Raw genomic sequence first — 144,179 nt, 5'->3', positions numbered from 1 at the left:
GTATAGTGTTTGAGTTGTGGATGGGTAGTTGTTATGTGTAGCGATTTAAGCTACTGATTCTCATTTTCTTTAGGGTCCTTCTTTTAGTGTATTGTATTCCTTGAGTATCAATTAACTTTTATATTTTCAGAAATCAAGACTTAACCTTAGAATTGAAATTTAGAAATATGCGTATTGATATATTAAACTTGATTATAAATTGAGTTAGTTTTTGGGGTCTAGGCTAGACAAGTGCGATATGGGTGTTGGTAGTTTTAAAATCTTATTGTGAATATATACTTGAATAGATTGCATTGATTTGAAAGCTCAAAAAAAAAGGGAAGGCTCAAGTCTCAGAGCGACTGTTCGATTGTTTGAGGCAAGTGGATTTGTAAGACCTTATAAAGTGTGTGGAATTCATGTATATTGTAGTGGTATATGCATGGGAATTTTAGGTTGACTTGTCCTGATGGGAAAAGACGAGTGTCATCATGTCCATTTTTTGATTGTAACATAGTATGTGTTTATGAGAATATCCTTTCAACAATATGACAACATCATCATCATTGGTACTTTAATCTCAAAGAACCCTTAAAACATTTGCATAGATATCATAAGAAAATGCATAAAACCATAATTTACCTCTTGAGGTTCAAAACTCACTTTAAATTTTCAATACATAGAAAACATAGGTTAGATATGGATCTAATCATAATTCCATGTAAATATTTGCGATACATGTTGAATACCATAAAACTCTTTATTTACAATCAACATGATTCAAAACGTGAAAACATGGGGACTACATGGGTTCATGGTTAATCATCAAAAAACCATCATATTTCATCAATTCATGCATAAGATATCATAACTCAATCATTTAAATCTCCATTAGACAGAACCCGTGACAATTGAAGAAAACCTTTACTCAATTAGGGATTTCTAACTTTGAAAATACAAAAATTTTGTAACTCTATGGATGAAAGGAATCCATTGGTGAAACTATCATATCTCAAATCCCAATGCTTCAATTTGATGGAGCAATTGAGTCTTGACCTTAATCCTAGATTGAGCCCTTTCTTCTTCTTTTTGTTCTAGAGAGAGAAATATTTGTGAGGAAGAAATTTGGGGATTTCTTTTGGGTTTTGGAATTAAAGACATGAATTGTTGAGTATTGGAGTTAAAAAGACTTATATAGGGGTTCTAGGCTTGGGTAAAACAACATAGCTTTAACATAATTAAAACAGGAAAAACCATTTAACCCCAACTAGCAGTGGATTGCCTCACCACCATGTGGGGCTCCACAAGCCATGGTCCCTACCACGAGTAGTGCTGTCCTCTATGGTCTTGGACTAGTGGATAGCTTTCCACCCCCTTAAAAAATAAGTTAAGACCACGACCCCTCCCATGATCGTGATGGCTTACATAATATGTCTAGTGGCTCGTGGGAAGGGTCTTCTTTTGGGTGCAGTGTAGCCTAAACACTACCTAGAAATTAGGGAACCTCACCAAAACTCGTGGTCCTTACAACGAACCATCATTGTGGTCATGGGAAGGTAGGCAGTGCTTTCTGAAGTCTAGGATGCCCAAGCTCCCTTCCTTGGCCTTTGCCATCACTTTTCGAGGCTTACTATGGAGATTTGTGAGATAGATATTTGTCATCTGAACGGTGCTTCTTACTCCTATTCATGATCATGTCCTACTTTAGAGATAACATCATATGAGACTTGTTTACTTCTTTGAAATATATTGAATACATTAGAGGCTCATAAACGGGACTACTAAGCATTGGGAATTTAGTTAATTGAATTATTCTTCGGATTGGTAATTATTTGTTTAACTTTTATTTTTATTTTATTTTCATACTTTTTCTTAATGGTTGAGTTTTAGGTTTACTACTCTAAGTGAGATAAGACGAGTGACACCACATCTTAGGTCGTGACAATATAAAAAGTGTTGATTCCTTCTTTTGAATATAATGTCTATCTGAAATAACCTCTCCACACGACCAAAGCTAGGGTCTGTGTACATCCTACTCTTACAAGATCACATCCTACTCTTACAAGATCACACTTGGGATTACACTCGGTTTTTAGTCGTTGTCCTTAGTGAGGTTTAGAGGGCCTTTACATTTATGTAGATTCACCTATCCTTCCTTATATTAGACGGAAAAAGTCTAGATGTGGAGATTGTTTCAGCATCTCTACCTGACTATATTATTTTGGACTTTTGGTTTGACTTATTATATATTTCACTTGACATTAAAATTCCAGAATGTCCTTAACTTCTATAAGGGGTTAGTTTTAAGTGGGCCAGACCTTATATATGTATATCCAAACAATCAGTCCTTTTTTTATTGTCAACCCCTATCAAACCTTTTAAGATATATGATTAAATAGGATAAAGAGATTCTTTTATGTTGTACCATATTAAAATGTTCCTGGAGTTCCCTAATGAATACATGTTGTATTTTTTTCCTCGGGTTAGTCAAATCTAATAAGAGTTGGCTGGAGGGAGCTAGATCAAGATGCTCACCTCAAAAAGAAGGTTGCAGATGAAATGGAGTTTGCCGTGCAGTGCTCTAAATGTTTCAAATGGCGCTACATACCTACAGAGGAGAGGTATGAAAAATAAGGGAACACCTATTGGAATGTCCTTTCTACTGTGAAGATGCTCTTGAGTGGCGTCCTAGTATATCATGTAACGATATACCATATAGAACTCAGAAAGAAAAAAAACTATGGGCGTTTGATAAGCCTAGTATTCCTCAGCCTCCTTTGGGATTGAAACGAATTGTAAAAATAAGAACAAGAGGCACCAATTTTGCTGATGTGTTAGTCTTGCATTTTCTTCACTACCTAGAACAATTAGACTAATGTACAAATATATATTTCATGGTTCTTTAATTATTGTTGTCATGATTTTCAGGCATTATGATTCTCCTACTGGAATAAGAATACGTTCCATACCAGAAGTTAAAAGGTATGTTAGTTTTTTCATGTTCAATTAGATTTACAAAACATGTTTCGTTTAATTTCCAAATCCTTTCTTGGGTTGGTATAAATTTTTGAAGTCATAATTTAAAATATGTACTTCATTTGTCTTTTATGTTTTCGCCATATTGACTTACAATGGTATTTATTCCTAGGTACTTGAAGCAACATTCGGCGTATGCATCACAAGCCGTAAATCTGGAAAAGTTTTCATTTAAGACCCCAAGATCTCTACAACAAGATTATGCTAAGAAGCGTAGTCCAACGCCTCAAACACCTTAAGATGATATAAATGGTGATAATGCGTGTATGTCTATGTGTATGTGTATGTGAATTCTAATTACTTACATGCGGCATGCCTGAAAAATATTTTTTTTCCTTACATATATAATCAGAGATATTCATATCATTCATTCAATAGACAATGCATTTAGTAAAATTTAACATATGATACATGATGAAAAATAGGAGCATATTTGTTACTTGAGTGTTATTCTGGTTATATTTGAATCTTGCTTATGACTTAAATTCAACCGAACAATCGGTGGCAAGTATTCTTAACTACAAGGTGGAAAATCTATCAGTGGCGTATCTTCTCATACTATTGGGATCCAAACTGCATGAAGCAGTTGAGATGAGGGATGCCATTTTAGAAAAGTTTGAGAAAATATTCGCATTATAGAAGTCGCAATACTTTTCTCTGGGAGGAAGAATAAAAGTCAACCTCTAGAACTAAAAGTCAACGTACCAAAACTCTATCAATCAACAAGTCTAAGAAGATGGGATGCAACCCCGAAAGCTTAACATAACTAAATTCCTAAACGTCTAGTCTGAGTCCGAAAAGAATGGACTAAACATGATGAAGGATCAATGGCAGCCAAGAACTGGTTCACCCTCTAATCCGGTCTTGTCAATAACCACCTAAAGATGCCCTGTACTCAACAAAGAAAGAGTAAGTCCAATGTTAGTACTCAAAACAATGGTTACTGGTAGGATCATGTGTCTACATTGTATAAGTGTATTAAAATGTGTGATAAATGTATTATTCATCATTAAAATTTGTACTATATGTGAATAATAAATTGTTTATTGTAATATATATTAAACTTGTATTATAATTAAATTAAAAGTGATCAAGTGAAAAAAAATATTATCACTATAAATGGTAAATATTTTTTTATTATAGTATACTTATATAAGTTTCCCTTTTCTTTACTGGTACAAAAATGGTCCTTGATAGGTGAACGCAAAATTATTTCTAGTTAAATTTGATAAACCAAATCTTACTAATATATCATATTAGAAGAAAATAAGAGTACTTTACAGAATACCTCTATTACAATGGAAGTAAAGTATAAAAAAAACTAAAGATTAATGCTCAATATCCAAATGGTATTATCTGCCCCTTAAATTAAGGCGAGCTGGACAAATCCACAGACCAAATGTCATTGTACGATCTACTTATACAATTCTTACTTCCTAATATATATCTTATTGGAAATATACGACGAATGTGTCTATCAATTCTAAAAAAAATTGTATAGATTTAGGTACGATACTAAAATGGCTTACTTCCACCTAATTCGTTCAACCATTCAAATTTAATAGTATTTGTTTTTGTTTTCTTTTTCGAGATTTAATTTTACAAACATATTTTTAATTAATTTAAATACATAAGGTGCATTATACGCCTCAAGTTAGTTGATAACAAAGACAAAATACATGAAAAAGACATAATACATGTAGAAATCAAGAACATTTGCAACAAACATGTGAAATTAAATCTAGCACACATTAAAAGAAAATTACTCTCCAGTACAAAAAAATTACAATCATGAATTAATGAATGAAGTGTAAGATATGAATTTTTTAAGAAAAATTATTGGTGAAATTATTTTTAAATATAATACAAACAATATAAAATGGAAAGAGAATCACAAATTACGATTCTCTTTTAACTTATTTATTTTCAAAATTAGCCTCCCCTTTCATGAAAAGTTGTGACTTTAATTAAAAGTTGCGACTTTTACAAAAAGTTTTGACTTTTTACGAAAATTGTCAATTTTACGAAGAGTTTCAACATTTATGAAAATTTACAACTTTTATGAGGAGTTGCGACTTTTATGAAGAGTTACAATTTTTATAAAACGAATCCTGTCTTTTTTAAATGATTGTGACTTATCCAAAGAGTTGTGACCTTTAATAAGGCACAATAAACATTTATTCACACTACTCTTTGTTGTCTATAAATAGAGGAATTTTCTCTCATTTTAACACAATGAAAATTATGAACTTCTCCTTCTTCTGCACAATTAAATATTTGTGCACTTTTCTCCTTTTGAGTGACTCAGTGACATCATTGTTTTTTCATCAACATACTGGCGAATAGAATCTTTCTGTCCTGAGAGGATCTATTCTTTTATACCTCGGGTACTAGAATGAAATAATTTCATTAAGGGGCAATATGTATTCAATGGGCTCAACTTTTTTTTATGTTTCATTTTATTATTAAAGATCATGGTATGTTTATACGGTCACTAATTTATGCTTATTTTATTAATTTTGTTTTTGAGTACATATTTTAAACTTTGTTGTTTATGTTATGCTTTTGATCATTATGTTTAAGTAAAAAATATGTTAATCAAGAGTAATCATTAGACTATTGGTGTCATGTAGATTTTAATTTTTAAACTTGTTAAATAAATGACTTTGATCTTTAAAGAGTTTTCAGTGGCTAAACGATCCATGAGATGTCCAAGAAGGGACTTTGAGTGTTTAAAGCTATGTGGTTCCACACTATCTTGACATTATATTTATTCAACTTTCTATCTTATAAAAAAAATAAAGGAATGTAGTGGATGGTAAGTATTGTACTCAACCTTACTCAAACGTTTGAGGTTTAAATGTAGGATTAGAGTCATAGAATTACCCCTCAGAGTGGTATGAATGCATATTAATCAAATATAAAAAAAATAAGTATCTTTATTAGATTAAGAGTCCCAAAAAAATAAAGTTGTACCATATTGATCGAAACATAAACAACATAATATGTCTTTTGTCTATCAAATAAGAGTCATCGACTGCGTATGATTTTGAATAAGGGACTTGCCAAGACATCATTTAATCCATATTATTTAAGCGACACATGGTATTTCATTAAAATCATAGAGATGTGTTTTTATATTTTAATAAACCTATAAAGTAAACAATTAATTATATAAGATGTATAATATTTAGATTTTGTATGTAGAGGCTTTGAAAATGTAATGACCCCCTTAGTTGTTTTATGAATTTTACCCATTTATCTAAAATTTAATCATTTTAGTAGTTTTTATAAATAATTTATGACTTGTGGAAATGAGTGCTATAAATTTTAAAATAAATTAAGATTTAATTATGTTTTATAAAATAATAAAAGGAAATAAATGTACTTAATTGTAAGAAAATAGTAATAATAATAACAATAAAATAAAATAATAATAGCTAATTAAAAAAAATAAAGGGCTAAGAACAATTGAAAAGGAAAAAAGGGTTAAAAGCTGCTGCTATTATTAGCAGCAGCAGTCACTCATAATTTTTTTTTTTAAGAAAAACATATCAACTAGTGTAACAAAAAAAGAAGAAGAAGAAGAGAGGAAACGTTGCATCGTTAAAGAGGGAACCATGTGTTTAAATCAGGTAAAAAAATTTATCTTCTATAATTTGGTTGAATTATTTTGTACAATTATTTATGAAAGCATTAACACCAAAAGGGTTAAAGTGTTTTTATCAATTGATTTTAAATTTGATTAGGATCGTATTTTCTTTATTTGTGGGTTAGTGTATGACTAAGGTGTTTAGTGGGTGAGGAATAAGGAAGTTATAATTTTGAATTGCAATACAGAAATAATTTAAGCTTTTATATTATTATATGTATGTTCCTAAGGAGTTATTGTTGTGATTGCACATAGTGAATAATGTGATATCCTTAACAAAATAAAAGCTTTATATGCCTAAATGTGAGAGAAGATATTCACAAGTTTTTGAATCAGTGACAAGGATGTATTCTATTCAAACTTATGATACTTATAGAATTATTGCAAAAGCACGCGAGTCCAACTCAATGATTATCAATTAGGAGCTAGTTAGAATTACAGAATGAATGATATATTGAGATTTTGGTCTAATAATATTTTATACGGTGGTACATAAATATGCATTATGGTTTTGGGTTTGGTTTGGTTTCACAATTTTCTTATAGTTATCAAGTTATAATTCAAGTTTTGTTATAATGAGATAGGTAATTAAATATTAAGGGCATTAGTTTATATGAATATCATTAAATTTATGATATTGGAGAAGGGAAACGTAATCCTAGACTTGAAATTTGGAAATATGAGGGTTGACATCTTAATTAACATTAATATTACGATCTTGATTACATATTTGAGTGAGTTTTTGTGTTTAGACTAGACCTATAGTAATTTGAGTTTTTTTAGGTTCAAAATCTTATTATGACTAATAATACGAATAGATTGCTTTGAGTTGGAAGTCCAACGAAAAGAGGAAGACTCAAGTAACAGAGTGATTGTTCGACTATTTGAGGCAAATGGATTTCTAAACTCTTGTTAAGTTTATGAAATGCGTGTGTTTCCTTGTGGTATATATTTGGGAGTAACGGGATTGGTGATTGGTTGACATGTCCACATTGATCAATTCTAATGATGAAATAAAACGGGATAACAAAAGGCAATGTGATTAATTGTTTATGTGTGATGTGTTGACAAAGGATTAAAGGCTTGTTGAATCATTGTTGATGTGATTTCATGTTTGTGTGGCTGTGAACTGTGGAATGTTATGAAAATGGTCATCTCCTTATTATTTGTGTGAACTTGTCATCTGCATTATTCTGAGGCATTGGTTGTGAGAAGCGTTATTTTTATTGAAAAAGAATGAGTACTTAAAAGGATGTACAATTTCGAGGGACATATCACGCACCGCAATGGATACTATATTTCGAGAGACATATCACGCGCCGCGATGGATACTATATTTTGAGAGATGTTTGTGCATCACGATGGATACTATATTTCGAGGGACGTATTGCGCGCCACGATGGTCACTATTGTCAAGGGTCGTGTCATGCGCCGTGACAGATGCATGGACAGATATGTTCCCCATGGGTCCCAGTCTGAGAGACAACGGGTGTGTATCACTAGGTCAGACATGCATCATTATACTTGATATTACATTCTATTGCGTTTCACATACTTATAATTAGTGAACTTGATATCGTGTTTTGCTGATCTTTTTATTGCCTTTCTGCGGAACTTGTGATTTATCAATATTGAGCTTGTTATTGCAGAAATTTAATTTGTTGAAGTATTGTTGTTGAGGATGTGTAACTTTTTGAAGTGTTGTTGTTGAGGATATGTAATTTGTCTATGTGTTGTTATTGAGCTATGTGCTATGTAAACTGTGAGCTGTTAGGTTTGGTTGATTTTAATGCAGGTTGTAGTTGTGGAGGTATGATTGGTGTGGTAGGAGTACCGGTATTTCATCCCTTTATCTTGTGTTTAGAGGTTTACTTATTGAGTACCGTGTAGTTTGGTACTCAACCCTTGCTTCTACAAGTTTTTTTGTAGGTTACTAGCCGGGACATTTGTGATATTTTGTCTTCTTTCCGGAGGCTTCTTGGAGATTTATGAGGTATATGTTTGTCATATCATTAAAACTTCTTACTCATATTTATGATCTTGTTCTGCTCTAGAAACAATATCATATGAGACTTATGATTTCTTTTAATCAATAGTAATATTATAGAGGCTTTTAGACATGACAACCAAATCTTAGGGGTATAGTTTAACTTATAGTGAATTTTCCACATTTTATTGTATTAGTTGTATTTTGGCTGACTTGTCTTTGTAGGATAAGACGAGTGTCATCACGTCAAATTTTGGATCGTGACAAAATGGTATCAGAGCCCCAGGTTCATAGGTCTCATGTGTGTACATGTCGAGTCTAAGTAGAGTCTCGAGGATTGGTATGGAGACGTATGTATTTATCTTAGAGAGGCTATAGTGACTTTTAAGAAAATCATCAGTTCTTGAATCTCTATCTTGTGTACTTTGTCCCATTTTGATTCTAATCACTTCAATTAATTTTTCCTCATTTATGGGATGAGTTGTGCGTAGTTCCTTATGTGAATAGTTGATGTATCATGTATTGGTTTGATCTTAGATCTGGTATTAAGGGAGGAATGATATACTTATGAAACAAATGTGTGATCATATTTGAAGGAATTTAGTAAGTTATCATAGTAAAAAAATTTAGTTATCTGATATAAGAATTATCTAGAGTGGTTCCACAATCAGAAGTTAAATGTTTCAAGAGTTGCCAGATAATAAATAGTGTAATCTTTAAAAATACAATTAATATAGTTGTCATACCATTAATGAGTTTCTTAGCAAATGATGTCACATCAATTCAGGTCAGAATCTCCATTGTAGTTTCACAGATTGAGTCTGATACGACTATTACAATGATATTGATAGTTAACTGGTTAGAATTATGGAGTGTCTAACTTCTGTTATCGACATGACCTACGAAAGAATACATATAGCTTGTGCAAAATATGGAGCGAATTTGATAATATTTTAAAGTTATTCGATAGGTAAAAATGTGTGGTCTAATTTGGTACAATTTTCCCGATAGGTATGATCTGTTCTAGTGTTAGATTTGACAGACTTCACAATGTGTCACTAATTGTATATGGAAATGAATACGTTGATTGTCAAGTGTTAATACTAACTATTTAAGGAGTTATCAATTGTATCACACAATCATATAGTAAGATTTGATGTCGTAGTTAAATTTGAGAAATCAACTAGCTTGTTACTATGAATTAATGGGTTAAGCATGTGTATAAGGAAGATTTTAATGGTGGATCCTTGATGTGGTATCGAAGTGTTATCTTGAGAAGTGTATTACGAATGTTCTAAATAAGGACCGATAATTTCATTTTAATGTCTAAGGAAATGGATAGATATCAGAATGACAAGCTTATTGGTAATTGAAGATGTTAGTAAGAAAGTGCATATAATATTGGTTTAGTCCTCTCATTTTGGTTCGTATAACGAGATTTATCGTGTCATATTGATAAAAATATTGACTTCGTGGGGATGCCAAGAGCTAAGAGCATGATACTTATAAGAGTTCGTGATGTATTATGATTGAAATATAAGTATATGACAATTTTTGTACGTGAAAATACTTTTGTACGGTAAGGATGACTTTAGAATGTCTAAGGTATGGTTCACTACTATTCTCTACGTAGTGTGGTTGTATAATAAGTTTATGAGGAGTTGGGATGTCGGCTCGATGGGATTAAAAGGAACTAAAGTCAGAATTAAACATATCGCGATTTAGTTTAATATTCAGAATAAGAAAAGAGCAAGGATATTTACCTTGATTGCAAAAGCTAAGGATGTATCCTTCGAGAGGTTGATAATTGGGTTCAGAGACACATGATTTCATCCGTTTTACGTTGGTCATTGTAATAGTGGTACACGTATATCAGATTGGAAAAGAAATAATCGAATAAGATTTGAAAAATGAGTGTATAGACGTTCAAGTTGAGTGTGATGATAAGTTTATTCGTGGTTTTGAGTTTAGTTTTGAGTATGATTGAATTTTTAGCGAAAGATATGATAAGATCGATTGAGAGGCGATCAATCATAGGCTAAGATACGTGAATTCATAAAAATCTTAAAGGTATGAGCTAATAGTGATGGATATTGAGTTACACAACTTGATCCAAATTCAAGTTTTTCGTGGTAAGTTCAAGATTGTGGTAGTGTGTTTTGTCTATGTATGAATTGGTAAGGTGAGAAATGATCAATCACATTGAGTATGAAGCATTTGGAAGGACTTAAAAATTTCATGTAGTAAAATATTGTTACATTTGATTGTTATACCCAAGGGGAGTTTCACATAATGTTATGGTTTAGAGGATAATGTAAAAATTGTCATGGGTTGTTGGACAAAGAATAAGACTTGTAAGTGAATTAGCAAAAAAAAAAGGTTTTGGAGTATTGAAGAGTTAAAGGTATTTAAAATTTCTGTCATGAGAAGAATGTAAGAAAAGTGAAGGAAAAAGGACATCTCGTATAAGCCCTTGATTTTGTAGTAGAAGAATTTATTAATTTTTATTTATGAGTTTACATTTGATTGTGAGATATGAACTAGTATAGACTTACTAGAAATTATCATTAACTTTACTAAAGATTGAGTTTTGTTTGGGTGACTAGTAATGATGTGGGGAAGATTATATGTGGTTATGTTGAGCTAGATTGTTCAAAATTATGATTGGTAACTTATTGATGTTCAACAGTGTGTACTTAAGAAGATGTACCATTTCGAGCGACATATCGCGCGCCGCGATGGATACTTTATTTCGAGTGATGTAGTACGCTCTGCGATGGATACTATATTTCGAGGGACGTATCGCGCGCTGCGATGGATACTATATTTCGAGGGACGTATCACGCACCGCGATTTTTACTATTTTTGAGGGTCGTGTCGTGCGCGGCGACGGATGCATGGATAGATATGTCCCCCATGGGTCCCAGACTGAGAGACAACGGGAGTGTATCACTAGGTCAGACATGCATCATTATACATGACATTGCATTCCATTGCATTGCACATACTTATCATTAGTGAACATGATATCGTGTTTTACTGATCTTCTGATTGCCTTTCCGCGGAACTTATGGTTGGTAAAAATTGAGCTTGTTATTGCGGATATTTAATTTGTTGAAGTATTTTTGTTAAGGATATGTAATTTTTTGAAGTTTTGTTGTTGAGGATATGTAATTTGTCTAAGTGTTGTTGTTGAGCTACGTGCTATGTAAACTGTGAGCAGTTAGGTTGGGTAGATTTTAATGCAAGTTGTAGTTGCGGAGGTTCGGTTGGAGGTGGTAGGAGTACCGGTATTTCATCCCCTTAGCTTGTGCTAGGAGGTTTACTTGCTGAGTAATGTGTGATTTGTTACTCACCCCTTGCTTCTACAAATATTTTGTAGGTTACTAGCCCGGACCTTTGTGATATATTTTTTTTCCGAGGATTCTTTGAGATTTGTGAGGTAGCTGTTTGTCATCCCATCACAACTTCTTACTCCTATTGTAACGACCTGTTTAGTCGTTTTAAGCAACAAACTTCAATTCTTGAAAAACAGGCTGAGGCGACGGACCAAACGACGATCCGTCATGGGCACGACGGACCGTCGTAGGGTCTCGTTTCAAAACACTTAGAAAATCTGAAATTGGGTACTGAAAATTGACTCTCTGAACTTCGTGACGGAATGGCAGGACGGACCGTCATAGGCGTGATGGACCGTCATAGATTGTTCAGTGGAAATTGACTCTCTGACTCTTGCGACGACCTGCAGGACGGACCGTCGCAGGCACGACGGCCCGTCACAGGTTGCGCAAATCCCAGGCAGAATCGGATTTCCTTACACGTTTTAAGGGACGTTTTTGGACTATTCCTTCCTTAATTATAGATTTTGTGGGTTTATATTAATAACTCAAATTCTTGGGGGTTAAAAGAGGTAACCCTAAGTTAATTAGTGGGGTATTATTGCCATCTTTTACACTTAATTATATGTTAACTAGGGTAAAAGAAAGAGGGTTTGAATAAAGAAAATAGAGAGAACAAGGAGAGAGAGAAATTGATCGATCAAGAGGCAGAGGGAATATCAAAGCTTGGGAAATTGCTTGTTGATTCCAATTCTTCGGTGAAGGTAGGTTATGGTTTTCATGCTTTCATAACTAAACTCTCAATAGTGAATGATATGTATTGGTAGTATTGTAAACCCTACTATATGCTTAATGGTATGTTTGCATGAATATGATTATGTGATTGTGATAAGATAAGCATGATGAAAATATTGAATCCCAAATATTGAAAAGAAACTTTAATATACATTATTAATGATGATGCCTTGGTATAGAAGAAGGCTTGATGAATTAAAGTAATGGGATTGATGATGCCTTGGTATAGAGAACGCTTGATGATTTACAGAATGATATTAGTGGATCTGAGTGTCACGTTCCGACACATAGTATTAGTGGATCGGAGTGTCACGTTCCGACACATAGTATTAGTGGATCGGAGTGTCACGTACCGACACATAGTATTAGTGGATCGGAGTGTCACGTTTCGACACATAGAATTAGGGGATCGGAGTGTCACGTACCGACACATGTAGGGGATCGGAGTGTCACGTTCCGACACATGTAGGGGATCGGAGTGTCACGTACCGACACATGTAGGGGATCGGAGTGTCACATTCCGACACATAGAATTAGGGGATCGGAGTGTCACGTACCGACACATAGTATTAGTGGATCGGAGTGTCACGTACCGATACATGTAGGGGATCGGAGTGTCACGTTCCGACACATAGAATTTGGGGATCGGAGTGTCACGTACCGACACATAGTAGTAGGGGATCGGAGTGTCACGTAGCGACACAAGAGGAAGAAAGATAATGAATCTTGGAAGATGATAATATACTCAATTTAATAAAACTTAATTCCTAAATGAGTATGGTGTTGAGGCTTGAGCCCTCATGGATGAACTTGATGGTACTTACTGATGATTATAGTACTTGTTGTTGCTACATGTTGAGTCTTATAGTTGATTTATGATATTACTTGATATATACTGTTCTCTATTTTGAGTTGACCGATGATATCTACTCAGTACCCGTGGGTTGTACTGACCCCTACTTTTATGTTTTTCTTCTTGTTATTTGTGGAGTGCAGCAAACGTGCCATCATCTTCGACTCAACAGTAACTCAAGCCAGTCTTCGTCACACCGGATCGTCTGGGTGAGCTAACGCTTCTAGCTTGGACTGGATCTTCTCCTTCATGTCTTGATGCCTTGAACTTCCGGCATGGACTAGCTTCTTATGTATTTTTAGCTTCTTAGAAACTCTTAGAATTAGTAGTTTAAAGTAGATGTTCTTGTGATGATGACTTCCAGTTTCTGGGGATAATGATAAGCTTTTGAGTTATAGAAGTTGATTATTTATTTTTACTTATGAGTTTAAGTCTTCCGCATTACTTTCTGTTTATATTATATTGAAATGTTAAGGTTTAGATTGGTTGGTTCGCTCATATAGGAGGGTAAGTGTGGGTGCCAGTCGCAACCCGGTTTGGGTCGTGACAAAACTTGGTATCAGAGCATTAGGTTCGTTGGTCTCATCACACAAGAACAGGTCTAGTAGAGTCTTAAGGAACGGTAGGGGGACGCCTTTACTTTTCTTTGAGAGGCTATAAGACTTTAGGAAAAATTTCACTCTTTCATTCTTTCTTTCGTGCTACTACTTGAGTCCAATTGGTATCTAGGCGATACGAATTGGTATCTGACCATCTTCACTCTCTTTCGCAGATGGTTAGAACTAGAGTAATGACTACGTCAACACCAACACCGGCCAGACAAGAAACAACTGAGCCAGCCACTGGGGTTGTGGCTCGAGGAAGAACAGCGGCAAGGGGCCGTGGTAGAGGTCGTGGGAGGACGTCCTCTAGGGGAAGAGGACGAGCACCTAGCCCATCTTATACTAGGGCAGTGACTCCTCCACCGACTGAGGAAGTAATAAGAGAAGGGGAGGATGGGGAAACTGAACAAGTGCAGAATGAGGGATTGCCACCCCAACCTACCCCAGAGATGATCAATCAGGTTCTGGCTTATGTTAGCGGGTTATCTGATCAGGGCCAGACACCCCAGTGTTTTCTGCACCAGCACCTCAGGCTCTGGAGGTACAACATGCGGCTACTATGGCTCCCCGCATGGATGTTCCATTGGAAATAGGCACATTTCCTCGTCTGACTACAGGGCATGTAATGACAAGTGATCAGCATGAACTTTTCAGTAAGTTCATGAAATTGAAACCTCCGGTCTTCAAGGGTGCTGAATCGGAGGATGCTTATGATTTTCTTGTTGACTGTCACGAGCTACTACACAAGATGGGTATAGTAGAACGGTTTGGTGTGGAGTTTGTGACTTATCAATTTCAAGGGAACGCCAAAATGTGGTGGCGGTCACATATTGAGTGTCAACCAATAGAGGCACCACCTATGACTTGGGCCTCCTTCTCTAGCTTGTTTATGGAGAAGTATATCCCCCGGACTTTGAGGGATAGGAAAAGGGATGAGTTCCTGAGCCTAGAGCAAGGTAGGATGTCGGTTAATGCTTATGAGGCTAAGTTCCGTGCACTATCCAGATATGCCACTCAGCTTTGTTTCAGTCCTCAAGAGCGGATTCGCCGGTTTGTGAAGGGGTTGAGGTCAGAATTGTGGATTTCGGCCTTACAGGTAGCGGCAACGGCAAAATCCTTCCAAGAAGTGGTAGACTTTGTGATAGAAGTGGAAGGAGTGAAGCCACACGACTTCACCACAACATCGACATCAAAAAGGCTTCGAAAGGGAGGTGAGTTTAATGGTTCTTACACTAGAGTACAGGGTTCGGGAAGTTACTCAGTCCGACCAATTCAGTCTTCACTACAGACTGTAGTTGGGGGACCACCTTAGACCGGTCAACACTTCTCCGAGGGGCCTATGATTGACTCCAGAGAATGTTATGGATGTGGGGAGATTGGACATATTAGGAAAAATTGTCCCAGACAAAGTTATAGACCCCCAATAGCTAGAGGTAGAGGTGGTCATGGTAGAGGCCGTTATTCTGGAGGACGTGGTGGTCGAGGTAATGGTGGTCACCAAAACGGCAGAGGTAATGGGCAAACTGGGGCCAGTACATCACAACATGGTAGGGGCAACGGACAGACGAACGATAGGGCCCATTGTTACGCTTTCCCTGGGCGGTCTGAAGCGGAGGCATCTGATGCTGTCATCACAGGTAATCTTCTGGTTTGTGATTGCATGGCTTCTGTATTGTTTGATCCTGGATCCGCGTTTTCTTATGTATCTTCCTCATTTGCTAATGGTCTAAATTTACATTGTGAATTTCTTGATATGCCTATTCGTGTTTCTACTCCGGTGGGTGAGTCTGTGGTAGTTGAAAAGGTATATAGGTCTTGTTTGGTGAACTTTGTAGGGAGCAACACTTATGTAGATTTGGTTATCTTAGAAATGGATGATTTTGATGTAATTCTGGGTATGACTTGGCTTTCTCCGCAATTTGCGATCTTGGATTGTAATGCTAAAACGGTGACGTTAGCCAAGCCTGGGACAGATCCGTTAGTTTGGGAGGGTGACTACACTTCCAATCCGGTGCGTATCATCTCCTTTCTTCGTGGTAAGAAAATGGTTAGTAAAGGGTGTTTAGATTTCTTGGCATATCTCAAGGATGACACTACCCAAGTACCTTCGATTGAGTCGGTTTCAGTAGTTCGTGAGTTTCTGGATGTGTTCCCTGCAGATCTTCCTGGTATGCCACCGGATAGGGATATTGACTTCTGTGTTGATCTTGAACCCGGTACTCGCCCTATTTCTATACCCCCTTATAGAATGGCTCCCGCGGAGTTAAGAGAGTTAAAGGCACAACTTCAAGAGTTTTTGAACAAAGGCTTCATTAGACCAAGTGCATCCCCTTGGGGTGCTCTGGTTTTGTTTGTAAAGAAGAAGGATGGAAGTTTTAGAATGTGTATAGACTACAGATAACTAAACAAGGTAACCATAAAGAACAAGTATCCTCTTCCCGCATTGATGACTTGTTCGATCAGTTACAAGGTGCTTGTGTCTTCTCTAAGATTGACTTGAGATCCGGTTATCATCAATTGAAAATACGGGCAACGGATGTGGCAAAGACTGCTTTTCAAACGAGGTATGGGCATTACGAATTTGTAGTGATGTCCTTTGGTCTTACGAATGCCCCTGCTGCGTTCATGATCTTGATGAACGGGATTTTTAAGCCATATTTGGACCGCTTAGTGATCGTATTTATTGATGATATATTGGTATACTCAAAGAGCAAGAAGGAACATGAAGAGCATTTGAGAATGGTATTGGAAATGTTGAGGGAGAAAAAGCTTTATGCCAAGTTCTCTAAGTGTGAGTTTTGGCTAGATGCAGTGTCCTTCTTGGGGCACGTGGTTTCTAAGGATGGAGTGATGGTGGATCCTTCTAAGATTTAGACAGTGAAGAATTGGGTAAGACCTACTAATGTGTCAGAAATAAGGAGCTTTGTTGGGTTAGCTAGCTACTACCGCCGATTTGTCAAGGGATTCTCTTCTATTGCTTCCCAATTGACGAACTTGACTAAGCAGAATGTTCCATTTGTATGGTCGGACGAATGTGAGGAAAGCTTTCAGAAGCTCAAGACTTTGTTGACTACCGCACCTATCCTTACCTTGCCAGTAGAGGGTAAGAACTTCATTGTTTATTGTGATGCATCCTATTCTGGGTTGGGTGCAGTACTAATGCAAGAGAAGAGTGTGATTGCTTATGCTTCAAGACAATTAAAAGTGCATGAACGTAACTATCCAACTCATGATTTGGAATTGGCTGCGGTAGTGTTTGCATTAAAGCAATGGAGACACTATTTATATGGGGTTAAGTGTGAGATCTACACGGATCATCGTAGCCTTCAGTATGTCTTTACTCAGAAAGATTTGAACTTAAGACAGAGGAGATTGATGGAACTACTGAAGGACTACGACATCACTATTTTGTATCATCCGGGGAAGGCGAATGTTGTAGCGGATGCTTTAAGTAGAAAGGCGGGAAGCATGGGAAGCCTAGCTCACTTGCAAGCTTCTAGACGCCCACTGGCTAGAGAGGTTCAAACTCTAGGTAATGACTTGATGAGATTAGAAGTAAATGAGAGGGGAGGATTGTTGGCTTCTGTGGAGGCAAGATCTTCCTTTCTTGACAAGATTAAGGGAAGACAGTCTGATGATGAGAAACTGCGCAGAATTCAAGATAAAGTATTGCGAGGAGAGGCTAAGGAAGCACAAATCGATGAGGAAGGTGTTTTGAGAATCAAGGGAAGGGTATGTGTACCCCGCGTCGATGATTTGATCAACACTATTCTGACAGAGGCTCATAGTTCAAGGTATTCTATACATCCGGGTGCAACCAAGATGTATCGTGACCTAAAGCAACACTTTTGGTGGAGTAGAATGAAGCGTGATATTGTTGACTTTATTGCCAAGTGTCCAAACTGTCAACAAGTAAAGTGTGAACACCAAAGGCCCGGAGGAACACTTCAGAGAATGCCCATTCCGGAATGGAAGTGGGAAAGAATTGCAATGGATTTTGTGGTTGGTCTTCCGAAGACAATGGGTAAGTATGACTCCATTTGGGTGATTGTTGATAGGTTAACTAAATCTGCTCATTTCTTTCCGGTCAAGGTGACTTACAATGCAGAAAAGTTAGCCAAACTTTACATCTCGGAAGTGGTGCGATTGCATGGGGTTCCACTATCCATCTTATCAGATAGAGGTACGCAGTTTACTTCTAAGTTTTGGAAAACATTGCATGAAGAATTGGGTACTAGGTTGGACCTTAGTACTGCGTTCCATCCCCAGACCGATGGTCAGTCTGAGCGAACGATTCAAGTGTTGGAGGATATGCTTCGTGCGTGTGTGATAGAATTTGGTGGCCATTGGGATAGCTTCTTACCCTTAGCGGAGTTTTCATACAATAATAGCTATCACTCAAGCATTGATATGGCTCCATTTGAAGCATTGTATGGTAGGAGATGTAGGTCCCCCATTGGTTGGTTTGATGCATTTGAGGTTAGGCCTTGGGGTACTGACCTTTTGAGGGATTCGATAGAGAAAGTGAAGTCTATTCAAGAAAAGCTTCTAGCGGCGCAAAGTAGACAAAAAGAATATGCAGATCGAAAGGTTAGAGACTTAGAGTTCATGGAGGGTGAACAAGTCTTGTTGAAAGTTTCACCCATGAAAGGGGTGATGCGGTTTGGTAAAAGGGGTAAACTAAGTCCAAGGTACATTGGACCATTTGAAGTACTTAAGCGAGTAGGGGAGGTGGCTTATGAGTTAGCCTTGCCTCCAGGGCTGTTCGGAGTACACCCGGTATTCCATGTGTCGATGTTGAAAAGATACCATGGGGATGGGAACTACATTATCCGTTGGGATACAGTTTTGCTTGATGAGAAATTGTCTTATGAGGAGGAGCCTGTTGCTATTTTAGATACAGAAGTTCACAAGTTGAGGTCAAGAGAGATTGCATCCATCAAGGTGCAATGGAAGAATCGACCCGTTGAAGAAGCCACTTGGGAGAGGGAGGCGGATATGCGAGAAAAATACCCACATCTGTTTATAGATTCAGGTACTCCTTTTCGCCCTTGTTTTCCTTCTTTTGATCGTTCGGGGACGAACGATGGGTAAATTGGTATCTATTGTAACGACCTGTTTAGTCGTTTTGAGCAACAAACTTCAATTCAAGAAAAACAGGCTGAGGCGACGGACCAAACGACGATCCGTCATGGGCACGACGGACCGTCGCAGGGTCTCGTTTCAAAACACTTAGAAAATCTGAAATTGGGTACTGAAAATCGACTCTCTGAACTTCGTGACGGAATGGCAGGACGGACCGTCACAGGCGTGACGGACCGTCATAGATTGTTCAGTGGAAATTGACTCTCTGACTCTTGCGACGACCTGCAGGACGGACCGTCGCAGGCACGACGGCCCGTCACAGGTTGCGCAAATCCCAGGCAGAATCGGATTTCCTTACATGTTTTAAGGGACGTTTTTGGACTATTCCTTCCTTAATTATAGATTTTGTGGGTTTATATTAATAACTCAAATTCTTGGGGGTTAAAAGAGGTAACCCTATGTTAATTAGTGGGGTATTATTGCCATCTTTTACACTTAATTATATGTTAACTAGGGTAAAAGAAAGAGGGTTTGAATAAAGAAAATAGAGAGAACAAGGAGAGAGAGAAATTGATCGATCAAGAGGCAGAGGGAATATCAAAGCTTGGGAAATTGCTTGTTGATTCCAATTCTTCGGTGAAGGTAGGTTATGGTTTTCATGCTTTCATAAGTAAACTCTCAATAGTGAATGATATGTATTGGTAGTATTGTAAACCCTACTATATGCTTAATGGTATGTTTGCATGAATATGATTATGTGATTGTGATAAGATAAGCATGATGAAAATATTGAATCCCAAATCTTGAAAAGAAACTTTAATATACATTATTAATGATGATGCCTTGGTATAGAAGAAGGCTTGATGAATTAAAGTAATGGGATTGATGATGCCTTGGTATAGAGAAGGCTTGATGATTTACAGAATGATATTAGTGGATCGGAGTGTCACGTTCCGACACATAGTATTAGTGGATCGGAGTGTCACGTTCCGACACATAGTATTAGTGGATCGGAGTGTCACGTACCGACACATAGTATTAGTGGATCGGAGTGTCACGTTTCGACACATAGAATTAGGGGATCGGAGTGTCACGTACCGACACATGTAGGGGATCGGAGTGTCACGTTCCGACACATGTAGGGGATCGGAGTGTCACGTACCGACACATGTAGGGGATCGGAGTGTCACGTTCCGACACATAGAATTAGGGGATCGGAGTGTCACGTACCGACACATAGTATTAGTGGATCGGAGTGTCACGTACCGACACATGTAGGGGATCGGAGTGTCACGTTCCGACACATAGAATTAGGGGATCGGAGTGTCACGTACCGACACATAGTAGTAGGGGATCGGAGTGTCACGTACCGACACAAGAGGAAGAAAGATAATGAATCTTGGAAGATGATAATATACTCAATTTAATAATACTTAATTCCCAAATGAGTATGGTGTTGAGGCTTGAGCCCTCATGGATGAACTTGATGGTACTTACTGATGATTATAGTACTTGTTGTTGCTACATGTTGAGTTTTATAGTTGATTTATGATATTACTTGATATATACTGTTCTCTATTTTGAGTTGACCGATGATATCTACTCAGTACCCGTGGGTTGTACTGACCCCTACTTTTATGTTTTTCTTCTTGTTTTTTGTGGAGTGCAGCAAACGTGCCGTCATCTTCGACTCAACAGTAACTCAAGCCAGTCTTCGTCACACCGGATCGTCTGGGTGAGCTAACGCTTCTAGCTTGGACTGGATCTTCTCCTTCATGTCTTGATGCCTTGAACTTCCGGCATGGACTAGCTTCTTATGTATTTTTAGCTTCTTAGAAACTCTTAGAATTAGTAGTTTAAAGTAGATGTTCTTGTGATGATGACTTCCAGTTTCTGGGGATAATGATAAGCTTTTGAGTTATAGAAGTTGATTATTTATTTTTACTTATGAGTTTAAGTCTTCCGCATTACTTTCTGTTTATATTATATTGAAATGTTAAGGTTTAGATTGGTTGGTTCGCTCACATAGGAGGGTAAGTGTGGGTGCCAGTCGCAACCCGGTTTGGGTCGTGACACCTATTTATGATCTTGTTCTAATCTAGAAACAATATTATATGAGACTTATAATTTCTTTTGAATCAATTGTAATACTATAGAGGCTTGTACATATGACAACCAGGTCTTGGGGGTATTGTTTAAGTTATAGTAAATTTTTTACATTTTGTTGTATTAGTTGTGTTTTAGGCTGACTTTTCTTGGTGGGATAAGACGAGAGTCATCACGTCTAATTTTTGGTCGTGAGAGAATAGGAGGAAAACTCCTACAGTTGATGAATGAAATGTTTGTACGACTTTTTGAAAATACAAATATAGACAATGAAACAATTACACATCTTTTCGAAAGACTTCGGTGATGAACAACTACAGTAATATGAATAATTAATAACAAAATTTATAGACACTTAGAATCAAATCTTTTTTGTTTTAAATTTAAAAACATTTCATATCATATTTCGATAAAATATTCTTGAAAGTTTATCATAAGGTTGTACTCTATCGAAAACACTTATATTTTCAAATGTTCAAAGTTGTATATCTTGTCAATTACAGAACCCTATATTTAATGAAATGATAATGTTATTTAATTTGTTAGGAATTATTTCAATTCATCTTTATTTTAATCTTTTAATTAAATTATTATTTGTTAGGTATGGTTAGAAATCTTATATAAACACATAATGTGTATATCATGTGTATGTAACTGGACTATATTTTTAATACTTTGGAGTACCCTATTTTAATGCTCATTTCCTACCTTATAGAAGAAAAACATTTATTACTAAAATGCATAAAAAATGATAACTTCATAACAAATACATATAAAAAGATAACTATAAGTGATGTATATAATACATGTGTAACTGGGCTTCAACAGTTGAATAAATAATATAAACAAAATTCATTTTGTGTAAACAATGACTATAAATCAAGAATTCGAAGGTACAACTAATATGGAGTCAAAATTTCAATTTTCATATCAAAATCATACCAATTTATATCAATATTTCACGTATATAATGTGTACACCAATGTTTGTAAAACAGAAACAAAGGATAAATACATCTAAAAAAAATATACTAAATATATACAATGACTATAAATTTAGAATTTTAAGGTACAACTAATATGTGCAAAATTACGATCTTCATATCAAAATCAAACCAACTTATAATTAATGTTTGTTTATATAATTCTATATGTAAATAGATTTAAATTATTCAACAAATAATATTAAAAATATTAAAAAATCATATCTAATTTATATAACTAATTTAGTGTTCAATAAAAGAATTAACCAAAATTAAAAATATTACCTTCGCGGTTTGTCCAAAACATATTAAAAGGAATATATACTAAAAATTTATTTCTTTCAAATAAAATTATAATATATTTTGTTTTTTGGACTTAGAAATTTTTGAATCATCACAGTCTTGCTTTAGGTCTCTTTTGTGACCTGGTCTCCTGGTGGCTCTATCTCCCCATGTATTTATTTTTCAACTACTTCATGGCTTTCTTTAAAGAGTAAGCACAAATTTTGAATTTTTAGGCATAATATGAAAAATGAAAATAAAAATAAATTCACATACAAGATGACTTCAAAAAAATGGGAAAAATGAAACAAATAAGGTTGAATGTAAGATGGTTCTTTTAGAGAAAAGTTATATGTAGAGAGAAAAACAAGGTTGAATGAGTGTACATGGGAAGATGTGTACGTAAGTTAAAAATAAAAGGAGGAGACGTTTCTCTTTACTCTTAAATTTTAGTTAATGCTGAAAAATTAATTAAATATAATATAATTTAATTTAATAAAAATTATATAAGACATATGATTAACTGTTTACTAGTAGTAATTATAAAACAGTACATCTAAAAACTCCCCAAAACATGAAAACACAATTTACTTTAGAAATTAAACTATATGAATATTTAAATATCCTATTTAACATCTTTCAAATGATTTAAACACCCCTAAGGTGTGATATGATAAACATAGTAAGTGTACTCTCTTAAAAGACTTGTTTGGGACTTTTGGTGCGACTTTCTGTGTCATTTGACATTAAATGCAACTTCTATAAGAGGTTATCTTTTAATGAACCAGATCTCTTATATATATACACACACACACACACACACACACACATATATATATATATATATATATCCAAACAATAGGTTCTACATTATTATAATCATATATAAAACCTTTTGAAATATATGATTGAATAGGATACAGATATTTTTTTTTGTTGCAACTTTTTTAACTGTAGTTGGAGTTCACTAATAAATACAAGTTGTATTTTATGTCCTCAGGTTGGTAAATTACATTAATAGTTTGTCGAATGGAGCAAAATCATCAAAATATTTTTCACTCTTATAAAGATATGCCAAAACAATATGCATGGTTATGAACCTACTAAACTCAAATTGCAGGTGGTAGATGTAGAGGAATTTGTTGTGCAGTGTGGTAGATGTTTCAAGTGGAGGTACATACCTACATAGGAGAGGTATGAAATAAAACACATATATTGGAACATCCCTTGTTATATGAAGACTCTCACGAGCGACATCTATGAAGAAATCCATGTAGAAATCTCATGTAGAGAAATCAAGAATTATATTGATTATTAATGTATTGATGAATTGATATGTTGATCAATATTGGTAAATTGATCATATTGATCAATATTGGTAAGTTGATCATATTGATCAATAATGATTTTATTGCGAGGTGATCAATTAGATGAATTTATAGATAATACTCTTAAGCACATTGTCCTTATATAGGAGAGAATTGTAGACTCCTAAGTTAACTATACACTACAACACCTATTACTAATATAATAATAATAATAATTAAATCTTAATTGTACTATAATTCTAATATTAATCTAATACAAACAATAATATAATTAAAGACGAAATATAACCTTATTAACATAGGTAATCTAATCCAAGTGTGACTCTAATTTTTCAGTAGTGTTGTAACTTGTCAGTCAGCTTCGTTGGACCTGTTCCTTGGACATGTTTCAATCCTCAGCTTCCTTCTTCATCAACACTTGCTGCAGACACGTTAGTCAGCTGCGTTGGACCTGTTCCTTTGACATGTTTCAATTATCAGCTTCTACCTTCTTCAACACTTCCTATCAAGCTAGTGGTTAGAGAAATGATTACTCCTAGCTTGCTTTGAATGTCCAGCAAAAAACACTTTGAGTACCCAAAAAAAAATTGTTTTGTCAATGCTTCGGTATATTGTTGTTGTTGTTGCTGAAATCCAGAAAAAAAAACTTCAAATACCCAGCATAAACTTATTTTGTCAATGCTTTGGGATGTCGATGTTGTTGTTTTCTCTTCCCCTGCCTTTTTTGACAGATAATACCATGTTATGATTTTGTTATGACACTTTTTTTCTCTTCCCTTTTATCAAAACACGTGAAAGCATTCAATTGATTATGGGTGATTACCGTGTCTTACCTAAACCTCTACCAAAATTAATTGCTTTTGTTGCTTGAATTTTTTTTTTCTTTTTTGTAAGAGTTTCCACATCTCCTTGGCAGTTGAGCAACCCACAATTAGTTGTATGCTTTCTTCGTTCAAGGTGCTTGAGATCCAACTCATTAGTAACACATCTTTCTCCTTTCAATCATCAATGGTGCCACTATCTTTTGCATCCTTCTTAGCTGCTACAACTTCCCTAGCAGTTGTCCAGTGGAATAATTACTTTTACTTGGTTCAATCTTTGTGATATGGATCAATTGGGATATGGCTGTTCTCTTTATAAGATAATTTGCTTGCTTAAGTTCAATAGATCAAATGACAATTATTTGGTGAAGTAAGGACGTTGACATGGTTTTTGGTAGAAGGGGTCATAACAACGTTTTTTATTCCATTTTTTAATCAATACTCAGAGAGCAGAAGAGTTTTAAGCTCTGATACAATGAAGAAATCTATGTAGAAATCTCATGAAGAGAAACCATGGATTGCATTGATAATTGATGTATTGATTAATTGAAATTTCGATCAATATTGGTAAAATGGATCATATTGATCATGAATAAATATATTGATATGTGATCAATTCGATGAATTGACATATAATAATGTTAAGTACATACTACTTATATAGGAGAAAATTGTAGAATCCTAGGTAAATTATACTTAGAGTCCTACTACAATACCTATTACTAATATAATAATAATAATAATAATAATTAAATATTAATTGTACTATAATTCTAATAGTAATCTAATCCTTATAATAATATAAATATAGACGAAATATAACCTATTTAACATAGGTAATCTAATTCTAGTGTGACTCTAATTTTTAAGCAGTGTTGTAACTCGCAAGTCAGCTTCGTTGGACCTATTCCTTAATTTTTCATTCCTCTGTTTCTTTCTTCATCAACACTTGCTGAAGACACGTTAGTCAGCTGCGCTTGACTTATTTCTTTGACATGTTCCAATTATCAGCTTCCTTCTTCTTCAACATATATGATAGGACGATACACATGATGTCACTCAAAAAGAAAGAAAATTGTGGGCTTTTAATCAGCTTAGTATTCCACAATTTTTTTTCAAGTTGAATGACATCATGTGTATCATTACATGAAATATAAGCACACTACTCATGAAAGTCTTCACAAAAAAAATGTTTCAACATGTGTACCCTTATCTTTTCATATATCACATTTGAAGATACATATCCTCATTTGAAACATCTACCATACAACACAATGAACTTTTCTTAATCTACCACTTACTTTTTAGGTTTGCAGGTTCAATATAATACATACTATTTTGAACTAGACAATACCAAAAAAGCTTCAGATCTATCTCCTCCAGAACATATTTCAAACTATAGTAATTTGAATGTCTTTGTTATGCACACAAACCAACAAAAATAGAATGAAGACTTGTAAAGATATAGAAGCTTAAAGTAGTAGTTTAATCATGAAAGTGTACATAGGTGTGATAAGATATCAAAATTTAAGACTTTCATTTTACTACTTGTGCGTATCAGAACATTTCCAAAATGAAATCCAAACTCAAGTGTTTAAAGGAAAACTTAGGGTTAGATTTCCTTGAGTCGGAATCGAAAGTATCTATTTGAATTTTGAATAAAAGTTGTTCAAATATCTGAAAATCAATTCTTCAGATTAGAGAAATAAAATTTCAAAAAAATTCAATTTCATCTTGTCTTGATTGGCCAGTTAAAAACAAAAGATAGAGGATCATAGCAACACATTTTTGCATAAAAAAAATCATGCATAGCCCTGTCAATACTAAGATAGGGGTGAACATATTCTCAAAGAAGGCAGAGAGAGAGATTGAGTGTAGCGGCTGATGAGAAGTAGGTTTTAGGAGATTTTGTTTTGATAAATCTAATATAAACTAATTTTAAAGGGCTTCTAGGTATTGGGACTAACTTTGGACAAATTTTGGACTGGGTTTGAAAAAAAAGATGATCCAATTGACCGAATAGTTTGAAACTCTTTTGGCCAAATTTTGTCAGTTTTTTCCTTTACATTAATTAGTTTGAGCGTCTAATTTAATACCTTGTATATTATAGAAAAGGTTTCATATGTAAGAAACTTGAAATAAATCAACAATAATCTTTTCCAAGAAAACAACAATAAGTAATAATAGTAATGTTGAGAATGAAAAAAACAATTTTTCAAAATTACTGAAAATAATGATAAAATGATGATACTTATAATTATAAAGTTAGAGTAAATATTATAACAAGGACAATATTAGAATATGTGCAATGGAAGCCTTATTCAAGATCACAAACACATATAATAGCATAATAATATAAATTGCACTACTTTATTTAATTTCATTTTTTACCACTACACATATAAAATTTTTTAAATATATGATTGAATAAGATAAAGAGTTTCATTATGTAACTATCGTTAAAATTTCATAATGAATACAATTTTTATTTTATGTACTTGGGTTGGTCAATTACATTAAGCGTTGTCTGGATGGAGCAAAATCATTAAAATGTTTCCCCCCTAGAATGATATATCAAAACAATATGCATGATTATGAACCTATTAAACTCAAAAGGAAGATGATGTACGAAAGGAATGTATTGTGCAGTGTGCTAGACGATTCAAATAGAGGTACATACCTACAAAGGAGAGGTATGAAAAAATAACAGCACATATATTGGAACATCCCTTCATATATGAAAGCTCTCATGAGCGATATCTATATATGATTGGACGATACATATGATGTCACTTAAAAAGATAGAAAATTTTGGGCTTTTAATAAGCCCAGTATTCCACATTAACTTTAAAGTAGAATGACATCATTTGTATCATCACATGATATATTAGCATGTCACTCATCATTTTCTTCAGAACAAAAGGATGTTCTAGCATATATACACTTACTTTTTCATATATCACCTTTACAGGTACGCATCCCCATTTGAAACATCTACCACACAACACAATGAATTCCTATTAATCTACCACTTTTTTTGTAGGTTTGCAGGTTCAATATCATGCATATTATTTTGGTCTATGTTTCTAGGGGTGAAGACTCCATTCACCAAACTTCTATTCTAATCAATAAACCCGGGGACAAAAATAAAATTTGTATTAATTAGGGAACTCCACCGACAACTAAAAAAGGCACAACATAAAAAAATTTGACTATCCTATTTAATCATATATTTAGATAATATTATATGTGTTTATAATAAAAATAGAACCGATATATACATATATTGTAAGAGATTATAACGTAACATTAGCTAACAGATCCCGAGGAGCATAAATTCAGACATATTTTCACAAAAATTGAAGAATTCATAATAAATTTAACCTTTTTTTTTATTGGCAGTGAACTAGGCAGTACCAGCAAAGCTTCGGAACTATCTCCTCAAGAATAGATTTTGAACCATAATAAATTTAAATATCTCTTTTATAAACACAAATCAACAAAAACGAAATGTAGACCTATAAAGATATATAAGATAAAAGTAGTAGTTTAATGATGAAAGTGTACGTCGTGTGTGATAAGATATCAAAATTTAAGACTTTCGTGATACTACTTGCGCATATAAGAACATGCTTTAAATAAAATCCAAATTCTAGTATTTAAAGGAGAAACATAGGGTTAGAGTTCCTTGAGCGGGAATCGAAAGAATCTATCAAAATTTTGAATAAAAGTTGTTTGAATATCTGAAAATTGATTCTTACGATCAGGGCAACAAAATCTCAAGAAAATTTTCAAAACGAAAGATAAAGGATCACAGCAACATATTTTTGCATAAAAATAATTATGCATAGCCTTGCCAATATTTAGATAAGGGTGGACATTTTCACATCCCGAAACTACAACCTAGAAGTTAGGGTTCATTTTTGTATTGCAACTGGCGTATTTGACCTCTCAGCGGTCTCATACAAGCCCATGATATCTTTCATCGCATGAACATAATGAAAAGTAGTGCGAATTAAAAATTTTCATAAAAATGATATAGAAGTCTTAAACTCTTTCATTTATGTAGAAATAGGAAAACACAAAGTCTCGATTCATCATCTTAAGACACGACAATACTTGGGACACGACCCATACGAATTTAAAACATACTACTATATATTTTATTAAAAAACTTTATGAAAGAAAAATAATATGACATATATGACCTTGAGTCAAGTGATGACACACTTGAACTTCTTCTTGAACGATCTCCTAGTCCAAGTCTTCTTTCGAAAGCTCTTCACCTACAAAGAACTAATAGATAGAAAATAAAGCATGAAATTAGTACAACCACATGTACTATGTATGAGAATATGCGTAAAATCACGGAAATGGACTTTAATTGAAAATATGCATCTTTTCTTTAAAACATCACAATATCATCATAAAAATAACATTTACCAACTTAGAATCACATAAGAAATGACTTAAAACGAATTATTATGTACTCACTTTACAATAATCTCAATTCATTGTACAGTAAATACCTCACAGTTACAGTGAATCCTTCCAATTTCGTTCCAAATATCTTCCAGCATGTAACCTTCTAAATAAAGCTATCCTAAGATTCACTTAAGTCATACAAAGAGAGACCGCCTATACACCCTCTCTAGATATTCCTAAACGAACCTAAAGATTACTCATAATGAGACACATACACACCTACAATACATCAACATGCAAGACATATAAAGTATGACAGTCTCCCTTACCAAGTCTATCAAAAAACTTATTCAAGTACTCCTAGAAGAGAACGCCCATACATTCACTTAAAGTCTACCTAAATAATCCTTAAGACTTTCTAGGTTTATATCATGTCAACATATCGAGCAACTTACCTAACTAGAGTCATTCTCAAGACATCCAAAGATAAGACATGAAGAGATTATCCTTTATGCCCTCTTCACACTTTAATCAACGAATCCTCAAGACACTTTAAATTAGGTGCTTATATATACATACCCTATATCATTAAGTCGTTATTTCAGTAATTTAAATAAGAGACATACATCACATACATGACATTCAAATAATTTCTTGGAAAAGACCTAGGGACTCTAAATAACATCTTCCAAACCTATTGTGCAATGTCTATGTAGCATCCTATACCACCACCTAAACTTTATAGAACTTCTCTTTTGCTAATAGGTATCCCATATGATGATAATATGCAATAACTTACATAGACCATGGTAGAAAAGCATGGAATCCGAAGTTCTATCCTTGTTCGATGAGGTGTTTTACTTGCCAATGGTAGAACATAGAAATCCCATGTAGGCAAATGGTTAATGAATATGAAGGGCGTGCTTTATTTTCTAGTCTCATACTTAAGTAGAACTATTTCCCTTTACCATACTCACTTGGTTTAGCCTTAGTTCTCACAGATCAATTTACATTAAGGTTCATACAAATGGGTCCCATGTCTAGTTCATGACCCAAATACATTTACCCTACCAAAGCAAGGTCCATTAGGGCTCTCTCACTATGGCGACAAGAATATCATCATGACTTCCGTAAGGTATGATATGATGCCGTTTCAGCCAGTCAAACCTAAGTTCATCATTCATTAGATGAAGGATACAATTACGGCTCACTACTTCACGATTCATAATCTTACCACTTTGTTCAAGGTTCCACATAAATGAATCTCTTACCATTATTCAAGGTCTCACCTATATTAATTTATTCAATAATAAGACCCTTTAGGTTCCTAAGTCAAGACATCACATACTCAGATGACCATCAAGTAAGGGACACTAGTGTACCTAACAAGACACAACATACCTCCATTTAACACATATAGCCTATATTTATTTAGACACTTAGGACTAAACCTTAGCCTTATTTAATCAACCTATTCATTACCTCAACATTATCAACTTACCCATTTGAAACTCATCTAGCCAATTTAGGAATAACCATCTGTCAACTCTAAGACTACACACTTAACACATAGTCAAAGCATAACATGATTTCCTAGAAAGTATCAATAGTATAACACATACTTTCACATATAGGTAGATAATATCACACATAACTAAATCAAATACAAAAATAGACATATAAGCTCAAGTAGTGCCGACAAGGCCAGGATAATCAATGTACCTAAAATAACGCCGACAATGCCACATCAATACACATAACACCACCATCAACGGTAGAACAAACCAATAATAACATAATTAAAGTATAATTAACTTGAATAACAAGGAATAGTGTCGAGTCCCACTACTTCATCATCAATTGTAACGACCTGTTTAGTCGTTTTGAGCAACAAACTTCAATTCAGGAAAAACAGGCTGAGGCGACGGACCAAACGACGATCCGTCATGGGCACGACGGACCGTCGCAGGGTCTCATTTCAAAACACTTAGAAAATCTGAAATTGGGTACTAAAAATCGACTCTCTGAACTTCGTGACGGAATGGCAGGACGGACCGTCACAGGCGTGACGGACCGTCATAGATTGTTCAGTGGAAATTGACTCTCTGACTCTTGCGACGACCTGCAGGACGGACCGTCGCAGGCACGACGGCCCGTCACAAGTTGCGCAAATCCCAGGCAGAATTGGATTTCCTTACACGTTTTAAGGGACGTTTTTGGACTACTCCTTCCTTAATTATAGATTTTGTGGGTTTATATTAATAACTCAAATTATTGGGGGTTAAAAGAGGTAACCCTAAGTTAATTAGTGGGGTATTATTGCCATCTTTTACACTTAATTATATGTTAACTAGGGTAAAAGAAAGAGGGTTTGAATAAAGAAAATAGAGAGAACAAGGAGAGAGAGAAATTGATCGATCAAGAGGCAGAGGGAATATCAAAGCTTGGGAAATTGCTTGTTGATTCCAATTCTTCGGTGGAGGTAGGTTATGGTTTTCATGCTTCATAAGTAAACTCTTAATAGTGAATGATATGTATTGGTAGTATTGTAAACCCTACTATATGCTTAATGGTATGTTTGCATGAATATGATTATGTGATTGTGATAAGATAAGCATGATGAAAATATTGAATCCCAAATCTTGAAAAGAAACTTTAATATACATTATTAATGATGATGCCTTGGTATAGAAGAAGGCTTGATGAATTAAAGTAATGGGATTGATAATGCCTTGGAATAGAGAAGGCTTGATGATTTACAGAATGATATTAGTAGATCGGAGTGTCACGTTCCGACACATAGTATTAGTGGATCGGAGTGTCACGTTCCGACAAATAGTATTAGTGGATCGGAGTGTCACGTTCCGACACATAGTATTAGTGGATCGGAGTGTCACGTTCTGACACATAAATTAGGGGATCGGAGTGTCACGTACTGACACATGTAGGGGATCGGAGTGTCACGTTCTGACACATGTAGGGGATCGGAGTGTCACGTTCCGACACATGTAGGGGATCGGAGTGTCACGTACCGACACATGTAGGGGATCGGAGTGTCACGTTCCGACACATGTAGGGGATCGGAGTGTCACGTTCCGACACATAGAATTAGGGGATCGGAGTGTCACGTTCCGACATATAGAATTAGGGGATCGGAGTGTCACGTACCGACACATAGTAGTAGGGATCGGAGTGTCACGTACCGACACAAGAGGAAGAAAGATAATGAATCTTGGAAGATGATAATAGACTCAATTTAATAAAACTTAATTCCCAAATGAGTATGGTGTTGAGGCTTGAGCCCTCATGGATGAACTTGATGGTACTTATTGATGATTATAGTACTTGTTGTTGCTACATGTTGAGTTTTATAGTTGATTTATGATATTACTTGATATATACTGTTCTCTATTTTGAGTTGACCGATGATATCTACTCAGTACCCGTGGGTTGTACTGACCCCTACTTTTATGTTTTTCTTCTTGTTATTTGTGGAGTGCAGCAAACGTGCCGTCATCTTCGACTCAACAGTAACTCAAGCCAGTCTTCGTCACACCGGATCGTCAGGGTGAGCTAACGCTTCTAGCTTGGACTGGATCTTCTCCTTCATGTCTTGTTGCCTTGAACTTCCGGCATGGACTAGCTTCTTATGTATTTTTAGCTTCTTAGAAACTCTTAGAATTAGTAGTTTAAAGTAGATGTTCTTGTGATGATGACTTCCAGTTTCTGGGGATAATGATAAGTTTTTGAGTTATAGAAGTTGATTATTTATTTTTACTTATGAGTTTAAGTCTTCCGCATTACTTTCTGTTTATATTATATTGAAATGTTAAGGTTTAGATTGGTTGGTTCGCTCACATAAGAGGGTAAGTGTGGGTGCCAGTCGCAACCCCGTTTGGGTCGTGACAAACTTGGTATCAGAGCCTTAGGTTCGTTGGTCTCATCACACAAGAACAGGTCTAGTAGAGTCTTAAGGAACGGTAGGGGGACGCCTTTACTTTTCCTTTAGAGGCTATAAGACTTTAGGAAAAATTTCACTCTTTCATTCTTTTTCGTGCTACTACTTGAGTCCAATTGGTATCTAGGCGATACGAATTGGTATCTGACCATCTTCACTCTCTTTCGCGGATGGTTAGAACTAGAGCAACGACTGCGCCAACACTAACATCGGCAAGACAAGAAGCGTCTGAGCCAGCCACTGGGGCTGTGGCTCGAGGAAGAGCAATGGCAAGAGGCCGTGGTAGAGGTCGTGGGAGGACGTCCTCTAGAAGAAGAGGACAAACACCTAGCCCATCTGATGCTAGGGCGGTGACTCCTCCACCGACTGAGGAAGTAGTAAGAAAGGGTGAGGAAGGGGTGAATGAACAAGTGCAAAATGAGGAAATGCCACCCCAACCTACCCCAGAGATGATCAATCAGGTTCTGGCTTATCTTAGCGGGTTATCTGATCAGGGCAAGACACCCCCAGTGTTTTCTGCACCAGCACCTCAGGCTCCAGAGGTAAAACATGCGGCTACTATGGCTCCCCGCATGGATGTTCCATTGGAAATAGGCACGTTTCCACGTCTGACTACTGGGCCTATAATGACAAGTGATCAGCATGAACTTTTCAGTAAGTTCTTGAAATTGAAACCTCCAGTCTTCAAGGGTGCTGAATCGGAGGATGCTTATGATTTTCTGGTTGACTGTCACGAGCTACTACACAAGATGGGTATAGTAGAACGGTTTGGTGTGGAGTTTGTGACTTATCAGTTTTAAGGGAACGCCAAAATGTGGTGGCGATCCCATGTTGAGTGTCAACCGACAGAGGCACCACCTATGACTTGGGCCTCATTCTCTAGCTTGTTTAGGGAGAAGTATATCCCCCGGACTTTGAGGGATAGGAAAAGGGATTAGTTCCTGAGCGTAGAGCAAGGTAGGATGTCGGTTAATGCTTATGAGGCTAAGTTCCGTGCACTGTCCATATATGCCACTCAACTCTGTTTCAGTCCTCAAGAGCGAATTCGCCGGTTTGTGAAGGGGTTGAGGTCAGAATTGCGGATTTCGGCCTTACAGATAGCGGCAACGGCAAAATCCTTCCAAGAAGTGGTAGACTTTGTGATAGAAGTGGAAGGAGTGAAGCCAGACGACTTCACCACAACATCGACATCAAAAAGGTTTCGAAAGGGAGGTGAGTTTAATGGTTCTTACACTAGAGGACAGGGTTCGGGAAGTTACTCAGTCCGACCAATTCAGTCTTCACTACAGACTGTAGTTGGGGGACCACCTCAGACCGGTCAACACTTCTCCGAGGGGCCTATGATTGACTCCAGAGAATGTTATGGATGTGGGGAGATTGGACATATTAGGAAAAATTGTCCCAGACAAAGTTATAGACCCCCAATAGCTAGAGGTAGAGGTGGTCATGGTAGAGGCCGTTATTCTGGAGGACGTGGTGGTTGAGGTAATGGTGGTCACCAAAACGGCAGAGGTAATGGGCAAACTGGGGCCACTACATCACAACATAGTAGGGGCAACGGACGGACGAACGATAGGGCCCTGTGTTACGCTTTCCCTGGGCGGTCTGAAGAGGAGGCATCTGACGCTGTCATCACAGGTAATCTTCTGGTTTGTGATTGCATGGCTTCTGTATTGTTTGATCCTGGATCCACGTCTTCTTATGTATCTTCCTCATTTGCTAATGGTCTAAATTTACATTGTGAATTTCTTGATATGCCTATTCGTATTTCTACTCGGGTGGGTGAGTCTGTGGTAGTTGAAAAGGTATATAGGTCTTGTGTGGTAAACTTTGTGGGGAGCAACACTTATGTAGATTTGGTTATCTTGGCAATGGATGATTTTGATGTGATTCTGGGTATGACTTGGCTTTCTCCGCAATTTGCAATCTTGGATTGTAATGCTAAAACGGTGACGTTAGCCAAGCCTGGGATAGACCCGTTAGTGTGGGAGGGTGACTACACTTCCAATCCGGTCCGCATCGTCTCCTTTCTTCGTGCTAAGAAAATGATTAGTAAAGGGTGTTTAGCTTTCTTGGCACATCTCAAGGATGACACTACCCAAGTACCTTCGATTGAGTCGGTTTCAGTAGTTCGTGAGTTTCTGGAGGTGTTCCCTGCAGATCTTCCTGGTATGCCACCGGATAGGGATATTGACTTCTGTATTGATCTTGAACCCGGTACTCGCCCCATTTCTATACCCCCTTATAGAATGCTCCCGCGGAGTTAAGAGAGTTAAAAGCACAACTTCAAGAGTTATTGAACAAAGGCTTCATTAGACCAAGTGCATCTCCTTGGGGTGCTCCGGTTTTGTTTGTAAAGAAAAAGGATGGCAGTTTTCGAATGTGCATAGACTACAGACAACTGAATAAGGTAATCATAAAGAACAAGTACCCTCTTCCTCGCATTGATGACTTGTTCGATCAGTTACAAGGTGCTTGTGTCTTCTCTAAGATTGACTTGAGATCCGGTTATCATCAATTGAAAATACGGGCAACGGATGTGCCAAAGACTGCTTTTCAAACGAGGTATGGGCATTACGAATTTGTAGTGATGTCTTTTAGTCTTACGAATGCCCCTGCTGCGTTCATGAGCTTGATGAACGGGATTTTTTAGCCATATTTGGACCTCTTCGTGATCGTATTTATTGATGATATATTGGTATACTCAAAGAGCAAGAAGGAACATGAAGAGCATTTGAGAATGGTATTGGAAATGTTGAGGGAGAAAAAGCTTTATGCCAAGTTCTCTAAGTGTGAGTTTTGGCTAGATGCAGTGTCCTTCTTGGGGCACGTGGTTTCTAAGGAAGGAGTGATGGTGGATCCTTATAAGATTGAGACAGTGAAGAATTGGGTAAGACCTACTAATGTGTCAGAAATAAGGAGCTTTGTTGGGTTAGCTAGCTACTACCGCCGATTTTTCAAGGGATTCTCTTCTATTGCTTCCCAATTGACGAACTTGACTAAGCAGAATGTTCCATTTGTATGGTCGGACGAATGTGAGGAAAGCTTTCAGGAGCTCAAGACTTTGTTGACTACCGCACCTATCCTTACCTTGCCAGTAGAGGGTAAGAACTTCATTGTTTATTGTGATGCATCCTATTCTGGGTTGGGTGCAGTACTAATGCAAGAGAAGAGTGTGATTGCTTATGCTTCAAGACAATTAAAAGTGCATGAACGTAACTATCCAACTCATGATTTGGAATTGGCTGCGGTAGTGTTTGCATTAAAGCAATGGAGACACTATTTATATGGGGTTAAGTGTGAGGTCTACACGGATCATCGTAGCCTTCAGTATGTCTTTACTCAGAAAGATTTGAACTTAAGACAGAGGAGATGGATGGAACTACTAAAGGACTACGACATCACTATTTTGTATCATCCGGGGAAGGCGAATGTTGTAGCGGATGCTTTAAGTAGAAAGGCGGGAAGCATGGGAAGCCTAGCTCACTTGCAAGCTTCTAGACGCCCACTGGCTAGAGAGGTTCAAACTCTAGCTAATGACTTGATGAGATTAGAAGTAAATGAGAGGGGAGGATTGTTGGCTTCTGTGGAGGCAAGATCTTCCTTTCTTGACAAGATTAAGGGAAGACAGTCTGATGATGAGAAACTGCGAATTCAAGATAAAGTATTGCGAGGAGAGGCTAAGGAAGCACAAATCGATGAGGAAGGTGTTTTGAGATTCAAGGGAAGGGTATGTGTATCCCGCGTCGATGATTTGATCAACACTATTCTGACAGAGGCTCATAGTTCAAGGTATTCTATACATCCGGGTGCAACCAAGATGTATCGTGACCTAAAGCAACACTTTTGGTGGAGTAGAATGAAGCGTGATATTGTTGACTTTATTGCCAAGTGTCCGAACTGTCAACAAGTAAAGTGTGAACACCAAAGGCCCGGAGGAACCCTTCAGAGAATGCCCATTCCGGAATGGAAGTGGGAAAGAATTGCAATGGATTTTGTGGTTGGTCTTCCGAAGACAATGGGTAAGTATGACTCCATTTTGGGTGATTGTTGATAGGTTAACTAAATCTGCTCATTTCATTTCGGTCAAGGTGACCTACAATGCAGAAAAGTTAGCCAAACTTTACATCTCGGAAGTGGTGCGATTGCATGGGGTTCCACTATCCATCATATCAGATAGAGGTACGCAATTTACTTCTAAGTTTTGGAAAACATTGCATGCAGAATTGGGTACTAGGTTGGACCTTAGTACTGCATTCCATCCCCAGACCGATGGTAAGTCTGAGCGAACGATTCAAGTGTTGGAGGATATGCTTCGTGCGTGTGTGATAGAATTTGGTGGCCATTGGGATAGCTTCTTACCCTTAGTGGAGTTTTCATACAATAATAGCTATCACTCAAGCATTGATATGGCTCCATTTGAAGCATTGTATGGTAGGAGATGTAGGTCCCCCATTGGTTGGTTTGATGCATTTGAGGTTAGGCCTTGGGGTACTGACCTTTTGAGGGATTCGATAGAGAAAGTGAAGTCTATTCAAGAAAAGCTTCTAGCGGCGCAAAGTAGACAAAAAGAATATGCAGATCGAAAGGTTAGAGACTTAGAGTTCATGGAGGGTGAACAAGTCTTGTTGAAAGTTTCACCCATGAAAGGGGTGATGCGGTTTGGTAAAAGGGGTAAACTAAGTCCAAGGTACATTGGACCATTTGAAGTACTTAAGCGAGTAGGGGAGGTGGCTTATGAGTTAGCCTTGCCTCCAGGGCTGTTCGGAGTACACCCGGTATTCCATGTGTCGATGTTGAAAAGATACCATGGGGATGGGAACTACATTATCCGTTGGGATTCAGTTTTTCTTGATGAGAACTTGTCTTATGAGGAGGAGCCTGTTGCTATTTTAGATAGAGAAGTTCGCAAGTTGAGGTCAAGAGAGATTGATGAATTAAAGTAATGGGATTGATGATGCCTTGGTATAGAAGAAGGCTTGATGAATTAAAGTAATGGGATTGATGATGCCTTGGAATAGAGAAGGTTTGATGATTTACAGAATGATATTAGTGGATCGGAGTGTCACGTTCCGACACATAGTATTAGTGGATCGGAGTGTCATGTTCCGACACATAGTATTAGTGGATCGGAGTGTCACGTTCCGACACATAGTATTAGTGGATCGGAGTGTCACGTTCCGACACATAGAATTAAGGGATCGGAGTGTCACGTACCGACACATGTAGGGGATCGGAGTGTCACGTTCCGACACATGTAGGGGATCGGAGTGTCACGTTCCGACACATGTAGGGGATTGGAGTGTCACGTACCGACACATGTAGGGGATCGGAGTGTCACGTTCCGACACATGGAGGGGATCGGAGTGTCACGTTCCGACACATAGAATTAGGGGATCGGAGTGTCACGTTCCGACACATAGAATTAGGGGATCGGAGTGTCACGTACCGACACATAGTAGTAGGGGATCGGAGTGTCTCGTACCGACACAAGAGGAAGAAAGATAATGAATCTTGGAAGATGATAATATACTCAATTTAATAAAACTTAATTCCCAAATGAGTATGGTGTTGAGGCTTGAGCCCTCATGGATGAACTTGATGGTACTTACTGATGATTATAGTACTTGTTGTTGCTACATGTTGAGTTTTATAGTTTATTTATGATATTACTTGATATATACTGTTCTCTATTTTGAGTTGACCGATGATATCTACTCAGTACCCATGGGTTGTACTGACCCCTACTTTTATGTTTTTCTTCTTGTTATTTGTGGAGTGCAGCAAACGTGCCGTCATCTTCGACTCAACAGTAACTCAAGCCAGTCTTCGTCACACCGGATCGTCAGGGTGAGCTAACGCTTCTAGCTTGGACTGGATCTTCTCCTTCATGTCTTGATGCCTTGAACTTCCGGCATGGACTAGCTTCTTATGTTTTTTTAGCTTCTTAGAAACTCTTAGAATTAGTAGTTTAAAGTAGATGTTCTTGTGATGATGACTTCCAGTTTCTGGGGATAATGATAAGTTTTTGAGTTATAGAAGTTGAATATTTATTTTTACTTATGAGTTTAAGTCTTCCGCATTACTTTCTGTTTATATTATATTGAAATGTTAACGTTTAGATTGGGTAGTTCGCTCACATAGGAGGGTAAGTGTGGGTGCCAGTCGCAACCCGGTTTGGGTCGTGACATCAATACTTCAAGCCAATACAAAATCACCCAATTCAACATCACAAGGCCCTTACCCTTGGCCATGAACACCAATTCAATACACAACTATAGAAATCAATGAAATCTAAATTAATTCAACGTAGATTCAACATTGTAAGATCAAATTGACAACAAGTGAATATAATTATTACACCATTAAAATGCCCATAAGAAACTACACATGAATTCATCAACATTACACCAATATCAAGTAAGCCATAAATTAGTAAAAATTTAAGGTTCATCAATTTCATGGGTTCATTGGTAATTTATGTTAAAATCATCAATACAGCATCAATCAAATCCATAATAGATGTTTGAAAATCATTAATGCAAGAACCCATGGTACATCATTTATTTTGAAAACTTTTTAAAACATCTTTGAAAGTTGGGTTCCTTGATGAAAAGAGTTTCAAGTATCAAAAGCCATACCTCAATGAAGCTAATTCTTTAATTTGATGAATAATATCCACTCAAAACGTCACACCAAACTCTTCCTGATTTTGGACTTCAATGGAGTCTTGGGGAATTTCTATGGTATTTTCGGGTATTGATTTTTAAGAATGAAATCTTCTAAGTGGGAAAGTCTTATAAACCATTGTAAAATATCCAAAAGACCCTTAAGGAACAGCTAAACCTTCCATTTATAAATAGGGTGAAATTACAATTTCACCCCTAGACTTAACTGTGAACTGTACGCAGGATAATTAGAATAATCGACGGGACAGTAGACGGACCGTTTGTCCACAAACGGACCGTCTCGTCCCTCCATCGATTGGGTCTGAGGCTGGATGTGGTTCCTCAATCTTTCAAATCCTAATTCCCAACCTACGGGACCATCGACGGACCATCCTTTGGTCCGCGGTCTTGGGACAAGGTCTCTCATCGACGGATAGCCCATTGACGGGATGTAGGTCCACTTACGGGATGTCTTGTCCTCCGTCGATGGGTTCAGAGTCTTGGGACAGGTAGATTAGCCACCTAGGCTAAATACCTACTCACTACCCTCACCCACGGACCATCGACCAGCCCACTGGCCGTCGATTGGCTTCCGTAGGTGAGGCTACCTTAGGCAGTCTTGTCCTCCGACATATGTCCTTTCTCAAGGACCCTTTGTTGGTTCTTGGGAATGTTTTCCTGGACGTTTTCAAATTAAACATGAAATTATACGAATTTAGAACACCTCAGAAGAATTTCACTCTAAACTAACACATAAAACTCGACGAAACATGCCTAGACACACAAGGTCATTTCTAGGCACATCTTTCAAATACCATGGACGTTCTTGAGTGTCTGACCTTCAAACTTCTTAAAACTTGGCACACTACCTGTTCACATCATATTAGAATCATTTAAGACCTAATAACCACATTAGATACACGTAAACACATAGGCCCTCATATGAGACACTTAGATCACTTAGTCGTCGAACGTCTTGGTTGACCCTTGACGTTTGACTTCCAATGCACCTATTTCTTTAGCTACTACCTCAACACAACATTTTATACATATTAATGACCTTATACCACCTTGACAACAATATCATACTCTTGTTCACCTATGTCAACATTCGTCCTCGAATGACCTTGCCATTCTCCGAACACTTCCAAGATTAGAAAACCAACTTAACTACACATATTCAGACCATATACTCACAATCAATGATAAAACATCAATTCCACAAAGTCAATAAGGTTCACAATACAACAAAAAACTAGAATGCAATTCTATTACTCATCATCTTGAAAAACTCACCTGCTTCATTCCAAATAGCGAAAACTCATTTTTTATTCATTATTATATTCATACACATCATTTCTAACCACATAACAATAATTTTATACTAAATAATCAATTAGTCATTTTCCGAAAAATATTACACTAAATAGTGAATCGATGTGACAATGATTTTAGGAAAATTTTTCAAAAATGCAATCTTAAGCAATTCAATATATGAACATGCTATTATTCAAGGTAACATCATGTAAAAACTTTTTAAAACCTGTTCATAACCCAATATAAAACACAATGCAAGAAGTTAATGAAATTCAATTTAAATCAAACTCCAAAACATTATGCACATATAACAACTTCTAGCAGAATTCTATCCATGCTCCCCCACTTACAAGGAACTCATATTATAATAAGAGAACAAGGACTTACTAATATCATCATCACTCTCATCTGGCTTCTCACATCTAGTCCGGAGTGCATAGAAACTCCTCTTAGTTGGAGCATGATACGCTCAACCTTACTTCTCAAATAAGAAGTAAAGCGGTCGTGTTAAGTAAATAACCCAACTAATGAGGTTTGGATCGTTCCCACGAGGAAAATAGTTTAGACTTAACTTCAATCTATTATTACTATTGTTCTGTCAATTACTTCCTTGGAAAGCAAAAACGATAAAAGGGGGTTTCTCTTTCTAAATAAATGAAAATAACTAGGGAAATTGAAAGAGACACTTAAAAGATTCGAATGTTGGATTTTAGTCAATTAATCAAAGTAACTAGGGTTTACGTGTTCCCCACAGGTTCATAACTTGATAATTCTAACTATAACAATTCTTTCCTAGTATCTTGGATGCAAAGTGATAAGTTATGTATTTCTAAATCCTTGGTCCGGCATCTAGAAAATTTCACTCCGCACCTTGTTCCGGCTACGTGTGTTGCTATACTAACCCTTACCATTACCTCATATTAAGCATCGTATTCGATATTTGAGTAAGTTATTACCTCGTACCAATCAATACTAGCCTATTAGATAGTATACACTAAATCTATGTTGATAATTCTTTACCTATTATCTACCTCCTTGTTCCGGCAAGTAGCATTCAGGCGAATTCTAACGTTGGCCATTCGTTAAAAATACTTCTAAGCGAAAAAATTATCAATACATGCAAGAAACTATTCTATAATTGTTATTTTAGTTAGGTTTTACCTTATTATTTGCCTATGGTTCCCACAACCCTAGTTATGGAGTTTAGTTAAACATAGTCATAATAACAATATTCAAATATAGGATATATGAATTCATGCACTTACTTCAATGGGAAAGAGTAAAATCCGAAAGTTCACTTCAATAATCAACAAAAATCACCAACAGTCAATTAAAAGAATCTCAAAATAATAAAGAATCTAACAATAATCACGGACCTAACCAAATAATCAAGAATATAACCTAATAATCCAGAGTCTAACCTCAAAACGTGGTTTTTAGAACTATTTATAGAAAATGAAAACCTAATTAAACAAGGATTCTATTTGCTTGAAATCTGTCAAAATGCGGCCGGGTCGACAGACCTCGCGACTTATCATCATGGTCACAACGGACCATCTAGGACTCCATCGTCCCATACTTGTGCAATTTCTTCTGCTTCTCTTTTCATTACCCTCGACGGCAGTTATGACGGATCGTCACAGGCACAACGGTCCGTCGAGGGTCTCAGTTCCAAAACACTTGAACTCTTGGAATATGGGTACTGGGACTACTTCTCTGCACTTCATGACGAACCTGCAGAATGGACCATCATAGACACGACGGTCCGTCACGCTTTCCGTAACCCCACACTTGGTCAGACTTCCCCATCTTCTTTCAGCAACTGTACAACGGTTCAACCTACGGACCGTCACGAGCATGACGGTCCGTCATAAGCTCCTTAGGTGGTCTCTTCTGCATTTTTTTCGCTCAAAAACCTCCGCATTCATCTTTAGACAGATTTCCTGCAAATAAGGAGAAACTTATATAAAAAGTTACACAAAATGGATTTTGGACACGCTAAACTTAATGAAAAAGTATTAACAATACCGTGAAACCACGGTATATAAGAGCATATTCATTTGGAACACTAGGATGAACTTTCTTACCCTCCTTCCTAGAAGCAATGTTTGGAAAATCTCTCACCTTGTGCCCATCTTTTCCACATCCAAAGTAATTACCCATACCCACTAGACACTCACCATAATGGTTCTTACCACAAGTGGCACATGTAGGTTTGTCATTATGAGAACCACCTCTTTTCTCAAACATCTTGTTAGGAACACTTGTTCCATTTTGAGTTTGAGCCCCCTTTTTGTACCTAGGTTGCACTTCATCACTAGAAACACTCCTTTTTAAGTCCCTTTTCATCCTTTAAGTTAAAACTTTTCAATTGATTGTGCATACACCATGAGTCTAACCAAAGTCATATCATCATGCAACATAGTCGTACGTGATTCTTCCCTTAGTAAGTCGGCTACACCCGTCACAAAGTGACTCATTTCATCCCTTGGATTAGACACTAGGGAAGATGCATATCTTGACAAAGTTGATAACTTCAAAGAGTATTCCTCAATACACATATTGCCTTTCTTGAGATTGATAAACTCTTATACCTTAACGCTTTCCTGCCACGAGGTAAGTACTTACCAAGAAAAACTTCCTTGAATTTTCCCGCTCAATAGGATCTAACTCCATTGGCCTATTATCCTTCTATTGAGTGTACCAAATTTGAGACACATCTCTCAATTGATAAGAAGCCAATTCCGCCTTCTCCCTAGATGTAACCCCTATATCACTCAATACCTTGTACACACTATCAAGGAATTTTTGGGGATCTTCATTCACCTCAAAGCCTAGAAAGATTGCAGGATTTAACCTCACAAATTCTCTCAACCTAGATGACATAGTGCTCTTCATAGAATTAACCTAGGCACCATGTTCAAGTTCATTTGAGTAGTCACGGCTTGGACTAAAGCAACCAAAACATCTCTAATCTCCCGATTAGTTGATTCCGGGGGAACCACAAGAATCTCATTACCTCCTTGTGGAGGAGTTTCCTCATTCATCCTTCCCTCTTTGATCCTTGTAGCGGGCATCCTTCTAGTATTCATCTCCTACAAAATAAGGAATGCATTTAGAAGGATACTCATAATATAACTCTACCGCACGACGTAGGAGTAGATATGAAGGAAAACACCATCGTCCTATAGCCTCTCGCCCATAGATGTGTCGCGACTCACATCGCTGGTCGAGACTCTACTAGACATGACTTTTTGATACGTAAGACTTCTTTTATTAAAGTATGCTCTAATACAAAATTTGTCACATCTTAATACCATTCCCTAGAAATTAGGTGCAATTGTGGATTGCAACCGGTGTATTTGATCTCTCGGAGGTCTTATAAAAGCCCATCATATCATTCATCGCATATACATAATGAAAAGCAGTGCGAATTAAAACTTTTCATAAAAATAACATAGATGTCTTAAACTCTTTCATTTATGTAGAAATAGGAAAACACTAAGTCTCGATTTATCATCTTAAGACACGACAATACTTGGGACATGGCCCATACGAATTTAAAAATGCTACTATATAGTCTATTACAAAACTCTATGAAATAAACATAAAATGACATATATGCCCTCGAGTCAAGTGAGGACATACTTTAACTTCTTCTTGAATGATATCCTAGTCCAAGTTTTCTTCCCAAATAACTTCACCTACCAAGAACTAATACATATAAAAAAAAGCATGAAATTAGTACAACCACATGTACTAAGTATGACATTAGGCATAAAATCATGAAAACGGACTTTAGTTGAAACTATGCATCTTTTCTTTAAGTCATCACAATTTCTTCATAAGAATAACATTTACCAACTTAGAATCACATAAGAATATATTTAAAACGAATTATTATATATTTGGACTAACTTTACAGTACTGTTACAGTGAATCCTTCCAATTTCATTCCAAACATCTCCTAGCATGTAACCTTCTCAATAAAGATACATCAAAACAATATGCATGATTATGAACCTACTCAACTCAAAAGGAAGATGGTTGATGAAAAGGAAATTGTTGTGCAGTGAGATAGATGATTCAAATGGAGGAACATACCTACAAAGTAGAGGTAAGAAAAAATAACAGTACATATATTGGAACATCCATTCTTATATGAAATCTCTCATGCGCAACATTTATATATGATTGGACGTTACATATGATGTCACACAAAAAGAAAGAAAATTGTGGAGTTTTAATAAGCCTTGTATTCCACAATTAGCTTTCAAGTTGAATGACAAAATGTGTATCATCACTTGATAAATTAGCACGCCACTCATGATTGTCTTCACAACAGAAGGGATGTTCCAGCATTTTTACCCTTATCTTTTCATATATCACCTTCGTAGGTACGTATCCTCATTTGAAAAATCGACAACACTACACAATAAATTCCTCTTAATCTACCATTTGTGTTTGGAGGTTTGCAGGTTCAATATCATGCATATTATTTCTTATCAAAAAATATAATTTATAATCATTCTAGAGCTCCACCAACAGTTAAAAAAGGCACAACATAAAAAAAGTCTATTATCCGATTTAATCATATAACTCAATAAAATTTATATGTGTGTATGTAAAAAGTAGAACTCATATATACGTATATTATAAGAGTTTATAACGTAACATTAGCTAACAGACCACATAGCATCTAAATTTTAACAGATCCCGTAGCTCCTAAATACAGACATATTTCTACCAAAATTTAAGAATTCATAATAAATCTAACCTTTTATCTTGGCACTGAACTAGGCAGTAGTAGCAAAGCATCGTATCTATGTCCTCAAGAATAGATTTCAAACCATAATAAATATAAATGTCTCTGTTATGAACACACACCAATAAAAAGAAAATGAAGACTTATAAAGAAATAATATCTTAAAGTAGTAATATAATGATGAAAGTGTACGTCATGTGTGATAAAATATCAAAATTGAAAACTTCATGACACTACTTGAGCATATCAGAACATGTCCAAAATGGAATCCAAACTCAAGTATTTAAAAGACAAATCTAGGGTTAGAGTTCCTTGCGCGGGAATCAAAGGTATCAATTTTGAATTTTGAATAAAAGTTGTTCGAATATCTAAAAATCAATTCTTCAGATTAGAGAAATAAAATCTCAAAAAAAAATCAGTGTCCTCTTTTCTTAATTGGTCAGTTCATAACGAAATATAGAGGATCATACCAACACATTTTTGCATAAAAATAATCATGCATAGCCCTGCCAATACTAGGATAGGGGTGGACATATTTCCAAAGAAGACAGGGAAAGAGATGGAGTGTAGCGGGTGATGAAAAGTATGTTTTAAGAGGTTTTATTTTGAGAAATCTAGTATAACATAATTCTAAAGGGCTTCTATGTTTTGTACCTAACTTTAGACAAATTTTTGGTTGTGTTTAGAAAAAAAAGAGGATGGACAAATTGATCGAATAGTTTAGATCTCTTTTGGTGGAATTTTGTTATTTTTTTTCCTTTACATTAATTTGTTTGAGCTTCTAATTTAATACCTTCTATATTATATAAAAAGTTTCATATGTAAGAAATATAAAATAAAGCAATAACAACCTTTTAAAATAAAACAAGAATAAGTAATAATAGTAATGTTGAGATTTAAAAAAATAAAGTTAGAGTAACAATTTAACAGGCAAAATGTTAGAATATGCACAATCGAAGCCTTATTCAGATCACAAACGTATATAATAGCCTTATAATGTAAATTACACTACTCTATTTAATTTCATTTTTTCCACTACGCATATCAAACTTTTTAAAATATATGATTAAATAGGCTAAAGAATTGCATTTTGCAACTATCGTTGAAGTTTCGTAATGAGTATAAGTTGTATTTTATATCTTGGGTTGATCAATTACATTAAGAGTTGGTTGGATGAAGAAAAATCAATAAATTATTCCCCCCCCCCCCCCCCCAAGAAAGATACATCAAAACAATATCCATGGTTATGAACCTACTAAACTCATAAATAAGATGGTAGATTAAAGGAATTTGTTGTGCAGTGTGATAGATTCTTCAAATGGAGGTACATACCTTCAAAGGATAGGTATGAAAAAGTAACATCACATATATTGGAACATCCCTTCTTATATGAAGGGTCTTATGAGCGATATTTATATATGATTGGACGATACATATGATGTCACTCAAAAACAATGAAAATTATCCACTTTTAATAAGCCTCGTATTCCACAATTAGCTTACAAGTTGAATGACATCATGTGTATCATCACATGATATATTAGCACGCCACTCATGAGTTTCTTCACAATAGAAGGAATGTTCCAGCATGTGTACCCTTATCTTTTCATATATCACCTTTGCAGGTACGTATCCTCATTTGAAACATCCACCATACAACACAATGAATTCCACATAATCTACCACTTGTTTTTGTAGGTTTGCAGGTATAATATCATGCATATTATTTTGGTCTATGTTTCTAGGGGTAAAAACTCGGTTCATCAAGCTCTTATTCTAACCAATCAACTTGAGGACAAAAAATATAATTTGTATTCATTAGAGAACTCCACCGACAAATAAAAAAGGCACAACCTAAAAAATTCTATTATCCTATTTAATCATATATCTCAATAAAATTTATATTTGTTTATAATAAAAGTAGAACCGATATATACATAAATTATAAGAGTATATAACGTAGCATTAACAAACAGATACCATAGCTCCTAAATTCTAACAGATCCCGTAACTCCTAAATTCATACATATATCTACAAAAATTTAAGAATTCATAATAAATTAACCTTTTTTCTTAACAATGAACTAGGCAGTACCAGCAAAGCTTCAGAACTATCTCCTCAAGAACAGATTGCGAACAATATTAAATTTAAATGTCTCCCTTATCGGCACAAACCAACAAAATCAAAATGAAGACTTATTAAGAAATAAAAGCTTAAAGTAGTAGTTTAATGATGAAGGTGTACGTCGTGTGTGATAAGATATCAAAATTTAAGACTTTGATGATACTACTTGTGCATATCAGAACAGTTCCAAAATGAAATCAAAACTCAAGTATTTAAAGGAAAAACTTCGAGTTAGAGTTCCTTGAGTAGGAATCGAAAGTGTCTATTTCAATTTTTAATAAAAGTTGTTCGAATAATTGAAAATCGATTCTTCAGATTAGAAAAATAAGATCTCAAAAAAATAATAATCATTGTCATCTTTTCTTGATTGGCCAGTTCAAAACGAAAGATAGAGGATCATAGCAACACATTTTTGCATAAAAATAATCATGCATAGTCCTACAAATACTGAGATAGGGGTGGACATATTCTACAAGAAGACAGAGTGAGAGATGGAGTGAAGCTTCTGATGAGAAGTCGGTTTTAGGAAATTTTGTTTTGAGAAATCTAATATAACCTAATTCTAAAGGGCTTCTATGTTTTGGGCCTAAGTTTGGACAAATTTTAAGCTTTTTGGAAAAAAGAAGATCTGCCAATTGACATAATAGTTTAGAACTCTTTTGGCCAAATTTTGTCATTTTTTCCTTTATATTAAATCGTTTGAGCTTCTATTTTAATACGTTGTATATTATAGATAAAGTTTCGTATGAAAGAAATTTGAAATAAAGCAACAATAATCTTTTTAAAAAAAAACAAGAATAAATAATAATAGTAATGTTGAGAATGAGAAATATTATTTTTAAAATTAATCAAAATAATGATAAAATGGTGATATTTATAAGAATTATAAAGTTAGAGTAAAAATTATAATAGCGAAAACAATAGAATATGTGCAATGTAAGCCTTATTCAAATCACAAACATATTTAACAACATAATAATGTAAATTGCACTCGTAAATTAATTTTCTTTTTTACCATTACACATATTAAACTTTTTAAAATATATGATTGAATAGGATAAAGATTTTAATTTTGTAACTATCGTTGAACTTTCATAATGAATACAAATTGTATTTTACGTCCTCGGGTTGGTCAATTACATTAAGAGTTGGTTGAATGGAGCAAAATCATCAAAATATTTCCCCCCTTGAAAGATACATTAAAACTATATGCATGGTTATAAACCTACTAATATCAAAGGGAAGATGGTAGATGAAAAGGAATTTGTTGTGCAGTGTGATATATGATTCAAATGGAGGTACATACCTACAAAGGAGAGGTATGAAAAAATAAAAGCACATATATTGGAAAATCCCTTCTTATATAAAGACTCTCATGAGATACATCTATATAACATTGGACGATACACATGATATCACTCAAAAAGAAAGAAAATTGTGTGCTTTTGATAAGCCTAGTATTCCACCATTATCTTTCAAGTTGAATGATATTATGTGTATTATCAGATGATATATTAGCACGTCAATCATGAATTTCTTCACAATAAAAGGGATGTTCCAGCATATGTATCCTTATTTTTTAATATATCATCTTTGCAGGTGCGTATACTCATTTGAAACATCTACCGCACAACACATTGAATTCCTCTTAATCTACTACTTGTTTTTGTAGGTTTGCAGGTTTAATATCAAGCATATTATTTGGATTTATCTTTCTAGGGGTGAAAACTCCATTCTTCAAACTCTTGATCTAATCAATCAACACAAGGAAAAAAAATATAATTTGTATTCATTAGGGAACTCCACCAGCAATTAAAAAAGGCGCAACATAAAAAACTCTATTATCTTATTTGATCATATGTCTCAATAAAATTTATATGTGTTTATAATAAAAGAAGAACCTATATATACATATATTATAAGAGTTCATAACGTAGCATTAGCTAACAAATCCCATAGCTCCAAAATTCTCACAGATCCAGTAGCTTCTAAATTCAGATAGATTAGTATAAAAATTTATGAATTCATAATAAATCTAACCTTTTTACTTAGCAGTGAAATAGGTAGTACCAACAAAGCTTCGGATCTATCTCATCAAGAACATATATCGAACCATAATAAATTTAAGTGTCTCTGTTATGGACACAATCCAACAAAAACAAAATTAAGAATTATAAAGAAATAAAACCTTAAAGTAGTAGTTTAATGATGATGTGATAAGAAATCAAATTTAAGACTTTAATGATACTACTTGAGCATATCAGAACATGTAAAAATTAAATCCAAACTAAAGTATTTAAAGGACAAACTTAGGGTTAGAGTTCCTTGAGTGGGAATTGAAAGTATATATGTGAATTTTGAATAAAAATTGTTCGAATATCTGAAAATCAATTCTTTAGATTAGAGAAATAAAATATCAAAAAAAATTAATTGTCATTTTTCTTGATTGGCCAGTTCAAAAAGAAAGATATGGGATTATAGCAATACATTTCTGCATAAAAAATAATCATGCATAGTCCTTTCAGTACTAAGATAGGGGTGGATATATTTTCAAAGAAGACAGAGAGTGAGATGTAGTGTAGAGGCTGATGAGAAGTATGTTTTAGGAGGTTTTGTTTTGAGAAATCTAATATAACCTAATTCTTAAGGGCTTCTATGTTCTGGGCCTAACTTTGGACAAATTCTGAGCTGCTTTTTGGAGAAAAAAAAGATGGGCCAATTGACCGAATAGATTAGAGCTCTTTTGGATGAATTTTGTCATTTTTTTCTTTTATATTAATTCGTTTGAACTTCTAATCTAATACCTTGTATAATATATATAAAGTTTCATATGTAAGAAATTTGAAATAAAGCAACAATAATCTTTTTAAAGAAAACAAGAATAAGTAATAATGTAATGTTGAGAATGTAAAATATAATTTTTAAAAATTAATGAAAATAATGATAAAATGATTCTTATTATAAGAATTATAAAGTTACAGTAACAATTATAACAGGGAATACGTTAGAATATGTGCAATGTAAGCCTTATTCAAATCACAAACATATATAAGAGCATAATAATGTAAATTGCACTCCTCAATTAATTTTCATTTTTTATTATTACACATATCAAACTTTTTTAAATATATGATTGAATAGGATAAAGAGTTTAATTTTGTAACTATCGTTGGACTTTCATAATGAATACAAGTTGTATTTTATGTCCTCGGGTTGGTCAATTACATTAAGAGTTGGTTGAAGGGAGCAAAATCATTAAAATGTTTCCCCCCTAAAAAGATACATCAAAACTATATTAATGGTTATGAACATACTAGTCTCAAAAGAAAGATGCTAGATGAAAGGAATTTGTTGTGTAGTGTGATAGATGATTCAAATGGAAGTACATTCCAACAAAGGAGAGGTATGAAAAAATAACAGCACATATATTGGAACATCCCTTCTTATATTGAGTCTCTCATGAAAGAGATCTATATATAATTGGACGATACATATGATATCACTCAAAAAGAAAGAAAATTGTGGGCTTTTGATAAGCCTAGTATTCCAAAATTAGCTTTCAAGTTGAAAGACATCAAGTGAATCATCAGATTATATATTAGCACGCCACTAATGAGTTTCTTCACAATAAAGTGATGTTCCAGCATGTGTATCCTTATCTTTTCATATATCACCTTTGCAAGTACACGTATACTCATTTGAAACATCTACAACACAACACAGTGAATTCCTCTTAATCTACTACTTGTTTTTGTGGTTTGCTGGTTTCATGTCATGTATATTATTTTTATCTATCTTTGTAGGGGTGAAAACTCCATTAATCAAAGTCTTGTTCTGATCAATCAACCCGAGGATAAAAAATATAATTTGTATTCATTTGGGAATTTCACCTGCAATTAAAAAAGGCGCAACATAAAAAAGTCTATTATGTTATTTAATCATTTGTCTCAATAAAAATTATATGTGTTTATAATAAAAGTAGAAGCGTTATATACATATATTATAAGAGTTTATAACGTAACATTTGCTTACAAATCCCATAGCTCCTAAATTCTAACAGATCCCTTAGCTCCTATATTCTGATAGATTTCTATAAAAATTTAAGAATTCATAACAAATCTAACGTTTTTCTTGGCAGTGAACTAGGCAATAAAAGCTTCGGATCTATCTCCTCAAAAATAGATTTCGAACTTGAATAAATTTAAATGTCTCTTTTATGGACAGAAAACAAAAAATAAAACAAAATGAAGACTTATAAAAAAATAAAAGCTTAAAGTAGTAGCTTAATGATGAAAGTGTACGTCGTGTGTAATAAGATATAAAAATTTAAGACTTTCACGATACTACTTATGCATATCAGAACATGTCCAAAATGAAATACAAACTCTAGTATTTAATGGACAAACTTAAAGTTAGAGTTCGTTGAGCGGGAAACGAAAGTATCTATTTGAATTTTGAATAAAAGTTGTTCAAATATCCGAAAATCAATTTTTCATATTTGAAAAACAAAATCTCAAAAACAAATAATTGTCATCTTTTCATGATTGGCAAGTTCAAAAGGAAACATAGAGGGGATCATAGCAACACATTTTTGCATAAAAATAAGAATGCATAGCCCTGCCAATACTGAGATAGGGGTGAACATATTCTCAAAGAAGCCAGGGACAGTGATGGAGTGTGAATGATGACAAGTAGGTTTTATGATGTTTTGTTTTGAGAAATCTAATATAACCTAATTCTAAATGGCTTTTACGTTTTGGGCCTAATTTGGAAAAATTTTGGGCTGCTTTTTTGAAAAAAGAAGATGTGCCAATTAACCTAATTGTTTAGAACTCTTTTGGCCAAATTTTTTCATTTTTTTATTTAAATTAATTCGTTTGAGCTTCTAAATTAATACGTTGTGTATTATATAAAAAGTTTCATACATAAGAAATTTGAAAAAAAGCAACAACAATTTTCTAAAGAAAACAACAATAAGTAATAGTAGTAATGTTGAGAATGAAAATATAATTTTAAAATTGATGAAAATATTGATAAAATGATGATAATTGTAAGAATTATGAAGTTAGTGTAACAGTTATAACAGGGAAAATGATAGAATATGCCCAATGGAAGCTTTATTCAGATCACAAAAATACATAATAGCATAATAATGTAAATTGTGTTCCTCAATTTATTTTCATTTTTTACAACTACATATACCAAACTTTTGGAAATATATGATTGAATAGGATAAAGAGTTCCATTTTGTAACTATCGTTGAAGTTTCATAATGAAGACAAGTTGTATTTTATATCCTCGGGTTTGTCAATTACATTAAGAGTTGGTTGGATGTAGAAAAATCATTAAAATGTCCCCCCCCCCCCCCATCCTAGAATGATACATCAAAACAATATGCATGGTTATAAACCAACTAAACTCAAAAGAAGTTGATAGATGAAAATGAATTCGCTGTGCAGTGTGATACATGCTTCAAATGGAGGTACATACCTACAAAAAGAGGTATGAAAAAATAAGAGCACATATATTAAAGCATTCCTTCTTGTATGAAGGCTCTCATTAGTGACATGTATATATGATTGGATGATACACATGATGTCTCATAAAAATAAAGAAAATTATAAGCTTTTAATAAGCCTAGTATTCAACAATTAGCTTTCAAGTTGAATGACATCATGTGTATCACATCTGTCATGCCCCGAGCTACCCTCGAGATGCGAACACGGAACCTAGGACCACAAGTGATTCCAAGCTAACCCTACTGGTATGATCATAATCATTCTAAAGAAATAAGCTGTTGCGGAAGCTAAATCATATTTAAAATAAAAAGATGGGGAATACCCATATTCTATAACTGAGATACTGGAAAAAAATGTATTTAATACAAAAGAAATATTAACTCAATACGAAGGTGAATCTAACTATGTCTTAAAATAGCCTTTAAACTAGACTAGAAATACTAGGACAAGCCCGAACTAAATCTAGCAAAAACTGAAACTAAATGACTAAAGACTGAAATGAAACTCATGATTGTTGTCCTCGTAGAATGAGGACTCACCACTGAACTTGCTGAACTGGAGATCGGGAAATCGATCTATGTGTGATCTTGATGCTGCGAACCTGAACTTCATCACAAGAAGATGTAGCGCACGTATGCGTCAGTATTTGAAAGGTACTGAGCATATAGGATAGTAAAGCTGAAATAAAACATAAATAAACAAGCACAAAAAACAAGTATAATAATTTGAACGTCATGTGCTGATTTGTGAGCTAACAGGATGAAATGACCAACTTATAAATGGTCAATGCAGAGAGTCTGACTGAATTAAGGGAGATACCAATAACTAATAATAAAATTACATGAGCTAAATGTGGAATCCGATGTATACGCCCCATCAAGAGGACCCAATATAGCCTGCCAAAGGTATAAAGGAATATTGGCGTGATCACTAAAGTGATTGCCCGAAGAAGGGATTTACAACCTACTCGTCTAGTAGTTCTGGGACTATTGGGTACGCTAAACCCTAGTCCAACTAGGTATTATGCTACTCCTAATGAATTCTATAAATTAAATGATTATATTATGAATTTCTGTAAACACTGGGTAGCTCAAAACTGAATATGCAAACTGAGAATGTAACAATTAATCTGGTAATTATGCATTTATAACTGAGGCATGTATATCTGAAGTGTTTGAAATATATGACCTAGCATGTGTAATTTCAAGAAATAAAGAAATACAAATCTAGGGTTCGGAAACTCATGTGATAATCTGAGTAATAACATGATAATCTGATTTGGAATATATATTTAAAAAATTCATGAGGTTATATGAAAGTTCTAGAAACCCTTGGTTTCTCATGATAAGAGAATCAAGAACTGACTGAAACTAAGGACCCAATGGGTGAAAGGAACCCACTAGTGAAATCCCAAATTCCTGGTGATGATTTCCATGGAAAAATACTTAAGTTCTGGGGATGGAACTGTTGGAGCTTGTGGCGTTCTTGAACTAGGGTTCTTGAGCTTTATTCTCCTTTCTTTCTACTAATTTTCTATGTTTTGATTTAATGATTTGCCATGGATATTTTTAATTATGTTTATAGGCTTAAACTAGCAAAAATCTAATGATTTAGGGTCAAAATGACGTAACATAGGGTTTAAATGGAGTGGGAAAGCTCAAAAAACCCTGGGAAGGCTGCAGTCGGGCCTCACGACGGCCAAGACTGACTGTCTGTCGTTCTTCCGACGCCCCATCGTTGTGAGGGCCTGTTAGTAAGGTCTTTACTAAAATAGGCATAACTCTGTACTCAGAAGTCTGATTTTAGCAAGGTTGATGGCTATGGAAAGATAATTCAATTATCGATCTCTTGTTAGGTCATGAGAGACCTTATTCATTTTGTGCAAAGAGTTATGATCATTTGAAGTTGACCCAACTGCATTTCCCATTAACTGGCTGCAAAGTTTCCACCTATGGTCCGTAGGTCCACCTACGTACCATGATGGTCATCCATAGCTCTTTTCAGAGAGTTTTTGAAGGGAGTCTTGATCGACGGTCACGGACTACGGACCATCGTTTGACCTACGGACTGTAAGTCCGTCCGTCGTCCAAGACTTAACCAAATTTTCTAGGATGAAATTTTTGGGAGTTTCTGATCCCATCGACGGTTTTGCAAGACGGACCGTGGTTCAGGCTACGGTATGTCCTTGCCACCGTTGGTAGTACTAGTAGATTTTTTTGAAAAACTAATTTTTGGTCTGTTTTGGCTACGAGGTGTTACATTGCTATATTAGCACGCCATTGTTTAATTTCTTCACAATAGAATGGATGTTCCAGCATGTGTACCCTTATCTTTTCATATATTATTTATCCTCATTTGAAACATTTACCACACAACACAGTGAATTCCTCTTAATCTACCACCTGTTTTTGTAACTTTGCAGGTTTAATATCATGCATATTATTTTGATCTATCTTTTTAGGGGTGGAAACTCCATTCTTCAAACTCTTATTCTAATCAATCAACCCGAGGACAAAAAATATAATTTGTTTTCATTAGATAACTAAACTGACAATTAAAAAAGGCACCACATAAAAAGTCTATTATCCTATCTAATCATATATCTCATGAAAAATTATGTGTTTATAATAAAAATAGAATCGGTATATACATATATTAAAAGAGTTTATAATGTAGAATTAGCTAACAGATCCCATTGCTCCTAAGTTCTAATAGATCCCGTAGCTCCTAAATTCAGATAAATTTCTACAAAAATTTAAGAGTTCATAATAAATCACCTAATGTTTAACAACACCACATTCAAGTTTATTACTCTAATAACTCCATGTCCTACTTACCATCTCCTTAAGAAATTCTCATCATTTTTTCCCTTTATATTAATTCTTTTGAGATTCTAATTTAATACCTTGTATATTATATAAAAGTTTCATATGTAAGAAATTTGAAATAAAGCAACAACAATCTTTTTTAAGGACAACAACAATAAGTAATAACAGTAATGTCGAGAATAAAAAATATAATTTTAAATAATAATGAAAATAATGATAAAATGATGATATTATAAGAATTATAAAGTTAGAGTAACAATTATAACAGGGAAAATGTTAGAATATGCACAATGTAAGCCTTATACAGATCACAAACATATATAATAGCATAATAACGTAAATTTCACTCCTCAATTAGTTTTCATTTTTTACCATTTCACATATCAAACTTTTGAAATATATGATTGATTAGGATAAAGAGTTGAATTATGTAACTATCGTTGATGTTTCATAATGAATACAAGTTGTATTTTATGTCCTCGGTTCGGACAGTAACATTAAGAGTTGGTTCTTTGGAGCAAAATCATTAAAATGTTTCCCCACTAGAAAGATATATCAAAACTATATGCATGGTTATGAACCTACTAATCTCAAAAGGAAGATGGTAGTTGAAAAGGAATATGATGTGCAATGTCATAGATGATTCAAATGGAGGTACATAACTACAAAGGAGAGGTATTTAAAAGTAACAACAAATATATTGGAACATCCCTTCTTATATGAAGGCTCTCATGAGAGACATCTATATATGATTGGACGATACACATGATATCACACAAAAAGAAAGAAAATTGTGGGCTTTTGATAAGCATAGTATTCCACAATTCGCTTTCAGGTTGAATGACATCATGTATATCATCAAATGATATATTAGCACGCCACTCATGAGTTTCTTCACAATATAAAGGATGTTCCAGCGTGTGTATCCTTATCTTTTCATATATCGCCTTTGCAGGTACGTATACTCATTTGAAATATCTACCACACAACACAATGAATTCCTTTTAATCTACCACTTGTTTTTGTAGGTTTGCAGGTTCAGTATCATGCATATTATTTTGATCTATCTTCTAGAGGTGAAAACTCCATCCATCAAACTCTTATTCTAATCAATTCAGCCAAGGACAAAAAATATAATTTGTATTCATTAAGGAACTCCACCGACAATTAAAAAAGGCCTTAAAAGGTCCATTATCCTATCTAATAATATTTCTCAATAAAATTTATATGTGTTAATAATAAAAGTAGAACCGATATATAAATATGTTACAACAGTTTATAACATATCATTTGCTAATTGATCACATAGCTCCTAAATTGTAACGACCTGTTTAGTCATTTTGAGCAGCAGATTTTATTTCTGGAAAATCTTTCTTGGTCGACGGATCCCACGACGGACCGTCATGGGCACGACGGACTGTCGCGGGGGTCTCGTTCCAAAACACTTAGAATTCTGAAATTTGGGTACTGAAATTGACTCTCTGAACTTCGTGACAACATGGCAGGACGAACCGTCGTGGGCACGACGGATCGTCCCAGACTTTCCAGGGAATTGAGTCTCTGAACTCTGTGACAGACGCAGCAGGACGGACCGTCGCAGGCACGATGGGCCGTCATAGACTGCGTAATCCCAGGCTGGGTCGGATCTCTGTTAAATGTTTTAAGGGGCGTTTTGGACTATTCCTGCTATAATTATAAATTTAGTGGGTTAACATTAATAATCCAATTTCTTGAGAGTTAAAGGAGATAACCATGAATTAATTAGTGGGTTACTTTGGCCACCTTTTATACTTAGTTATATGCTAATTAGGGTAAAAGAAAAAGGGTTTGAATAAGAAAATTAGAAAGCACAGAGAAGAAAGATGGAGAATCGATCAAGAGAGAGAGAAATGAAGAGGATAGCAAAGCTTTGGGGAAATTGCTTGCTTGATTACGAATCTTCGATGGAGGTACGTTATGGTTTTTATGGTTTTCATAGTAAACTCTTAATAGCGAATGATATGTATTGGGTAGTATTGTAAAACCCTTCTATATGCTTAATGGTGTGTTTGAATGATGTGATGATATAATTGTGATGAAATAAGCATGATGAAGCCATTGAATCCTAAATCTTGAAAACCTCTTGTTAATGATGATGCCTTGGTACAAAAGAAGGCTTGATGAACTAAACTAATGAGATTGATGATGCCTTAGTATAAGAGAAGGCTTGATGAACTAAAGTAATGAGATTGATAATGCCTTGGTATAAAAGAAGGATTGATGAATTAACAGATGAGATTAGTGGAGTGGGTGTCACGAACTGTCACGTAGAATTAGGGGATCGGGTGTCACGAACCGACACGTAGAATTAGGGGATCAGGTGTCACGAACCGACATGTAGAATTAGTGGATCGGGTGCCACGAACAGACACGTACAATTAGGGGATCGGGTGTCACGAACCGACGCGTAGATTAGGGGATCGGAGTGTCACGTTCCGTCACATAGTAGTAGGGGAGCGGAGTGTCACGTACCAACACAAGAGGAATAAAGATAATAAATCTTGATATTATGTTAATAAATTCGAATGAAAAGAACCTATATCCCAAATGAGTATAATGGGGAGGCGTGAGTCCTTATTGATGTGCTTGGTGTTGTGACCAAGGGTTATGGTACTTGTAAATTGCCGCATGTTGAGTATTGTAGTTGAATTTTATGTAATTATCTGATATATACTATTTTCTATTTTGAGTTGGCCGATGATATCTACTAAGTACTTGTGGTTGTACTGACCCCTACTTGTAATTGTTTTTCTTTGTTATTTATGGAGTGCAGGAAACGTGCCGTCGTCTTCAACTCAACCACAACTCTAGCCAGTCTTCATTACACCAGATTTCAGGGTGAGCTAATGCTTCTATCTTGTACAGGATCTTCCTCTACATTTCTTGATGCCTTGAACTTCCGGCATGGACTAGATTTTTAGTTATTTTAGCTTCTTCGATACTCTTAGATTAGTAATTTGAGGATAGATGTTCTTGTGATGATGACTTCCAGATTTTGGGGATAATAATAAGTGTTTGAGTTTTTAGAAGTTATTTGATTTATTTTGTTAATGAGTTTTAAGTCTTCCGCAATGTATTTAGTTCATTATGTTTGAAATGATGGGGTTTAGATTGGTTGGTTCGCTCACATAGGAGGATAAATGTGGGTGCCACTCGTGACCCGATTTGGGTCGTGACAAACTTGGTATCAGAGCATTAGATTCGTTGGTCTCATCACACAAGAACGAGTCTAGTAAAGTCTTAAGGAATGGTAGGGGGACGCCTTTACTTTTCTTTGAGAGGCTATAAGACTTTAGGAAATTTTCATTCTTTCTTTCTTTCTTTCGTGCTATTACGTGGATCCAATTGGAATCTAGGTGATACAAATTGGTATCTGACCATCTTCACTCTATTTCGTAGATGGTTAGAACTAGAGCAATGACTGCGCCAACACAAACATCGGCAAGACAAGAAGCGTCAGAGCCAGCCACTGGGCTGTAGCTCGAAGAGGAGTAGTGGCAAGAGGCCGTGGAAGGGGTCGCGGGAGGACGTCCTCTAGAGGAAGAGGACAAGCACCTAGCCCATCTGGTACTAGGGCGGTGACTCCTCCACCGGCTGAGGAAGTAGTAAGAGAGGGGGAGGATGGGGAAAATGAGCAAGTACAGAATAAGGAATTGCCACCCCAACCTACCCCTGAGATGATCAATCAGGTTCTTGCTTATCTTAGCGGGTTATCTGATCCAGGACAAACACCTCCAGTGTTTTCTGCACCAACACCTCAGGTTCTGGAGGTACAACATGTGGCTACTGTGGCTCCCCGCATGGATGCCTCATTGGAAATAGGCACGTTTCCTCGTCTGACTATAGGGGCTATAATGACAAATGATCAGCATGAATTTTTCAGTAAGTTTTTGAAATTGAAACCTCTAGTTTTCAAGGGTGCAAAATCTGAGGATGCCTACGATTTTCTAGTTGACTGTCATGAGCTACAACACAAGATGGGTATAGTAGAACGGTTTGGTGTTGAATTTGTGACTTATCAGTTTCAAGGGAACGCCAAAATGTGGTGGCGGTCTCATGTTGAGTGTCAACCAACAGAGGCACCACCTATGACTTGGGCATCATTCTCTAGCTTGTTTATGGAGAAGTATATCCCCCGGACTTTGAGGGATAGGAAAAGAGATGAGTTTTTGAGCCTAGAGCAAGGTAGGATGTCGGTTACTGCATATGAGGCTAAGTTTCGTGCATTATCCCGGTATGCCACCCAACTTTGTTTCAGTCGACAAGAGCGGATTCGCCGTTTTGTGAAGGGGTTGAGGTCAGAACTGCGAATTTCAGCCTTACAGGTAGCGGCTACGGCAAAATCCTTTCAAGAAGTGGTAGACTTCGTGATAGAGGTGGAAGGAGTAAAGCCAGATGACTTCACCATGGCATCGACATCAAAAAGGTTTCGAAAGGGAGGTTAATTTAATGGTTCTTACTCTAGAGAACAGGGTTCAGGAGGTTACTCAGTCCGACCAATTCAGTCTTCACTACAGACTGTAGTTGGGGGTCCACCTCAGACCGTTCAACACTTCTCTGAGAGACCTATGCTTGACTCCAAGGAGTGTTATGGATGTGGGGAGATTGGACATATTAGGCGGAATTGTCCAAAACAGAGTTATAGACCCCCAATAGCTAGAGGTAGAGGTGGTCATGGTAGAGGCCGTTATTCTGGAGAACGCGGTGGCCGAGGTAATGGTGGTCACCAAAATGGCCGGGGTAACGGGCAAACTGGAGACACTACAACACACCATGGTAGGGCAATGGGCAGACAGGTGATAGGGCCCATTGTTATGCTTTCCCTCGGAGATCTGAAGCAGAGACATCTGATGCTGTCATCACAGGTAATCTTTTGGTTTGTGATTGCATGTCTTCTGTATTGTTTGATCCTGGATCCACATTTTCTTATGTATCTTCCTCATTTGCTGATGGTCTTAATTTACATTGTGAATTGCTTGACATGCCTATTCGTGTTTCTACTCCGGTGGGTGAGTCTGTGATAGTTGAAAAAGTATATAGGTCTGGTCTTGTGACTTTTGTGGGGAGCAATACTTATGTAGACTTGGTTATCTTAGAAATGGTTGATTATGATGTAATTCTGGGTATGACTTGGCTTTCTCCGAATTTTGCGGTCTTGGATTGTAATGCTAAAAATGTGACGTTAGCCAAGCCTAGGACAGATCCGTTAGTGTAGGAGGGCGACTACACTTCCACTCCGGTTCGTATCATCTCCTTTCTTTGTGCTAAAAGAATGGTAAGTAAGGGGTGTTTAGGTTTCTTGGCACATCTCAGGGATGATACTACCCAAGTACCTTTAATTGAGTTGGTTTTGATAGTTTGTGAGTTTCTAGATGTGTTTCCCGCAGACCTTCCTGGTATGCCACCGGATAGAGATATTGACTTCTGCATTGATCTTGAACCGGGTACTCGCCCCATTTCTATACCCCCTTATAGAATGGCTCCCGCGGAGTTGAGAGAGTTAAAGGCTCAACTTCAAGAATTGTTAGGAAAGGGCTTCACTAGACTAAGTGCATCTCATTGGGGTGCTCCTGTATTGTTTGTGAAGAAGAAGGATGGAAGCTTTCGGATAAGCATAGACTACAGACAACTGAATAAGGTAACAGTTAAGAACAAGTGTCCTCTTCCTCGCATCGATGATTTGTTCGATCAGTTACAAGGTGCTTGTACCTTCTCAAAAATCGACTTGAGATCTGGTTACCATCAATTGAAAATACGGGCAACGAATGTGCCCAAGGCTGCTTTTCGGACCAGGTATGGGCATTATGAGTTCTTAGTAATGTCTTTTGGGCTTACGAATGCCCCTGCTTCTTTCATGAGCTTGATGAACGTGATTTTTAAGCCATATCTAGATCTCTTCAATATTGCATTCATTGATGATATATTTGTCTACTCAAAGAGCAAGAAGGAACATGAGGAGCACTTGAGAATTGTATTGGAAATGTTGAGGGAGAAAAAGCTTTATGCCAAATTCTCCAAGTGTGAGTTTTGTCTAGATTCAGTGTCCTTCTTGGGACACGTGGTTTCTAAGGACGGAGTGATGGTGGATTCATCTAAGATTGAAACAGTGAAGAATTGGGTAAGACCTACTAATGTGTCAGAAGTAAGGAGCTTTGTTGGTTTAGCTAGCTACTACCGACGATTTGTTAAGGGGATCTCCTCTATTGCTTCCCAATTGACAAGCTTGACTAAACAGAATGTTCCATTCGTATGGTCGGACGAGTGTGAAGAAAGCTTTCAGAAGCTCAGGACTTTGTTGACTACTGCACCAATTCTCACTTTGCCCGTGGAAGGTAAGAATTTCATTGTCTATTGTGATGCATCCCATTCGGGTTTGCGTGCAGTGCTAATGCAAGAAAAGAATGTAATTGCTTATGCTTCGAGGCAATTAAAGGTGCATGAACGTAACTATCCGACCCATGATTTGGAGTTGGCTGTGGTAGTGTTTGCATTAAAGCAATGGAGACATTATTTATATAGGGTTAAGTGTGAATTCTACACGGATCATCGTAGCCTACAGTATGTCTTTACTCTGAAAGATTTGAATTTAAGACAGAGAAGGTGGATGGAACTACTGAAGGATTATGACATCACTATCTTGTATCATCTGGGAAAGGCTAATGTTGTGGCAGACGCCTTAAGTAGAAAAGCAGGGAGCAAAAGTAGTTAAGCCCACTTACAAGTTTCTAGACGCCCATCTGCTAGAGAGATTCAGACTCTTGCTAACGACTTTATGAGGTTAGAAGTAAATGAGAAGGGAGGATTTTTGGCCAGTGTGGAGGCGAGATCTTCTTTTCTTGACAAGATTAAGGGAAAGCAGTTTATGATGAGAAATTGATCCGGATCCGAGATAAAGTGCTGCGAGGATAGGCTAAAAAAGCAACAATCGTTGAGGAAGGTGTTTTGAGAATCAATGGAAGGGTATGTGTACCCCGCGTTGATGATTTGATCAACACTATTCTGACAGAGGCTCATAGTTCAAGGTACTCTATACATCCTGGTGCAACCAAGATGTATCGTGACCTAAAGCAACATTTTGGTGGAGTAGAATGAAGCGTGACATAGTGGAGTTTGTTGCCAAATGTCCAAATTGTCAGCAAGTAAAGTATGAACACCAGAGGTCTGGAGGCACACTTCAGAGAATTCCCATTCCTGAATGGAAGTGGGAAAGAATTGCAATGGACTTCGTGGTTGGTCTTCCCAAGACAATGGGTAAGTATGACTCCATTTGGGTAATTGTTGATAGGTTAACTAAGTCTGCTCACTTCATTCTGGTCAAGGTGACTTACAATGCAGAGAAGTTAGCCAAACTTTACATTTCGGAAGTTCTGCGATTGCATGGAGTTCCACTTTCCATTATATCAGATAGAGGTACGCAGTTTAATTCTAAGTTTTGGAAAACATTGCATGAGGAATTGGGTACTAGGTTGGATCTTAGTACCGCATTTCACCCTCAGACCGATGGTCAGTCTGAGCGAACGATCCAAGTGTTGGAAGATATGCTTCGTGCATGTGTTATAGAATTTAGAGGTCATTGGGATAACTTCTTACCCTTAGCAAAATTCTCATACAACAATAGCTATCACTCAAGTATCGATATGGTCCCATTTGAGGCACTGTATGGGAGAAGATGTAGGTCTCCCATTGGGTGGTTTGATGCATTTGAGGTTAGACCTTGGGGTACTGACCTTCTGAGGGAATCCTTACACAAAGTGAAATGCATTCAAGAAAAGCTTTTAGCGGCTCAAAGTAGGCAGAAGGAATATGCAGATCGGAAGGTTAGAGACTTGGAGTTTATGGAAGGTGAGCAAGTCTTGCTGAAGGTTTCACCCATGAAAGGGGTGATGCAGTTTGGTAAGCGAGGTAAGCTTAGTCCGAGGTATATTAGTCCCTTCGAAGTTGTGAAGCGCGTGGGGGAGGTAGCTTATGAATTAGTCTTGCCCCCAGGACTGTCAGAGGTGCATTCGGTATTCCATGTGTCTATGTTGAAAAGATACCATGGGGATGGAAACTATATTATTCGTTGGGATTCAGTTTTTCTTGATGAGAATTTGTCTTATGAGGAGGAGCCTGTTGATATTTTAGATAGAGAAGTTCGCAAGTTGAGGTCAAGGGAAATTGCATCTATCAAAGTTCAATGGCAGAATCGGCCGGTTGAAGAATCCACTTGGGAGAACGAGGCTGATATGCAAGAAAGATACCCATATCTGTTTACAGATTCAAGTACTCCTTTTCGCCCTTGTTTTCTTTTCTCATGATCGTTCGATGGGTAAATTGGTATCTATTGTAACGACCTGTTTAGTCGTTTTGCGCAGCAGATTTAATTTCTAGAAAATCTGTCTTGGTCGACGGATCCCACGACGGACCGTCATGGGCACGATGGACCGTCGCGGGGGTCTTGTTCCAAACCACTTAGAATTCTGAAATTTGGGTACTTAAATTGACTCTCTGAACTTCGTGACGACATGGCAGGACGGACCGTCGTGGGCACGACGGACCGTCACAGACTTTTCAGGGAATTGAGTCTCTGAACTCTGTGACGGAAGAAGCAGGACGGACCGTCGCAGGCACGACGGGCCGTCACAGACTGCATAATCCCAGGCTGGGTCGGATTTCTGTTAAATGTTTTAAGGGGCGTTTTGGACTATTCCTGCTATAATTATAAATCTAGTGGGTTAATATTAATAATCTAATTTCTTGAGGGTTAAAGGAGATAACCTTGAATTAATTAGTGGGTTACAAGATAACCTTGAATTAATTAGTGGGTTACTTTGGCCATCTTTTATACTTAATTATATGCTAATTAGGGTAAAAGAAAAAGGGTTTGAATAATAAAATTAGAAAGAACAGAGAAGAAAGAGGGAGAATCGATCAAGAGAGAGAGAAACGAAGAGGATAGCAAAGCTTTGGGGAAATTTCTTGATTGATTACGAATCTTTGGTGGAGGTAGGTTATGGTTTTTATGCTTTTCATAGTAAACTCTTAATAGCGAATGATATGTATTGGGTAGTATTGTAAAACCCTTCTATATGCTTAATGGTGTGTGTGCATGATGTGATGATATAATTGTGATGAAATAAGCATGATGAAACTATTGAATCCTAAATCTTGAAAACCTCTTGTTAATGATGATGCCTTGGTATAAAAGAAGGCTTGATGAACTAAAGTAATGAGATTGATGATGCCTTAGTATAAGAGAAGGCTTGATGAACTAAAGTAATGAGATTGATGATGCCTTGGTATAAAAGAAGGATTGATGAATTAACAGATGAGATTAGTAGAGCGGGTGTCACGAACCAACATGTAGAATTAGGGGATCGGGTGTCATGAACCGACACGTAGAATTAGGGGATCGAGTGTCACGAACCGACACGTAGAATTAGGGGATCGGGTGTCACGAACCGACACGTAGAATTAGGGGATCAGGTGTCACGAACCGACACGTAGAATTACGGGATCGGAGTGTCATGTTCCGGCACATAGTAGTAGGGGAGTGGAGTGTCACGTACCGACACAAGAGGAATAAAGATAATGAATCTTGAAATTATGTTAATAAATTCGAATGAAAAGAACCTATATCCCAAATGAGTATAATAGGGAGGCGTGAATCCTCATTGATGTGCTTGGTGTTGTGACCAAGGGTTATGGTACTTGTAAATTGCCGCATGTTGAGTATTGTAGTTGAATTTTATGTTATTATCTGATATATACTGTTTTCTATTTTGAGTTGGCCGATGATATCTACTCAGTACTTGTGGTTGTACTGACCCCTACTTGTAATTGTTTTTCTTTGTTATTTGTGGAGTGCAGCAAACGTGCCGTCGTCTTCAACTCAACCGCAACTCTAGCAAGTCTTCATTACATCGGATTTCAGGGTGAGCTAGAAGAAGCTAATGCTTCTAGCTTGGACTGGATCTTTCTCTTCATGTCTTGATGCCTTGAACATCCGGCATGGACTAGCTTTTTACTTATATTAGCTTCATCACTACTCTTAGATTAGTAATTTGATGATAGATGTTCTTGTGATGATGACTTCCAGATTTTGGGGATAATAATAAGTGTTTGAGTTTTTAGAAATTATTTGATTTATTTTGTTAATGAGTTTTAAGTCTTCCGCAATGTATTTAGTTCATTATGTTTGAAATGATGGGGTTTAGATTGGTTGGTTCGCTCACATAGGAGGATAAATGTGGGTGCCACTCGCGACCCGATTTGGGTCGTGACATAAATTCTAACAGATCCCTTAGCTCCTAAATTCAGATAGATTGCTACAAAATTGTAAGAATTCATAATAAATCTAACTTTTTTTCTTGGCAGTGAATTAGGCAGTACAATCTTCAGAACTATCTCCTAAAAAATAAATTTCCAACGATAATAAATTTAAATGTCTCTATTAGGGGCATAAAACTAAAAATAGAACAAATTGATGACTTATAAAGAAATAAAAGCTTAAAGTAGTAATTTAATGATGAAAGTGTAGGTCGTGTGTGATAAGATATCAAAATTTAAGTCTTTCATGATACTACTTATGCATATGACAACATATCCAAAATTAAATCCAAATTCAAGTATTTAAAAGAAAAACTTAGAGTTAGAGTTCCTTGAGCAGGATTGAAAGTATCTATTTAAATTTTGAATAAAAGTTGTTCGAATATCTGAAAATTGATTCTTTATATTAGAGAAACAAAATCTCAAAAAAAAAATTTGCATCTTTACATGATTGGCAACTTCAAAATGAATAGAGAGGAACATAGCAATACATTTTTGCATAAAAAACAATGCATAGCGCTGCCAATACTGAGATAGGGGTGAACATATTCTCAAAGAAGCCAGGGAGAGAGATGGAGTGTAGCAGCTGATGAGAAGTAGGTTTTAGGATGTTTTATTTTGAGAAATCTAATATAACCTTATTCTAAAGGGCTTCTAGGTTTTGTCCGTAACTTTGGACAAATTTTGGGCTGCGTTTTTTAAAAAAGAAGATGGTCCAATTGACAGAATAGTTTATAACTCTTTTGACCGAATTTTGTCATTTTTTTCCTTCACGTTAATTCGTATGAGCTTCTAATTTTATACCTTTTATATTATATAAAAAGTTTCATATGTAAGAAATTTGAAATAAAGCAACAACAATAAGTTATAATAGTAATGTTGAAAATGAAATAATTTTAAAAATTAATGAAAATAATGATAAAATGAAGATAATTATAAGAATTATAGAGTTAGAGTAACAAATATAACAGGGAAAATGTTAGAATATGCCTAATGTAAGCCTTATTCAGATCACAAACATATATAATAGCATAGTAATGAAATTGCACTCCTCAATTAATTTTTATTTTTTACCATCAAAACCTACCAAACTATTTGAAATATATGATTGAATGGGATAAAGAGTTTAATTTTGTAACCATCGTTGAAGTTTCATAATGAATACAAGTTGTATTTAATGTCCTTGGGTTGGTCAGTTACATTAAAAGTTGGTTGAATAGAGCAAAATCATTAAAATGTTTCCCCCCTAGAAAGATACATCAAGCAATATACATGGTTATGAACCTACTAATCTCAAAACAAAGGTGGTAGATGAAAAGGAATTTGTTGTGCAGTGTCATAGAGGATTCAAATGGAGGTACATACAAACAAATGAGAGGTATGAAATATTAACAGCACATATATTGGAACATCCCTTCTTATATGAAGTCTCTCATGAGAGACATCTATATATGATTGGACGACACAAATGATATCACTCAAAAAGAAAGAAATTTGTGGGCTTTTGATAAGCCTAGTATTCCACAATTAGCTTTCAGGTTGAATGACATCATGTATATCATCAGATGATATATTAGCACGCCACTCATGAGATTCTTCACAATAGAAGGGAAGTTCCAGCGTGTGTATCCTTATCTTTTCATATATCGCCTTTGCAGGTACGTATACTCATTTGAAACATCTACCACACAACACAGTGAATTCCTCTTAATCTACTACTTATTTATTTAGGTTTGTAGGTTCAATATCATGCATATTATTTTGATCTATCTTTCTAGTGGTGAAAACTCCATTCATCAAACTCTTTTTCTAATAAATCAACACAAGGACAAAAAATATAATTTGTATTCATTAAGGAACTCCAACGACAACTAAAAAAGGCACAACATAAAAAAGTCTATTATCTTATTTAATCATATGTCTCAATAAAATTTATATGTGTTCATAATAAAAGTAGAACCAATATAAACATATAACATAAGAGTTTATAACGTAGCATTAGCTAACAGATCTCATAGCTCCTAAATTCTAACAGATCCCTTAGTTCCTAAATTCAGATAGATTTCTACAAAAAATTAGGAATTCATAATAAATCTAACCTTTTTTCTTGGCAGTGAACTAGGCAGTACCAACTTCGGATCTATCTCCTCAAGAACAGATTTCGAACTATAATAAATTTAAATGTCTCTGTTATGGACAGAAAAGAAAAGAAAAATAAAAATGAAGACTTATAAAGAAGTAAAAGTTTAATGTATTAGTTTAATGATGAAAGTGTAGGTTGTGTGTGATAAGATATCAAAATGTAAGACTTTCATGATACTACTTATGCATATGAGAACATGTCCAAAATGAAATCCAAACACAAGTATTTAAAGGAAAAACTTAGAGTTAGAGTTCCTTGAGTGGGATCGAAAGTATCTATTTGAATTTTTAATGTAAGTTATTCGAATATCATAAAATTTATTATTCATATTAGAGAAACAAAATCTCAAAAAAAATTGTCATCTTTTAATGATTGGCAAGTTCAAAAGTAAATATAGAGGAACATAGAAACACATTTTTGCATAAAAATAACAATGCATAGCCCTGCCAATACTGAGATAGGGGTGAACATATTCTCAAAGAAGCCAGGGAGAGAGATGGAGTGTAGCAGCTAATGAGAAGTAGGTTTTAGGATGTTTTGTTTTGAGAAATCTATTATAACCTAATTCTAAAGGGCTTCTTGGTTTTGTCCGTAACTTTGGACAAATTTTAGGCTACGTTCTTTAAAAAAGAAGATGGGCCAATTGACTGAATAGTTTAGAACTCTTTTGACAAAACTTTGTCATTTTTTCCTTTACATTAATGTGTTTGAGCTTCTAATTTAATACCTTGCATATTATATAAAAAGTTTCATATGTAAGAAATTTGAAATAAAGCAACAACAATAAGTTATAAGAGTAATGTTGAGAATGAAAAATATAATTTTAAAAATTAATGAAAATAATGATAAAATGAAGATAATTATAAGAATTATATAGTAAGAGTAACAATTATAACAGGGAAATTGTTAGAATATGCCTAATGTAAGCCTTATTCAGATCACAAACATGTATAATACCATAATAATGAAATTGCACTCCTCAATTAATTTTATTTTTTTACCATCAAAACTTATCAAACTATTTGAAATATATGATTGAATAGGATAAAGAGTTTAATTTTGTAACCATCGTTGAAGTTTCATTATGAATACAAGTTGTATTTAATCTCCTTGGGTTGGTCAATTACATTAAAAGTTGGTGGAATAGAGCAAAATCATTAAAATGTTTCCCCCCTAGAAAGATACATCAAGCAATATACATGGTTATGAACCTACTAATCTCAAAACAAAGATGGTAGATGAAACGGAATTTGTTGTGCAGTGTCATAGAGGATTCAAATGGAGGTACATACAAACAAATGAGAGGTATGAAAAATAACCAGCACATATATTGGAACATCCCTTCTTATATGAAGTCTCTCATGAGAGACATCTATATATGATTGGACGATACACATGATATCACTCAAAAAGAAAGAAAATTTGTGGGCTTTTCATAAGCCTAGTATTCCACAATTATCTTTCAGGTTGAATGACATCATGTATATCATCAAATAATATATTAGCACGCCACTCATGAGTTCCTTCACAATAGAAAGGATGTTCCAGCGTGTATATCCTTATCTTTTCATATATCGCCTTTGCAGCCACGTATACTCATTTGAAACATCTACCACACAACACAGTGAATTCCTCTTAATCTACCACTTGTTTTAGTAGGTTTGTAGGTTCAATATCATGCATATTATTTTGATCTATCTTTCTAGGGGTAAAAACTCCATTCATCAAACTCTTTTTCTCATAAATCAACACGAGGACAAAAAGTATAATTTGTATTCATTAATGAACTCCAACGACAACTAAAAAAGGCACAACATAAAAAAGTCTATTATCTTATTTATTCATATGTCTCAATAAAATTTATATGTGTTCATAATAAAAGTAGAATCGATATATACATATAACAAAAGAGTTTATAACGTAGCATTAGCTAACAGATCCCATAGCTCCTAAATCTAACAGATCCCTTAGTTCCTAAATTCAGATAGATTTCTACAAAAATTTAGGAATTCATAATAAATCTAACCTTTTTTCTTGGAGGTGAACTAGGTAGTACCAACTTCGAATCTATCTCCTCAAGAACAGATTTTGAACTATAATAAATTTAAATGTCTCTTTTATGGACAGAAAAGAAAGGAAAAATAAAAATGAAGACTAATAAAGAAATAAAAGTTTAAAGTAGTAGTTTAATGATGAAAATGTACGTCGTGTGTGATAAGATATCAAAATATAAGACTTTCGTGATACTACATATGCATATCAGAACCTGTCCAAAATCAAGTACTTAAAGGACAAACTTAGAGTTAGAGTTCCATGAGCGGGAATCGAAAGTGTCTATTTAAATTTTAAATATAAGTTGTTCGAATATCTGAAAATCTATTCTTCATATTAGAGAAGCAAAATTTCAAAAAAAATAATTGTCATTTTTTCATGATTGGCAAGTTCAAAAGGAAATATAGAGGAACATAGCAACACATTTTTGCATAAAAATAACAATGCATCGCCCTGCCAATACTGAGATAGGGGTGAACATATTCTCAAAGAAGCCAGGGAGAGAGATGGAGTGTAGCGGCTGATGAGAAGTAGCTATTAGGATGTTTTGTTTTGAGAAATCTAATATTACCTTATTCTAAAGGGCTTCTACGTTTTGGCCTAACTTTGGACAAATTTTGGGCTGCGTTTTTGAAAAAAGAAGATGGGCCGATAGACCTAATAGTTTAGAACTCTTTTTGCCGAATTTTGTAATTTTTTTCCTTTATATTAATTCATTTGAGCTTCTAATTTAATACCTTTTATATTATATAGAAAGTTTCATATGTAAGAAATTTGAAGTAAAGCAACAACATTCTTTTTAAAGAAAACAACAATAAGTAATAATAGTAATGTTGAGAATGAAAAATATAATTTTAAAATTAATGAAAATAATTATAAAATGATAATAATTATAAGAATTATAAAGTTAGAGTAACAATTATAGCAGGGAAAATGTTAGAAATATGCGCAATGGAAGCCTTATTTAGATCACAAACATATATAATAGCATAATAATGTAAATTACACTCCTTAATATAATTTCATTTTTTACCACTACACATATAAAACTTTTGGAAATATATGATTGGATAGGATAAAGAGTTCCATTTTGTATATATCTTTTAAGTTTCATAATGAATACAAGTTGTATTTTATGTCCTCGGGTTGGTCGATTACATTAAGAGTTGGTTGGATGTAGCAAAATCATTAAAATGTTTTCCCCCCAAGAAAGATATATCAAAACAATATGCATGGTTATAAACCTACTAAACTCAAAAGGAAAATGGTAGATGAAAATGAATTCACAGTGGAGTGTGATAGATGATTCAAATGGAGGTACATACCTACAAAGAAGAGGTATGAAAAAATAACAGCACATATATTAGAACATCCCTTCTTGTATGAAGGCTCTCATGATTGACATCTATATATGATTGGACGATAACATGATGTCTCATAAAAAGAAAGAAAATTATGAGCTTTTAATAAGCCTAGTATTCCACAATTAGCTTTCAAGTTGAATGACATTATGTGTATCATCACATGTGTCATGCCCAGAGCTACCCCCGAGATGCGGACACGGAATTTAGGACCACAAGTGATCCCAAGCTAACCCTACTGGCATGATCAAGAATGCTACAGATAATAAACTGTTGCTGAAGCTAAATCATACTTAAAATGAAAAGATGGGGAATACCCATATTCTATAACTGAGATATTTGAAAACAATGCGTTTAATTGAAAAGAAATATTAACTCAAAACTAAGGTGAATCTTACTATGTCAGAAAATAGCCTTTAAACTAGACTAGAAATACTGGGACAAGCCCCAACTAAATCTAGCAAAAACTGAAACTAAATGACTAAAGAATGAAATGAAACTCATTATTGTTGTCCTCGGAGAATGAGGAATCACCACTGAATCTGCTGAACTGGAGATCGGGAAATCGATATATGTGTGATCTGGATGCTGAGAACCTGAACCTACATCACGACAAGATGTAGCGCATGTATGCGTCAGCACTTGAAAGGTATTGAGCATGAAAGATAGAGTAAAGCTAAAATAAAACATAACTGAACAAGGACAAAAACAAGTATAATAATCTGAACGTGATGTGCTGATTTCTGAGCTAACTGGATGCATTGACCAATTTATAACATGCTGAAACTTAATACTGAATATACTGATAAATGGTCAATGCAGAGAGTCTAAATGAACAGTGGGAGCTACTAATAAGTGATAATAAAACCACATGAGCTAAATGTGGATTCCTATGTATACGCCCCATCGAGAGGACCCAATATACCCTGCCAAAGGTATAAAGGCATGTTGGCGTGATCACTAAACTGATTGTCCACAAAGGGAACTTACAACCTACTCGACTAGTAGTTCACGGACCATTGGGTACGCTAAACCCTAGCGCAACTCGGTATTATGCTACTCCCAATGAATTCTGTAAATTAAATGATTATATCTGAATTTCTGTAACTATTGGATAGCTCAAAACTGAACATGCGAACTTGAGAATGCAACAATTAATCTGGTAATTATGCTTTTATAACTGAGGCATATATATGAAGTGTCTGAAATATATAGCCTAGCATGTGTAATTCAAGAACTAAAGAAATACAAATCAATGGTTCTGAAATTCATGCGATAATCTGAGTAATAACATGATAATCGTATTTGGAACATATATTTAATAAAATCATGAAGTTATATCAAAGTTCTAGAAACCCTAGGTTTAATCATGATAAGAGAATAAAGAACTGACTGAAACTAAGGACCAAATGGGTGAAAGGAACCATTTAAATAATGATAAAATGATGATAATTATATGAATTATAGAGTTAGAGTAATATTTATAACAGGGAAAATGTTAGAATATGTGCAATGTAAGCTTATTTATATCACAAACATATATAATAGCATAATAATGTAAATTGTACTCCTCAATTAATTTTCATTTTTTACCATTACACATATCAAACCTTTTGAAATATATGATTGATTAGGATAAAGATTTTAATTTTGTAACTATCGTTGATGTTTCATAATGAATACAAGTTTTATTTTATATCCTCGGGATGGTCATATACATTAAGAGTTGGTTGAATGGAGCGAAATAATTAAAATATTTCCCCCCCAGAAAGATATATCAAAACTATATGCATGGTTATGAACCTACTAATCTCAAAAGGCAGATGGGAGATGAAAAGGAATTTGTTGTGCGGTGTCATAGATGATTCATATGGAGGTACATACCTACAAAGGAGAGGTATGAAAAAATAACAGCACAAATATTGGAACATCCCTTTTTATATGAAGGCTCTCATGAGAGACATCTATATATGATTGGACGATACACATGATATCACTCAAAAAGAAATAAAATTGTGGGCTTTTGATAAGCCTACTATTCCATAATTAGCTTTCAAGTTGAACGACATCATGTGTATCATTACATGATATATTAGTACGCCACTCATGAGTTTCTTCACAATAGAAGGGATGTTCCAGCATGTGTATCTTATTTTTTCATATGTCACCTTTGAAGGTACGTATACTCATTGAAACATATAACACACAACACAATTAATTCCTCTTAAACTAGCACTTTTTTTTGTAAGTTTGCCGGTTCAATATCATGCATATTATTTTGATCTATCTTTCTAGGGGTGAAAACTCCATTCATCAAACTCTTATTCTAATCAATTAAGTCGACGACAAAAAAAATTATTTGTATTCATTAAGGAACTCCACCGACAATTAAAAAAGGCCTTAAAAGGTCCATTATCCTATCTAATAATATATCTTAATAAAATTTATATGTGTTAATAATAAAAGTAGAACCGATATATAAATATGTTATAGGAGTTTATAACATACTATTTGCTAACCGATCACATAGCTCCTAAATTCTAACAGATCCCTTAGCTCCTAAATTCAAATAGATTGCTAAAAAATTTAAAAATTCATAATAAATCTAACCTTTTCTTATGGCAGTGAACTAGGCAGTACCATCTTTGGATCTATCTCCTCAAAAATAGATTGCGAACTCTAATAAATTTAAATGTCTCTGTTATGGGCAGAAAACAAAAAAAGAACAAATTGAAGACTTATAAAGAAATAAAAGCATAAAGTTGTAGTTGAATGATGAAAGTGTAGGTCGTGTGTGATAAGATATCAAAATTTAAGACTTTGATGATACTACTTATGCATATCAGAACATGTCCAAAATGAAATCCAAAATCAAGTATTTGAAGGACAAACTTAGAGTTAGAGTTCCATCAGCGGTAATTGAAAGAATCTGTGTGAATTTTGAAAAAATTTGTTCGAATATCTGAAAATTGATTCTTCACATTAAAGAAACAAAATCTCAAACAAAATAATTGTCATCTTTTCATGATTGGCAAGTTCAAAAGGAAATATAAAGGACATACTAACACATTTTTGCATAAAAATAACAATGCATAGCCCTGCCAATACTAAGATAGGGGTGAACATATGCCCAATGAAGCCAGGGAGAGAGATAGACCGTAGCAGCTGATGAGAAGTAGGTTTTAGGATGTTTTGTTTTGAGAAATCTATATAACCTAATTCTAAAGGGCTTCTAGGTTTTGGCCCTAACTTTGTACAAATTTTGGGGTGCATTTTTTAAAAAAGAAGATTGCCAATTGACCGAATAGTTTAGAACTCTTTTGGCCGAATTGTGTCATTTTTTTTATTTACATTAATTCGTTTGAGCTTCTAATTTAATACCTTTTATATTATATAAAAAGTTTCATATGTATAAAAAATTGAAATAAAGCAACAACAATCTTTTTAAAGAAAACAACTATAAGTAATAATAGTAATGTTGAGAATGAAAAATATAATTTTAAAATTAATGAAAATAATGATAAAATGCTGATAATTATAAGAATTATAAAGTTAGAGTAATAATTATAACAGTTAAAATGTTATAATATGCACAATGGAAGCCTTATTCTGATCACAAACAATATATAATAGCATAATAATGTAAATTGCACTCAATTTAATTTCATTTTTTACCACTACACCTATCAAACTTTTGGAAATATATGATTGAATAGGATAAAGAGTTCCATTTTGTAACTATCGTTGAAGTTTCATAAAGAATACAAGTTGTATTTTATGTTCTCGGGTTGGTCAATTACATTAAGAGTTGGTTGGATGTAGCAAAAGCATTAAAATGTTTTTCCCCCACGAAAGATACATCAAAACAATATGCATGGTTATAAACATACAAAATTCAAAAGGAAAATGGTAGATAAAAATGAAGTAGTTGTGCAGTGTGATAGATGATTCAAATGGAGGTACATACCTACAAAGAAGATGTATGCAAAAATAACAGCTCATATATTAGAACATCCTTCTTGTATGAAGGATTTCATGTGTAACGACCTATTTAGTCGTTTTGAGCAGCAGATTTTATTTCTGGAAAAACTGGCAGAAGCGACGGACCCCACGACGGACCGTCATGGGCACGACGGACCGTCGCAGGGTCTCGTTTCAAAACACTTAGAAAAATCTGAAATTGGGTACTGAAATCAACTCTTTGAACTCTGTGACGGACCGTCACAGGCACGACGAACCGTCATGATCCACCGTTTCAAAACACTTCAACTCTTGAGAATTTGGTACAGGGAATGATTCTTTGAACGTCGTGACGAAAGAGCAGGACGGACCGTCGTAGGTACGACGGGCCGTCACAGACTCCTTAAGGAAATCGAGTCTCTCACGAACCTGCATGACGGACCGTCGCAGGCGCGACGGGCCATCACAGGTTGCGTAATCCCAGTTGAAGTCGGAATTCTGGTTAAGTTTTAAAGGGACGTTTTTGACTATTCCTGCTTTAATTATAAAGTTAGTGGGTTAATGTTAATAAGTCTAATTACTTGGTGGTTAAAAGAGGTAACCTTAAGTTAATTGGTGGGTTATTATTGCCATCTTTTATTCTTAATTATATACTAATTAGGGTAAAAGAAAGAGGGTTTGAATAAAGAAAATAGAAAGAACAAAGGAAAGAGAGAGACGATCGAGAAGGGGAAAAACACAAAGCTTTGGGAAAATTTGCTTGCTTGATCACGAATCTTCGGTGGGTATAGTAGAACGGTTTGGTGTTGAATTTGTGACTTATCAGTTTCAAGGGAACACCAAAATGTGGTGGCGGTCGCATGTTGAGTGTCAACTAACAGAGGCACCACCTATGACTTGGGCCTCATTCTCTAGCTTGTTTATGGAGAAGTATATCCCCCGAACTTTGAGGGACAGGAAAAGGGATGAGTTCTTGAGCCTAGAGCAAGGTAGGATGTCGGTCAATGCATATGAGGCTAAGTTTCGTGCACTATCCCGGTATGCCACCCAACTATGTTTCAGTCCACAAGAGCGGATTCGCCATTTTGTGAAGGGGTTGAGATCAGATTTGCGGATTTCAGCTTTACAGGTAGCGGCTACAGCGAAATATTTTCAAGAAGTGGTAGACTTCGTAATAGAGGTAGAGGGAGTGAAGCCAGATGAATTCACCATGGCAACTACATCAAAAAGGTTTCGAAAAGGAGGTGAGTTTAATGGTTCTTACTCTAGAGGACAAGGTTCCGGAGGTTACTCAGTCCGACCAATTCAATCTTCACTACAGACTGTAGTTGGGGGTCCACCTCCGACCGGTCAACACTTCTCTGAGAGACCTATGCATGAACCCAGAGAGTGATATGGATGTGGGGAGATTGGACATATTAAGAGATATTGTCTAAAACAGAGTTACAGACCTCCAAATGTTAGAGGTAGAGGTAGTCATGGTAGAGGCCGTTATTCTAGAGGACGTGGTGGTCGAGGTAATGGTGGTCACCGGAACGGCCGAGGTGATGGGCAACCTGTAGCCACTACATCACAACATGGTAGGGGCAACGGACAGACGGGTGAGAGGGCCCATTGCTACGCTTTCCCTGGGAGATATGAAGCGGAGGCATCTGATGCTGTCATCACAGGTAATCTTCTGGTTTGTGATTGCATGGCTTCTGTATTGTTTGATCCTGGATCCACATTTTCTTATGTATCTTCCTCATTTGCTTGTGGTCTAAATTTACATTGTGAATTACTTGATATGCCTATTCGTGTTTCTACTCCGGTGGGTGAGTCTGTGGTAGTTGAAAAGGTATATAGGTCTTGTTTGGTGAACTTTGTGGGGAGCAACACTTATGTAGATTTGGTTATCTTAGAAATGGATGATTTTGATGTAATTCTGGGTATGACTTGGCTTTCTCCGCAATTTGCAATCTTGGATTGTAATGCTAAAATGGTGACGTTAGCCAAGCCTGGGACAGATCCGTTAGTGTGGGAGGGTGACTACACTTCCAATCCGGTGCGTATCATCTCCTTTCTTCGTGCTAAGAAAATGGTTAGTAAAGGGTGCTTAGCTTTCTTGGCACATCTCAAGGAATACACTACCCAAGTACCCTCGATTGAGTCGGTTTCGGTGGTCCGTGAGTTTCTGGATGTGTTCCCTGCAGATCTTCCTGGTATGCCACCAGATAGGGATATTGACTTCTGTATTGATCTTGAACCAGGTTCTCGCCCCATTTCTATACCCCCTTATAGAATGGCTCCCGCGGAGTTAAGAGAGTTAAAAGCCCAACTTCAAGAGTTGTTGAGCAAAGGCTTCATTAGACCAAGTGCATCCCCTTGGGGTGCTCCGGTGTTATTTGTGAAGAAGAAGGATGGGAGTTTTCGGATGTGCATAGACTACCAGCAGTTGAACAAGGTAACCATAAAGAACAAGTATCCTCTTCCTCACATTGATGACTTGTTCGATCAGTTACAAGGTGCTTGTGTCTTCTCTAAGATTGACTTGAGATCCGGTTATCATCAATTGAAAATACGGGCAACGGATGTGCCAAAGACTGCTTTTAGAACCAGGTATGGGCATTACGAATTTGTAGTGATGTCTTTTGGTCTTACGAATGCCCCTGCTGCTTTCATGAGCTTGATGAACGGGATTTTTAAGCCATATTTGGATCTCTTTGTGATCGTATTTATTGATGACATACTGATATACTCTAAAAGTAGGGAGGAACATGAGGAGCATTTGAGAATGGTATTGGAAATGTTGAGGGAGAAAAAGCTTTATGCCAAGTTCTCTAAGTGTGAGTTTTGGCTAAATGCAGTGTCCTTCTTGGGGCACGTGGTTTCCAAGGATGGAGTGATGGTGGATCCTTCTAAAATCGAGACAGTGAATAATTGGGTAAGACCTACTAATGTGTCAGAGATAAGGAGCTTTGTTGGGTTAGCTAGCTACTACCGCCGATTTGTCAAGGGATTCTCTTCTATTGCTTCCCGACTGACGAACTTGACTAAGCAGAATGTTCCATTTGTATGGTCGGACGAGTGTGAAGAAAGATTTCAGAAGCTCAAGACTCTGTTAACTACTCCACCAATTCTCACCTTGCCAGTGGAGGGTAAGAATTTCATTGTCTATTGTGATGCATCTTATACGGGTTTGGGTGCAGTGCTAATGCAAGAGAAGAACGTGATTGCTTATGCTTCAAGACAATTAAAAGTGCATGAACGTAACTATCCAACTCATGATTTGGAATTGGCCGCGGTAGTGTTTGCATTAAAGCAGTGGAGACACTATTTATATGGGGTTAAGTGTGAGGTCTATACGGATCATCGTAGCCTACAGTATGTCTTTACTCAGAAAGATTTGAACTTGAGACAGAGGAGATGGATGGAACTACTGAAGGACTACGACAACACCATTTTGTATCATCCGGGGAAGGCGAATGTTGTAGCGGATGCTTTAAGTAGAAAGGCGGGAAGCATGGGAAGTCTAGCTCACTTGCAAGCCTCTAGACGCCCATTAGCTAGAGAGGTTTAGACTCTAGCTAAAGACTTGATGAGATTAGAAGTAAATGAGAAGGGAGGATTGTTGGCTTGTGTGGAGGCAAGATCTTCCTTTCTTGACAAGATTAAGGGAAGACAGTTTGATGATGAGAAACTGCGCAGAATCCAAGATAAGGTATTGCGAGGAGAGGCTAAGGAAGCACAAATCGATGAGGAAGGTGTTTTGAGGATTAAGGGAAGGGTATGTTTACCCCGCGTCGATGATTTGATCAACACTATTCTGACAGAGGCTCATAGTTCAAGGTATTCGATACATCCGGGTGCAACCAAGATGTACCGTGACCTAAAGCAACACTTTTGGTGGAGTAGAATGAAGCGTGATATTGTGAACTTTATCGCCAAATGTCCAAACTGTCAACAAGTAAAGTATGAACACCAGAGACCCGGAGGAACACTTCAGACAATGCCCATTCCTGAATGGAAATGGGAGAGGATTGCAATGGATTTCGTGGTTGGTCTTCCAAAGACATTGGGAGAATTTGATTCTATTTGGGTAATTGTTGATAGGTTAACTAAGTCTGCTCACTTCATTCCGGTCAAGGTGACTTACAATGCAGAGAAGTTAGCCAAACTTTACATCTCGGAAGTGGTGTGATTGCATGGAGTTCCACTCTCCATTATATCAGATAGAGGTACGCAGTTTACTTCTATGTTTTAGAAAACATTGCATGCGGAATTAGGTACTAGGTTGGACCTTAGTAATGCGTTCCATCCTCAGACCGATGGTCAGTCTGAGCGAACGATTCAAGTGTTGGAGGATATGCTTCGTGCATGTGTGATAGAATTTGGTGGCCATTGGGATAGCTTCTTATCCTTAGCAGAGTTCTCCTACAACAATAGCTATCACTCAAGTATTGATATGGCTCCATTTGAAGAAATGTATGGTAGGAGATGTAGGTCCCCCCATTGGTTGGTTTGATGCATTCGAGGTTAGACCTTGGGGTACTGATCTTTTGCGGGATTCAATAGAGAAAGTGAAATCTATTCAAGAAAAGCTTCTAGCGGCGCAAAGTAGACAGAAGGAGTATGCAGATCGGAAGGTTAGAGACTTGGAGTTTATGGAGGGTGAACAAGTCTTGTTGAAGGTTTCGCCAATGAAAGGGGTGATGCGGTTTGGTAAAAGGGGTAAGCTAAGTCCAAGGTACATTGGTCCCTTTGAAGTACTTAAGCGAGTAGGGGAGGTGGCTTATGAATTAGCCTTGCCTCAAGGGCTGTCCGGAGTACATCCGGTATTCCATGTGTCGATGTTGAAAAGATACCATGGGGATGGAAATTAAATCATTCGTTGGGATTCAGTCTTGCTTGACGAAAACTTGTCTTATGAGGAGGAACCTGTTGCCATTCTAGATAGAGAAATTCGCAAATTGAGATCAAGGGAGATTGCATCCATCAAAGTTCAATGGAAGAATCGACCCGCTGAAGAAGCCACTTGGGAGAAGGAGGCGGATATGCGAGAAAAATACCCACATCTGTTTACAGATTCAGGTACTCCTTTTCGCCCTTGTTTTCCTTCTTGTGATCGTTCGAGGACGAACGAGGGTAAATTGGTATCTATTGTAACGACCTATTTAGTCGTTTTGAGCAGCAGATTTTATTTTTGGAAAAACTGGCAGAAGCGACGGACCCCACGACGGACCGTCGCAGGGTCTCGTTTCAAAGAACTTAGAAAAATATGAAATTGGGTACTGAAATCGACTCTCTGAACTCTGTGACGGACCTGCAGGACGGACCGTCACAGGCACGATGAACCGTCGTGATCCACCGTTTCAAAACACTTCAACTCTTGAGAATTTGGTACAGGGAAAGATTCTCTGAACATCGTGACGGAAGTGCAGGACGGACCGTCGTAGGTACGACGGACCGTCACAGACTCCTTAAGGAAATCGAGTCTCTCACGAACCTGCATGACAGACCGTCGCAGGCGCAACGGGCCGTCACAGGTTGCGTAATCCCAGTTGAAGTTGGAATTCTTGTTAAGTTTTAAAGGGACGTTTTTGACTATTCCTGCTTTAATTATAAAGTTAGTGGGTTAATGTTAATAAGTCTAATTACTTGGGGGTTAAAAGAGGTAACCTTAAGTTAATTAGTAGGTTATTATTGTCATCTTTTATTCTTAATTATATACTAATTAGGGTAAAAGAAAGAGGGTTTGAATAAAGAAAATAGAAAGAACAAGGGAAAGAGAGAGACGATCGAGAAGGGGAAAAACACAAAGCTTTGGGAAAATTTTCTTGCTTGATCACGAATCTTCGGTGGAGGTAGGTTATGGTTTTCGTGCTATTCGTAGTAAACTCTTAATAGCGAATGATATGTGTTAGTAGTATTGTAAACCCTTCTATATGCTTAATTGTATGCTTGCATGAATGATGTGATTATGTAATTATGAATAAATAAGCATGATGAAGCTATTGAATCTCAAATCTTGAACAGAAACCCTAATATACTTTGTTAATTATGATGCCTTGGTATAAAAGAAGGCTTGATAAACAAAAGTAGTGAGATTAGGGGATCGGGTGCCACGTTCCGGTACCAGGATAGAATATGGATCGGGTGCCACATTCCGGTACCAGGATAGTATTTGAGGATCGGAGTGTCACGTTCCGACACCAGGATAATATATGGATCGGGTGCCACGTTCCGGTACCAGGATAGAATATGGATCGTGTGTCACGTTTCGACACCAAGATAGAATATGGATCGGGTGCCACGTTCCGGTACCAGGATAGAATATGGATCGGGTGTCACGTTCCATACCAGGATAGAATATGGATCGGGTGCCACATTCCGGTACCAGGATAGTATATGAGGATCAGAGTGTCACGTTACGACACCAGGATAGTATATTGAGGAGCGGAGTGTCACGTACCTACACGAGGGGAATAAAGATAATGAATTTTGAAAGATGTTAATATATTCAATCTAATGAACCTAATTCCCAAATGAGTATGATGAGGAGGCGTGAGTCCTCATTGATGTGCTTGGTGTTGTAACCAAGGGTTATGGTAACTGTAAATGCTGCATGCTAAGGATATTAGTTGATTTTATGATATTGCTTAATATATATACTGTTTTCTATTTTGAGTTGGCCGATGATATCTACTCAGTACCCGTGTTTTGTACTGACCCCTACTTTTATGTTTTCTTCTTTGTTATTTGTGGAGTGCAGCAAACGTGCCGTCGTCTTCAACTCAACAGTAATTCAAGCCAGTCTTTACTACACCGAAAATTCAGGGTGAGCTAATGCTTCTAGCTTGGACTGGATCTTCTTCTTCAAGTCTTGATGCCTTGAACTTCCGACATGGACTAGCTTTTACTTGTTTTATCTTTTAGAATACTCTTAGTTTAGTAATTGATCATAGATGTTTTTGTGATGATGACTTCCAGATTTTGGGGAATTATAGATGTTGAATTTTAGAAGTTAATGAATTGGTTTTATTTAATGAGTTTGAGTCTTCCGCATTATTTACAGTTGATATTATATTGAAATGTTAGAGTTTAGATTGGTTGGTTCGCTCACATAGGAGGGTAAGTATGGGTGCCAGTCACGGTCCGGATTTGGGTCGTGACATCATGATTGACATCTATATATGATTGGACAATACACATGATTTCTCATAAAAAGAAAGAAAATTATGAGCTTTTAATAAGCCTAGTATTCCACAGTTAGCTTTCAAGTTGAATGACATCATATGTATCATCACATGTGTAATGCCCTGAGCTACCCCTGAGACGCGGACAAGGAACCTAGGACCACAAGTGATCCCAAGAAAACCCTACTGCATGATCATGAACATACTAAAGATAATAAACTGTTGCGGAAGCTAAATCATACTTAAAATAAAAACATGGGGAATACCCATATTCTATAACTGAGATATTTAAAAACAATGTGTTTAATACAAAATAAATATTAACTCAATACTAAGGTGAATCTAAATATGTCTGAAAATAGCCTTTAAACTAGACTAGAAATACGGGGACAAGCCCCATCTAAATCTAGAAAAAACTAAAACTAAATGACTAAAGACTGAAATGAAACTCATGATTGTTTCCTCGGAGAATGACGACTCACCACTGAATTTGCTAAACTGGAGATCGGGAAATTGATCTATGTGTGATTTGAATGCTAAGAACCTGAACCTACATCACGAGAAGATGTTGCATACGTATGCGTCAGTACTTGAAAGGTACTGATAATGTAGGATAGAGTAAAGATGAAATAAAACATAACTGAACAAGCGCAAAAAAGGTATTATAATCTGAACGTGATGTGCTGATTTCTGAGCTAACTAGATGCAATGACCAATTTATAACTTGCTGAAATTGAATACTAAATATACTGATAAATGATCAATGCAGAGAGTCTAACTGAACAGTGGAAGCTACTAATAACCGATAATAAAACCAAATAAGTAAAATGTGGAGTCCAACGTATACGCCCCATCGAGAGGACCCAATATACCCTGCCAAACGTATAAAGGTATGCTAGCGTGATCACTAAACTGATTGTCCACAGAGAGAACTTACAACCTACTCGGCTAGTAGTTCTCGGACCATTGGGTTTGCTAAACCCTAGTCCAACTCGGTATTATGCTACTCTTAATGAATTTTGTTAAATAAATGATTATATCTGAATTTCTCTAAATACTGGATAGTTCAAAACTGAACATGCCAACTGAGAATCCAACAATTAATCTGGTAATTATACTTTTATAACAGCAGCATGTATAGATGAAGTGTCTGAAATATATGACCTAGCATGTTTAATTCAAGAACTAAAGAAATACAAATCTAGGGTCAGGAAATTCACGCAATAATCTGAGTAATAACATGATAATCTGATTTGGAACATATATTCAATAAATTCATGAAGGTATCTCAATGTTCTAGAAACCCTAGGTTTAATCATGATAAGGGAATCAAGAAATGACTGAAACTAAGGACCCAATGGGTGAAAGGAACCCACTACTGAAATCCCACATACTTGGTGACGAAATCCACGGAAAAATACTTAAGTTTCGGGGCTGGAACTACTGGAGCTTGTGGTGTTCATGAACTAGGGTTCTTGAGCTTTTTTCTCCTTTCTTGCTTCTAATTTTCTATGTTTTCATTTAATGATTTGACTTGGATATTTTTAATTATATTTCTAGGCTTAAACTGACTAAAATATTATGATTTGGGTCAAACCGATGTAACTTAGGGTTTAAACAAAGTGGGAAAGGTCAAAAAGACCCCTGGAAAGTTGGTGTCGGGCCTCACGACGGCCAGGACTGACGGTACGTCGAGCATCCGATGCCCCATCGTTGGGTCTGTCGTTAGGTCTTGTTCAACAACCCTTTACTAAAATGGGCATAACATTTTACTCGGAAGTCTGATTTTAGCAAGGACGGTGGCTATGGAAACGTAATTCAATTATCTATCTGTTGGTAGGTCATGGGAGACCTAATTAATTTTGTTCTAAGAGTTATGATCATTTTAAGTTTATCCAACTACATTTCTGTTTAACTGGTTGCAAATTTTAAGCCTACGGACCGTAGGTCCACCTACGAACCATGATGGTCATCCATAGCTCTTTTTAGAGAGTGATTGAAGGGAGTCTTGATCAGCGGTCACGTACTACAGACCGTCGTTTGACCTACGGACCGTTAGTGTGTCCGTCGTCCAAGAATTTACCAATTTTATTAGGCTGAAATTTTTGGGATTTTTTGATCCCTTCGACTGTTTTGCAGGACGGACTGTGGTTCTGGCAACGGTCCGTCGATGCCACCGTTGGTAGCACGTGCAGATTTTTCAGAAAAACTAATTTTTGATCTGTTTTGGCTACGGGGTATCACATTGCTATATTAGCACGCCACTATTTAGTTTCTTCACAATAGAATGGATGTTCCAGCATGTGTACCCTTATCTTTTCAGATATTATTTATCCTCATTTGAAACATCTACCACACAACACAGTAAATTCCTCTTAATCTACCACCTGTTTTTGTAGGTTTGAAGGTCCAATATCATGCATATTGTTTTGATCTATCTTTCTAAGGGTGGAAACTCCATTATTCAAACTCTTATTCTAATCAATCCACCCGAGGACAAAAAATATAACTTGTATTCATTAGATAACTCAACCGACAATAAAAAATGGCACAACATAAAAAAGTCTATTATCCTATCTAATTATATATCTCAGTAAAATTTATGTGTTTATAATAAAAATAGAACGGGTATGTACATATATTAAAAGAGTTTAAAATGTAGAATTAGCTAACAGATCCCATTGCTCCTAAGTTCTAATAGATCTCGTAGCTCCTAAATTCAGATAAATTTCTACAAAATTTTATGAGTTCATAATAAATCGCCTAATGTTTAACAACACCACATTCAAGTTTATAACTCTAACAACTCCATGTCCTACTAACCATATCCTTAAGAAATTCTCATCATCTTTTCCATACTGATAAGTCCTTTGAACCATCATGGTTATCAAGACACTACCTCCAGTACGAGGTCCAAAAATTGTAAGCAATAATATAACCCAACCTAGGGTTGGGATCGATTCCCAAGGAAGCAGTTCGTAGTTGAGAATATAGTATAAAAATTAAGAAGTAGTTCTAATTAACCATAGCTTAAAACATTATCGATAAAAGACATAATAAATATAAGGGGTGACACAAGCTTCAAATAACAATGGTGTTTTTTTATTAGCTAAAGAGTAAAACCAAAAAAAATAACAAAAAATACTTATCAATGAAATAGGGGTTCTTGGGATGTGATAGGAATATAGGATAAACTAAATTATCAGGTGCATGATTTAAATAAAGAATTTGTAGAATATTTGTGATTAGGCTCTAGACTTTAATGGACATAAGATTTCTATCGAACAACTTACCCCGTTTCAAATGGATTTCTCTTGAAAACCCAATTTTCGTTTGAAGAGAATCCTACGCCTTATCCCACTCACTCTCTCGAGTTGAGTGTGTGGGAATGAGACTAGGGTTCACTCTCTAGAGTTGAACCTCATGTCGACCCAATCCCAGTGGTCATCAATTTAGTGTCTTAGTTTTATGACATCTCTCTCTCTCTCTTGTAAGCCGAAAACACATAGATGAGATTATATTTTAAATTACAACCTCATTAAGTTCATCTACAAATATTAAATTACGAATAAACTATTAGCAAGCTAGACATAATAACCAATTTACCCTATATTCAAAAAATTATACCCAACGAATTGGGTATTTTGGCCACACATGAATAAGAGAGAGAAATTCATACATAAATGAGTTTGCATTCAAATGGGTAATCATGATTTAAGTCTTGGTCCAAGCCAAAAAGGAAGAATCCAAGAGACCCAAATCCAAATTCTCAGAGATGAACCCCTTTAAATCTTCAAGTTCTTCAAAACCCTCTCAGACTTAGAACACATAAAATAGAAGAAAAATATATAAGTTTACCATTCAAAGCTAAAAATTCAATATCTTCTTATATTCAGCTACAACTCTCAGCAAGTAATTATAGTTCATCGTCGTCTCGATCTAGCCTTCAACAACGTCGTGTTTTGGATCGTTGAGTGACATAATACTGCTTCACGAAACTGCTCGGCGATGCATTGACCGCTCCTTTTCACGGCCGACTTAATCATTTCCTTTCGGGCTCAGCACATTGGAACAAAAGGCAATATCCATTCCTATTGGTGACTCTCCAAGAGGACTCGGTGATCTTCAGGCCTTCGATTCTTCGTCTTTTCAGCCATTTTGTTCCTTTTTGCCAATTAATGTCCATGGTTTGCCTCAAACTCCAAATTACCTAAAACTTAAGGATTTATATCAGTTATTAAGACAAATACACATTTGAGGACACTAAATATATAAGAATATATCCCTAAATGAGTTCAATTTGTGGACTCATCACATACAAACTAGAGTTCCCCATATTGTTATAGGAAACCAACAAAGGGCTCTCATTTAGCTATTTCTCATAGTAAAACCTCATCAACCTCTTCCCCCGCATTTATTACATTAGATGGAATTATCACACCATTAAATCACAATAAGATCATTAACCTTCTCCATGTAACATCACTCTACTACTACAAAGATCTCTGAAAAGATATATCCCCTACCTGAACTTAATACAATCTTATTATCAACACTTGACTTGATTTCTCATATTATAATTTCCCCGTTAGTTCTTAACCTAAAACTTTAAAGCTATGGAATTATTCCACATTGAAAACTCAATTAGGTTATCTACGAACACCTGGACAATTATGACTTCATTTGAACCTTTTTTGATTACACACCATCTCGGTACACCTCTTAATGCTCTTGTTATTCGTGTGCTTAGCAACCACTTCACTGCCATTATCTAAAGTTTAGGGTCTCTCACTTGTACCACTCATATTTATTGAAACTTACATCTCAATTCCTTACCTACTTCTCGTTTAGTCTTCTAGATCAAATCTCAAGACTAACATCATCACCCTCATGTTTCCATTCTTTGGATCATGAAACTCATCTCAAATTCAAGCTTAATATTCATTACTAAACCCGTATATCAATATGATTGCTCTTCTACTATACTATACCTCAACACTTGATTAGTTTTATAACCTTCTGAATATTATGACCCTCTCAAACAAATCATAAGCCTAGATAGATCTATCACTTTATGATACTCTGTGCTTCTACCCAACATATATATTTAGCCTCCTCAAATGATGGCAAATCTACATAAACTCTATTCTGGTAAAAAAATATACTCTATATCCTCTTGACTAGCAACTCTTGCTCCACCTCCTACCATAAGACCTTAACAACTAATCACTTCTTAGTCTACCCATAAGGGAAAACTTTTCAGCAATAACTTATTGAGTGCATGACTATAATAACCTAGTATTCCTCATCAATATCTCCCTTTCTTAGATTACTAAACCTCATCATACACTCCTCAAATTATAGGAACTGTCATTACTACTTCTTATGCTCTCGTTACTCATGCTACCTTTTCAAAAGAAAATACTACCCAAGCTTTACCATACTTACTCATAAGGATCTCACCTGGAACAAGGCTTAGGGAAGAAATTACATCTCACTTTAAGCTTGAACACACAATTTATAAGAACATGACTGCATTCCTATGGAACTCAACACTTAACTCACTCATGAACTTCTCTCAATCTCTTTAGAGTCCCATGACTTCCTCAGACTCTTGCTAAGAATATTTCATCTATAAGGCTCTTTGACTTACTTCTCAACCATCTTTAATATGAGGGGTTAGTTGAATGAATCTGACAAACGCACGAGTATGAATAAATATCTATGACATAACTCTATTGCACCATTAAGAGTATGAAAAAAGGGAAACTTTTCTTAAATTTCAATAGTCCCTCATTTATAGAAGTGGGTCTCTGAGAACCATAAACAATATCCTCCTTGATACGGCTGCCGAGACACCCTAGAACACTTCAATTCTGTGCTCTGAAACAAAATTTGGCATGACCAGAGCCTACACCCTGGACGTGGCCGACACTCGAGAATCATTTTTGGTCCCCAAGCAAACCCTCATCCTGGATGACTACAAGTGGAAGACTAACTTAGCATGTAAAAGCTTAAAAAGTGAATTAAATTCAATTAACTCAAGTTTGAATTAATCATAACAGTACTCAATAGATAACTTAGAGTTTCTAAAAACTACTCAAGGAAGATACATACTTAAAACTTCTTAACTTTGTCTATCTATAAAGCCTTTACTATTAAAAAAGGATATCTGGACAAGACCCACGACATTTTAAAACTACTTATTGTAGGATAAAGGTGAAGTACTTCAGAATATAAGAAGGCTCCTAAAGCTGACTAGAACTACAAGTGGTATCACAGAAACTTCTGTTGATGACCCTGAATACTTGTATCTGCATCATAAAATATACGAGCATGCAAGGGGAATTCTAAAGCATTAACATAAGCTTGAACTAATGGTAAATAAACATAATTATTTTTACTCAACTTAACTCAAGCTAACTCAACTCAAACAAACATAGTTCAACGCAACACAGAGAAAATACGGCTCAACTCAATTATAAGATATTCAACTCAATGAAATAAGACTCAACTCAATAATGAGATACTTCAATCTGTGAAATAAGGCTAAACCCAATAATGATAAATAGGGCTCAACTCAACAATAAGATACTCAACACTGGATACTTAACTCAATATAATGCAACAATAAAAGATGAAATATTTGGAACGATTTTCAAATGATCATTAGCAATATAATGTATTGAAAAACACAATAATAACTTTGTTTGCATACAAAATACCATATAACTCTGTGTATATAAGAATAAAAAAGATGTCTATGAGACTTTCTCTAACTGACAACCAGCACTACGAGCTATGTGATGGTACAACATCTAATTCACGCTGCCAGAGTCGTCCTATACTTTGTCGGGGTATAGAACCTAATACTAAGTGGATCCACTAGTCTATGCTTAAATAATTAAGGAATCATATAAAAAGTATGACCCTTTCTACCCAGGTTTACTTCATGGTTTGTGTGGGGGCTGTTAGTTGTATGAACTCACTCCCATATCGGTGCTCAATAATACTCACAATATCACGCCACGAGCTACCCTCGAGACGCGAACTCGGAACCTAGGACTACAAGTGATGCCAAGCTAACCCTGCTGGCATGATCATGAGCATACTAAAGATAATAAACTGTTGCGGAAGGTAAATCATACTTAAAATGAAAAGATGGGGAATACTCATATTCTATAACTGTGATATTTGAAAACAATGAGTTTAATACAAAAGAAATATTAACTCAATACTAAGCGTAATCTAACTATGTCTGAATATAACCTCTAAACTAGACTAGAAATACTCGTATAAACCCCAGCTAAATCAAGTAACAACTGAAACTAAATGGCTAAAGACTGAAATGAAACTCATGATTGTTATCCTCGAAGAATGAGGACTCACCACTAAATCTGCTAAACTTGAGATCGGGAAATCGATCTATGCGTGATCTGGATGCTGAGAACCTGAACATACATCACGACAAGATGTAGCACACGTATGGGCCAGTACTTGAAAGGTACTGAGCCTGTCGGATAGAGTAAAGGTTAAATAAAACATAACTGAACAAGAAAAAAACAAGTAAAATAATATGAACGTGATGTGCTGATTTCTGAGAGAACTGGACGCAATGACCAATTTATAACATGCTGAAATAGAATACTGAATAAACTGATAAATGGTCAATGCGGAGAGTCTGACTGAACTGTGGGAGCTACTAATAATTGATAATAAAACCACATGAGCTAAATGTGGAGTCCGATGTATACGCCCCATCGAGAGGACCCAATATACCCTGCCAGAGGTATAAAGGCATGCTGGCGTGATCACTAAACTGATTTACCACAGAGGGGACTGACAACTTACTAGGCTAGTAGTTCTGGGACTATAAGGTACTCTAAATCCTAGTCCAACTCGGTATTATGCTACTCCCAACGAATTCTGTAAATTAACTAATTACATCTGAATTTCTATAAATACTTGATAGCTCGAAACTTAACATGCAAACTGAGAATTCAACAATTAATCTGGTAATTATACATTTATAATTGAGTCATATATATCTGAAGTGTCTGAAATATATGACCTAGCATGTATAATTCAAGAACTAAAGAAATACAAAGCTAGGGTTCTGAAATTCATCAGATAATCTAAGTAATAACATGATAATCTGCTTTGGAACATATATTTAATAAATTTATGAAGTTATATCAAAGTTCTAGAAACCCTAAGTTTAATCATGATAAGAGAATCAAGATTTGACTAAAACTAAGGACCCAATGGGTGAAAGGAACCCACTAGCGAAATCTCACATACCTGGTGATGAAATCCACGGAAAATACTTAAGTTTTGGGGTTGGAACTGCTGGAGCTTGTGGCATTTTTTAACTAGTGTTCTTGAACTTTTTTTCTCCTCTCTTGCTTTAAATTTTATATGTTTTAATTTAAAGATTTGATCTGGATATGTTTTTATTATGTTTCTAGGCTTAAACTGACTAAAATCTGATGATTTAGGATCAAAATGATGTAACTTAGGGTTTAAACAGAGTGGGAAAGGTCAAAAAGACTCCTGGAAGGTTGTTGTTTGGCATCACGACGGCCATGACTGACGTTCCGTCGTGCGCCCGACGGCTCATCGTTGGGTCCGTCGTGAGGGCCTATTCGATAGGCCTTTACTAAAATGGGCATAAATTTTTACCCGGAGGTCTGATTTTAGCAAGGTCGGTGGCTACTGAAAAATAATTAAATTATCTATTTGTGGGTAGGTCATGGGATATAAAATTTATTTTTTCCTAATAGTTATGATCATTTTAAGTTTACCCAACTGTATTTCCCCTTAACTGGCTGCAAATTTTCCACCTATGGACCATAGGACCACCTAGGAACTATGTTGGTCATCCATGGCTCTTGTCAGAGAGTGGTTGAAGGGAGTCTTGATCAACGTTCACGGACTACGGACCGTCGTTTGAAATACGGACTATAAATCCGTTCGTCGTCCATGACTTAACCAATTTTTCTAGGCTGAAATTTTTGTGAGTTTTTTATACCATCGACGCTTGTGCAGGATGGACTGTGGTGCACGCTACGTTCAGTCGATGCCACCGTTGGTAGCACTTGCAAATTTTTCTGAAAAACTATTTTTTGGTTTTTTTGGCTACGGGGTGTTACATTATCTCCCCCTTGGGAACATTAGTCCTCGAGTAAAGACTAAACTAGCTGAAATAGAGGGAGAGAGATGCAAACCCCACTACTAAACAATAAGAACTGAGTTCTGACTAAAAAGAGTTCTGAGTACATACAATTACGCTACAAATGAAAGTATAAACGGAGGGAGCATGATTCTAAAACTGAATTTACGCATGAATGACTGTAAAACTGAAGAGGAACTAGTACCTCAAACTGAAGTGCAACCGGAAGGAAAAAGGTAAGGATACTTGGCTTTCATGGCTGCTTCTGCTTCCCAAGTAGCTCCCTCTACGGACTGACTCCTCCACAAAACCTTGACTGAAATGACTTCTTTTTTTCTCAAGCTTCTAAACTGACAGTCAAGAATCTCAACTGGTACATACTCATAAGAAATACTATCTTTCACCGCCATACTCTCTAATGGCACTATAGAGGTTGGGTCACCCAGGCACTACTTCAAGGGTGAGATGTGGAAGACCGGATGCACTTCTGCTAATTTTGCTGGCAACTCTAAATCATATGCCACCTTGCCAATTCTTTTTAAGATATTTTAGGGACCTACATATCTTGGATTTAGCTTTCCTTTCTTTCCAAATCTAATTACCCCTTTCAAAGGTTAGACATTCAGAAAAACCCAAATCATCAACTTGATACTCTATTTCCCTTCTCATTACATCTGGATAAGATTTCTGACGACTTTGGGTTTTCATAAGTCTTTCTCTAATGAATTGCACTTTCTCCATAGCATAAAGGACTGAATCTGGCCTTATCAAAGTTGCTTCACCTACTTCAAACTAACCAACAGGAGATCTACATCTACGCCCATATAAAACCTCATAAGTGGCCATTTGAATGCTGGAATGGCAGCTATTATTGAGGAAAACTCAATAAGAGGAAGGTGATCATCCCAACTACCTTTGAAATCGATCACACAAGCTCTCACATATCCTCTAAGGTCTTAATTGTATGCTCTGCCTGCCAATTCATCTGTGGATGAAAAATGTTTTACTAAGGTTAACTTGCGTACCAAGACCTTTTTGAAATGACTTCCAGAAATGAGAGGTAAACTGAGGACCTCTATCTGAGATGATAGACAAAGGAACCCCATGCAACCTCACAATTTTAGAAAGGTAAGGCTTGGCATAGTCCTCTGCCGAATATGTAGTCTTGACTGCCAAAAAGCGAGAAGACTTAGTCATCCTATCAACTATCCCAAATTGAGTCATGCTGTCTTTGAGTACGAGGTAACCCTGTGATGGAATTCATATTTATCACATCCCACTTCAAAGTAGGAATATCGATCTCTTGAGTCATACCTCCTTGTTTCCAAATGTTCTACCTTGACTTACTGGTGATTGGGGCACTTACTCACAAAGTCTGCTATATCCCTCTTCATGCCATTCAACTAATAGACTTTTCGCGGATCGCGGTAATAAAGCAAACATTCGGATTTTACTCTTTCTCATTGAAGTAAGTACATGAATTCTTATATAATATATTTGAATATTGTGATTATGACTATGGGTAACTAAACTCCATAACTAGGGTTGTGTGAACCATAGACAAATAATGAGGTAAAACCTAACTAAAATAACAATTCTAGAATAAAGTCTTGCATGTATTAATAATTCTGTTGCTTAGAAGTCTTTTTAACGGATGGCAAACATTAGAACTCGCCATAATGCTACTTGTCGGACCAAGGACCTACATAATAGGAAAAGAATTATCAACATATATTTAGTGTATAATATCTAATAGGCTAGTATTGATTGGTACGAGGTAATAACTTAGTCAAAAATTGAATACGATGCTTAATATGAGGTAAAGATTAGGGTTAGGATAGACACACACGTAGCCGGACCAAGGTGCGGAGTGAAATTTTCTAGATGCCGGAACAAGGATTTAGAAATGCATAACTTATCACTTTGAATGCAAAATACTAGGAAAGAATTGTTATAGTTAGAATTATCAAGTTATGAACCTGTGGGGAACACGTAAACCCTAGTTACTTTGATTTATTGAATAAACTCCAACATTCGAAGCTGTTAAGTATCTCTTTCAATTTCGTTAGTTATTTTTATTCATTTAGAAATAGAAACCCCCCTTTTATTGTTTTTATTTTCCAAGGAAGTAATTGACAGAACCGTAGTAATTGACTGAACCGTAGTAACGGATGTTCATGCATGTGTACCCTCATCTTTTCATATATCACCTTTGCAGGTACGTATCCTCATTTGAAACATCTACCACACAACACAGTGAATTCCTCTTAATCTACCACCTGTTTTTGTAGGTTTGCAGGTTCAATATCATGCATATTATTTTCATCTATCTTTCTAGGGGTGGAAACTCCATTCTTCAAAATCTTATTCTAATCAATCAACCCAAGCACAAAAAATATAATTTGTATTCATTAGATAACTCAACCGACAATTAAAAAAGGCACCAGATAAAAAGTCAATTATCCTATCCAATCATATATCTCAATAAAATTTATGTGTTTATAATAAAAATAGAACCGATATATACATATATTATAAGAGTTTATAACGTAGCGTTAGCTAACAGATCCCATTGCTCCTAAGTTCTAACAGATCCCATAGCTCCTAAATTTTGATAAATTTCTACAAAAATTTAAGAGTTCATAATAAATCTAACGGTATTTCTTGGTAGTGAACTAGGCAGAACTAGCAAAGCTTTAGATCTATCTCCTCAAGAACAGATTTCGAACCATAATAAATTTAAATGTATTTGTTATGGACACAAACCAACAAAAACAAAATGAAGACATATAAAGAAATAAAAGCTTAAAGTAGTAGTTTAATGATGAAAGTGTACTTCACAATAAGATATCAAAATTTAAGACTTTCATAATACTACTTGTGCTTATCAAAACATGTCCAAAATAAAATCCAAACTCAAGTATTTAAAGGACAAACTTAGAGTTAGAGTTCCTTGAGCGGGAATCGAAAGTATCTATTTGAATTTAGAATAAAAGTTGTTCGAGTATCTAAAAATCGATTCTTCTGATTAGAGAAATAAAATGTCAAAAAAATTCATTGTCTTCTTGTCTTGATTGGCCACTTAAAAACTAAAGATAGAGGATAATAGCAACACATTTTTGCATAAAAATAATCATGCATAGCCTGCCAATATTGAGATAGGGGTGGACATATTCTCAAAGAAGACAGGAAAAGAGATGGAGTGTAGCGGCTGATGAGAAGTAGGTTTTAGGAGGTTTTATTTTGAGAAATCTAATATAACCTAATTCTAAAGGGCTTATATGCTTTGGGCCTAAATTTGGACAAATTTTGAGCTGCGTTTTTGAAAAAAGAAGATGCGCCAATTGACCGAATAGTTTAGAACTCTTTTGGCCAAATTTTATCATTTTTTGCCTTTATATTAATTCTTTTGAGCTTCTAATTTAATACCTTGTATATTATATAAAAAGCTTCATATGTAAGAAAATTGAAATAAAGCAACAACAATCTTTTTTAAGGAAAACAACAATAAGTCATAATAGTAACGTTGAGAATGAAAAATACAATTTTAAAAATTAATGAAAATAATGATAAAATGATGATAATAATAAGAATTATAAAATTAGAGTAACAACTATAATAGGGAAAATGTTAGAATATGTGCAATGTAAGCCTTATACAGATCACAAACATATATAATAGCATAATAAAGTAAATTGCACTCCTCAATTAATTTTCATTTTTTACCATTACACATATCAAACTTTTTGAAATATATGATTGATTAGGATAAATAGATTGATTTTGTAACTATCGTTGATGTTTCATAATGAATACAAGTTGTATTTTATGTCCTCGAGTTGGTCAATATCATTAAGAGTTGGTTCTTTGGAGCAAAATCATTAAAATGTTTCCCCCCTAAAAACATATATCAAAACTATATGCATGGTTATGAACCTACTAATCTCAAAAGAAAGATGGTAGATTAAAAGGAATATGTTGTGAAGTGTCATAGATGATTCAAATGGAGGTACGTACCTACAAAGGAGAGGTATGAAAAAATAACAGCAAATATATTGGAACATCCCTTCTTATATGAAGGCTCTCATGAGAGACATCTATATTGATTGGACGATACACATGATATCACTCAAAAAGAATGAAATTTGTGGGCTTTTGATAAGCCAAGTATTCCACAGTTAGCTTTCAGGTTGAATGACATCATGTGTATCATCAGATGATATATTAGCACGCCACTCATGAGTTTCTTCACAATAGAAGGGATATTCCAGCGTGTGTATCCTTATCTTTACATATATCGCCTTTGCAGGTATGTATACTCATTTGAAACATCTACTACACAACTCAATGATTCCTCTTAATCTACCACTGTTTTGTAGGTTTGAAGGTTCAATATCATGCATATTATTTTGATCTATCTTTCTAGGGGTGAAAACCCCATTCATCAAACTCTTATTCTAATCAATCAATACAAGGATACAAAATATAATTTGTATTCATTAGGGAACTCCACCGACAATTAAAAAAGGCACAACATATAAATGTGTATTATCTTATTTAACCATATGTCTCAATAAAATTTAAATGTGTTTATAACAAAAGTAGAACTGATATATACAAATAATATAAGAGTTTATAACGTAGCATTAGCTAGTAGATCTCATAGCTCCAATATTCTCACAGAACCCGTAGCTTCTAAATTCAGATATATTTCTAGAAAAATTTAAGAATTCATAATAATTCTTACCTTTTTTCTTGTCAGTGAACTAGGCAGTACCAACAAAGCTTCGGATCTATCTCATCAAGAACATGTTTTGATCCATAATAATTTTAAATGTCTCTTTTATGGACACAATCCAACAAAAACAACATGAATACTTACAAAGAAATAAAAGCTAAAAGTAGTAGTTTAATGATGATGTGATAAGAAATCAAAATTTAAGACTTTTATGATACTACTTGAGCTTATCAGCACATGACCAAAATTAAAACCAAAATCAAGTATTTAAAGGACAAACTTAAAGTTAGAGTTCCTTGAGCGGGAATAGTAGTTCCTATTTGAATTTTGAATAAAATTTTTTTGAATATCTGAAAATCAATTCTTCAGATTAGAGAAACAAAATCTCAAAAAAAAATAATCATTGTAATATTTTCTTGATTGGCCAGTTCAAAACAAAAGTTAGAGGATTATAGCAATACATTTTTGCATAAAATAATTATGCATAGTCCTGCCAATACTGAGATAGGGGTGGATATATTTTCAAAGAAGACAAAGAGAGAGATGGAGTGTAGCGGCTGATGAGAAGTAGGTTTTAGGAGGTTTTGTTTTGAAAAATCTAATATAACCTAATTCAAAACGGCCTCTACATTTTGGGCCTAACTTTCGACAAATTTTTAGCTGCGTTCTGGAAAAAATAAGATGAGCCAATTGACTGAATAGTTTAGAACTGTTTTAACTGAATCGTTTGAGCTTCTAATTTAATATATTTTATAAAAAGTTTCAAATGTAAGAAATTCAAAATAATACAACAAAAATCTTTTTAAGGAAAACAATAATAACTAATAATAGTAATGTTGAGAATGAAAATTATAATTTTAGAATTAATGAAAATAATGATAATTATAAGAATTATAAAGTTAGAGTAACAATTATAACAGTGAAAAGATTAGAATATGCGCAATGTAAGCCTTATTCAAATCACAAACATATATAGTATCAGATTAATTTAATTTACACTCCTCGATTTAATTTCAGTTTCTACCGCTACACATATCAAACTTTTTGAAATATATGATTGAATAGGTTAAAGAGTTTAATTTGTAAATATCGTTGAAGTTCCATAATGAATACAAGTTGTATTTTATGTCCTCGGGTTGGTCAATCACATTTAGAGTTGGTGTAATGTAGCAAAATCATTAAAATGTTTCCCCCCATAGAAATATACATCAAAAAAATATGCATGTTTATTAATCTACTAAATTCAAAAGGAAGATAGTAGATGAAAAAGAATTTGTTGTACAGTGTGCTAGATGATTCAAATGGAGGTACATACCTACAAAGGAGAGGTATAAAAAAATAACAGCACAAAATATTGTAACATCCCCTCTTATATAAAGGCTCTCATGAGCGATATCTATATATGATTTGACCATACACTTGACGTCACTCAAAAAGAAAGAAAATTATGGGATTTTAATAAGCCTAGTATTCCTCAATTAGCTTTCAGGTTGAATGACATCATGTGTATCATCACATGATATATTAGCACGCCACTCAATAGTTTCTTTGCAACATAAGGGTTGTTCCATTATGTGTACTCTTATATTTTCATATATCATCTTTGCTGGTACGTATCCTCATTTGAAATATCTACCACACAACGCAGTGAATTCCTCTTATTCAACCACTTGGGTTTGTAGGTTTTCAAGTTTAATATCATGTATATTATTTTGATTTATCTTTCTGGGGTTGAAAACTTCATTCATCAAACTCGTGTTCTAATCAATCAATCCGAGGACAAAAAATATAATTTGTAATCATTATGGAACTCCACTGACAATTAAAAAAGGCCTAAAAAGGTCTATTATCCTATCTATTAATATATCTCAATAAAATTTATATGTGTTAATAATAAATGTAGAACCAATATATGCATATATTATAAGAGCTTATAACGTAGCATTAGCTAACATATCCCAAAGATCCTAAATTCTAACAGATCTCGTCGCTCTTAAATTCAGACAGATATCAACAAAAATTTAAAAATTCATAATAAATCTAACAATTTTTCTTGAAAACAAACTAGGCAATACCAGCAAGCGTCGGATCTATCTCCTCAAGAACAAATTTCGAACCATAATAAATTTAAATTTCTCTGTTGTGGACACAAACCAACAAAAATAAAATGAAGACTTATAAAGAAATAAAAGCTTAAAGTAGTAATGATGAAAGTGTACGTCGTGTATGTTAAGATATCAAAATTTAAGACTTTCATGATACTACTTGTCCATATAAGAACTTGTCAAAATTAAATCCAAACTCAAGTATTTAAAGGACAAACTTTGGGTTAGAGTTCGTTGAGAGGGAATCGAAAGTATCTATTTACATTTTGTATAAAAGTTGTTCGAGTATCTAAAAATCAATTCTTCATGTTAGAGAAACAAAATCTCAAACAAAATCATTGCCATCTTTTCTTGATTGGAATGTTCAAAACGAAAGATAGGGGATCATAGCAACACATTTTTTAATTAAAATAATCATGCACACTCCTGTCAATATTGAGAAAATGGTGGACATATTCTCAAAGAAGACAGAGATAGAGATGGAGTGTACCGGCTGATGAGAAGTAGGTTTTAGCAGGTTTTATTTTGAAAAATCTACTTTAACCTAATTCTAAAGGGCTTCTATATTTTTTGGACAAATTTTGAGCTGCGTTTTGGAAAAAAGAAGATGGGACAATTGACCGAATAGTTTAGAACTCTTTTGGCCGAATTTTGTCATTTTTTCCTTATATTAATTCGTTTGAGCTCCTAATTTAAAACCTTGTATATTATATAAAAAATTCATATGTAAGAAATTTGAAATAAAGCAACAACAATCTTTTTAAAGAAGACAACAATAAGAAATAATAGTAATGTTGAGAATGAAAAAAATTATTTTAAAAATTAATGGAAATAATGAGAAAATAATGATAATTATAAGAATTATATAGTTTGAGTAAAAATTATAACAGGGAAAATAGTTGAATATGCGCAATGTAAGGTTTATTCAGATCACAAACATATATAATAGCATAATAATGTGCACTCCTCAATTAATTTTCATTTTTTACCATCAAAACCTATCAAACTATTTAAAATATATGATTGAATAGGATAAAGAGATTAATTTTGTAACCCTCGTTGAAGTTTCATAATGAATACAAGTTGTATTTTATGTCCTGAGGTTGGTCAATTACATTAAGAGTTGCTTTATTGGAGCAAAATTATTAAAATATTTCCCCTATAGAAAGATACATAAAGAAATATACATGGTTATGAACCTACTAATCTCAAAAAAAAGTTGGTAGATGGAAAGGAATTTGTTCAGTGTCATAGACTATTCAAATGGAGGTACATACCAACAAAGGAGAGGTATGAAAAAACAACAACACATATATTGGAGCATCCCTTCTTATAAGAAGACTCTCATGATATACATCTATATATGATTGGACGATACACATGATATCACTCAAAAAGAAAGAAATTGTGGGCTTTTGATAAGACTAGTATTCTAGAATAAGCTTTAAAGTTGAATGACATCATGTGTATCATCAAATGATATATTAGCACGCCACTCATGTGTTTCTTCACAATAGAAGGGATGTTCCAGCATATGTATCTTTTCTTTTCATATATTACCTTTGCAGGTACGTATACTCATTAGAAACATATAACACACAATACAATTAATTCTTCTTAATCTAGCACTTGTTTTTGAAGGATTGCAGGTTCAATATCATGCATATTATTTTGATCTATCTCTCTAGGGGTGAAAACTCCATTCATCAAACTCTTATTCTAATCAATCAACATGAGGACAAAAAACATAATTTGTATTCATTAAGGAAATCCACCGACAATTAAAAAAGGCACAACATAAAAAGTCTATTATGTTATTTAATCATATGTCTCAATAAAATTTATATGTGTTTATAATAAAAGTAGAACTGATATATACATATAATATAAGGGTTTATAACGTAGCATTAGCTAACAGATCCCATAGCTCCTAAATTCTAACAGATCCCTTAGCTCTCAAATTCAGATAGATTTCTAGAAAAAATTAAGAATTCATAATAAATCTAACCTTTTTTCTTGGCAATGAACTAGGTTGTACCGGCTTCGGATCTATCTCCTCAAGAACAGATTTCGAACTATAAGAAATTTAAATGTCTCTTTTATGGACAGAAAACAAAAAAAACAAAATGAAGACTTATAAAGAAATAAAAGCTTAAAGTAGTAGCTTAATGATGAAAATGTACGTCGTGTGTGATAAGATATCAAAATTTAAGACTTTCATGATACTACTTATGCATATAAAAACATGTCCAAAATGATATCAAAACTAAAGTATTGAAAGGACAAACTTAGAGTTAGAGTTCCTTGAGCGGGAATCGAAAGTATCTATTTGGATTATGAATAAAAGTTGTTCGAATATCTGAAAATCCATTCTTCATAAAAGAGAAAAAAAATCTCAAAAAGAATAATTTTCATCTTTTCATTATTGTCAAGTTCAAAACGAATAAAGAGGAACATAGCAACACATTTTTGCATAAAAATAACAATGCATAGCCCTGCCAATACTGAGATAGGGGTGAACATATTCTCAAAGAAGCTAGGGAGAGAGATGGAGTGTAGCGGCTGATGAGAAGTAGGCTTTAGGATGTTTTGTTTTGAGAAATCTAATATAACCTAATTCTAAAGGGCTTCTAGGTTTTGGCAAAAATTATGGACAAATTTTGGGCAGCGTTTTTGTAAAAAGAAGATGGGCCAATTGACTGAATAGTTTAGAACTCTTTCGGCCGAATTTTGTCATTTTTTTCCTTTACATTAATTCGTTTGAGCTTCTGATTTAATACCTTGTATTATATAAAAAGTTTCATATGTAAGAAATTTTAAATAAAGCAACAACAATCTTTTTAAAGAAAACAACAATAAGTAATAATAGTAATGTTGAGAATGAAAAATATAATTTTAAAATTAATGAAAATAATAATGAAATGATGATAATAATAAGAATTATAAAGTTAGAGTAACAATTAGAACAGGGAAAATGTTAGAATATGTGCAATGGAAGCGTTATTCAGATCACAAACATATATAATAGCATAATAATGTAAATTGCGCTCCTCAATTTAATTTCATTTTTTACCATGAAAACCTATCAACCTTTTTGAAGTATATGATTGAAAAGGATAAAGAGTTTAATTTTGTAACCATCGTTGTAGTTTCAAAATGAATACAAGTTGTATTTTATGTCCTCGGGTTGGTCAGTTACATTAAGAGTTGGTTGAATGGAGCAAAATCATTAAAATGTTTCCCCCTATAAAGATATATCAAAACTATATGCATGGTTATGAACCTACTAATATCAAAAGTCAGATGGTAGATGAAAAGGAATTTGTTGTGCAGTATCATAGATGATTCAAATGGAGGTACATACCTACAAAGGAGAGGTATAAAAAATAACAGCACAAATATTAGAACATCCCTTTTTATTTGAAGGTTCACAGGAGAGACATCTATATATGATTGGATGATACACATGATATCACTCAAAAAGAAACAAAATTGTGGGCTTTTGATAAGCCTAGTATTCCACAATTAGCTTTCAAGTTGAATGACATCATGTGTATCATTACATGATATATTAGCACGCCACTCATGAGTTTAATCACAATTGAAGGGATGATCCAGCATATGTATCTTATCTTTTGATATATCACCTTTGAAGGTACGTATACTCATTTGAAACATATAACGCACAACACAATTAATTCATCTTAATCTAGCACTTGTTTTTGTAGGTTTGCAGGTTCAATATCATGCATATTTTTTTGATCTATCTTTCTAGGGGTGAAAACTCCATTCATCAAACTATTATTCTAATCAATTATGCCGAGGACAAAAATTATAATTTGTATTCATTAAGGAACTCCATCGACAATTAAAAAAGGCCTTCAAAGGTCCATTATCCTATTTAATAATGTATATCAATAAAATTTATATGTGTTAACAATAAAAGTAGAACCGATATATAAATATGTTATAAGAGTTTATAAGATATCATTTGCTAACCGATCACATAGCTCCTAAATTCTAAAACATCCCTTAGCTCCTAAATTTAGATAGATTGCTATAAAAATTTAAAAATTCATAATAAATCTAACCTTCTTTTTTGGCAGGTAACTAGGCAGTACCATCTTCCGATCTATCTCCTCAAAAATAGATTTCGAACAATAATAAATTTAAATGTCTCTGTTATGGGCAGTAAACAAAAAAAGAACAAATTGAAGACTTATAAAGAAATAAAATCTTAAAGTAGTAGTTTAAAATCTGAAAATCTAATCTTCATATTAGAGAAACAAAATCTCAAAAAAAAATTGTCATCTTTTCATGATTGGCAAAGACAATAGGAAATATTGAGGAACTTAGCAACACATTTTTGCATAAAACAACAATGCATAGCCCTGCCAATATTAAGATAGGGGTGAACATATACTCAAAGAAGCCAGGGAGTGAGATGAAGTGTAGAGGCTGATGAGAAGTAGGTTTTAGGATGTTTTGTTTTGACAAATCTAATATAACCAAATACTAAAGGGCTTCTAGGTTTTGGGCCTAACCTTGGACAAATTTTGGGCTGCGTTTTTGAAAAAAGAAGATGGGCCAATTGACCGAATAGTTTAGAACTCTTTTGGCCGCATTTTGTCATTTTTTTTACTTTACATTAATTCGTTAGAGCTTCTAATATAATACCTTGTATATTATATAAAAAGTTTAATATGTAAGAAATTTAATATTAAGCAACAACAATCTTTTTAAAGAAAACAATAATAAGTAATAATAGTAATATTGAGAATGAAAAATTTAATTAAAAATTAATGAAAATAATGATAAAATAATGATAATTAAAAGAATTATAAAGTTAAAGTAACAATTATAACAGGGAACATGTTAGAATGTGCGCAATGTAAGCCTTATTTAAATCACAAACATATATAATAGCATAATAATTTAAATTGCACTCCTTAATTAATTTTCATTTTTTACACTTACACATATCAAGCTTTTTGAAATATATGATAGGATAGGATAAAGAGTTTAATTTTGTAACTATCTTTGAAGTTTCATAATGAATATAAGTTGTGTTTTATGTCCTGAGGTTGGTAAGTTATATTAAGAGTTGGTTGGATGTAGCAAAATCATTAAATTGTTTTTCCCCTGAGAAAGATACATCAAAACAATATGCATGGCTATGAACCTACTAAACTCAAAAGGAAAATGGTAGATTAAAATGAATTCGCTGTGCAGTGTGATAGATGATTTAAATAGAGGTACATACCTTCAAAGAAGAGGTATGAAAAAATAACAGCATATATATTAGAACATCCCTTCTTGTATAAAGGCTGTCATGAGTGACATCTATATATGATTGGACGATACACATGATGTGTCACTTGAAAACAATGTGTTTAATACAAAAGACATATTAACTCAATACTAAGGTGAATCTATCTATGTTTGATAATAGCCTTTAATCTAGAGTAGAAATACTAGAACAAGCCCACTAAATCTTGCAAAAACAGAAACTAAATGACTAAAGACTGAAATGAAACTCATGACTGTTGTCCTCGGAGAATGAGGACTCACCACTGAATCTTCTTAACTGGAGATCGGAAAATCGATCTATGTGTGATTTGGATGCTGAGAACCTGAACCTACATCACGAGAAGATGTAGTGCACGTAAGCGTGAGTACTTGAAAGGTACTGAGCATGTAGGATAGAGTAAAGCTGAAATAAAACATAACTGAACAAGCACTAAAACAAGTATAATAATCTGAACGTGATGTGCTGATTTTTGAGCTAACTGGATGCAATTACCAATTTATAACATGCTAAAACGGAATACTGAATATACTGATAAATGGTCAATGCAGAGAGTTTATTCATGATAAGAGAATCAAGAACTAACTGAAACTAAGGACCCACTGGGTGAAAGGAACCCACTAGTGAAATCCCACATACTTGGTGATGAAATCCACAGAAAAGTACCTAAGTTTTGGGGCTGGAACGGTTGGAGCTTTTGGCGTTCTTGAACTAGGCTTCTTCAGCTTTTCTCTCCTCTCTTGCTTCTAATTTTCTATGTTTTGATTTAATGATTTGACTTGGATATTTTTAATTATATTTCTTGTCTTAAACCGACTAAAAGGTGATGATTTAGGTCAAAACGATGTAACTTAGGGTTTAAACGGAGTGGGAAAGGTCAAAAAGACCCCTGGGAAGGTTGCTCTCAGGAATCACGACGGCCAGGACGTACGATCCGTCGTGAGGGCCTGTTCAACAAGCCTTTACTAAAATGGGCATAACATTTTACTCGGAGTCTGATTTTAGCAAGGTCGGTGGCTATGGAAACGTAATTAAATTATCTATTTGTTGGTAGGGCATGGGAGACTAATTCATTTTGGTCTAAGAGTTATGATCATTTTAAGTTTACCCAACTACATTTCTGTTTAACTAGCAGCAAATGTTCCACCTACAAACCATGATGGTCATCCATAGCTCTTTTCAGAGAGTGATTGAAGAGAGACTTGATTGACGGTCATGGACTACGGACCGTCGTTTGACCTACGGACCGTAAATCTCTCCGTCGTCCAAGACATTACCAATTTTCTAGACTGAAATTTTTGGGAGTTTCCGATCCCATCAACGGTTTTGCAAAATGGACTGTGGTTCTTGCTACGGTCCGTCGATGCCACCGTTGGTAGCATCTGCAGATTTTTCTAAAAAAACTAATTTTTGTATCTGTTTTGGCTACGGGGTGTTACATTGCTATATTAGCACGCCACTATTCAGGTTCTTCATAATAGAATGGATGTTCGAGCATGTGTACCCTTATATTTTCATATATTATGTATCCTAATTTGAAACATCTACCACAGAACAGAGTGAATTCCTCTTAATCTACCACCTGTTTTTGTAGTTTTGAAGGTTCAATATCATGCATATTATTTTGACCTATCTTTCTAACCGTGGAAACTCCATTCTTCAAACTCTTATTCTAATCAATCAACCCGAGGACAAAAATATAATTTTTATACATCAGATAACTCAACTGACAATTAAATAAGGCACAACATAAAAAAAAGTCTATTATCCTATCTAATCATATATCTCAGTAAAATTTATGTGTTTATAATAAAAATAGAACCGGTATATACATATATTATAAGAGTTTATAATGTAGCATTAGTTAACAGATCCCATTGCTCCTAAGTTCTAATAGATCCCGTACCTCCTAAATTCAGATAAATTTCTACAAATATTTAAGAGTTCATAGTAAATCGCCTAATGTTTAACAACACCACATTCAAGCTTATTACTCTAACAACTCCATGTCCTACTAACCATCTCCTTATGAAATTCTCATCATCTTTTCCATATTGATAAGTCCTTTTAACCATTATGGTTATCAAGAAACTACCTCCAGTACGATGTCCAACAATCGTAAGCAATAATATAATCCAACCTAGGGTTGGGCTCGAGTTCCAAGGAAGCAGTTCGTACTTGAGAATATAATATAAAAGTTAAGAAGTAGTTCTAATTAACCATAGCTTAAAACATTATTGATAAAAGACATAATAAATATAAGGGGTGACACAAGCGTCAAATAACAATGGGTTTTTTTTATTATCTAAAGCAACAAAAATAACAAACAATACTTATTAATTAGATGGGGGTTCTTGGGATGTGATAGGAATATAGGATTCACTAAATTATCATGTACATGATTTTAATAAAGAATTCGTAGAATATTTGTGACTAGGATAGACTTTAATGGAGATAAGCTTGACAAAAGACATAATAAATATAAGGGGTGACACAAGCGTCAAATAACAATGGGGTTTTTTTATTAGCTAAAGAGTAAAACCAACAAAAATAACAAACAATACTTATTAATTAGATGGGGGTTCTTGGGAAGTGATAGGAATATAGGATTAACTAAATTATCATGTACGTTATTTTAATAAAGAATTCGTAAACTATTTGTGACTAGGCTAGACTTTAATGGAGATAAGCTTTATCGAACAACTTACCCCGTTTCAAATGGATTTCTCTTGAAAACCCACTTTTCGCATGAAGATAATCCTCCACCTTATCCCACTCACTCTTTCGAGTTGAGTGTGTAGGAATGAGACTAGGCTTCACTCTCTTGAGTTGAACCTCATGTCAACCCAATCCCAGCGGCCATCAATTTAGTTGTATTAGTTTTATGACCTCTCTCTCTCTTGTAAGCCGAAAACACATAGATGAGATTATATTTTAAACTACAACCTCATTAAGTTCATCCACAACTATCAAACTACGAATAAACTATCAACAAGCAAGACATAATAACCAATTTACCCTATATTCACAAAATGACACCCAACGAATTGGGTATTTTTGCAACACGTGTATAAGAGAGAGGAATTCATACATAAATGAGTTTGCATTAAAATGAGTAATGATGATTTAAGTCTTGGTCCAAGCCAAAAGTGAAGAATCCAACAGACCCAAATCCAAATTCTCAGAGATGAACCCCTTTAAATTTTCAAGTTCTTCAAAACCCTCTCAAACTTAGAACTCATAAAATAGAAGAAAAATATGAAAGTTTACCATTCAAAGATAAAAATTCAATATCTTCTTATATTCAGCTACAACTCTCAGCAAGTAATTATAGTTCATCGTTGTCTTGATCTAGCCTTCAACAACGTCGTGTTTTTGATCGTTGAGTGACATGATACTGCTTCACGAATTTGCTCGGTGATGCATTGACTGCTCCTTTTCACGGCCGACTTTATCATTTCCTTTCGGGATCAGCACATTGGAACAAAAGTCAATATCCATTCGTATTGGTGACTCTCCAAGTGCACTCGGTGATCTTCAGGCCTTCGATTCTTTGTCTTTTCAGCCATTTTGTTCCTTTTAGCCAAGTAATGTCCATGTTTTGCCTCAAACTCCAAATTACCTTAAACTTAGGGATTTATATTAGTTATTAGGAAAAATACATATTTGAGGACACTAAATATATAAGAATATATCCTAAAATGAGTTCAATTTGCGGACTCATCACATACCAACTAGAGTTCCCCATATTGTTACAGGAAACCAACAAAGGTCTCTCATTTAGCTATTTCTCATAGTAAAACCTCATCAACCTCTTCTCCCTCATTTTTTACCTTAGATGGAACTATCACACCATCACATCACGATAAGATCATTAACTTTCTCCTTGTAACATCACTCTACTACTACAAAGATCTCTGAAAAGATATATCCCCTACTTTTTTGAACTCAATACTATCTTATTATCAACACTTGACATGATCTCTCATCTTATCATTTCCCCGTTAGTTCTTAACCTAAAACTTTAAATCTATGGAAATATTCCACATTGAAAACTCAATTAGGTTATCTAGGAACACCAGGACAATTATGACCCTCTTAATACTCTTGTTATTCGTGTGCTTATCAACCACTTCACTGTCATTATCTAAATATTAGGGTCTCTCACTTGTAACACTCATATTTATTGAAACTAACATCTCAATTCCTTACCTACTTCTCGTTAAGTCTTCTAGATCAAATCTCAAGACTAACATCATCCCCCTCAATTTTCCATTCTTTGGATCATGAAACTCATCTCAAAGTCAAGCTTAATATTCATTACTAAACCCGTATATCAATATGATTGATCTTCCACTATACTATACCTCATCACTTGATCAGTTTTATAACCTTCTGAACATTATGACCCTCTCAAACAAATCATAAGCCTAGATAGATCTATCAATTTATGATACTTTGTGCTTCTATCCAACATATATATTTATCCTCCTCAAATGATAGAAAATCGACATAAACTCTATTCTGGTAAAAGATATACTCTATATCATCTTGACTAGCAACTCTTGCTCCACCTCCTACCATAAGATCTTAACAACTCATCACTTCTTAGTCTACCCATAAGGGAAAACTTTTCACCAATAACTTATTGAGTGCATGACTATAATAACCTAGTTTGCCTCATCAAATCTCCCTTTCTTAGATTACTACACTTCATCATACTTTCCTCAAATTATGGGAGCTGTCATTAATACTTCTTATGATCTCGTCACTCATGCTACCTTTTTCAGGAGAAAATACTACCCAAGCTTTAACCATACTTACTCATAAGGATCTCACCTGGAACAAGGCTTAGGGAAGAAATAACATCTCACTTTAAGCTTGAACGCACAATTTATAAGAACATGACTGCATTCCTCTGAAACTCAACACTTAACTCACTCATGAACTTCTCTCAATCTCTTCGGAGTCCCATGACTTCATCAGATTCTTGCTAAGAATAACTCATCTATAAGGCTCTTCGGATTACTTTTCAACCACCTTTAATATGAGGGGTTAGTTGAATGAATCTTACAAACGCACGAGTATGAATAAATCTCTATGGCATAACTCTATTTCACCATTAAGAGTATGAAAAAAGGGAAACTTTTCTAAAATTTCAATAGTCCCTCATTTATAGAAATGGTTCTCTGAGAACCACAAACAATATCCTCCTTGATACGGCTTCAGAGACACCCTAGAACACTTTAATTCTGTGCTCTGAAACAAAATTTGTCATGACCCGAGCCTATACCCTAGACGTGGCAGACACTCGAGAACTATTTTTGGTCCCCAAGCAAACCCTCATCCTGGATGACTACAAGTGGAAGACTAACTTAGCATGTAAAAGCTTAAAAACTGAAATAAATTCAATTAACTCAACTTTAAAATAATCAGAACAGTACTCAATAGATAAATTAGTGTTTTGAAAAACAACTCAATGAAGATACATACTTAAAACATCTTAACTTTGTCTATCTATGAAGCCTTTACAATTAGAAAAGGATATCTAGACAAGACCCACGACATTTTGAAACTACTGATTGAAGGATAAAGGTGAAGTCCTTCAGAATATAAGAAGGCTCCAAAGCTGAATAGAACTAGATGTGGTATCACCGAAACTTCTGTTGATGACCCTTAATACTTGTATCTGCATCATAAAATGTATGAGCGTGCACGGGGAATTCCAAAGCATTAACATAAGCTTGAACTGATGGTAAATAAACATAGTTATGTTTACTCAACTCACTCAACTTAACTCAAGCTAACTCAACTCAAACAAACATAGTTCAACGCAACTCAGAGAAAATAGGGCTCAACTCAATGATAAGATATTCAACTCAATGAAATAAGACTCAACTCAACAATGAGATACTTCAATCTGTGAAATAACGATCAACCTAAAAATGATAAATAGGGATCAACTCAACAATAAGATACTCAACTCTTGATACTTAACTCAATATAAAGCAACAATAAAAGATGAAATTTTTGAAATGATTTTAAAATAATCATTAGCAACTTAATGTATTGAAAACACAATAATAACACAGTTTACATACAAAAGACAATATAACTATGTGTATATAAGAATAAACAATATCTCTGTGAGAGTTTCTCTAACCGACAACCAGTACTACGAGCTATGCGATGGTACAACATCTAACTCACGCTGCCAGAAGTCGTCCTATACTTTGTCGGGGTATAAAACCTAATACTAAGTTGATCCACTAGTCTATGCTTAAGGAATCATATAAAAAGTATAACCCTTTCTACCTAGGTTTGCTTTATGGTTTGTGGGGGGCTGTGAGTTGTATGAACTCTTTCCCATATTGGTGCTCAATAATACTCCCAATATCTTGCCCCGAGCTACCCTCGAGACACGGACACAGAACTTTGGACCAAAAGTGATGCCAAGCTAACCCTGCTGGCATGATCATGAGCATATTAAAGATAATAAACTGTTGCGGAAGCTAAATCATACTTAAAATGAAAAGATGGGGAATATCCATATTCTATAACTGAGATATTTGAAAACAATGAGTTTAATACAAAAGAAATATTAACTCAATACTAAGCGTAATCTAACTATGTCTTAATATAACCTCTAAACTAGACTAGAAATACCGGTATAAGCCCCAGCTAAATCTAGTAAAAATTTAAACTAAATGACTAAATACTGAAATGAAACTCATGATTGTTGTCCTCAGAGAATGAGGACTTACAACTAAATCAGCTGAACTGGAGATCGGGAAATCGATCTATGCGTGATCTGGATGCTGAAAACTTCAACCTACATCACGAGAAGATGTAGCACACGTATGCGCCAGTACTTGAAAGGTATTGAGCATGTAGGATAGAGTAAAGCTGAAATAAAACATAACTGAACAAGCACAAAAACAAGTATAATAATATGAATGTGTTGTGCTGATTTCTGAGATAACTGGATGCAATGTCCACTTTATAACATGTTGAAACTCAATACTAAATAAAGTGATTAATGGTCAACGCAGAGAGTCTGACTGAATAGTGGGAGCTACTAATAATTGATAATAAATCCACATGAGCTAAATGTGGAGTCCGATGTATACGCCCCATCGAGAGGACCCAATATACCCTGCTAGAGGTATAAAGGCATACTGGCATGATCACTAAACTAATTGTCTACTGAGGAGACTTACAACCTACTCGGCTAGTAGTTCTCGGACCATTGGGTACGCTAAATCTTAGTCCAACTCGGTATTATGCTACTCCCAATGAATTATGTAAATTAATTGATTATATCTGAACTCCTATGAATACTAAATAGCTGGAAACTGAAAATGCAAACTTAGAATGCAAAAATTAATCTGCTAATTATGCATTTATAATTTAGGTATGTATATCTGAAGTGTCTGAAATATATGACCAGGCATGTGTAATTCAAGAACTAAAGAAATACAAAGCTAGGGTTCTGAAATTCATGAGATAATCTGAGTAATAACATGACAATCTAATTTGGAACATATATTTAATAATTTTATGAAGTTACATCAAAGTTCTAGAAACCCTAGGTTTAATCATGATAAGAGAATAAACATTTGACTAAAACTAAGGACCCAATGGGTGAAAGGAACCCACTAGTTAAATCCCACATACCTGGTGATGAAATCCACGGAAAAATACTTAAGTTTTGGGGCTGGAACTGTTGTAGATTGTATGGTTCTTGAACTAGGGTTCTTGAGCTTTTTTTCTCCTCTCTTGATTTTAATTTTCTAAGTTTTAATTTAATGATTTGACTTGGATATGTTCTAATTATGTTTCTAAGCTTAAACTGACTAAAATCTGATGATTTAGGATCAAGACGATGTAACTTAGGGGTTAAACAGAGTGGGAAAGGTCAAAGACCCCTGGGAAGGTTGTTGTAGAGTGTCACGATGGCCATGACTGACGTTCCGTCGTGCACCTGAAGCCTCATCGTTGGGTCCGTCGTGAGGGCCTGTTTGATAGGCCTTTACTAAAATGGGCATAAATTTTTACGCGGAGGTCTGATTTTAGCAAGGTCGGTGGCTATGGAAAAGTAATTCAATTATCTATCTGTGGGTAGGTCGTGGGATACAAAATTTAATATTTCTTAAGAGTTATGATCATTTTAAGTTGACCCAACTGTATTTCCCCTTAACAGGCTGCAAATTTTCCACCTATGGACTGTAGGACCACCTACGAATTATGTTGGTCATCCATGGCTCTTGTCAGAGAGTAGTTGAAGGGAGTGTTGATCGACGTTCACGGACAACGGACCGTCGTTTGACCTACGGACTATAAGTCCGTCCGTCGTCTAAGACTTAACAAATCTTTCTAGGCTGAAATTTTTGGGAGTTTTTGATACCATCGACGGTTGTGCAGGACGGACCGTGGTTCAGGCTACGGTCAGTTGATGCCACCGTTGGCAGCACCTGCACATTTTTCTGAAAAACTAATTTTTGGTCTGTTTTGTCTACGGGGTGTTACATTATCTCCCCCTTGGGAACATTCGTCCTCAAATAAAGACTAAACTAGATGAAATAGAGGGAGAGAGATGCAAACCCCACTACTAAACATTAAGTACTGAGTTTCTGAGTACATGCAATTACGCTAAAAATGAAAGTACAAACGCAGGGAGCATGATTCTAAAACTGAATTTACGCATGAATGACTGTAAAACTTAAGAGGAACTATTACGTCAAGCTGGAGTGGAATCGTAGGGAAAAAAGGTAAGGATACTTGGCTTTCATGACTTCTTCTACTTCCCAAGTAGCTCCCTCTACGGACTCACTCCTCCACAAAACCTTGACTGAAGCGACTTCTTTGTTTCTCAACCTTCTGACCTGACGATCAAGAATCTCAACTGGTACATCCTCATAAGAAATACTATCTTTCTCCGCCACAATCTCTAATGGAACTATAGAGGTTGGGTCACCCACGCACTACTTCAGGAGTGAGATGTGGAAGACCGAATGCACTGCTGCTAATTTTGCTGGCAACTCTAACTCATATGCCACCTTGCCAATCCTTTTCAAGATCTTGTATGGACCTACATATCTTGGACATAGGTTTCCTTTCTTTCCAAATCTCATCACCCCTTTCAAAGGTGAGACATTCATAAAAACCCAATCATCAACTTGGAACTCTAGTTCCCTTCTCCTTACATCTTCATAAGATTTCTGACAACTTTGGGTTGTCTTAAGTCTATCTCTAATGAATTACACTTTCTCCATAGCATAAAGGATTGAAACTGGCCCTATAAAAGTTGCTTTACCTACTTCAAACCAACAAACAGGAGATCTACATCTACGCCCATATAAAACCTCATAAGTGGCCATCTGAATGTTGGAATAGTAGCTATTATTGTAGATAAACTCAATAAGAGGAAGGTGATCATCCCAACTACCTTTGAAATTGAACACACGATCTCTTAACATATCCTCTAAGGTCCTAATGGTACGCTCTGCCTGCTCATTCGTCTGTGGATGAAAAATGTTGTACGAAGGTTAACTAGAATACCCAGACCTTTTTGAAATGACTTCCAGAAATGAGAGATAAACTGCGGACCTTTATCTGATATGATAGACAAAGGAACCCTATGAAACCTCACAATTTCAGTAAGGTAAGGTTTGTCATAGTCCTCTACCGGATATGTAGTCTTGACTGCCAAAAAGTGATAAGACTTAGTCATCGTATCAACTATCACCCAAACTGAGTCATGCTCTTTGTGAGTATGAGGTAACCGTGTGATGAAATTCATATTTATCACATCCCACTTCCTAGTAGGAAATTCGATCTCTTGAGTCATACCTCCTGGTTTGACAATGTTCTACCTTGACTTGCTGGCGATTGGGGCACTTACTCACAAAGTCTGCTATGTCCCTCTTCATGCCATTCAATCAATAGACTTTTCGCAGATTGCGGTACATCTTAGTGGCACATGGATGAATAGAATACCTGGAGTTATGAGCTTCTGCAAGAATATGCTGCCTCAACTCTCCCACATTAGGAACACACAATCTACCTTTGTAGCGAAGTACACCATATCCGCCTTGGGAGAAAACCTCCACTCTCTGATTGTTGACTGCACCCTTTAGTTCAAGAAAGATCGGATTACTCTCTTTGTTTTCCTTAACCTCCACTACCAAAGACAATTCTGCCCCATTCTGAACTGTTACACCGCTGTCTGATATGCTCATAAGGCGAACTCCCAAGCGATCAAGCATGTGAACATCCTTCACTAGATCTTTTTTTTTATCCTCGACACGAGCTACACTACCGATAGATAATCTACTAAGAGCATCGGCCACTACATTCGCCTTTCCATGATGATAATTCACACTCATACCATAATCCTTAAGGAACTCAATCCATCTCCTCTAGCAAATATTCAACTCTTTCAGGCCTCACGACGGCCAGGACTGACGGTCCGACGTGCGCCGACGCCCCGTCGTTGGGTCCGTCGTGAAGGCTTGTTCGACAGGCCTTTACTAAAATTGGCATAACTTTTTATTTGGAGGTCTAATTTTAGAAAGGTTGGTGTCTATGAATATATAATTAAACTATATATCTGTGGGTAAGTCATGGGAGACCAAATTCATTTTGTGATAAGAGTTATGATTATTTTAAGTTGACCCAACTGTATTTCCCCTTAACTGGCTGCAAATTTTCCACCTACAATCAGACCTACGGACCGTAGGTCCACCTACGAACCATGCTGATCATCCATAGCTCTTGTTAGACAGTGGTTCAAGGGAGTTTTGATCGACTATCATGGACTACGGACAGTCGTTTTAACCTACGGACTGTAAGTCCGTCCGTCGTCCAAGACTTAACCAATTTTTCTAGGCTGAAAGTTTTGGGAGTTTCTGAGCCGATCAACAATTGTGCAGGACGGACCATGGTTCAGGCTACGGTCCTTCGATGCCACCGTTGGTAGCACTTGCAGATTTTTCTAAAAAATAAATTTTGGTCTATTTTAGCTACGGGGTTTTACACCCAAAATATACTTAGCATATTAAGTTTTAAATAAAATATTTTCTCTTTCGGTGGTTTGAGATTATTAGTCAAAAATGTTTCTCTTAAAAGAAATGGTACATAAAGCTTCTCATGAACTCTTTTGGAAATTGGTACTTCCTTTCTTGCTTAAATGTGAAAATATTTATTCTTGGGAATATTTAGTTCCTGTATATTATTTTAAATAAAATGAATGCAACTTTACTCTTTATCGAACTCAAATGTTCAATTCTTAAAACAAGTTTAGAAAAATTTGTAAATGTCTTTTCAAAATAAGGTTCACGCCAAATTATGGATACGAATGACTCAATACAAGGTCGTAATACCATAAATAGAACTAAATACTGGAAACTCAAAAAGTCAAAACTCAAGAAAATCAATATACTACTCTATTTAAAACTACTCAATTTAAGAATACTCAACTCAGAGGTTTCATGCAAAATTATAGGCATGAACAAATCAACTCATAGACTTCGTGATACTACTCATCTGAAGAATGTTCTACTCATTGGGTTCATACTGAATTTATGGGCATGAACAACTCAACTCAAAGACTTCATGAATAATATGTAATATTCCCATGATTAGGAATATAATTCAAAACGGATTAGGAACTCAGTACTCAAGACTTAGAACTTGAAGATACGACTCCCCTCAAAGATGCTCAAATTATGAAGTTTATGCAGAATTATGGGCATGAAGGACTTGGATTGATGGTATAAATTACAATATGGAACTCATGGATATGACTCTTCTCAGTGCCATACTTACTTTCTCAAATATAGCACAAATTGATAGTTGATATCAAAGGTTCACAATTGAAGTCAAAGACTTTCTTGGACTCTTTTATTAACTCTCTCTTGAATTTGAATTTGAATTCAAGAGTTATGTCTCATGATATGAATGATCTCGTGATGATAAATGTAGAATCATGAATATACACATTATCCTCATTCTCATATTCACTTGCTCGAGTCTTGAAATAAATTATTAGAAGTTGTAGAAGACTCCTTAAAAAGGCTCAAAACATAACTCTTAGACCTACTTTGAATTTTATCAAGGTTATTATTTATGTTATGAATGATTTCTAGATGTTAAGAATAAGTTTAGAGTTGTTAGCATTGATAGGGCTTGAAGTTACCCTTTTAAAGGACTCATAGGGCAAAACGACAAAGAAGGGGTGGGGGTAGGTTACTGTTGCACAATGAGTGGGGCAGGGCATCAATCCTCATCCTATAGACACAATCTTATGGAACAATAGTGGGTCAGCATGCCAACCCATTCCCAGGAAACCTGACGAATTTCTTTGCTCGTTTTCTCACCCTAGTTTGTCTAGATTTGAATGTTTCTTCCCAATTCACATAGATTTAAAGACGCAAAATACACACAAATATACTAAAACCCCCTCAAATTCCAAGAATTTATCTCACTAATTCTTAAAAATCCCAACAAAGAAAGATTTAGAATGAAACTTAGAGAACACTTATAAGAACTCAACATACTCAAACTTATGGATTAAATTCGTAAAAGAAGCTCATGATTGGGGTGTGAGTGAACGAACTCAACACTATGAAACTTAAATACCTCTAAGGGTTAAACCCGTGAAAATCAGCAATAAAACTTAAGAATCTTGATGAACGCTTTTATCATTTTCTCTTTCTCCTATTTTGTTTTATTTTCTCTTCTTAAACTCTCAACTAAAACCCTGAGTGCATATTAGGATAATAAAACTGAACTTAATAATTTATACCGCTAAAACCTTACTAAAAATGAATTAAATATGATTGGAGTAAGGAATAGACCAAAATACCCCTCATATTTTCTGGTAACTTTCATTAAATGGACAGGTTTACTTAAAAAGGGAATATCTCTCTCATTCAAACTTGAAACTGAAAATACCCGGTGGAGTTGGAATGATAATTCAAAGACCTTTATCTTATTTCTTATGGGCCACCTAAATCATCATATACTTAAAGTTATGATTATTTGAAGTTACCCAATATTTAGAAGAACTTAAGAATGACTTGAATGAACTCTCTTCAGTTATATTTAAAACTCAAGATTCACATTTAGTGACCTTAATACTTAAGAAATTTTAAAGTCTTTGCTAAAAACTTACTCACTATGAAGGATGGTACAAGTCTTAGTTCAAAAAATAATCAGGGTGTTACATTAGTGTTGACATTAGAGGTGTGCATTCGGTTTTTCGATTTGATTTTATACTATTAGGTTTGACTTTTCGATTTTTAGTTTTGAGGAAGTGTAACCCAATTGGTTATGTCGATAATTAGAAACATAACAAAGTTATATTTATAATTTTAGAATACTTAAATATATACATACATACATACACATATATATATATATATATATATATATACACACGATTTGGTTTTTTAGATTTTTCGGTTCTCATTTTTTCTAAATTGGAAACCCAAAAAAAACATAGTAAACTATTAATCTAAAACCAAACCAAATATCCAAAAAGTCAATCCAAATCAAAATTTGGTTTGATTTGGTTTGGTTTTTCGGTTTAATCTAAATAGTGCAGACCATTAGTTGACATGTTAATATTGTTTGGCATTATTTTGGTCAAATTAATGGTATACATAGTCTATTCTTCAATAAAGTAATGATGGAAATTATTGGATATGAGAGTAATGATTGGCAAAGTATAAAACTATTAGAAAGTTTTGATTTTTGTATAATATGTGTCAAGTTTGGTAGTTTGTTTTTAGTGCCTAGGTTACTGACGCTTAATCCAAATTGGGTTAAAAAATTTCTTTTGGTTATCATATTATAAATTAAGTTTTGATATATTGAAATAGGTAATTCAATATTAAGTATATGTTATTATGTGATACCATTTGAGTTATATTATTTGGAGGGATTAAAACTTAACCCTAGGCATGAAACTGGAAAATATGAGAATTGACATGTTAATTGACATCAAATTTAGGAACTTGATTATAGATTGGGGCGAGTTTTTTGATATACACTAGGCACATAGTAATATGGGTGTTGAGTGCATTAAAATATTGTTGTGCTATTTTTATTTGAATAAATTATATTGATTTAGAAAATCGAACGAAAGAGGACGGCTCAAGACCTGGATTAATTGCACAATTATTTTAGGCAAGTGGATTTTTAAACCCTTGTTAAGTGTATAAAATCATGTATTTCCTTGTTGTATGTGTTGGGGAATAATGGAACTTGGTGATGGGTTAAATTTTCCATATTGAATAATTCTAATGATGAAAAAAGGAGTAATAAAAGACAATGTGATTAATTATTGGTGTGTGATGTGTTGAAAATAGTTTGAAAGGCTGATTGTTTAATTGTTGATATTGTATCACGATTTTGTTATTTTGAATTGTGTATGGCTATGAAAATGTTCATTTATTCATTTTTTGTATGAAGATGTCATTTGCATTAGTTTAAAGTCATGATTGTGATAAGTATTACGTGAATTGAGAAAGAATGATAAATTAAGGAGAATGTATCATTTTGAGGGACGTGTTACGCACAATGATTGATATTATGATTTGCGGGATGTGTCGCACATCGTGACGGATTTTTTATTATGTGTCGTGTTGCACGCTGCGAAAAATGCATGGACAGTTATGTCTCTTATGTGTATCATACTAAGAAGTAGCAGGTGTGTATCATCACTAGCTTAGACATGTATCACTACACTTGGTATTGCATTTCATTACATTGATTATCTATAATATTTGTGAACTTATGAGTGCATTTCTCTGGAATTTGTAATTGATTAGCTTGATCATGTGTCTTATTGATCCAAAATCGTTAGAGTGTTGTTATTGATCTATGTGTTAATGTAAATTGTGAACTATTAGGTTAGATTGATTTTTATGCAGGTTGTAGTTGTGGAGATTTGGTAGGGGTAAATGGAGTACTTGTATTCTATTCCATTAGCTTGTGTTTAGAAGTTTAATTTTTGATTACCATGTGATTTGGTACTCACCCGTTGCTTTCTATTCTCTTCTTTTTTAAGGCTTCTTCTAGAGGCTCATGATGTATCTATTTTTTATCTCAGTGGACCTTAATCCTATTAATTATTTTGTCCAATTTTAGTGAACATCCTTTGAGACTTATTTATTTCTTTTAAACCTATAGCAATACATTATAGGCTTGTACATGTGACAATCAGGTTTTGGAAATTTAGTTAAGTTGATTTGTTATCCTCATTAGTAATTATTTCTTTAACTTTTATTTTTCATACTTTATCATAATGGTTGAGTTTTAGGTTGACTTCTCTTGGTGGGATACGACGAGTTCTATCACATCCATTTTGAGTCGTGACAAAATTGTATTAGAGCCCCATGTTCATAGGTATCACGTGTTTATAAGCTAAGTCAAGTAGAGTCTCGAGGATCGACGCAGAGACATCATTTTCTTATCTTCGAGGGGCTATGGTGATTTAAGGAAAATCTTTACTTCTTGAATTTCTATCGTGCATTCGTTGTTTGTTTCAATTTTTATCACTTTATTCCATTCTCTCTCATTTATGTGATGACTCATGCATAGTTTCTCATTTGAACAGTTGTTGTCCTGTATGGTTTGGAAGCTAGATTATGTTTGAAATTGATAGACTTATGGAAAAGTATGTGGTAAAATCAAGAATCAAGAATATTCAGTGACTCTAAGGGGTTGAGTTAGCTAATGGTTCGATTGAACAATAGCTTGAGGGACTTCCTGAACATGTTTTTTTGGTGTTTTTATCTAACAACGGGAAGAGTATTTGTGTAGTGTATATGACATCTGGAGTGGTTCGACAAATGGAAGAGGAATTATTAAAGGTACGGCTAGATAATGCATATTGTCACTTTGGAAACTATATTTAGTAAAGTTATCACAACATATATGGGTTACTTGGCAAATGATGAGAATTTTTATGCCAATCGAGTTAAGATTCTCTACTTTAGAATAATAAATTTATTGTATGTCAAAGAGGGTGATGTAATGACTACTACAAGGGTACATATGCTTACTTGGTTAGAATTATAGAATGTTCATTTGACTATTGACCTGATCTATGAAAGAATGCATAATGATTTGGGCTAGAGACCAAATAGATTTGGTAATGTTATATAACTATTCAATGGGTAGAATTGTGTGGGATATTTGGGTACATCTTCTCGATAGGTGTGATGTGTTATAGTGGTAGATCTAATAGACTTTTAATGATATAGTACTAGTGGCCTATGTAAAAAGATACACCGACTGTAAGCGTGAAAACTAACTACTTAAGGAGTTATCAGATGTATCATCTGCTCATATAATGAGATTCAATGTTGCAGTCATATTTAAGAAACCAACTAGCTTGTTACAACGGATGGATGAGTTAAGTTTTTTTTATAAGGAAACTTTTAATGGTGCATATTTGGTACGATACTAATGTGTTTAGGTTATAAGTGTATCACGAGGATTCTAAATAAGGACTGTTTATTTAGTCATAAGCTTTAAGGGGTGGATCGATTTTGGAATGACAATTTTATGGGTAAAGAATGTCCCGACGAGTATACTTGTGTGAAGGCAATTGTGGATTTTAGTAACAAAAAATGTGTATAAAATTGGGTTAGTTCTTTGAATTTGGTTTGTATGATTGGGTTTAAAGTGTCATGTCGATGATAAGTTAGACTTCGAGATGATGACAAGGACAAACTTAATATGATGGTAATAAGAGTTTACGATGGATTGTGATTGAGATTCATCAATATAATAAAGATTGTTGGTTAAACACATTTTTTTACTGTAATGACGGCTTGTGAGTAGTAAGGTTGTGTATGATACTATTTGGTGAGTAGTGTGGTCATATGAAAAGTGGTAGGATTTGCTGAGACACCACTGGAATAGAATTGAAAGGAGATAGAGTCATAACTAAAAAGAAATAGTTGAATGTAGTTTAGCTTTCAGAAGGACAAAAAAGAACAAAGATATTTACTTTGATTGTAAGGATCAAAGATGTATCTTCAGAAAGAGTGAAGAATTGGATTCAGAGACACATGATTCTATCTGTTTTTCAAAGATTATTGTGATAGTGTTAATGTCATTCATATGGGTTAAAAGTTATTGGGTAAGATTTTACAAAAGAGTCTATAGACGGTTGATTCAAGTGTGGTCATAAGTTCTTGGGTAGTTTTGAGTTTGGTAACGTGTACAATTAAAAAATTTAGTGAAGAAAATAATAAGATCTATGGCAGGCAATCAATGAATAGCTAAGATACGTGAAATCATAAAAATCTTCAAGGTATGAGCTAAAGTTGAGACTTAAGTGGATTGGGTCATCCAGTTGAATTCAGAATTTGAGTTTTTCATTGTAAGCCTATATGTGTGGTAGTATGTTTATTCAAGGTATGAATTGGTAAGGTAAGAATTGATGATTTGCATTGGATTGTAAAGTTTGTTGCTATTGATTGTTAAAAGACCTAAGGAACGGTTTTAGGTAAAGCTTTGGTTTAGAGGACAAGGTAAAATGTCATAGGTTGTTTGTAAAATGATAAGCTTGGTAAGCGATCTATCAAAAAGAACAAAAGTGTGGTGTAGGGTTGAGTTCAAGGTATTTGAATTTTATTTCATGGGGGAAAAGAGAAAAGAATACTATATCTCGTATAGAACCTTAATTTAAAGTTGAATATAGTAGGGTTTTTCGCGTTTGAGTTTAGAAATGACTATCCAATGTGGACTGGTCTGGTACAAACTTACTAGGAATTTATCGGTGACTTTTATCATGATTGACTTTTGGTTTGGGTGACAAACAGACTAGAGCAAAAAAAATTGCGTTCTTAATTGGGTCAAGATTGTTCAAATTATGATAGATTACTTATGTATGTCCAACAGTATGGAACTATAAATCTACATAGTTATTGAGGACTTTAAAGGGATTGACACTGGACATAATTCAATAGCTTTATCTAGATGAGAAAGTACTTTCAAATTTGAAATTATTGTTATCAACCTTATGTGGGACCCATCTCTATCATGGGATGCTTAAATGGAATGATAGGGAGCCATAGTTCAAAATTTTGGAGGCTACAATGTGCTTAGTATGAAGACTTTGATACTAGTGACGGTTTGAGAGTGAGATAAATGATCGGTAGGGTTATGATTTTTGTTGGCATAAAAATGTTGGCTTTAATAAAATTAATATTATGAGAAGTATGTGGAGTTTGATAAATTGAGTATGTGTAAGTGTCACGTCCCGAGCTGTCCCCAAGACGCGGACACGGAACCTAGGATCACAAGTGATCCCAAGCTAACCTTGCTGGGATAATCATGAGCATACTAAAGATAATAAACTTGATGCGGATGCTATGTTATAATTTAAACTAAAGAGATAGGGAATACCAATATTCTATAAGTGAGATAAATGAAATACTGATGAGTTAATACAAAAAATTTATTAACTCAATGCCAAGTTAAAACTAAATATGTATAAAATAACCTCTAAACTGACTAGAAATGCTAGGACAGGCCCCAGCTATTTTTAGCAAAAACTTTAACTAAAGAAACATGTAATGAAAAGAAACTCATGACTATTGTCCTTAGAGAATGACGACTCACAACTGAATCTGCAGAATTGAAGATCGGAAATTGATCTAAGTGTGATCTAGATGCTGAGAACCTAAACCTACATTACTAGAAGATGTAGTGCACGTACGCGTCACTACTTGAAGGTACTGAGTACGTAGAATAGATTAAAGCTGAAATAAAACATATATGAACAAGCACAAAGTAAGTATAATAATCTGAACATGATATACTGAACTCTAAGCTAACTAGATGCAACAATCAAATTTATAACATGCTGAGACTGAATAGTAACTAATATGTAAATATGGTCAATCCAAGAGAGTCTGACTAAACTGTGGGAGATACTAATAATTGATAATAAAACTGGATGAGCTAAATGTGGAGTCCGATGCATACGCCCCATTGATAAGACCCAATATACAGTGTCGAGGCATAAAGGCATGCTGGCGTGATCACTAAACTTCCAGAGGTACGTTGAACCCTAGTCCAACTCGCTATTATGCTACTCCCAATGAATAAATTGAATAAGACATTATGATTGATTTTCTTTAAATTGTGGATAGCTTAAAACTAAACATGCAAACTAAGAATGGAACAACTAATCTGATAATTATTCATTAATTACGGAGGCATGCATATCTGAAGTAACTGAATATCTGACCTAGCATATGTAATTCAAGAAATACAAAAATACACATCTATGTTTCTGAAATCCATGTGATAAACTGAATAATAATTTTAGAATCTGATTTGGAACATATATTTAACTAATTTATGATGATTTGTTGTAATTCTAAAAACCTTACGTTTAATCATGATAAGAGAATCAAGAACTGACTAAAAACTAAGGATCTAGTGGGTGAAAGGAACCCACTAGTGAAATCCCACATACCTCTTGATGAAATCCACGGAGAAATATTTAGATTTCAGGGCTTGAACTGAGGTAATCGTATTGCATTCTTGAACTAGGGTTCTTGACATTTTTCTCCTTTCTTTCTTTTAATTTTCTATATTTTGATTTAATGATTTGACTTAGGTAAGTTTTAGTTATTTTTCTAGGCTTGAACTAACTAGAATCTGATGATTTAGGGTCAAAACGATGTATCTTAGGGTTTAAACGAAGTGGGAAAATATCAAAAAAATCCTGAGTTAATTGATGTCGTACCAAACGACGACCTGGACTGATGGTCCATCATTCAATCGATGGTCCATCATATGCATCTGTAGGTTGGGTCTGCTCAACAAGCCTTTTCTAAAACAGGTAAAACATTTTACTCAGAGGTCGGATTTTAGCAAACTCTGTGGCTATGGAAAGATGATTCAATTATCTATCTTTTTATAGGTCATAATACACCTAATTCATTTTAGGATAAGAGTTATGACCATTTGAAGTTGATCAACGGACATAGAATAGGGACCATAATCTGACTTATGGACCGTAGGTCCGTTCGTCGATCAGGACTTAGATAAATTTTCTGAACTGAGTTTGTTAGGGGCTGCAGTGGCAATCGACGGACCTGCAGTACGGGCCGTAGGTTAGCCTACGGTCCATCAATGGTGACCGTCAATGGCACCTGAAATTTCTGAAAAGCTAATTTTTGGTCTTTTTTAGATACGGAGTGCTACAGTAAGAGTGTAATGGGGATCGCTCTTGTTGATTGTGGATGGATAAAAGTTGATAGATGAAGTCACATGAATTGAAATTTTTATATGCGAACAATGGAAGCAGAATCTTGTGTTATTCAAACTTATTTTTGTACATTCTTATTGACCACTTTCTTCGTTCATGAATTATTTGGAGTATAATACACTGCTTATGTCGTATGTTACCACATCCATGGGTGAATTTCTATTTGCGATCGGGCGTATAGATCTAGTGATTGTCCTCTTGGTAGGGTGACATCCTTGGGTAAACTTGGTCATTTTAGTTATGGAAGATTTGGTCTTGTTTGGAATAGTTAATGTATACCTTTGCTTATCAGGACTTATAAAAGAACTACTATGAATAGTTACAGTTGTACGCAGCCTTAATATTCGTCTCTTCATCGAGGTCACATTGTGGCTATGTGTGATTGACTGTTGGAACCACTTAGTATATTCGTACCATTCTTAAGAGTTGTCTACAATCACGGGTATTGATCTAGCATATTTAGTAGTATTGATAGAGGTTTTGTATGCTTAGGTGAACTGTTCGCTAGGTGGTTACTTGATAATTTCCTTCTTTGGATTAGATGAGTTTGATTCTCCTTGATGAGTGACCGACGTCTATAGATAAGATTTTTACTAATTTAAGATCGTGAAAAATTGAGTTGTGAAGAGCATATCTTTATATGATATGTGATGATTTGTGCATTATGAGTGTGTGGTAGTTGGTTCTGGTTCACTTGTGATTGTAGCTAATAAGGATTCCGGATTTTATCATTGTTATGAAAAAAGATTCATCCTGGTTTGTGGGTTTCTGTTCTAAGTGAATTCATGGGTTAGTATATAGCTTGGTAATCACTCTGGATTTCTACAGTTGCCGAAGTTTGAACCGAAAGTTCATTTCTTAGTAATTGATCTTGATGGAATGGAATGAAAGACAACCTCATTTGGAGCGATGAACACCGACTCTGAAAGATCATACCTCAAGCTTTTGGTAACATCGATTATTCTTTCGTCTTCTTTATATTTGAGCACGAAAATAATTTTTAGTGATGGATAATGTAATGAACCAGAAGGTCATTTTGGGAAAATCTTTGTAAATTTACCATCTTACCCCTCTTTATAGTTGTCCAAAGTCATTTTTTGATCATTTTGTGAAATTGGCTTGAGAATTTTGAACTATATGATAGCTGTGGTTATTTAATTTATGGATATTTATCAAATAATTAATTTACTTAGTTGGTGGTTAATGGGCCACTTCTATAATGACTTTATTTAATACTCTATCACTTGGACTATACATGAAAATGAGTTATTAGGGTTAAAAAATTATATACATAATAACTTGAGAAGCGAGAGGAGTATAGTGAAAAAATATTTATGTGGCATTGTCAAGAGGAAAACGACTCATGGTAAGCAACTTCATGAGTTGTGCCTGCATATATTTTTCTTATTGCCGCATATATACAGTGTAACTCATTTTGTATTAAATGAGATTGGATAAGTTTTAAACTTGGATATAGGAGTAATGGAAATTATTGCATATAAGAGCAATGCTTGGTTGGCTGTAAAATCATCAAAAACTTTAGATTTTGTTATGATATAGGTCAATTTTGGCTGGTTTTTTTATAGTCCTTAGGTTACTGATGCTTAATCCAAATTGGGTTGAAATTTTCTTATGGTCATCATATTATGATTTAACTTTTGATATATTGATATATGTAATTAAATATTAAGTATATTAATATGAGTAACAGTTGAGTTATGTTATTTGGAGGGATTAAGGCATAACCCAAGACTTGAAATTTGGAAAATATGAGAATTGACATGTTAATTGGCATAAAAATTAAGAGCTTGATTATAGATAGGGGAGAGTTTTTTTGGTCTAGACTAGACACATAGTAATATGGGTATGAGATCTTATTGTGATTATTTATTTAAATAGATTGTATTGATTTCAAACTCCAATGGAAAAAAAGGTTCCTGTCCCTGAGTAATTGCTCGATAATTTGAAGCAAGTAGATTTCTCAATCCTTGTTAAGTGTATAGAATCATGTATTTTCCTGTGGTATGTGTTGGAGAGTAATGAAACTTGGTAATGAGTTGTTTTTCCATATTGAATAATTCTAATGATGAAAAATGGTAGTAAAAGTCAACGTGATTGATTATTGGTGTGTGATGTGTTGAAAATAGTTTGATGGGCTTATAGATTAATTGTTGATGTTGTACCACGATTGTGTTGTTGTGAATTGTACATTTTTATGATGTCACGACCCAAAGGTACACCCTAGATATAACATGGTGTATAGAACCCCGGACAACTCCATACAAGCCACTCTGTTCTCATAACATAAAAAAATAGGACAATAAGAGTAAAACAACATATTTCAAGTCCAAACATTTTATAAAAGAAAGCAGACATGTAAAATCTTTGTCTCGTCATAGTATTCTAATACAATAGAATTAAATTGAGACATCATGTACAAAAGTTAAATATAATAAAGGAAATTAAAACAGTAAAAGTTTGTCCTCGTAGCATGAGAACTAACCAAAGCCCAAAATATCTTAAGTCAACCTCTACCCACGAAACAGATGACCCTGATTGTCGGACCCTACATGGGGGAGATGTAAGCATGAGTATGAATTAGTACAAAATGATCTACAAAGTATGATAGACATGCATAAAACATTTAATACAAGATAAAATAAATATTTCATTTCATGACATACAATTGACCAAGTTAAAACATGATATAAGAAGGTTAGGAACATACTTCATAAAACAAGGGCAATACAAACTAATCATTTTAAAACCTTTAAACACATACGATATACTTCTTGAAGTAACCAGAGTTCATTATTAATGTTGGGGATTAGCCTTAACCGACATAAAGATCATGTGAGCTATAACATCATTCTCCGTGTCTATCGCACCAAAAAAAAGCTATCCTTCTTGCAGAGGTGATGACCGTGAATTTATAGCTTAAGTGGATCCACTAGCTAATGTATATTTAGACAATCATCATATGGGGGGACATAGGTAAGAGATAAGGATATTGCTTCTAGAAATTCGAGCTTTACTAACGTGAGAGTTTCCATCTCAATATCCTCTCGGTGCTTTAGCATAAATCCCATGGAGTAGTTATTAAGTCTTGACTTTTTTCTTCGATCCATTGAAAGGTATCCTAGGATAACCAATCCAAGATAAGAAAAAACCTTTCAACCTAAGAATTTATATTATGTGAGAAAATCATTCACATCATGCTAGTTTGTACTGACCCAAAAAGTCAATATTACAAATTTTGTAATATTACCATTTTATCCCTCTCGATAGTTTTTTTTTAGTAGCTTATAATTAGTAAATGAAGTGGTTTGAGAATTTTAAACTATTCTTCTAACTATAGTTAATTAGTTGTTGGGTAATTGTAAATAATTGACTTAATCGATAGTTAATAAGATAACGTTTTTACATATTTAAGACCCTATACTATTTGTCTCATATGTAATTTAATAACTAATTTTAGAAAGAGAAAAGGGGTTAGTACATACATGCGGCATCAACGACGACATTTCGGTAAGAACTTAGAATGAAATTTTCAATCCATTAGATGTGTATCATAACTTCTACGATATGAACAAATTAGGTATTGATTTTAGAGATAGTATAATATTATAATGTTTGCGAGGAGCAAAGTGAATTAATTTTTGTTGTAACTGTGACATGTACTACTCTTTTTGTGTCAAATTAAGGGTTAAACATGATCATGCAATTTAAGGACATTCATAAACCAATAATTATGTGGTAAAGGAGGAATATAGATTAAGTATCACCTTTTGTCAAGTAACTGGGCATTTTTCATGATGGCATTAATTGTCCATTATTAGATAAATATTTTATAATAAAATAAAGGGTGATTGTTTAGTGTTTGAAGTATGGATGAGTAGTTGCTTTCTATAGCGATTTAAGCTACTGATTTCTCATTTTCTTTAGGTTCCTTATTTTAGTGTTTTGTATTCTATGATTATCAATTAACTTTTATATTTTGAGAAATCAAGACTTACCCTTAGACTTCAAATTTGGAAATATTAGAATTGACATAATAAACTTGATTATAAATTGAGCGACTTTTTGGGTATAGGCTAGACATGTGTGATATGGGTGTTGTTAGTTGTAAAATCTTATTGTGAATATGTACATGAACAGATTACATTGATTTGAAATCTCAACAAAAAGGGAAGGCTCAAGTCTCAGAGTGATTGTTCGATTGTTTGAGTAAAGTGGATTTCCAAACCTTGTTAAGTGTGTGGATTTTTTTATCCTAGTGGTATATGCTTAGGAGTAATGGAAATTGGTAATGAGTTGACTTGTCCACATTAATCAATTCAAATGATGAAAAAAAGGTAATGAGAGGCAATGTGATCAATTTTTTGTGTGATGTGTTGCGAATGGTTTGAAAGGCTTGTTGTCATTGTTGATATTGTATCTTGATTGTGTTGTTGTGAATTGTGCAATGTTATGAAAATGTCATCTCCTCATTATTTGTGTGAACATGTCATTTGCATTGTTCTGTACATGGTTGTGACATGTGTTATATCAGATCATAAAGAATAAGAAATTAAAAAGGACGTACCATTTCAAGGATTGTATAGCGCGTTGCTATGGATATTATATTTCGGGATACGCATCGCACGCCACAATGGATACTCTATATCGAAGGACATATTGAGCTCCATGATGGTTACTATTATCGAGGGTCGTATCGCACGCTGCGATTAATGCATGGACAAATATGTTCTTCGTGGGTCCCGGGCTGAGAGACAACTTGTGTGGATCACTAGGTCATACAAGTATCATTATACTTGACATTACATTTGATTGCATTGCACTTCCTTATTATTGGTTAACTTGATCTTTGTGTGTTGTTGATCTTGTGAGTGCCTTTCTATGTAACTTGTGACTAAGGAATATTGAGCATGTTGTTGAAGATACGCAATTGTTAGAGTGTTGTTTTTGAGCTATGTGTTTTATAAACTGTTGAACTGTTAGTTTGGACAGATTTTAATGCAGGATGTATTTGTGAAGATTCGAAAGGGTTGTAAGGAGTACTCGTATTTGTTCCCTTTGCTTGTGTTTAGGGATTTACTTGTTGAGTATCGTGTGGTTTTGTACTCACCCCTTGCTTCTATAATTTTTTGTAGGTTACGATCTTGGATGTTTGTGGTACCTATCATTCTCTTGTTTTCTAAGGCTTCTTGGAGATTTGTAAGGTAGATGTTTGTCGTCTCAGCGGACTTTATTTCTCCTTAATTATGATCTTGTTCTATTGTAGAAACAAGTTCATTTGAGACTAATGTTTTCTTTTGAATTTTAGTGTAATGGTTTTGAGACTAACCAGATTCTGGAGGTATTTTTGAGCTTATTATAAAAAAATTTGTATTTTAGTGTAATGGTTTTGATTTTTAAGCTGACTTATCTTGGTGGGATAAGACGAGTGTCATCACGTCCATTTTTGGGGTGTGATAGCATGATATCAGAGCCCCAGGTTCATAGGTTTCAAGTTTGTCCAAGTTGATTCTAAATAGAGTCTCGAGGATCGGTACAGAGACGTCTATTTTTATATTTGAGAGGCCTCAGTGAGTTTTGAAAAAATCTTCACTTCTTGGATCTCTATTGTGCATACTTGATCCTATTTTGATTCTCATCGCTTTATTCCATTCACTCTCACTTATATATGACTCTTACGTAGTTTCTCATGTGAATAGTTGATATTGTGCATGACTTGAATGTTAGATCTGGTATTAAGGTTGAAGTAATATACTTATTGAAAAGATGTGTAGTTAGATTTAGAATGTTCAACAATTTGAAGGGGGTTGTGTAAAACTAATTATCCTAGTAAAATGAATACATATATGGTATATACGATAATTAGAGTTGTTTAACAATTAAAAATAAAATGATTAAAACGACGGCTAGATAAAGAGCATGTAGCTTTGGAAACTACTATTAGTAAAATTATCATATCATGAATGGGTTGCTTAGGAAATGGAGAATAATGAAAGAATTCATATAGCTTGGGATAGATTTGAAACTACTTTAGTAATATTTAACATCTATTTGATGGGTAGAAATGTATGACCTGTTTGGATATGATCTTCTTGGTAGGTATGATTTGTTCTAGTGGTGGATGTAACGGAATTTCAGAATATGGTAATAGTGGCATATGAAAACAGATACGTTTATTGTTAAGCATGAATACTAACTAAATAAGGTATTATTAGTTGTATCACATGCTCGTAAAATGATATTTGATATTGTATTCATATTTAAGAAACCAACTAGGTTGTTATTACAGATGTTTGGGGTTAAGTAGTATGTGTAAGGAAAATTTTACTGGTGGATTATTTGTACGGTATTGATGTGTTTATGCTATGAAGTGTGTCTCGATGATTGTAAATGAGTGATGATTTCATCGTAAGCTCCATGAAAGTGGATCGATATTAGGATGGCAAGCTTATAGGTAAAGAAGGTCTCAATGAGTATTCCTGTATAAAGGTAATTGAGAATTACAGTAAGACAGTGCATATAAAATTAAGTTAGTCTTTTGAATTTGATTGATATAGGTGAGTTTGAGGTGTCATCGATTGCAAAGTTTACTTTGTGGTGATGAAAGAGCTAGTTGAGCATGATGGTAAAAAGAGTTTGTAATTAATTGTGATTCAGATTCAACTATATAATAAGTATTATTGGTTAAACAAATCTTGTATTGTAATGATGACTTACGAGTATCTAAGGTTGTGGTTTGATACTATTTGGTGAGTAGCTTGATTGCACGGAATGTTGTAGGAGGTGCTAAGACACTGCTTGAATAAGATTGAAAAGACCTAAAGCCACAAATGAAAAGAATTAGTAGGATATAGTTTAGTCATTGGAAAGAGACAATCGAGAACAAAGATACTTACTTTGTGATAAAGATCAAACAAGTAAAGTCACAAAGAAATAAAAGATATGTGAATTAGACTCAAGATACACTAGGGAACAAGGATCTAGTGTCAAAAAAATCAATTTTTTTCAACTCAAGACTAGATTTGTAAGAATAAATCTAAACCTAGGCTCTGATACCAAATGATAAAGATTAAACAAGGAAAGACACAAAGAAAAAAGATATGTGGATTAATACTCAAGTTATTGAGATTATGGGAAACAAGGGACTAAAACCCTCACCTCCCATTTGACTTCAAAAACCTAAATTTAACCCAAGGAAGAATAATCAAATGAAACCAAGCATCACAAAAGGGTAACACTTAGATTAATCAAACTCAAAAGTTAACTACCAATACCAAGATTCACCCTAATTTACTCACTAATTACTTACTAAGAAGATACTACAATTTTAGATTTAATATTAAACATATTTTATGCCTTGCAAAATGATAAAAGACAAATATTTATACTAAGGAAATAAAGAAGTCACTTCTTTGACAATTTTGCCCTTAATGAGGTAAGGGCCTTGTTTGGTTGTCTTCTTTTGTGAATTCTTGAGTTCATGAAAGGTCATTTGCACACGTGGCCTCTTTTTTATTTCTTTCTCAATTTGATGTAATGTAAACATATTTTATGTCCTTTTTTTGTGACCTTCAATCTCCTCTAATGCTTCCCTTTTCATGAACATTGCTTGTAGGACTTGGAGATTCCTTGCTTGACTCCGTGTGAATGGTCTTGATGGGTAAATGTCACTCCTTTAGTGTCATCTATGCTGCCCATGTTATTATCCTCCCCTTATTGAAAATAATTCCTTCTCGAATCCTAAGGATCACCTACAATACAAGGAGATAAATCAGTAATATTGAAAACATTACGAACATTATACTCACTTGGTAGGTCAATCATGTAAGCATCGTCATTAGTTCTCTTGACTACTTGGAAGAGTCCATCCCTTCTTGGGCTTAACTTTCCTTTTCGTACTAGTGGAAACCTTTCCTTTCGGAAATGCACCCACACGCAATCATCTGAATTGAAGATCACTTCCTTTCTCCCTCGATTCTTTCAAATGGCCAACTTTGAATTGTTATTTTCAATAGACTCTTTGACCTTTGCATGATTGTTCATCATCTCATTTTCCCTTCGCTTGGCATCTAGGCTCAAAACAACATCACTAGACAAAGTAATCATGGTTAATAAAAACAAAGGTTAAAACCATAACATGTCTCAAATGGAGACATTCCAATAAAGGAGTGGAAAGACCGATTATATGCTAATTCAATCAAGGGTAAATGGTATTCCCATGTTGTTGTGGTTCCTCTAATCATGTATGAAAGCATGGTTCCAAGATTCCGGTTGACTACTTTGGTTTGTCCATCCGTTTGGGGATGGCAAGAAGTAGAGAACAGAATTTTGGTACCAAGTGTACCCCATAGACTCTTCCAAAAATGACTTAGAAACTTGGAATCCCGATCACTAACAATGTTTTGAGGTACTCCATGCAATTTAAGCACATTTCATAACAAACAACGATGCTGCATGGGATGCATCATCACATTTATAAAATGGAATAAAATGAGCCATTTTGGAAAATCTATCCACTACCACAAATATACTATCATTTCCTCTTTTAATCCTAGGCAGCCCCAACACAAAGTCCATAGAAATATCCATCCACGGACCATTGGGAGTAGGAAGAGGAGTATACTTACCTTGGGGTCTGGTTGTGGATTTTGGCTTGCTTGCATTCTAGACATTGTCCATAAATCCTCTCCACATCATGTTTCATCTTGGGCCAAAAGAATTGATCCTTAAGAAAATCAAGTGTTTTTAGTACCCCCAAAGTGTCCCATCAAACCACCACTATGAGCCTCCTTGACAAATAACTCTCTCCATGAGATCATGGGCACACATGCTCGACCATCTTTGAACAAAAACCCATCAACCATTTGGTAAATGTCAACTCCCGTCCCTTTAGTAAGATTATCAAAGGTATCTTTGAAGTCGGAATCCATAGAATAGAATCCATTTAAGCTTTCAAACCCCATCATTGTAGAATCCAAGGTATTGACCAACACAAACCTTCTTGATAGAGCATCCTCTACCACATTCTCCTTGCCTTACTTGTAGTTAATCACACATGGAAAGGTTTCAATGAATTCAATGTACTTAGCATGTCACTAGTTCAACTTGGATTGCCTCTTAAGATGCTTCAATGACTCATGATCGGTCCGTATCACGAACTCCTTGTGCCACAAGTAGTGCTGCCAATGAGACAAAACTCGCACAAGTGCATACAATTCCTTGTCATAAATTGAGTTCTTGATCATAGCTCTTTTTAGCTATTAACTAAAGAAAGCTAATGGCTTCCCTTCTTGCATTAACAGACCACCTGTACCAACACCTGAAGCATCACATTAAATTTGAAAGGCCTTATTAAAGTTGGGTAGTTGGAGCAAAGGTGCAAAACTCAATATCAATTTCAAGGCTTGAAAAGACTTCTCCTGCTCCTCACCCCATACAAAAGGTACATCTTTCTTGATCAATTCAGTCAAAGGAGCAGCAATTGAGCTAAAAACCTTCACAAATCACCAATAAAAACTTGCTAACCCATGAAAATTTCTTACCTCAGTTGTACTGATTGGGTTGGCCAAGACGTGATAGACTCTACCTTCTCTTCTTCGACCTCTATCCTATTTTCACTAACCACAAATTCCAAAAACACAACTTTGTCAACACCAAATGAACATTTTTTGAAGTTAGCAAAGAGTCTCTCTTGTAGTAGAACATCAAACACTTGTCTCAAATGGGATACATGTTCCTCCATTGTCTTACTATACACAAGTGTGTCATCAAAATACACCACAATGAACTTGCTGATGAAAGGTTTGACAACATGGTTCATCAATCTCATGAAAGTGCTTGGGTCATTTGTCAATCCAAATGGCATCAAAAGCCATTCATACAGCCCAAACTTTGTCTTGAAAGTCGTCTTCCACTCATCACCCGGTTTCATCCGAATTTGATGATACCCACTTTGAAGGTCAATCGTGGAGAAAACAATAAAACCACATAGCTCATCAAGCATATCATCTAGTTGAGGAATAGGATGTCCATAATTCACTGTGATCTTATTTATGTCTCTACAATGAATACACGTTCTCCAAGTGCCATCTTTTTTTTGGAACAAGAATTACTAGTATGGCACAAGAACTTAGGCTTTCTTCGATCAACCCCTTCTCAAGAAGCTCTTCCACTTGCCTTGATAGCTCTTTGGTTTCTGCTGGGTTACTTCTATAAGTTGGATCATTGGAAATTTGTTAACCCTGTATAAAATCATTCGATACTCGATTCCCCTCAAGGGTGGTAATCGAACGGGCATCTCATCCGGAAATAGATCATCATATCCCTACAAAAGAGAAGAAATAATACTAGGCAAAGTTTTAAGTATCTTTATTAGCATGTACAAAAGGTTGGTATTAACAAGGCACACTTGAAAGATTTTCTCATCCACACCCTTTAAACACTTGCTTGGCTTTGCTATCATGCACATGTTCTTCTTATTTTTAGCCAAGGCAATCTCATCTTTTGGAACGATGGTGGAACTTTCTCTTTCACTTTTTGACTCCATGGTTTTTATTCTTCCCCAAAGCTCCTTCATAACCCGATAGTCCTCACTCACTTGATATGGAGTGAGAGGTGCAAGCACATACTTTTTACCTTCAATCACGAAAGTGTATTTGTTGGATCTACCTTGGTGCACAACATCTCTATCAAAATTGTCAAGGTTCCTCCTACAGTAGGTGACATGTCACCATGGGAACCACATCACAAACCAATTCCTCATTATACTTTCCCAAACTAAACCGAATACTTACTAGTTTGAGGACCTTCATCTCTCCACTCTCATTGAGACATTGTGGCTTATAAGGATTGGAATGCTTGCCGGTTTGTAGTTTCTACGCTCCACCAAGGAACTATTCACCACATTGGTGCAACTTCCATTATCAATGATTAAGGAACACACTTTATCTTTTATTTTGCACCTAGCATGAAATAAATTCTCCTTTGGTCAAGCTCTTCTTTTGCAAGGGCTCCCACAATTCCTCTCACAACACATGAAGGTATTGGCATTCATGTTCAAGTCTTCATCATCATCTATCAAAGACATTCCCTTCTCCACGAAGCAAGTAAAATTCACCCTCTCATCCAACCTTTCTTCTTCATCCTCCGAAGCACCTTCCTCTCCTTCATCCCTATCTCCCTCTCCCTCATTTTTTTATTCTCCCTCATCTTCATTTTCAGTCTTATATCCATCAAAAAGATCAACAATTGTTCTTCTATTTGAACACTCACTAGAAACATGTCCTCTTCCTTGACATCTAAAGCATTGAATTATAAAGGGTTGAGGAAAATTAGTTTTAACATAGTTACCTCCTGGTGGTTTCTCGCTTGCATTGGATTTGTAATCAAGCTTGACTTGGTTAGCTTGACCTCCACATTTAGCTTGTTTCGTGGATGTCATCTTCTAATTATCATGACCTTTTCTCCATGTGGAAGTTAAAGAACTTTTGTCCTTGTAATGACTTTTCTTCTTTCAAATCTGGTTCTACCTTTGAGGCATCATGGAAAGCCGCTTCAAGAGTCTCATAGTGCTTAAGCTTTGAGGGCTTTAAGATATCATATCTCAAGTTTGCCACGAACCATATTACAGTACATTCCATATTCTCTTGTATTTTAGACTTCATCCGCAAGTTCTCAAACTCATCATAATATTCTTCCACAATTTTGGTACCTTGCCTCAACATGTACACCTTATCGAGCACCTCCTGGTAGTAGTTTGGAGTTAAGTATCTCAACTCCATAAGTGTAATCAACTCTTGCCAAGTAGGTAACTCATAGTTATGATGACTCTCCCTTTTCCTCCTCTTGGACTCCCACCAAGTTGATGCATACATCTCAAATTGTGTGAGAGCATACTTCGCCTTCAAAGTTGCCAAGATATTATTTGTTAGAATGATCGGCTCACTTTGAATTTTCCATTCCAAGAACTCATTGGGGTCACTACTTCCTTCAAACCTTGGAAGTGTGACCTAGATAGTTTTCAAGCCCCTATCTTGATCATTCCTCTCCCTAAACATATTTCCTCTATTTCCCATCCTATCGCCTCTATATCCCGTCTCATCTCCTCTATATACCATCCTATCTTGATCTCCCTTGCCTTGGTCCCACCCTAAGTCTCGATGTCTTACTCCTTTCCTTTGTACTCCATTTCCATCTCTACCCCAAAACTCATCATTATTGACTCCTCATTAATCTCATCATAGAGAGGAATTTGGTATTGGTAGTCTTGGAAGGACATTTGTGGTGCATTTTGTGGATGTGATGTGTAGGTTTAATGAAAATATGCATTTAAATCATTTCGAAATGGAGTTTGGTATTGGACTTGGTTAGCCACAAAAGGAAGATTCTCTTGTAGTGGGTGATAGGGTTGTGGATTTGGATATGGTGTAGGATGTCATAGGTGGTGTGGAGGAGAATATAGATTATGAGCTTGTTTCGGAGTAAGGGTGGTGGAATGCACCGATGTCCTCCTTATCTCCTCATTTTTGGGTTGAAATGCTTTCCTTCTATTCTCATTTTCTACATGTACCAACCTTTCCTCCATACCTCCCATCCTACAGTTCATTTCTGCTACTTGCTTAGAGATGTTGGCATGAACCTCCACGATTTTCTCCACGCTCTCCCCAATTGGAGTTGTATTAGACATGATACGTACAAAACTCAACAAATGTGGTTAGTAGCAAAAGTCTCACTTCACTCGTATGTAACTCTCAACTCACCTTCTATGGCGTCCTCTCAAAATTGATAGTAAACTAGCTCCGTTCTATCAACTCAAGATCACCTATCCTTTATGATGGAATGAATTCTTGTGACTCTTGAAAAAAGGACGACCCAAAAAAAACTAACGGACTTAAATCAAAAAGGTTATCAACGAATTAAGATGAGAAAAGTAGAATAAAGAAGTACCAAAAGATTCGGACTCAAAATAAACCAAGTAACAAAAGTAGAATATTACTATTTATTACTTAATTTGAATGATCAAAGAAATGATTTGATGATTAAAAACTAATTAACAAGTAATCAAAGATGTTAATTAATTGTTAAATAGTTGAAAAATAGAGGGAAAATGAGTTTAGAAGAAGAAGTGAATTTGGACACGTGGAAAAATTTCATTCCTCAAAATAGTTCATCACTTGTAAGATGTTGATTGGCTGATTTGATGATCAAAACTAGTTAAAAAGTAATTAAAGATGTTAATTTATTGTTAATTAGTTGAAAAAATAGAAGGAAAATGAGTTTAGAAGAAGAAGGAGTGAATTTGGACACTCAGAAAAATTTCAAGCCTCAAAAAAGTTCATCACTTGTAAGATTTTCATGGATGATTTGATGATAAAAACTAGTTAACAAGTAACTAAAGATGTTAATTAATTGTTAATTACTTGAGGAATTGAAGGGGAAAAGGATAGAAAAAAGAATCACGAAATTTGGACACTTGGAAAAATTTCTAGCTCCACAAAACTTCCCATACTTGGAATATTTTGGGCTTTCAAGGCTAAACTTGGAATTTTCAGCCTCTGAAAGTGAGCCCCACACGCTAACTAGGCGTCTGGGCCTTGTTGGCTGGTCTCTAATCCGTTGGCTGCTGATACAATGTCGTGTGGCGCTGGCATGACAGATGACGTCTGATGTGGTTGCTGACTTGTCAATCCACGTGGAAAATAATATTTTTTTCTAATTTCAATTTATTTTTTTCAGATTTTGATTTTTTTTAAAAAAATTGCATTAATGGACCTCAAAAAAAACCTTTGACCAACTTTGACTTGAAAAGTTTGATCAAATGTACATTCTTCTTTCTTCTCTTCTTCAAGAATAACTTGAAGAACACCAAGAACACACACACACACCCAATACACTAAAATCAACTCGTAATTGGCTCAAATTTTATGATTTTCTTCCCTTAAACTAAATGAACAAAGCCCACTTATTAATAACCTCCAATTTCTCCTCTATCAAAAGACCCACTTTCAAAATTTGAAAAAGTTTGAATAATTTGAAAAGCTTAAAACCCTTTAATGGTAACTTCACTTCTCCAAATCCAAATTGAACAAAATTTGAAACCTAGACTCAAGATACACTAGGGAACAAGGATCTAGTGTCAAAAAAACACAAAACAAAACAAAAAAATTCAAATTTTTTTTCAACTCAAGACTAGATTTTTAAGAACAAATCTAAACCTAGGCTCTGATACCAAATGATAAAGGTCAAACAAGGAAAGACACAAAGAAAAAAGATATGTGGATTATTCACAAGTTATTGAAATTATGGGCAACAAGGAACTAAAACCCTCACCTCCCAATTGACTTCAACAACCTTATTTTAACCTAAGGAAGAATAATCAAATGAAACCAAGAATAATAACGGGGTAACACTTAGATTAATCAAACTTAAGAAGTTAACTAGCAATCCCAAGATTCACCCTAATTTACTCACTAATTAGTCACTAAGAAGATACTACAATTTGAGAGCCAATATTCAACATTGTCTAAGTCTTGCGAAATGATAAAAGACAAATATTTATACTAAGGAAATAAAGAAGACACTTCTTTGACAATTTTGCCCTTAATGAGGTAAGGGCCTTGTTTGGTTGCCTTCTTTTGTGAATTCTTGAATTCATGAAGGGTCATTTGCACACATGGCCTCTTTCCTTCTTCCTTGTCAATTTGATGTAATGTAAATACATTGTATGTCCTTCTTTGTTGACCTTCAATCTCCTCTAATGTTTCCCTTTTCATGAATATTGCTTGTAGGACTTGGAGATTCTTTGCTTGACTCCGTGTGAATGGTCTTAATGGGTACATGCCACTCATGTTAGGGTCATCTAATAATGCCCATGTTATACCTTTGAGTGCAAGTACGAAAGATGTATCTTCAGATGGTAGAAAATGGAGTTTAGAGACGTGTAATTTCATCTATTTTTCTATACTTATGATAATACTGTCACAGGTTCATCATATTTGTTAAATAGCATTTGATAAAATTTAAGAAAGAAGTGTAAACACATTTGACTTTAGTGTGATGATAAGTTCTCTTATGGTTTTGAGTTTGATAATGAGTATGGTTCTATTTTAAGCAAAGGATATGTAAGGTCGATGGAGAGGTGGTCAAATATATTAATTACTAAAAATCTTGAATTTATGAGTTAATATTGATAGATAAAGAGATAGGATTACACATTTGGATTCAAAATTCAAGTTTTTCATGATGAGTCCAATTCTAGCCTAGGCTAGAAATTTCCAAGTTACTTCTCAGAAGGTTTTTTGCCCAAATTGCTTCCCTAATAGATTTTCCATATTGACGGAAACAGGACATTACGAGGCGGAACCTATTCTTCAAGACTTCTTAATGACTAGGAAATTTGTGAGGCGGTGGAGCTCTAAAAACTGATAAGTGGGTTCCTTTGAAACATTTCATGGACCATGCCAGAACAAATAATAAATCTATTAAGTTGTTGGATTAGAAGGAGAGACATGAAAAGTCAAAAAGATAGTGCAGATTGATCAATTCCAATATGTACCTGGTGGACCATATGAAAAGAAAAGAACTGGGATATAGATGAAGATATCCAACTAGTGTATTAATAGGAGCATTGTAAGAATCTCTGATATTTATTCTTCTTCTAACGACTTTTTCGAGATAACCAGCATAGCCCTCAATGCTGAGGAATACAAAATATTACCAATCTCAAATGTTGTCTGAGAGAAAGGTAAATGAATAAATATTCATCATTTAGGACACTACTTTGTACTCCCTCTCTAGCTCTATATAATATACATAACACTTATATGATCAATTTTGATTATAAGTTTGACATATCTACTATGTGCTCTAAATATCTTGTGACAAGTTTTGTATATCATGATCTATTATTGTGACAGTTAATCCTATCTCAAGTGTCTCTCTTGATGAAAGTAGCTTCTTTCTTGGTGAACCTGATGCAGCCCCACTACATGTATCGGCTGGTGACTCTTCGAAGAGATCTGGGATCTCTTTTCTGTGAGCTCATGTCTATGATGCCCGAAGCCAAAAAATATGGTTTCTAATGACTATATATATATATATATATTGAGGATTTATGAGTCATTCAAAAAACTTATTTCATGTGTTTAAGTTTATCTGGAAAATGAAAATATTGTCCAAAGATAGAAGGATTGTTTTTGTTGTTGTGGAATAGTGGTATTGCTGAAAATTTGATACTAGCTAATTATGGTTATGTATGTTTGCATCAGTACTTGAATACATTGTATAATTTTCATACTCAATACCCCGTCACATAGATTAATTTCTCCCCTTTCTGCTTTTGATCATTAAATGTGTATCTTTTTCGTAGTAAAAGTTTATTCGCTAATATATGTAAGTCGTGTGTTTGAATATACACTTCTTTCACTTAACCATGCACGTTAAGCAACATGTGCATATTTTTATTTCATTAAGGGTGTTTTGGTATGAATGAAATGTTTTTCAATTTTCTCATGTTTGGTTGGGACAAAAGTTTTGAAAAATATTTTTCCAAATCAACTCATTTTCTTTAAAATTAAGAAAAATTACTTCCCTACAAAAGTTAAGGCAAACATTTTCCAATAGTCTCGTCCAAATTCAAATTACATTTTTTTTTTAGAAAAACATCGATTTCTAAAAAAATATTTTCAATTTCAAAATTTTATTTTTTCACCTAGACCCCCCCACCCATACCCCCACCGCCCAAAAAATTATTTTTAATAAATATTTTCAAATTCAAAATTTCATTTCTTCACCCCCTACCCTCGACCCACCCACCCCTACAAACCCCCACCCCCCAAAAAAAAACCACCCTTGACCCCCCCCCCCCTTCCCGAAAAAATTAAGTTTGTTTTTAAAAAATATTTTTGACTTCAAATTTTTATTTTTTCTCCCCTACCTCGATCCCTGTCCCCAAACACCCACCTCCCAATAGAAATTTTCATTTAGTTTTTTAAAAATATAGTCAACTTCAAATTTTAGTTATTTCACCCCTACTCGCCCCCCCCCCCTGCCCTGCCACCCCCACCCAAAAAAAGTATTTTATAAAAATATTTTCAACTTTAAGTTTTTATTTTTTTACCCCTATCCCCCAGCCCCCTACACCCTCCCCAAAAATACTACTTTTTTTATAAAAAAAATATTTTCAATTTCAAAATTTATTTTCTACTCTAGTAAAAATAAAAGACATTTCTCAAAAATAATTTTCATTCATAAATTAAACACTAAAAATATTTTCAACTCACCAACCAAAATGAGAAAATAATTTATAAATCTACTTGTTTTTCAGGAAAACATTTTCCGTCGTACCAAACACACCCCACACCCTATATCACTTTGACCATGGAAAGTTGTATTGGTTTGGCAGGGGCGGCTTCACAGTGTTAAAAAAAAAAAAAGACATGTGTTAGGCCCCCAAATTTAAGGGAATAGTTATAAGTTTTATTTTTTAAAAGTGATTGAATACTATTTATAGAAAAAGTAAATTTTCATTAGAAATGAAGAAATTTGACATATTTTGAGTGATATATCTCATGAAAAATAATTGAAAATTCTAAGTGTTATATTATCAATTGAAAACTAGAAGAAATCAATTATATAATATTCATCAACAATTTAAGTTTAAGAACCCGTTTGAGCTGCCCAGTGGTTTGGAGTGAAATCTTAATAAGTAAGTTTTTGCCATGTTTTAAAATTGATCCTAGCTAAACTATGCCAAATTTGCTTGCTGCTGAGGTAAATCTGTAAGAGTAGGCTATAATTAATATAATACTGTGTGCTCTCTTCACATATTATATAGAATTAGTATACGTACTCATGTGTTATGTGGATATTTTAAAATGTTATAATTTTCAAACTTAGAATAAGTATTAAAAAAAAAATGAGCAGAAAAGTGCATGTAATAATATACATTTAATGATAACAAAATTTTACCCTAATTTATGTGTAATGAATGTATGTTCTTCAAAAACACAAAATGTTATGCTAATAACTTTTCCTTCTTCTAATACAATGAAGATTAATAACACGTGTATCATATGTTTGATTGATATTTTTATCTGTTAATTAAATTATAAATTCATAGATCAATCTAAAGTGTAGTATTTAATATTTTGTTTCTACTTGTAGTTAAAATTTAAATATAATTTACAAAACATGTTACAAATTCTTTAGCACACTCCTCTCTCGTTTAATCCTTCAAAATAAGATGATTTTCATTTAATCTAAATATAATTTCATAAAATAAGAATGCACAAATTTACTGAATTAGTGCCACATAAAAATAAATTATCAAATTCATATTATATCACATAAGAATAAATTATTTAAATGCAAAAAAAATAATATTGAAAGATAAAAAATATGGATCATCTTTCACTCCTTTGATTTATTATAAGTCTCTTCTTTTTATTTTATGGATAGTCTTTCTAAATATGTGTAGATATTATTATTTAATAAATAAGTATAATTTAACCATGACAAATAATTTTAGAATTTAGTTTCAAAACTTTAAAAATGATTTGATAGAAATAGTTAATATATGAGTTTTTAATATTAATTATATAAAATTATAAGTTATAAGATAAGCAACATTAACATGATATTATGAGTATTACGTATAAATGCTTATGACAGTTCACTTTAAATCAATTCTAATTAAAAAATTTAAATATAATAATATTAATTATTATATTGAAGAGACAATTCAATTTTGAAAATAAGATAATTGAATGTTTGCAATGTGGTACTTTTCATTATCGTATAACTTCAATGCTCCATTGCTATCATTGATGAGTTAACAATGAATAGACATATTGTATCGAAATATGTACGCATTTAAAAAATTATTAGTGATCACCTATTTGCATTATAAATATGCAATGGATTACTATTTATTTAAATGATTTGAATATACTACATATTAATAGAATAGTATAAATAACAGGAAAAACTTATTAATATTAATAGAACAATAATATAAGCTTTTTGAGTAGTTTTTTTAGATTCAAA

This window comes from Solanum lycopersicum, chromosome 5 (genome assembly GCF_036512215.1).
Source record: "Solanum lycopersicum chromosome 5, SLM_r2.1".
Classification (NCBI taxonomy): domain Eukaryota; kingdom Viridiplantae; phylum Streptophyta; class Magnoliopsida; order Solanales; family Solanaceae; genus Solanum; species Solanum lycopersicum.
This window is presented reverse-complemented; position numbering follows the sequence as displayed.